This window comes from Chaetodon auriga, chromosome 7 (assembly GCF_051107435.1).
Source record: "Chaetodon auriga isolate fChaAug3 chromosome 7, fChaAug3.hap1, whole genome shotgun sequence".
Lineage (NCBI taxonomy): Eukaryota > Metazoa > Chordata > Actinopteri > Chaetodontiformes > Chaetodontidae > Chaetodon > Chaetodon auriga.
The window spans coordinates 9,649,585-9,766,175 of record NC_135080.1 but is presented as its reverse complement, the minus strand read 5'-3'; the positions used below and the strand labels follow the sequence as shown (position 1 = coordinate 9,766,175).

The 116,591-nt window shown below is 42.9% G+C and overlaps 3 protein-coding genes across 13 annotated transcripts; 2 read left to right on the top strand and 1 right to left on the bottom strand.

The window, feature by feature from the left end:
* Nucleotides 1-10,191: 10,191 nt before the first annotated feature.
* aadac (arylacetamide deacetylase) lies at nucleotides 10,192-19,554 on the top strand. Its single transcript, XM_076735465.1, has 5 exons — nucleotides 10,192-10,590; nucleotides 12,189-12,417; nucleotides 13,026-13,095; nucleotides 14,455-14,626; nucleotides 16,544-19,554. The coding sequence occupies exons 1-5, from the start codon at nucleotides 10,450-10,452 to the stop codon at nucleotides 17,168-17,170; spliced, it is 1,239 nt and encodes a 412-aa protein (XP_076591580.1). The 5' UTR covers nucleotides 10,192-10,449; the 3' UTR covers nucleotides 17,171-19,554.
* Nucleotides 19,555-23,010: 3,456 nt separating this feature from the next.
* On the bottom strand, nucleotides 23,011-24,732 carry LOC143323405 (succinate receptor 1-like). The gene is made up of 3 exons (XM_076735235.1): nucleotides 24,680-24,732; nucleotides 24,149-24,220; nucleotides 23,011-23,961 (listed from the first exon to the last, which is right to left on the bottom strand). The coding sequence occupies exons 2-3, from the start codon at nucleotides 24,149-24,151 to the stop codon at nucleotides 23,011-23,013; spliced, it is 954 nt and encodes a 317-aa protein (XP_076591350.1). The 5' UTR covers nucleotides 24,152-24,220; nucleotides 24,680-24,732.
* A 21,091-nt stretch (nucleotides 24,733-45,823) lies between these two features.
* Nucleotides 45,824-111,008, top strand: LOC143323015 (muscleblind-like protein 1). Of its 11 annotated transcripts, none has more exons than XM_076734546.1 (11): nucleotides 45,824-45,943; nucleotides 64,816-65,848; nucleotides 92,190-92,360; nucleotides 96,980-97,201; nucleotides 100,672-100,911; nucleotides 102,714-102,767; nucleotides 103,648-103,765; nucleotides 105,219-105,254; nucleotides 106,054-106,145; nucleotides 106,489-106,562; nucleotides 107,195-111,008. In XM_076734546.1, the coding sequence occupies exons 2-10, from the start codon at nucleotides 65,675-65,677 to the stop codon at nucleotides 106,543-106,545; spliced, it is 1,164 nt and encodes a 387-aa protein (XP_076590661.1). In that variant the 5' UTR covers nucleotides 45,824-45,943; nucleotides 64,816-65,674; the 3' UTR covers nucleotides 106,546-106,562; nucleotides 107,195-111,008. The 11 variants fall into 11 exon arrangements, with proteins under 11 accessions (XP_076590661.1, XP_076590659.1, XP_076590665.1 ...); XM_076734544.1 differs by having other exon boundaries at nucleotides 103,615-103,765; XM_076734545.1 differs by lacking the exon at nucleotides 45,824-45,943 and adding an exon at nucleotides 51,325-51,873 and having other exon boundaries at nucleotides 103,615-103,765.
* Nucleotides 111,009-116,591: the final 5,583 nt, after the last annotated feature.

Sequence of the window (116,591 nt, the reverse complement as noted above, 5' to 3'; positions counted from 1 at the left end):
AAAAAAAAAGAAAAAAGAAAAAATAGGTCTCATATTTTGGAAATAGAGCAAGTAATACAGAGGGTGTCACAAGCTTGAGATCTGGCTGGTGTAGCAGGACTCAGTGGTACACATTACCTCCCCCTTTCTGTTAGGCCTCAATGATTCTGATGCACAGAAATACCAAGCCCCCCCGTTGTACTCCGAGCTTCCTGTCATGTTTAGCTGCTGTGGCTCCCAGTGATTCCAGAGCTTACAGCTATAGGCCTCATTCACTGAACATGAAGGAAACATGGCAACATATGTTTCTGATCGAATGCTCCAGAACATGCGCTGGGTGACCCAGGACCCTGAAAACCAAAGTGTCCTGCACCACCTTTTTTTATAGCTATTTATTTCCATGCCTTGTGGTCCTTTGGGCCCTAATGGCCCCAATAAAAACAGTACATGCCATTGGAGGATATCAAGGTCCTGCTGGTAGTCCTGTATTTCTTGCTCTCTGTTTATAATCATTGTCTTTCATCTGCACATACATAAAAGCACCACATTGAACACACATGTGTGAGTTAATTAATTGAAGATGTATGTCATTAATGAAACACAGCTCTCACTTTCTCCTTGCATAAAGACATGACTAAAATATGTAAGAACTGGACAACCATGCAAAAATGTAAGCAACCCATTAAAGTAACACTAAATAATTAAAGGTTAAAAAATGTTTGGCAAGAATATATATTGCTATAATCATTACATTGCCGACAGAATAACAAGAAATCTGTGCACTTCCTGACCAGAATAAATCGTAGGCTTTAGTGACAGAAGTTATGTGACTGATCTCTCTTGTAGCACTAAACACAGAACGGATGCCAGGAATGAAATCCAGGCCATTTTTGCAGTGCATATGCAAACATGATGTTAGTAAAATGATGCGGCAGGTGAAGGTGACGAAGAACGGCAGGGTTGTATTTTGATGAGTGGTATTGTGAAGACTAACAGGGCTAACTGCTTACAGCGTGCTGGCAAAGCATGCGTCAACAGACATCGACAAGTTTAAGTTCAAATTCTATAGGAAAGCAGTGATATCAGTTCTGTTTTTGTAATCGGAGAATAGTTCACCCGCATGCCTCTTCCTCATCAGCTGTCTGACTCCTACCTGTCTGACAACATAACAGTTACCTTAGAGTTATCTGTCACTTTACTCGCCACTTTATTTGTTTGCCTACCTTTTGCCCATCCCCTGATTGCCTGGTGATCCCACCAGTCATTCCTTGTCTGAATGTGAAAAACAAGCTTTGCTATCTTGATAACAAATTAGCTCATGAATTAAAATAAATTATTGCAGGTATGGTCCCTCTTCTTCTTCTTCTTCTTCTTCTTCTTCTTCTTCTTCTTCTTCTATTTAAAAAGTTTATATCTTAATATTAATAAGTTTAAAATAACACAAATAGGCCAATAATGACTAAGCAAGGCTCCCATCAACATGACTAGAACTTCTCTACAAGTCAGAGCTATTAGAAATAAAGCTCACTGACTTGCAAAATTCCCAAGGTGCACTGCTAAAATATTGTCCATGTATGAGGGACCTGTCAATTAAATCATCCCTGCACGGTCAATGCAATGAGCTCACATGTCTCAGATGACACATGTGGCTCAGAGATCTCAGTCAGACCCAGTAGATCTTCCAGTTTTTCTGTGTCCTCAGTGCTGTCCTAGTTTTCTGTCACAGGAACAAATCTGAGTGCTTTACAAGTCTTTGTATCACCCGTCCAGGAACCTCTCGCTTTGAAAGGCAGACGAGTCAGCCTGTTATCCTCTTTGACCTTATTTCTTACGGAACATTAAGACAGTATCTGGTTTTCACTTGACGGGTCCACAGTGCTGCATTGTTCAACTCAGGAAGTGACACAAAGGACAGCAATGAACAGCAAAGGCAGGCTTCCACGTTTCCACCCTCACACGAAAAGGACAAAACCTCCACTTTTACGACTTATTATCAGTGCGAGGGCCATTTCAGATGATGGAAACTGACAATATTATACGGCAAGCAGCTTACTGCAGGAGTTGGGTAGTAGATTAAAGAGAGAATAAACAAAACCAGACAAGAAAAACAACCTGCGAGTTTTAGAGCAGCCACTACTGTTGTCATCGGAGCAGTCTCAGTGGTGTCAGTGAAACCTGCCTGGAGGTTGCATCATGTTTTGGCTTAGAAATATTGGAGATCCTCATCCTCCTGAGCCTTTAGCTGCTATGAGCCAACTGCTTTAGAGGCCAAGGATTGTGATAGCAACCACACATTCGATATTGGATTATATAAGCAGTATTTTGTAATGTAAAATGATTAAGTGGTTTTGCTTTACTTTCTCAATAGCTCTAACCTTTTCTGTTGGGGACTGGAATTTAGGAAGTGTTACACTCTGTTCATATTCCATCATAATTTGGGCAATCCCGTAAAATGTTCTATTACATGAAAAGAAGATGAAAATAGCAGCAAAATGAACAAACTAAGGAGTAACTTGTTACACAAGTCGTTGTGTCTGATCCGTTTAGTCTCAGCTCTCCAGTGTCATGACTCTGGTTTTTCCATCTCCTCAACTCAGACAGAGAACCAGACCGTGGAAGTGCCGCTACTGAGTAGGAAGGAACATTTCAACCGAACATTCAACTGTGACTCAGAGGTGTTACTCCATATGTTACATGCTGTGGGTTAGTCATTAATGATGACCAGTCTGTGTGTCACTGAGTCAGCTAAGATTCAGATGCAAGCCATAGTTCGGGATTGATTCACGCATCTTTGACCTTTCACCTCTAGGTGTCAGCAAAGCAACATGCCATGCAACCTTAGGGGCCTTGAGATGTTGATGTAACAGAGGGAGGCTACAGACCAGAAAGTGTGGATGAGCCGGGGAGATAAGGGAGGACGTGCACAGCTGTAGAGTCACTGATATGTTTCAGACAGCATAAAGGTGTTAACAAAACCCACGAGTACTCCTTTTTATACTTAAGCAATCCTGTTCAACCAGGAGGAAGTTTCATCCCTCCGTACGTTTTACAGTGTGGACTGTCTTACACGTCAGCTGAATGCAGTAATACTGTGAACATTCATGCTGAAATTTAGCTGAAATTCCCAGATATTGGTGGCTGTATTGTGTGTGTGTGTGTGTGTGTGTGTGTGTGTGTGTGTGTGTAAAAGACACAGAGTGAAATCATCACATTTTAAATTGTCATTTTGCAACCAATTTTATTTAAATTATGTAATTTTGGGAATTAGATATTGGAGATATACAGTCATCAGGAATGGAGAGATGTTATGGAGTGACTTGTCCAGCCACTGGGTGGCCTTGTTAACCCGGCATGCATCTATACTGGGGTCTCTATGGCAGTGAAGATAGAAGAGTGACTTTGTTAAATTTATTTAAGTGTCTAGAGCAATCTGCAGCCTAGAGGCTAGATATGTAGTTATTTCATGCAAGTATGATGGGTTAAAATGTTAAATAATGCTCTCAGTGGGCAAGAACAGTGAACATGTCCCATGCAGGGGGCATGGCAGCTAGTTGTGGCAGCTTCTGACCTGTTGACCGGTACAAAGAAGCAGATGAATGTTAAAATCAGTCTGTATGTGCACCGTCACTGCTGATGATGATTTGGAGGCCTATAGCTGTTTGTTTTCATGTGTCTTCATGAGTTGGGGCATTTCTTTGTCATCTTTGGCTTATTGTCCCCATCTGGAGAATTGTGAAACATGAATTGTCATCCTGCTAAAACATGGTTAGTATTGTTCTCTCCTAAATAGTTAACATGTTGGAAATGCAGACTTTTGACCTGACAGCTTCTGTTATAAGGTATGCGTTAACGTCTTGTTGCGTTTAATTTAGGTCATAGCACCATCTGCTGGAGAGTAAAGTTCAACAACTGCAGATGGACTCATTCAGTTCATGTGTATTTCAAAACATGGTTTTTACTTCTACGTGCATTACTCATAAAAGTTAGCAGCACAAACCAGAACTGTTTGTAATTTTCCTCTTAGATCTTTGAAAATCTTTACTTTTATTTCTGATCTGTGTTACTGCTCCTGTAAATTGGTGCTTGAATTTCTATACCAGAACAAAGAAATGTATCCTTTCTTGCATAAAGTAAACAAAGAAACAGAAAAAAACATGGAAGATATCAATAACAATAAAAGGGTCTGTTAATGCTAAAATTAGTGTCAGTGTTGTGCAGGAAAATACATGTCATGTCCTGCTTAGGAACGTTTATGCATTATGATCGAGTGTCAGTGGACTCCTGTTCAAATTTCTAAAACTATATTTTGAAGTAATAATTATTACCTTTTAAATGTCTCACTTCTCAAGCACAGAGCCCAATTTACTCTTTGGAGCAGGATGGTATGTTATGAGGGAATAGTTTTAAACTGTGGCGTCAGTAAAACTGGTTCTGTGGTGGAGCCAATCAGGTAAACTAGTGTGGTGGAAATCCTCGTCTTTGTTACTTACTGAATTTTGCACAATTGCAAGCTGAGTTTTTAGGCAGGTGAACGAGACTCAAGTTCAAGGCAAGATAATTATGTATGAATTTCTCACCATTACTAAAAGCTAAAATGGTCGTCGTGGTTATCTGCGGTCCCAGCGTGGCTTTATGGATGACAGTTTTAGTCCACCACTTTGGTCTAGACTGGAAGAAACCCGCTGACTGTGATGAACCCCTGACTTTTCCTCTCGTGCCACCATGAGATAGAACATTGTGATTTTGTGTCTGGAACTTTTGGATCAGCTGTCATTTTTCATTACAGAAACCCACAGTCATTGTGAGCATGTTAGCATGCTGACCTCAGCACTGCGGTTCGTTCCAGAGCTGCTCGTGTGGCTGTAGACTTTTGTTTTAGTGTGTCTATAAATCGATGTAAACATCACTGAACCATTTTATGCTTCTTAAAGTTTAAGGTCAAATATAGCAGCATAAATTCCTTAAAATAGAGAATACTCGAGATAAGTAGATTTTACCGACTCTAACTCACGCATATTGCGAACAAACTGTCTTGTCTTTGTGTTACCAAATGCCTTCTGGTATCCTTGTGTCTGGTGATAACTTTGAACAAATTCACGTGGAATGGGGTGAGAGGCCAACATTCCTTATGACAGAAGTGTTGCATAGGCGACTACTGATAAAGAGCTTATCCACTGCTGTTTGCTACACCCAGTCCCATGATCATGAGGCACTGCGAGGAAATAATAAACCTCAGGATTCTTACTGCTGCTTTGGTTTCTAGTCACGTAGGGAAGATGTGATGAAGAAAGGTGATGAAAACCAAAGTCAAACATTTCCAGCGAAGACTCATGTTCATTCCCAGACTACATGAAAGCACAAGGCAGGTCTATAAGCTTCTAGACAGTGTTTCCTTCGTGGCTTAGTAGGTAAGAGTGCTACAAGTCAAAGGGAAATGAAAATGGCAAAAAAAACGATTTTGGGCTCGAGAAGACAGTTTAATCATAACAACTTTAAATTCATAGATATAAATGGTGATGACTCAACAATAAAGTCACAGTCACAAAGCATGGTCAATGGGACCCTTATCTTACATTGGGACTAACGTTAATCATCACTGATAAGTTCTGCAGTAATGTTTGCTGTTGTACATTGATATGATGATGATAATGATAAAATTGTGTTTGTACAAGTGGAACTATGTGATTTTAATCGTGTGTTTAGACAGCAGTGGAGGCCTACGATAAATCCATTGTTGGTTTTAGTCTTTTCATTGGGTTTGTTTACAATCAATAAGAAAGAAAGAACATTGCCAGCTTCATCATGTAAGGATAATAGATAATAGTTAATAGTAAATAGTTAATAGATAAATGTAAGTTCCTGTGTGGTTTCAAATGAAGGATAGTGCAACTACAGTTTGTATTAACAACAGGCGTTTGCTTTGAAAAAGTTCTCTTTGGTATTGAAGCTGAAATGTTTTACTGACCCCCTCTTTAATCTGAATCAAAAGCAATACAGCGACTTGGCTCTTCACCACTTTTGACAGAATGTGCTGTCCATGTGACTAACACTGCCTCATTCACTTAGATCCAACGCCTAAAAGGTCGATTGCTGATTGAATATCTTGTTCCATTCCTTTGCCAAATACTATCCTAAATCCCACTGGGTAAATTATAGAAACATGCCTTTCACAGGCTAATCTCCATTGAAATATCACCTCAAAGAATAGATAGGTGATTTTTCAGTCTTGTGCATAAAGAAAGTGTTACAAAGGACAACTATACAACAGGGTGCTGCAGGGATAAACCAGTCATTCACACTTGCAAATCCCAGACTGTCTGGATACATTGGTGGACACCACCCTGATAGAATACAGCATAACACAGCCCCATTGTTTGCTGTGACACTTGGTCAGTGTAGTTGCTGATACTAAGACATGTGTCATAGCTTGAAGAAACCTGTTAAGTATTAAAGTATTAAGGCGAGTGAGCACTTTATGTGGGATCCTGCTTTGATAAACCCCCTCATAACGATTGTATAGACAAATTATGTTGTTAATTTCTGACGATGGCAACTGTTGCAAGCAGTTATGCATTCATCAGGTATGTTAGTGAGTTTTGCATCATTTTGTAAATTACTTTTTCATCAGTTATATATATATCTTAGTTGATTTATCACTCAGTGGTACAAATGGGTCCCTATACTATCGCACACAAAGTCAGTGTGACAGAAGAACCAAAATAATGAGAAACAAGCACAGGCTACATGGAGTATGTCGAAATGCACCATTGCACAGTATTTTGGTTGGACATGCGACAGGATGATGGACCAACAGCACGGGGCAACCTGCCCAGCTCATGATTACAAATGGACAGGTTGTGGCTCTGTTTCTGGCCTTCAGCTTGAAATGAAAGCCAGCTGGTTTAGCCTTTTCAGCCACGCATAAATACAACGCATGACACATGAATAGATGTATTGTTGTCTGTTTAGCTGAATATGTGACATGGGAAAGAAATATGTTGTATTCCATCTCCCTGTTATAGTTTGCATAATCTGGCACAAAACACTGACATGTTCAGGGAGACTGCCCAGACTTAATGTATGTGATTTGACTGCGTTTCCTACAGATCTCAAACAGCCTTAGATATTTGGAAACTGAACTTCTAATATTGGCTCTAGTCCCTCGTTTTCTAATACTTCTCTAAGACTTTACTAAGACTGTCAGATTAGGTGAACTTATTTTTATTTGTTAAAAGAATCAGATTTTTTTTTTTTTAGTTTTTTTTTTTTATATCAGTAACATTTCAAATACAGCAACATCACTCCGTGCCAGTCAATTTGACCCCTTTTTCTTTCAGCAACGGTTCTGCTGTTATGGCAATGATCCTAATCTGCATGATAAAAGCTGGAATCTGATATGTCAGACTCCTCAAAAATCCCCTGGACTGAACCTGGAGTTCACAGGAGACTGCCAGTTCATTTCAAACTGCTGAAAACGTTGATGTTGACTGCATGCTGTGCTTGGTTGTTTGCTATATGGAAGTAATATTAAACTATTCCATGATAGCTTTGACAATGGTGGACTTTTGGTATACGCCTTAAGAAAAAACACGTTTTGTATTCTGCTCGCTGCTGTTTTTGATATGTATTATATTGTGGGATTTACATTACAGAGAATTGTTTGATGCCATGTTAAAGATTATATTAAACATCAGCATCATCAATCAGTGAGATTCTGTAGCATACTGCAGGAATTCAGGTCTGTTTTTCTTTTCAGTAAACTTCGACAAGCAAGACTAATGTCTTCTCTTAAATCAGCTCTGGAAGCTCACAGGAATGGTTGGAGAGTAGTTTTAGCATAAGCTTTGTGTTAAATGTTTAAGTATTTATGCGCTTGTGCATATGTGTGTTTCTGCGTATGACGGTTTTCTGTCTACTGAAGCATGAAGTAATGCCATAAATTTAGTTAGATTAAAACAAGATCCACACAAATGCACCGGTGCCCACGCACGTTCGGCTATCTTTCCCTGTTCTCACCAGACAGGAATGAAGCAACAGCTTGTTAACAGTCTGGTTCACGTGCGTGTAGGAGAGAGATTTGTTTAAGATTCCCTTGATTTGCTTATGCATGCAAAGCGAGCCAGCCAATGTTTATCCATGGTAATTTAGAAATGTCATGGTAGTTTGCATACTGTATTTACGAGGGACTCTCAATTTCTAAAAAAAAAAACTATGTAAATGAAACTCACATCTGATGTTAGCTGGCGGAAGTTAGCGGTGCACCCAAACCTGGTTCCTGATTAGTATATCAAAAAGCATTTCATGCACATTTCAGCCTGAACTCAGAATCGAGTGCTTTCTGATGCTTTTTGTCATGCAACCCATCTACCTGGGCTCAGCAGGGGTTTGCAAATTAAAAAGTTACCAAGTTTGTTGCTAACACCCATCACAGGCAGCGGAGGTCTGGATTGAATTCCTTAATTATAAGAATTTTATGTTCCTTTGTCGATGTGTTGGACTCAAGAATGTGCATACACAAAGGACTGAAACGTGACCTGTCTGTGTGCACGCACACATTCTCATGTGAGCATGTGCGCGGGCTTAGACGGGGCAAGCACACACACTTTAACGCATGAGAACACACTTTCACACGCATTCAAACTTCAGCACTCCAACTCCTTGTTCGAGTCTTCAGACAATTTCACATCCGCTTGAGCTACCCCCACACGCAGCAGGGTGTTGGGCAGCCACGTGGCAGAGCGCTGCACAGCATGGCTCTACGTAGATGAAGACAACATCCCCACCCACGCACACTCTGACACCCGTCCTCCCCACTGACAAGACGCAAGGAGTGAAGAGAGCTCCATGAAAGATTTACCAACCAACTGAGGTGGTCTCCCTTAGAAGCTGAGTGGAGGCCGGTGGTTGGAGGCGAAAAGGAGGGAGGGAATTCCAGGGAGAATCCCGGAGTGTCTGAAGTGTGATTTTGTATTCAGGGAAGAGATTTAGTATTCCACCGCTCAGCAGTGATCAGTCTCACAGAGGCTTTCACCATGCCTCCATCACACCCCGGATCCTGCAGATTGCATCTCAATAGAGTTTGACGACTGATGGAAGGTGACACTTGCCAGCCCCTGAACACAGGACAATTATAAATTCCAACTTGTCTGAGAAAGTTTGAAAAGGTCGTAACAGAGAGGTCAATGCAAAGTCACGTGGAGGCATGTGGTGTAGGTTTCTGAGATGAAGGCTGCAGATAAATCTAACCACTGAAGGCTTCAACACGCAGCCTGCTTTGGAGAACTCTCTCTTCTTTAAGATAAACCTTATGCTTGTCCTTTATTCTGTTTATGAACTGGCTTCGAGGGAAAGCTTAGAATAAGGTTGACATCATCAACCTGTCATATGAGAGTACATTGTGCTAAGAAGCTTTTCCTTTCAAAGCTCTGATATATGTTTGTGGTTTGTCAGTACACAGTGGCCTAAGATGCAGCTTAAATTCTGCTTGAAATAATACTAGACTTGCACCTGTCTTGTACCTCTGGCATGGAGACGTGGGCATAAAGCTGTCACGAAACTGAACAAAATCCAAGTAATATCCTGTACTAGGAGGACAAACGACTCTCCTGAACTTATAACTCATTGGTCAAACTCCTGAATCAGTTTCTTGTGCAGGGTCTTCAGTAAATGTGAGTGCATGAGAGCCACTGCTTCGACAGTCCGCCTGCCAGGAAACTGGACATCATATCTGGCTCTGTCACCAATAATATAATTAGCTTAGGCTGCCTTGCAACCCTAGCTGTTTAGCTGCAGTACAGTATCATTTCTTTAAGCTGCGGCTGCAGGGTAAGTGTCACACGACATAAAATGGATATATAGAACTTGTACCCGTGAATCACATGCAGGCGGATTTGGAGGAGCGCACAGCTGAGACTCCCGTGCACTAACTGCAGAAAATCCGGACTGACTTACCCTTAAGAAAATCACTCCAGCCCTGATATTACCGACCTTTACAAACGTATTTCACGTTGAACCATATGACCCACTGTTGTTTTTATAAACTGTGATATTCGTGTTTCGGTTGCACCTTGGCACAAAGTTTTGTCGCGCGCGCTACGTGAGCAGTGCACGCTGAAGAGGCACCTGAGGAATTTGCGGTGCGGGCCAAGATGGGACGGTTCTGCCTCGTGAGTACACAGGGTGCGCGCTCCTGTCTCCGTATCACTGACACCTAAATTAATTCTCCACGAGAAAGAACTTGCATTACGGAACGCGCACGAGCAAGGAAGGAAAGCTCCGGCCGTGCACGACAACATGCCGATAACCATCAAATGACACCAAACACGTGCTGTCATATTTAACTGGTCTGGATCCAAAATTAATTCCGAGCGTACGCTTTGTGGCGCACCGAAGTGACTTGTTAACGAGCGCGGCTAGCAGCGTGTTTGTGTTTGCATCCTGCAGTCGGCTGCCGGGACCGCACGTCGTAAAATGAGGTTGGGAAGCATCGTTTTATTCGTTGTTGTCTGCTCTTTTACCGCTTATTATATTTATGAGCCCATTCCTGAGGAGATTGAAGAGAGATGGAAACTCATGCTGACCAACTGTTTCTTCAGAAGTCTCAGCCACCTGGTAAGGAAAACACTGTATTCTTGCACGCTATCTTGCAATCTTAGGCTTGCTGGTAAATTAATGATTGGACTTTGGAAATAAATCCCTGCACGAGGCTTGTAGCACTGCGGGTGGACGCACACATAGTTCTTATTACATGTCAATGCATAATTTAGATGTATATTAAATACAAATATGCAACATTGTCTTTTTGTTCTCACAGAATAGATGAGGTTGCAGGTTAAACGTTTATTATATTTTGCTGATGCGGGTATACATGGTGGTTACACCAGATTATGTCAGATGCTAATCCATGTGTTGTATAGTCCTGCTCACCTGTTCTAATAATAGACCCTAATAAGGAAACTCGACATGTAAATGACCGTCAGACGCTTCTACTGTAGCCCTTTAGGACTCTTTCTAGGTTTAAAACACAGCACATTGGGTAATGTATACATGGTTGTAATAGTATGAAAGTAAGTATTTAGCCACTTCTTTGCCATTAGTAAAAGATCAATATCATTAGTCCTTTGAACAACTAGAAAGATGGTTTGAGTAAGTGTACGAAGAAGTATTTCAGATTGAGTGAAAAAAGTGCACTGCTGCCTAGAACACAACAGGACATTGTTGTTTGTGCTGTTGGGAGAATAGTATTCAATTTGAAACACTCTTTGTAGCTTTCTTTGTGAAGGAAAATATTATTTCAGCATGAAAAATTCATTTAGAAGGCAAGAAATTCAATTTCTACTTATTATTATGGAACATCTGATGCATCACAGAGTCACGTCTTGTATTTGAGCCTGCATTGTTGAATTATATGGCTAAATTTACGACCCTCTTCCAGGCACACAGCCATTCTTTTATACGATTGATTATCTGATCAGGGTGTATTTACAATAAGTGTTTGAGATTTGAATTAGATGTTCTTCTTGTAGAATGTACTGTAGGCGGTCATAGTAAGTGGCCGATATGTATTTTTGTCTCAGTATTTTTGGAAATTAAATTATGAATAGAATGTATTTTCATTGGAGCCTACTAGATTTTCCCTGTTTTTACAGCAAATGGTCAGCTTTCTTATTGAATCAGAGAGACATAGGATGCTACAGTGTTTGTTTTTTTCCTTTTTTTTTTATACTGGTTTGAGTGCCCAAGTAGAGCTTGGAGTGCATGTCTCTTGATGAGTTTGTTGTAGTGGCAGTAGAAGAGCATCAGCTGATAAGCCACATGCCAGCCACTGGCTGTCTACCTCGTCAGAAATAATAGCATGAGTTATGCTTTTATGATTTATCATTTGGTTATGACTTCTCAAAACAAATACTGTAACTGCAGGGGCCTGTTGACATTTTACAAGGCTGTATTCACATGACCGTCGCCTCCCTCTCTCTCTCTCTCTCTCTCTCGCTCTCTCTAATATGGCCACTTAGTTTGGCATCTTAGCCTTTTCTGTTTTGAATATTATGAGCTTTGGTCAAGGCGATTGTTTACACAGTCTGAACTGGCTTACAGTAGCTGTGCTGTGTGTGCACAAGAGTTAATACTAATGGCTCGGGTTTGATGGGACAATGAGAAATTCTGTAATGCGTCTCTCACTATATTTCATGCTCTGCTTCCCTTTCCAGGCAGACCTCAGTGAATTACTGGGGCTGAAGGACTACATGGGGGTAATGTACTTCATTACTTTTCTTGAAAAGGTAGTGCCTGTGTCTGACGAGCATGTCAAGGTGGCAGAGGAGAGGTTTGATGGAGTGGAGGTGGTGCTGTACCAGCCAAAGCAGCGGGGCGGTGACACTGAGCTCAGGAGAGCTGTCATATACCTGCACGGTGGAGGATGGTGTCTGGGGAGCTCCAGTAAGTTGATGGGTTGGCCTGTCTTCCCCATTATCACACAGAATTATGACTCTGTGACTTTGAAGGATGGACAGGGGGATGGATGGATGGATGGATGGGTAGCACATGTTCCCGTGAAGTCTTCAGCACACAGTAATTCTGCTATTACACTGAAAAAATTCAGCGTTTGATTGATGTGCCAAATAAAGTTACAGCTTAATATAGACCCTCTATGACAGCTCTTATGACAGGATCATAAATAATCAACAAACCATCAAACAAAAGCCACCAAGCTTTAGCAGTTTCCCGAAGAAATAACACACCGTATGCTGGAGCAGTGGGAACCTCAGAGGGCGGTTACCCTTGCTAATCCAAAACCTAAAGACATGACATGCAGTTTGACACATCTCATGCTGCTCTTGCAATCTGTTGAATGGCTCTAACAATTATAGTAACACAGATCTCTCTGTGAAGTACTGCTAGAATAAATAGGTTCATCTCTGTTACTGCAGCGTTGCCTTTATCACGTAATGCGACGTGATGTCAGGAATGGATAGATGTTAGTTCTTGTGGTGGTCTGTGCTGCTTTAGAGTCTCTGTTCTGATCTGTGTCTGTCCTCTCTATGCAGGGATGAGTCCATACGATCTCCTGGCCAGAAAAATGGCCACTGAGCTTGATGCAGTGGTTCTTTCAGTGGAGTAAGTATTTCATATTTTATAGCCAGTTGCGTGCAGCTACCCTAATATACTGCACACACTGTGAAAGAAATTGCAGTTTGCCCATAAAGAGTTTTTAAGTGTTTTAGGCACAGGTACATTTAATTTCTAAAGCTCAGTATTTAGCTCCTAATTTCCTGTTTTGTTTGTACTATTGATAGTTAAGTCCCACTGTTTCTCCCACCCTTTCTCTCTGTCTCTCATGTGAGCCTGTCCTTCTTCATTAATCACACACTACATGGAAGTGAGGATGCAGTAGAGTGAAACTAACAGGTTTTCATTTGGGTCTGGCCGGGCTTTTCTCTGTCACAGCTACACTCACTGTTGATCTTTGGCACATCCAGCTTTAATTCCGCCTCTCAGTACTGTAACTTTCTTCTGCCAGTGCTCTGTCTTCCAATTCACAGCTCACAGTTTTTAAGCTTTCATCAATCAACGGTTAGTTGAAGGGCCAGTACTCAGACATACTGTTGCAGCTGTGCTTGTTTACTTACTGTATTTGACAGTGGGAGGTAGAGTGGTTCGGTGTGTGGGTGCTTAGGGTGTGTGGGTGTGTTGCCTTATCTGTCCCATCGGAATTCCTATCTGCACATTGTTAAAGGTTCAATGAGTAATTCCAACATTTCACAATCTCAAAGTCAGCCATGTGTAACATTTGATTTGCAGATCGAAACACTTTGAGAGATGACACCAGGTCAGTGGAGGAAAAAAAAAAGAGTTTGCAATTTCAGCAATTTTTTGTTGATTGGATAATAGAAAACATCTCTGACTTGCAACTGAAATATATTTTGTTTGACGCTTTTCAGTGTGGTTTGATTACAGGAGATCATTTGAAGAAAACCTTATGCTTCCTATGTCACCATTGATTTTGCACATATGCTACATGATGTATTTGCCTGAAGCGGTGGATTTTAATAGTACTGCATGTGCATTTGTGCATTTTGCCCAATATGTCTTTTAAAGTTAGGTGTGTCAAATTACAGGCAAATGTAGTGAGATAATACTGACCACTGATTTATCATTTGCAGCCTGGGTGAGCAGCATTCTTTTGCGTCATTTATTTATTTACTCATCTCCAAAACAAAACTGATCTTTAATTAAACTGTTTGTAGTTGTGCAGGAAACTAATTTGAGAAATAAGTAAGTAAGGTAACAGTTAATTTGCTCTAAATCTGGATCACATTTTGTACAGCCTTTTATTATTGGTACTTTAGTTTGCCACCCCTTGAAAATGCCATCATGTTTATTTTCCCTGGCTCAAAGTGTTGTCTGTGCACATGCCCTTCAAATCTCATGTTTATTTATGTCCTAGCTTTAATCTGCACCTTTCTGCTGTTTCAGATACCGCCTTGCCCCTGCTCACCACTTCCCTGTCCCATTTGAGGACGTGTACCGTGTGGTCAAACACTTCCTCCAGAAGGGGGTGCTGGCCCAGTACTCTGTGGATCCAGGACGCATTGCTGTGTCTGGGGACAGTGCTGGGGGTAACCTGGCAGCTGCCGTCTCCCAGCAGGTACTGAATCTGTTTTTCTTTTTAGTGTCAGCTCTATTTTTCTGGGTCACATATGGAAAAAAAAACGGTATAAGACAAAGTTAATGAGCAAGTTTATGATATAATAGCTTTATTTCACCCTGTAACAACTGAACATTGTGACCTATTTCATAGCATTGCATGTATGACATTATTGTCGGCTCTCAACTATGTAGGCAAATTGCTTTAGAGATATACAAGATAGTTAAAGCCTTGAGGAATTTAAAGTACTTGAGTTGGCAGTGCTTCACCCTCAATAAGTACAAGTGTCAACAACTTGGCCTGCAGCGAGGGTCTGAGGCGGAAAAGTCATCATTCACGTGTTTCAGTTTTCATGTTGTTGGAATTTGAGGTCGAATTTGTTGTGACTGAGGTGGATGCAAAGTTTGTTGGATAATATGTGAATGACCCTTCATATTAAGCTGGCAGAGGAGCCTTCCCATGCTGACATGAGTAGAAATAAAGAAGTTTTTGAAAAACTCGGCCAAAAAAGTGCTAAAATTGGGTTAATAGCGTAGATCTCTGCATGCTTTACGTCATGCTGGTGAAGCATGCTGCTGCTGCATGGCTGACTACACTGTCACCATGTTGACAAAGGGTGTTGGCAAAGTCACTGACTGCATTGCAAGGAGATTGTCCACTCTCCACTGGGGGAAAAGGAGACATCCAGAAAAACACAGTTAAAAAAGAAACCAGGACATCGTGGCAAGCTATAAAATTAAAGCACACGACCTATAGCTACCCTTCAACTAGTGTGTGATTCAGACTTTATCCCACCTAGATTACATTAATCTGATGACCCATGGGCCTTGTGGCGCACAGTCAAGTTGACACGAGAAGAAGCGTTTGGAATAAATTCAAGGAAAAGCACCACATCCCACCCAACAGTGGCCATTGAGAGTTTCTAGCGTTGCACCATGGAGAGTAGCTGATCCCTCAAAGTGCTTCACTTTCCTGGTGTAGAAGGTTCTGGAGAAGACATCATGTCCCTGGGCATGCTATTAGTAGATGTTTGGTGGCAAAACTGACATCATGAGTCAGACATCAGGGGGGATTGGGATTTGTTTACTTCAAGGCAATAACCAAGTGCACTCACTTGGCACTGCTGTGAGGGTGATCCCATGGCGATCTAACCTAATGGGACATGGCTGTTCCTCCATGAAGTTGCTGTATACCTCTTCTCCCATTGGACAGATTCCCCAGAAAGGCAGCCTCTCAGACAGGTAGATAATCCACAGAACTGCTTGTTGGCTCAGTGCTCACTTTGCTGCATCTTCTGGTGCAGAGGAGCTTTCTACTACTAGCTCTTGGATTACACATATTGTGTTTCATGTGTTAGTGGAGTGATTGTATTCCAGAAAAATAAATAAAAAAATAAATCCCATATCAACATATTTTATTCTTCTGAAGCTGAGTACAGGTAATGTTCCTAACTTTTACATTTTGTTGTAAAGGTTTTCTAGATGCCACTGAACCCAACAGCCTGGACCTTTACTGAACCTCTTTATTATCCTTTTGTTTTATTAATGACCAGACAATCAGGAAAGATACTTAAGATGCTCATTCCAGCATATGGGCTGGTTGAGCAAATCAGGTTTTGGTGGACATCTGTACTGTTGTACTAATCCCTTCTACATCCTTGAGTTATATATGTTGTAGGTCTTGCGTGTTCATTGAAACACAGTTGTTGTGCATCACCATACAGTAACTCCTGGCTTTGATTTTACACAATTTTCACCAGTTTTGTGAAACAAATACAGAACACTTGGGTCACACAACCTTAACTAGTGCATCTGAGCAGATGATGCTAGTAATTTCTAAAACTTTCAGTTCGTATGTCATCTGATTGAGAAATTATTTTCATTTTCATGACCAATCTTTCTCTGTCTTTGTTCACAGTTACAAAAAGAGCCTGGGCGGCAGGTTCAGTTGAAAGCCCAAGCACTCATCTACCCTGTGCTGCAGGCTCTGGACCTTAACACTCCTTCCTATCAGCAGAATCAGGACATGCCCATTCTTCCCCGCACCCTCATGGTGCGTTTCTGGAGTGAATATTTCACCAGTGACAAAGCCCTTTTCAGAGCCATGATGGCCAACACCCACAACAACCCCGAGTCTTCCAGCCTGCTGAAGTTTGTCAACTGGAGCGCCTTTCTGCCAGAAACATATCGTAGAAAATACAACTACAGCGCTCCTGCTGTGGTGCAGGGAGTCGAAGGGGAGATCGTTGGGATGGATGGACTATCTCGATCTTTCGCTGACCCGAGGGCATCACCCCTGCTGGTTCCAGACACGGCCTTGCACTCTCTGCCCAAGGCCTACATTCTGACATGTGAGTATGATGTTCTGCGAGATGACGGCATCATGTATGTCACACGGCTCCGTGCTGCTGGTGTCGAGGTGACACATGAACACTATGACACAGGATTTCACGGAGGGCTGATGTTCACCGTGTGGCCAACCGACTTCCTGATTGCACGTCGCATCACAGACAACTATATCAAATGGCTCAAGGAAAACTTGTAAAAACTCTTGACTGTCAGTGTCCATTCCATTCCAGTTTTTCACACGATGCACCACCAATGTTTTGGTGTGGTTGGTGTTTTGGTGTTTTGCAATTTTTTTCCCATCTGGTGTTCAACCTTTTGTTCGTCATTTCTTTTTCTTTGCTCATGCTACATTCTGTAATGTATTGAGAAATAAATGAACTTCTTCTTCTTTCCACTCATATATTTGACCACATTAGATATAGGTAGGACAGGATTTCGAAAGAATAATTCATATTTTTGCAACTAAGGTTGTTTGAGTACAACGCAAAACATAAGACACCATTGCTCAAGTACAAACAGAGGTATTGTGTTTATCATCCAGCAAACACGATACTACCCAGAGAGATCTGAGGGGGGAAAAGCAAACTGTGGAATATCACAAAAAGCTGTGTGAGTGATGTCATAGCCGGCCCTGTGTGGTGCTGCTCGGTCTTGTTTCCCACCATTGAACCTGCTACCTGATCTTATTTCCAATGCGCCATTATCAATACTATAACTTAGTAATGCATGCCACTGGAATCCGAACTATCCCTTTGGGATTTTAAGAATCCAATGTAAGCCTTGGCAAAGCAGGAAAGGATTTTCACAACAGCCAAAAATTATATTCAGGTCAGCCAAAGTTAACATCTATCACTTAGTACAGCTGAGACTGAAACCTAAGATTGTTGTGATGTGAGTTACTCCTGTGTTCGGGACATTGCATCAAAGGCTGGCGAGTGGAATTCTGTTAAAGCAACACACAAGGAAAGAATGAACCCTCAGTTGTTTAACCCATACGAATGTGCCACACAGATAGATGCTTGCTGGTATGGTGCATGATGCAATTGCAGAGTGAATGGTGTCTTTATCAGCATGACATTCCACACAGAATATTGATATTTATAAGTAAAGACCATGCGGTAACAATATGCATACATCCAAACATTCTTCACATCGTTCATACACAGTTTTTTTGTGATTGAGCTTAGCTGAGTGTGAGGTAGCAATATATCTAAGAGAGGGATAATGCCAAAAAGAGAATTTGGGCAACATTTTATTTGGACCCTTGATCTTTCCAGCATGCCACACGTGTCAGCATATCAAAAAATTCCCTTTAATAAGATTTGTAAGGGCGCTTGTGTGTGTGTGTGTGTCTGTGTGTGTCTGTGTGTGTGTCTGTGTGGGTTCTATCCAGTTTGGTGAAGCATGATTTTATTGTGATTTTAGTGTGAGTAAAAAGCTTTACGTGTGATAACCCAAAAAGTGCAGTCATTTGGGAATAACAATGATACTCATTGAATCATAAATTTGACCATCTACATGTTAACAATAAAAAAGATAGTATTGCTTCCAACATAGACCTGCCTTTGTGTCATAAATATAAGCAATGACACAAAGCCTGCTTTGCTGCTGTTAGATGAAGTTGCCAGTGCAAGAACAAGTGCCAGCTGAAGTTTGTAACATGGAGGAGTGTGCAGACAGAAGGCTGGCACAAGACTGTATCCATATCTCTGGTCTGTGTAGGTATGACTGCTGTGTGTTAGTCCTCAGTCAGCTTGTAGTCTCTGAACCTCTGCTCTAGCAGCATTCAGAGCGAGTGAGGTTGCAGTTCTTTTTTCCCTGAGGCCCAACAATAATTTGAAGTCACTCGTCTTTCTGTCTGTGGGTGACATCGCCCTGCGTTCTAAAAGAAAAGGAGGCAAAAGGTTACCAAAAAATAATCTTGTACATAATTGTTTCTATCTTTGATGTGTTCTTTGAAACCTGCAGTGAGGGACATACAAATGCATACATATGAATGAACGCCAGACAAGTTCAAACGATGCTGATTAAGCCGATCAGGCCAGGTAAATCTCTCTACATTGCACAGTTTGCTGGAGTTTTTAAGTCTGCGTCTGTGGGGACATTCCTGCTCTGGCACGCTAGTAGCGATGTGTTTTATGTCAACCGGCAATGACTGGTTTGCCAGAGCGAAGGGGGGAGCAACCGTAGCGACAGAGTAGGCTACAGCAGCTAGGACTATGGCAGAGCCGAGGGCGTCATGTGTAATGACTGCCACTGACAGAAAGGGGGAGACAGAAGTTTAGCACTGTAGGTTTAAGCTTTACTTTTTAAAGAAAGTCACCGTCAAATGTTTTTTTTTTTTTATGCCACTTTCTCATTTTCACAAAGATATACACAATTACGCAAAGTATGTAACTTTTTCAACGTGTGACAGCTTTACAGCTTGTTTGTCTTTTGCTTAAGCACTGCTACATTCTCAGTTGTAAATATGACTACTTCTGTTTTTGTTCCAGACTCCCTTCTGGAGAACTCATGATTTGCTTAACTTTTAATTTTAATGTTATCTGTCATTAAACTGACTTGACTTTTAACTACTGATCAATTGTTCGTGTGTGTGTGTGTGCAATCACATACAGTGAGGACATACTCGAATAGATTTACATCATGTTAGATTTTTCATGTTTACATGTATCGAAAGCAAAAAGGACGTTTCTGTTGAGAAGAATTTTCTGCCTAGTTATTCTGCATTGGTGCTACTTATTGTTGGTAAAGCAGTCCCTGTTGGATCTGTTCATATACCTGAGGAAGAGAGTACAGTTGATCTGCAAACATACTGTAGACTGTGTCTACAAATCTACCACCAAACACACCTACACACACTCAGTCCAAGAGGTTGAAAAAAGCAAGCTTTTTTTTCTCTGGATAGCAAAGAGGATGATGCATGAGTACGAACAAACCGTTTATAGAAAAGGATGATTCAAATAGGTCAACCTTGTTCATCAGGACACATTAAACAAAACACTGCACACCTCCTGGGTGTAGAGGGAACTATTCATGTGCTACAGTATGCGGGTCATTTTCCTCTGTGTGCAGGTACATCATGTGTGTATGCACATATTTGTGTAGATGAAACGGTTCAACTGTTCCCAAATTCCTTGCCTGCTACGGAGGGCTAATAGCAGTAACGTGAAATGGATTATGGCAGATGATTCCTTTAAAGTATTAATAATGTATAGTGGTTTTGCACGGATTATACTTACATACAGTAGAGGAAGTGCACAAATACTTACTGTGCTCACAGTAAGTACTGAGAGTAAGCATGCACACACTGCTCCTGCAAATATGCAGTTTGTGTAAATGTGGTTTTCTCCGTGGTTTGGTGCAACACTGTTGGTAATGTTGGAAAATAAATTGTCATTTTCAAAGTTCAGATACTGAAAGATTTGAAGCCAAAGCAAGGGTTTTACAAAGTGTTCCTGAGCCCGTGCAGCATTTTCCTTTATACAATCATGCTCCATCCTCTCTTGTGAACGACTGAACCCTTCGTGGACGCCCCTTTCATTCCCGGTCATGATACTTCCACACCTTTCCCAGGCTTTAGTTGCTCCTGTCCCAACTTGTTTTGAAACTTGTTGCTGGCATCAAATTCAGAATAAACATATATTTACAAAAAATCCATGAAGCTGATGAGGTGAAACATTGAATATATTGTTTTTATTTCCTCATTTCATGTCAAAAGTACATGTCAAAAAGGGTTAGCCAATGATTACATTCTATTTTATTTATGTTTTGCACAGCTTCCCAACTTCTTTGGAATTGGGTTTATAATACAGAGGGTCAGGTTTCGCGTTTTGTCCTCACATGCACTTTTCTGCAGTTTTTTTCTCACTGGCTCTGTCTCAATATCACCCCTCTGACTTTTATTATGAAACTTAAAACGCTCATGCAGTTTTCCTTTCTTTTCTCATTCCAGGAGGGATGCCAATGTAAAGAAATGACAGATCAAGCAGGGCCTGATTAGTCATGAGTGAAAGAAAGCATTTGATTCTGTCTGTTGTGTTAAAGCCCTATGAAGTTAAGTGTTTTTAGAGGGTATCCAGGGCCTAAGGAAACACCAAAGTTCACTGACAGGCCAATATGAAGGAGGCTTTCATGAGAGCTGAGATGTCCAGATCATTCCAACTTTACAACTATATATTAGAATATGATTAGAATATAGTAGGAGGTTTCAAAAAACAAACAGCAACAAAGGAGGAAATGATGTACTGTTGTAATGGTGGTGGTGGAGTCATGCATAGGAAGCCTGTCTAGACTGACACTGTAACACATGGACTCTGAAAATACACGTGCATATTCACACAAAGGGAATTACACACACTGTACGCTACAGTGATAGGATAAGTACTGCTTATACCTCAGCTAAGTCCAAACCCATCATTTCTCTATTGTAAGTGACTGTCACCCATACACAGTCTTTGTTAAAAGCTTTGACACTACTCAGGAAACAGCACAATAAACCTTTGAAAAAAAAAAAAAGAACAATGAGGAGCTTCTCCAAATGAAAATGAAAATCCTGCTGACGACTCAGTTGAAACAATGTAAGGTGCGACACAAGTCAGCAAGCTGGGATCAGTGAAGTCCATGAAAAACAAAAACAGATCAAAACATGAAACTGTTCTCCTTGGCTGATGTTCAGGATGATCGTATAATCCTCTTTTGGTATGTATAAAGGATAAGAAAAAGACAAAAAAACAGAAAAACGTTTCAGAGAATAAAGCATCAAGTGGCAGGACTGGGTATTGTTAGGATTTTATTAATACTGGTATTGATACAGATTGATGATAATAGAAGTCTTTCAGTCACCCCGTCACTCCCTGCAGCATACGCCCAGCTCAGCTCAGCAGAGACCGGGGAGTGACAGTAATGTGGTGTTGTGATAATCCCTTCAGTCAAATCCTAATGGGAGACATTGCTCAGTGCCTCAGTGCGTCTTTTTCAAAAGATGTATATTTTCTCACAAATCCTTAACCTCCTAATAGTAATATATGTATGGCACATTATTATTAGATAAGTCATATTTTACTACATTAAAAGGTGAAACGGTACTGACTTTAACAAGCACAAGCATCACACACAGAGTAGTAACCATGAACATGAATCTCCACTTTCATCTGACTACAAATATAAATAATTCTGCCTTTTCAATAAATACAGGTACAAATACAAACAGCAACCTTTCTGAACATATATATGTGAGCTTAAACAGTGTAAATATAAGAATGGCAACAGGCCCTAACCCATAATCCTAACCCCATAGTAAAAAGTATATCTAAGGTCATATCTCCCCTGTTACAGCAGTGTCTTGTTCTGGGGTGTATTTTTAGCAGGACAGATGCTACTAAATGATTCAGCAGCACAAATGCTGCTGAACAATCATAGGAATATTATAGGAATACTACAGGCAGCAGTGTGGCTCTATGATCCTCTCCCCCTTCCATGACTACACATTTCTACTTGTCACTTTGATCATGAAGGTTACACTACTCTATAGACTACATAGACAACAACATAGTATAAGTTTTAGTTTAGAGCATATTACAGATCCATGAGGAACCTGACAAAAGGACTGAATGGTCTGAGAAAAAGTCATAACTAGAAATCCATCTGCTACTTAAGAACTATGGGCAGTGCCATGGATTTATGAGTGACAATGGCAATGAGTCAGGCAGGACAGTCATATAATCAAAATCGAGTAAACAACCCCTCTGCCCCTGCACTCATTTTGCTAACAAGGGGGATGGCATCACCCCTCAAATCACTTACTGCCTATAAAACATGTAACATGTAGATAGGGTCACTACAGCCAACTATCTGCATTATTATACAGCTTAATGACATTATAGTAAATGACAATTATATCAGTGAAAATGTAAATAAAGTACAACTTCAGAATTTTCAGCAAAATATAATTTATGAGGAGCTGATACACATGTGGATGTATGATGTTGTTGATGTGAATGATGTACGCATGCAGGGATCATGCATTGAATTTCATCAGGTTGGTTCTCTTTGCTGTTCTGTCTGTCTGAACATCTTTCTGAGCTTAGCCCATAGGAGCTCTCTGAACTTGTCGCCCATGAGGAAGTAGAAGACAGGGTTCATGACACTGTGCAGGAAGGCCACTGGGCGGCTCAAGATGTACAGGGCCTCTATGTACATCCTCGAACACACCTGCAGCTTCGCCCAGGCCTGCAAAGATGCTATTCTGACATTTCTCAACACATGGTAGGGAGTGTAGAGAATCAGAAACAGGGCTGCAGCTGATGCAACAACCCTGAGAGGCCGCTTGAATGATATTGTCCTTCGCTGTAGAACCCTTTCCTGAGCACGGAGCAGATGTGCAATTTTGAGGGAGAAACCACAAAGTCCAAGCATAGGCAGAATGTAGCCAGTTACGGTTAGCCCCAGGCTGTAGCCGAATGTATTGACGTCTCCTTTTAGGCTTGCAAAATCACTGCAGCGTGTCCAGTTTGTGCTCTGCAGGTCCTGGATCATTAGCACTATCATTGGAGCAACTTCCACATTGACAGCTAGCCAGCTCAGCCCCGTCACGATCAGGGCTGCCCGTGGCCTCAGCAGGTAGTGGTTCCGTGTTGGATGCTTTATGAGTAGGAAGCGGTCCATGCTAAGCCAAACCATGAAGAGGATGGAAGAGTAGAGATTGACATGCAGGATATAGCGGTTGATAATACAAGCATAGGGAAGGGTCTCTGATTGGTAGTTTGCATACAGGTACGAGAGGCGTGGCAGCGTGCAGAGGAAGATAAGATCGGAGACTGCCAGGTTAAAGAGGTAAATATTGCAGCTCTGCCACACCGGTAAACAAAATATGTAGCCAAGTACAACCAAAAGGTTGCCAGGGAAACCAATACAGAATTCAATGCCATAGGTTGATGAGAGGTAGTACTTCTCCAGCACGGCAGTTATATCTGTACAATTAAACACCTAAGAGGAGGGGAGGGAAGTCAGAGGATGGGGCAGGAGAGGAGAAGAAAGGTATGATTAATGAAGAAACAAAGACGTATGACTTGAAACTGTGAACTTGAAGGAGAATTTTCAAAAGTCAGTTTAGTTTCAGAGCTTAATACACTCAGTACAACATAAATATTGTATGTGTCAGGTTGAGACTTACCATGCTGTAGTCGTCTCGTAGTTGGTGGTAGCGTGAGTAGGGAGTGTGACCGTGAGCAGGTGCAGCCACTATCTGTGCAGTTGAAACAGTAAACACTGAGATCTGAGGGTACTGCTGCCTCTAATATGACATCCTACCGTAATAGCCGTTCCTTGTATGGCTGGAACATACAGGCACTTTGAATGTCATTTGTATATCGAATAGGAAAAGATACACACCAACACCCGCCCAGACTAAATAAGTTACTTAACAACTTAACGCACATGCCCATGAAACAAGGGTCGTACGTAACCTCATCTGGAAAACATCTGAACTTTTCAAGTGACAGTTGTAGCAAACGTTTGTGTTATTTCGCTGTATCTTCAGAGACTCTAAGTACTTTGATGCTTTGAATCGCTGTAAAGAATACCAATAGGTGTCATCAGGCATACCTAACTTACAGTGTGTGTAGCCATAAGCAGTTAAAAGGTGAAATGATGAACAAGGGAATCATCAGTCCCTTTCCAAACTTCATTCTAAAGCTGTACTTACAGTCTCCGAAGAGCTGAGGTCCCAAGCAAAAATGGAAAAAATGCACCAATAGAATATTTGGTTGTTGCAGGTAAATCTGACTAAAACCACAGGACTTATCCAAAATATTTTGTAGCAGCCATTTGGGGCTGCACTCCTCCCCCAGGTCTGTCAGTATGTGTTTTCTTTCCCCGCTTATGAGAATAATGTCTTCTTCTTCCCTCAAATGCAGAGAATGGAAAAAAAGTTTCGGTTTTGAGTGATGAAGAGTTTCTCACAGTAGTGATTAGTTTTGAGTACTTCTGCATTTTGTCCCTATTTGGACATTCTCTGTTAGATGATTACAGTGACTACGATGAGACAAGATAATGAGCTAACAAATGGATTGCTTAATTTTTTTGTGAACTAGAAAATTCTTGGTAATTTACATGACCGCTTCAGAGTTCCCTTTTTTCTTTTAGTCAGCTCAGTCACATTATTTCTTCTCCTTATTTCACACTTAATTTCTTAAAGTAAATGTTAGATTAGTTTGAGACGTTTCAGGAACATTTTCTTTGTTATTCACTCTATTGACTTATTTCAGTGTGAAAAAAAAATCCATATGTCTTGTATAATGTATTACAGATCATCTACTAACATACAAAACTATGCATAAAACTAACAACCCTGAGCATAATACTCCAGCTTCCATTTCCCCATTTGAAATAATTGCTTCAATAAACCCTTTTTGCGTAACATTCATTTTCCCACTTTGTCAGAACCTTCGTTGTGAGTAAAGCCACGTTTCCACCAAACAGCCCCCCCCTGTTGAGGTACCTATGACACTGATCAGGTACCTCAATGTTGAGGTAGAAATACCGTCGCCCGAAGATTGGTTGGAATTGTCTCATTGTCTGCACTCTGAAGTAGGATTTCCCGATCCCTGGAGGCATTCAGTGTTCAGGTTCTCTGTCCGTCTGTCCGTCCAAGGAACCTTGAGGGAATTTCTTCAAATTTGACGCAAACATTCACCTGGACTGATTAAATGAACTGATTAGATTTGGTGGTCAAAGGTGAAACATCATCAACAAATTTTTGGCCATAACTCAAGAATTAAATGCACTAATAATGGAAAAAGTTCACACAAATAAAAACACTTTTATTCTATTATTCGACACCATAAGTCAGGAACAGAAGGGGAGGTTGTGACCATACGTTTGGTCAGATACTGAATTGGTGACACTAATCTTGGGCGTCCACCTTGAAACTGTGCTGATTGTGTAGATCTTCTGGGTTGAAGATGTGTGTGAAGCATCCACCTTTTACAATTTGCAGCATCTTTGCAGCAACATCCATATTTGAAGCACTTTAGTCCACCAGGAGCTCACTGGTTTTTCCTGATATTGAGCTTCAGGTGATTGTTGTTGCACCATGTGATGAAGCTCTCTAAGCAAAGACAGCATGTCTCTCACTAAAATACTCACTGGAATCTTGCATGTCAGTAGAATGCCCATCATCTCTCTAATGAAGCATGCAGCTTAATTTGACTATGCAAGATCAGGGCTCTGCAGTGGTTATCAATCTCCTAACTTTATTCTAAAGGTGTATTTATGAATTCCAATGGGTTGAAGAATGTGTCAAGCTCTCAAAAATGGATAAATAGAGTATTTGGTTGTTGCAGGTAAAACTGACTAAAACTGACACTCATCAAAATATTTTCTGCTAGCATTAGTTGCAATAATGAAACAAGCTGAGATAATGATCTGATGACTATATCACCTGATTTCTCAGAAACTAGCCGTTTCTTTCCCTTTATCGTGTGACTTGCCTTTCCACTCATCTGTCTTGGTGCTTTTCACAAGCGCTTCAAAGTTCTCTTTTTTTTATGACACATTTAGGTTAGCCCCAGGCTGCAGCTTAATGTATTGACGTCTCCTTTTAGGCTTGCAAAATTATTTATTTCCTCTCTTGGTCTCACACTTAATGTCTTAGAATAAATCTTATATTACCATCAGTACCATCCAGTCTGTTGACTTAATTTCAGCGGCAAAAATCAATTTACCATCCATGGAGGTGGTATAGTCGTAACTACTGGAGGTAAAATCCCAATATTCAGACAGACCACTTCTTTAGACGTCTTCTTTTAGGTCCCCATGAGGCTCGTTGGTATTTATGGTAAGTGAGTGATATTTTCATGAATCCAAGCTGGTGTGTGTGATTTAAAACTAACTGAGCACTAAATGATTTTGTATAGAGCTACTTGGGCTTAAAAAAAAGGTATCTAAATTAATGTTGCTGAATATTGTGAGAGGCCTTTGAAGCATCGTCTCAGCAGCATAAAACTGTACTGAGACTTTCTTCTGGTTGAACAGAATTCAGGTCATTCAGGTAAAAAAAAAAAAAAGACTCACTCTTAGAATAGACTTTACCAATAAAGACAAAACATGACTTTTACCGTCAGGCAGCATGCTGCTGGTGTGTCAGAAAGGTCGCAGAACAGGTTACAGCAGAGTCATCAAGTGCCTGCAGTGTGTACAAGTACTGCATATTCTACAGTATTACTTAAATTAACAAACTGAGCAGCACATTATTCTTTAGCATCTAAACAAACAATAATACAGTTCAAATTAGGGATTTCAGCGGTTAAATGTTAATCGGTTAATCACAGACGGTTAGTCACACACACACTCACTCTGCTAATGGCTTCGTTTAGCATGGGACTAACAGCTCCCTCACCCTGGAGCTAAAAATGCAGTGTGAAAAGTCTATGAGATCAAAACAAAGCTTTGCAACAAAGTCAAATGTAACCTGAGTGATGCTGCGCTTCAGTTAAGCCGTCGTGCTAGCTAATTGTTATCCTTTGAAACTGAACAAGGTGGTCGGATGTGCTGATGAAAAACGCCTGAGAGATGTTCAGGCGCTCTCTGCACGTGAGAGAAGTGTGAGGCCTTGGAGTAATCGTCATGACTATGAGGAAAAAAATGCATTCAAATATCCCTGTTTGTAATTTGATAAGCTTTAACACTGTGAAAATGATGTGAGCGACCTCTGTTACTCATTCACTGGCAGGTAACAAAACATTACCGCAGTGTTGACTTTTGAATTCTCAGTGTACGTTGTCAAGCACAGGGACGGCTGTGCTTGCATAACACACCCTGATCATGATGATGGGGATTCTGATAGAGAGCTTACAGTATATTTTGGCAACAAAGCTTACAATGTTGGTCAGCCTTTATGAAGCACATGATCTACAGCTGAGAGGCATGTGAGGCAGAGTCAGGGTGGAGTTATGTTTGCTTGTTTTTTTTTACCTTTACCATGCAGAGAAAGTAAGCTTGGTGTAATAGAGTGGGCATGTCCTTAAGAAACCTGGGCCTGACGTTGGTTTTATATTACTGTGGGATCAAGACAAGTCTGTCAGCATTCCTGTGCTTTAGTAGTGTTTGAATTTGCCCAAGTGGAGGCCAACAGTGGGGCACTGACGTATTTTTAACACTGACTCACTTCACACTGTTATTTTATGATGTTGTATCCCTTGTTTTGTATAATTTATAAATCATCATCATATATTTGACAGTCCCTTATATTTTATAATGTGGCATTATGAAAGAGTTTTTAATTGCCATTTTATATAATGAGAGTGCCCTCTGGTGGCAGACCACAGCAAACAAAGTGTCTGAACAGAAGGAAGCGCTGCTGTGGTTGTCACACAGGCCCATTCTTCATTTCTATCTGTTTCTTTTTGTTTTGGAATTAAAGGTGAAATATGACTCCATCCTGTATGCACATTTACAGCATTCGGCATCTGAGAAGGATCAAGCGTAACTTACAGTAAAGCAGTGGCAGGATTCACGTTGGAGGTGGAGGAGAAAAACACAAGAAACTGGAGAGACATGCAGAATTTGAACCCCTGGCCTCCAAGCCACCAACCAAACTTTTTTTTTTTTTTTGACTTCTTACAGTATGACCTTCAGTGATTTCTACCCCTGTGGAGGGGTTCAGGATACTGGCCAGTACATAATCCCCTCTAATACCCACTGGTGCCATATTTCTTCTCTATTTCAGACAAATAGGGCGTGTGTGTGTGTGTGTGTGTGTGTGTGTGTGTATATATTTACATAAATGAATAATGAAAAGAATCTTGAAAAATCTGAAAAAATAAACACAACTTTGTGTAGCAGAAATGTTTTTTTTTTCTGCTTTTCTGTCACTTCTTAAAGCCACTGGACCAGCACATCCTCATACCTAAAGAACCAAACAGGCCAATCGCCAATGACTCCCAAAAGGACATTAATCACAGTTGGAGAGTTCCAATGACACTGACGAGCCTTTGCCTTCACAACGCTGACATCGCGAAACTCTTGCACTTTGCTTAGGTTGAGGTACGAGAACTACTTGGTTAGGTTTAGGAAAAGATTATGAGTTAAAATAAGTATGTTACTGCTCTGTACATGATGTAATCTTACTTCCATACTAACTTAAAATGGGCTAACAGTATCTTTTGATTTCACTCAAGATCAGTGGTCTTCTGGGTGAAAGTGATTTGTTTGTATGACCCATCCATCTGTTCCACCTTCCTTCAAAAGTGACTTTTTTGCTCATTATACTTTGCTCCTATCATAATAATTACAGCCACTAGAGGTCGCTGCCTAACACTACACATATGGCTTGTGATGTACTCATTTGTCTTGTGAGGACGGGCTCATCTGGATGCACCTGGTGGAAACCACTACACTAAACTACCTTCCCAGTGTAGCATTTAATTTAAATTTGGATGCATTTGCTGAAAAACACTGCAGCCCACCTGTATGTGCATGTGTTGTCAAATGGATATAAAAGGACTGATGAAGGCCGGGTGGCTGAAAATGTTTTGTGTATTGCCAGACAGATGACTGAGTAAACTTATTAAACAGTACATTTCTGGAGTGTGACACTCTTTATATGGACACATCTAGGATAACACACCAGATGGTCAGAGCGCAGCGGTAACTTGCAAACAGAAGGGTTGTAAAAAGAGCCCGTAAATGTATTGCCGTAAGATGTCATTGTGGCGTTTGTGCTTCTGCTACAAGAAACCAAAAAACAAAATATGCAAATTAGACCCTCCTACAAGCGAGACCCACCAGAAACGGAAACTGTGTTCAGACCAATGGGAATTTTATATAAATCATGCATGGATTTATTCCTGCAGGGCATTACATGTAGCAACCCTAACAGACACCATGTAATACAGATTACTTCCAGCAGAGGGCAGTGTTAACCCAAAGCTCATAGCAGGCTAAAACTCCACAAGTGTCCTGCATTGTGTTTGTGGAAAATTGCATTGATGGAATTATGTAGCAACAACAAAAAGTTTTAAAAAATGAAGTGAAATACAGTCAGAAAGTTCCAGATCAATCAGATGGATTAATGTGGGACAACACATGAGAGCAAGTCCTATTTGCTGCCAGTTAAATGGCAATAAAGCTTGAAAAAAGGACATAAAATGAGGAACAGTCAGACCGAAGAGAAGAAGATAGCAGAGCTTCCGATGGACCAGTTAGCAGAGGGTGAAGCTGTGCCAATCAGTATGTCACAGTGCCCTCATAACTTCTGACTCTGTATATGTGTGTGTGTGTGTGTGTGTGTGTGTGTGCATGTGTGTGTGTGCGTGTATGTGTGCACATGCTGCTGTGTCTGTGTGTGAAATGAAGAAATGAAGAGGTGATGGACTGTATCTGCTAGTTTCACTTCTGCTCATTCCTCCCTCCCCTCCTTTAGATGGGCAATTTGTCCCAAATGTACCCTGACGCACACACACACACACACACACACACACACATACACACACACACACACACACACACAAACATGCAGAGACACACATGGGAAGAGAAAGCGAGAGAGAGAGAGGACTGAGTGACCTAAAAGAAACACCAAAAATCAAAAATCTGCTGATAATGAATAACTTATTTGGCCTGACAGCAGCATACGTGTGTTATTTTAAGTAGACTATCATGTCAATGCATGTGAGTGAGGTGTGAGTGAGGGTGTATCTCGTGCTGGTCCATTGTGAGCGAGTGTTCCCATTAGCCCCCGTAGCTTAAATTGTCCTAGTTCTGGAAGGTGACACACTTAGAGCTTTATCGCCACAACTCTGCACTAATTATCAACATGGTTCACATTTGACAGCGAGTTAATTGGATCAAAACCGGATGTAGCTGATGAGTGCTGTAATGTGTATCACATGAGATGGAGGCAGAGGGAGTGAGGGATTTAATGGAGACTTTGGATCTTTTTTCTGCTTAATGCTAAGGTTGCTCAGGTTGAGTTGCATCCAGAATAAGTGCTGCGTAAAGTCCTTGAACTCTCACCATGATCTCTCATCTCTTTTCACTTCTCAGTACTTTTCTCCCCATAGCCTCCAATCCTCCTTTATCATCATCTCAACCTCCTCCCTCGCTCTTTTTCATTCCTGTCTCCCTTATTTTCTTCCAAACTTCAATTTCCAATATGTTCTCATAGGCCCGAGTGAGAGGGTGTTTCAATAATTCATCCAGTGTTTGTTTGAGCAGCAGTCAAACCGGCCTGCTCAGACAGGGGTGAGATTGAGGGCTTCACCTGCCTTCGTCCCGTCGTGGGGGTCACAGCCGGGGCTGGTTATGCAAACTGCTTTATAAATGTCCTTAAAAGCCCTCCGTAGATAGATTTCCTATTTCATATGTGCGTGGTCACGCTGCCTCTGAAACATGATCATTAGCTCTGAAAATATACAGCCAGCCGGTGCTTTTTTTGGCTGATTTACAGTTTCGCTTCAGTGACAGAACCAGTTAGGCTCATGCTAATTTATCTGTGTCAGAAACACTGTCAAAATAAGTTCCCATTCCTCTTCCTCCCAACTACAGCAGCAAGAAAATAAAACTAAACCCTAATGAGAGAAGTCATAGTCAAACTCCAGCATAAAGTGACATTTTTGGGGTATTTCTTCATTCAGGATCCCTAAAAAACACAAGTTCTCACCCAAATGTATCATAAAACGTGTCAAAACTGCACATAGGTGCACTTTTTTTTCCCTGTTTGAAGGCTTGATGAAAACTGACAAGGTGACAAGTCAGCTGACAAGGTGAGGAAAACAATTTATGTCAGGGTATTCGTTTTGACAGAAATGTATTTAAGTAACCAGGACCCCCGTGTTCCACCATGTCAAGTCTTTCAGGTGGTCTGGGACCCGCCGCCCCCCCATCAGTTGGAACCCTTCGTTTTTGTATTCTTTGCCCTGCTGTGGATCTATTTCATTTTCAGTCACGGCCGCTCCAGAGGCTTGTTTTACACACGCTGCTGGTGTATGCTGTGTCAGGCTTTCTCAGCGTTACTGATATGATTGCCTCTGGTGTCCACTGGGACGTATAAATTCAAAACTACCGTCAGGTCAGCTAACCGTCAGCTAATCGCTACGCTAGTCACTGGACACGTTTGCAGAGCTAAGACTTCCCGGCCTTGGCGGGGGTTAATATCTAACCTTGCCATGTTTTCACTTCAGCCTCTGATTGCCAGCTCTCAGGATAAGTCAAGCACAACTGAAGTCAAGCCGTGGCTCGATCCATATGCTTTACATTTGTGTGTGAAGCTCGGACAAAATCTCTCTGCTTTAACGCTGCCCAAGTGCTGTGTTCCTCCCCCAGTGCTGATTAAACCCTAAAAACTCGTCTCTGCTCATCAAAATGACATATTTAGAAAAAAAACATGCCTGAAAAAGGCTTAAATGTAACTCTACACCTTTGCCTTCATGTGGTAACCCTAACCCTAATCCATGTGACATATGCACTTAAATGACCTAACCTTATCTAATCCTGCTAATGCTACACTAGCAGCTTATGAGGATCACCTTTATCACGACATGCTTTCATTGTTTTCTGTCAGAAATTATCGCAATGAATACAGGCTAACATTATCTAGCACAGTACAGATTTGTTGGACACAGTCAACGTATAAAACAGGAAAAATAAACTGAAATAAATGAGCTGTGTCCCCAGGATAAACGGATGGGACAGTATCAATGAAGCTGTGTTTTCTCTGTCCTGCATTTTCAAACCTGATTTTTATTGGGGTGGACCTTTAAGATAATGCATGGTTAGCATATACACACAGCTTCCTGCTTTTAATTTTCCTAAATGGTAGCTCGAGTGAGCCTTTGTGGCTTTTTCACGAGCTATGAAACTTGTTTCCTGCATGAAAGTGGCAGCTGTGTGACACACGGCGGTGCGTGCCCAACGGCAACATCTGTGTGTGATTCGCCTGTTGCTACCTTGTCACACTCAGTGCGTGTGAATTACTGTCATTCATTTCGGCAGGTGGCAGTTGTACCTTTTCCCTCTACAGGAGTTGTTTTCCGAGCACATGCACACACACACACACACACACGCACACACACTGCACTACACACTCTTCTGGGCCTTTTCAAAGTCTTCACTTGTTTCATTATGGGCATCAGCAGGTTTTACAGATGTGAACATTACCGCACCGCACAGAACATAATGACCCTCCTGTTCTGTGTCTTGACTTGATGACATCATCCCTCTGCTGTGGGGGAGCCTGGGAGCCGTGAAACAGGTTATATTATGTAAAGCACATTGTAATGGTTTAGCAAGGTTAGCAGAGACAATGAGCGTCTTGTAAGCGTCTGTGGCGATTGTAAAATGGTGTACCGTGGAGGAAATCCGTACTCTAACAGCACATCGGCTCTCTTGTCACTCCGTTTCTGTGAGGCCTGAATCGGCAGCCCTGTGAGCTGGCAGTCAAGTGCGGGCTGACAGAAAACTTCCCTTTGCAACACTGACATCAGCCATTCTTGACTTGCTTTCAGCTTCAACTCAATTTCCTCTCTTTCTCTTTTTTTGTCTCCCCGTTTTTACCTTCCTGTGAGGGACCCCCCCCCCCCCCCGTCTTTCTCATCATTGTAATTCTCTTGACTTGTCTCCGTTTTGCTCCCTGACTCCTCACTATAATATCAGACACAAAGAAGCGCAGCTAGAGAGGAGTTTTTTTTGGCAGTTACAGCGTTTGGACCAATGGCTTGTCATTTCTGCAGCTTTCTAATTGGTGTTGCACGCTGTCAGGGGACGGGGAAATCTCACAGCACCGCTGAGGACGTCACAGAAATCTGTCTCCGCACTCGAGACAAGAGAGTTTGCAAGAGACACATGGAGGAAAACAATCCTTCGAGCGGTGGCATCATCTGGATGTTTTTCTCTGTAAATTTGCCAAGTTAAAAAGTGAGATGGTGGACTGAGATTTGACACAAAGGCAGAGTTAGCTGAGATGACAAAAAATACTCCAAATAAGCCCTGACAGCTCAAATTCTAAAGATCTCTCTATATGAGGTCTCAGTGTCAGAGTTGGGGAACGACAAATTTTCTCTGTGGGGTCTTTCACCTCCTGGTTTGTGTGTGTTGGCGCCGAAGGACAGGACTCACTTTGCCCGCCGCTGCCGAAGTGGTCGAACAGTTCTCCTAAATAACGCACCCACAGGAATTTGCCTCAGTCTGCTTGGTTTTAAGAAAATAAAGAGAGGAAATAAGAAGAGATCATTTTTGGAGGTGCTCAAAGGACTAGAGAAACAGAGCCGCTAAGAATTTTAATGTTTGCTCTGTCAGGAAGGCTTATCCTGTTTGCTTTCTCATACGGAGAAATCCGTAATCAAAATACTGCGAAGTCAAATCCAGTGTGCTTGTGTATGTGGCGGCGGCCTTCTCGTCCATCCGGGCACCTGATCCAGTGTTTCCTCTTTATCTCTGCTTTCTGACTTCTCCCTCATTGGTCAGTCGCTCTGCCCTCTTCTCCCTTCACTCCTCCCCAGGTGGCGATTATGAGTGGCATAATACTAATGTCTCGACTCCGCGCTCTGCTGCGCACAGACAAGAGGGGAAAAAAACCCCATCAGTGTGAGGACGAGGGAAGCGGTCTCCCCCTTCTCCCATCTCCTGTTTCCACCCTCTCATCGCCTCTCTCGGCAGGTAGACAGGGCGGAGGTCTCGCCCTGTGACATCACAGCTCTGCGCTTGCCTCATGGCGGCTCAGGTTTCAGTATCACAGATTAGATTAGGCTCATATTGACTGGCTGACTCACTGTCCTTGAATTATGTTGCGCCACAAAGGGGAGCCTGCATGGGTATGTGGTCAAGGAGGGGTGGATCTAAATTGGATTTTTGCTCAGATGGAGATAAATCTAAAACGAACCTGCATAGATTCTCTACTCTCTGTGCCGCAGTTTCAATGTTTTCTTTTGTAATTCAAAGCGTTACCTTGTCTTTTCATAAAAGTCTCACCAGCTCAGTGCCTCTGCTTTAAATTCTCCTATTTCCACCTTTTTAGTCATGCTAGTGTCATGGCTTTACCACTTTGTCCAGACTGAAATATCTCAGCAAATGAAATTCACAGTGCTTGGAGGACACACATTTTGGTGATCTTCAGACTTTTCCTTCGCTGTCTGCAGTTTGGTCTTTTAGTGAAGCCTCTTGACAACTGCTGGATGGATTGGCATGATGTTTGTTCCAGACATTCATGCTCCCCTTCGGACTGAATATCTTTGGTGATCCCTTAAAGCTGCAGTGTGTAAGATGGAGAAGAGAGCAGACTTAGCCTGAAAATTTGAACCAACACTAGTTTCACGTCACTCCCCCTCCCTCTCCTCTGCACTCATGCCCTGCCTCCAAGCCCCTCCTTCCTGCGTCGTCTGCGTGGCTGCCGTGACAACCAGTAAGGTTAGCGTTAGCATCGGAAACAAGCTAACTCTTCCCAGCCGCTGCATCACAGTCGCTAACATAACATATGCGCTGCAGAGTGTTACTGTAACAATCACCATATTAGCTTTGTGGTTATTTGTTGTCAGCTGTTGTTGGCAGTGGTGGTTTGGGCAGCTTCTCCTTTGTGGGTGGCTGTTGCTCCGCCATAGCTTTCACTAGCCTCCTGACGCAGCTCACAGAGCAGTTCGACTGAGCGGAAGCCGGCAGCATGAGGGAGGGGGAGGTTCGCAGCGTGTGTGAGTAGTGATTGACAGATGTCAGACTCTCCCTCAGACGCTCCTCTGGCTCTGATTGGTTGTTTTGTGTCGGGCACGGTGGATTCTTCAGGAGCAGTAGGTGGGACCGATGAAGCTGTTTTTTTTGTTTTTTTTTTTCACAGATTACATGTTTCATGCACTGCTGTCTGGGCATAGGAACAGTTTTAGCAAATATGACAAAAAATGACTTTTATACAAATTTCTTACTGCAGCTTTAAGTTTCTTTCACATCTGTTCCTGTCAACACCCCATCAACACGCCGTCATGATTATGAAAGTATAGCACATCCTCTCTGACTCCTGAATTAACTTCTGTGACATTAGACCGAAACATGCCTCAGGAAATGTGCAGGGATCAGCCCACATTTCCTGAGGCATGTTTCGGTCTAAAACCTTTAACCTTTAGACATCAGCAGCGTCGCTATGAATTGATCTTTATTTTCCAATGACACAGAAACTGAAAAATGATTTTTATTGACCATGTGTATCATATAATATTGCACATTGTCTTATTATTGCAGTGTTATTAGCCTTATGTATTTCACTCCCTTTGACGGGGAGGGGGAGAATGTCATGTACAGTATGTGTTCTTTCACTTTAAAGAGTGACAGAACACACACACACTGTACACACACGTGGTTTGGATAGATGGGTATAGAAATGTGCTGAGGACCAACACTGATGTTGTGAAACAGATGTGCTGCTACCAGGCAGCATGAAACAAAGAGGAGGAATGCATTCTGCAGTGATGGAAATGGTAGAAACGGTGCAGTCGGGCAGGAAGGGCTTTGATACAGTTCTAAAGAGAGCTTCTCAGATTTCATTAACCTGAGACTGCATTCTCATGGAGAGTGTAAAACTCCCCTCAATGGACAGCATGCCTGAGATTTCTCTTTATGGATCCCATTCTTTTCTTTTATTCTCTCTCCCCCGTTTTCTTCCTTTTCTTCATTTTTCCCATCACCACTTTGGCAGAGCTCCAGCTCTTAAGCTTCTTCATTGGCCTGCTGACTCTACAAACAGCTTTACAGCATTCCTGAGCAAGAATCATGCCTCCTTCTCACCTCTGTGTACATACTAGACCTTGCCCCTCAAAACTCTCTGATACCCTTTACAAAGACCTCCCAGGAACATCCTCGCCACAGCCCCACAGATTGCTGCCTAAGCTCCTGCTCTAGTTATATTTCTTTATCTGTTCTGTGTAAACACGCCGCACACATACAAGCGCGCACATGGTCAGCTACGTTCTGTGTTTATACGAGCCGGGGATGGAGGCATGCCGGTGGTTTAAGCACTGTAAACACGTCTTAAACGGATGTCTGCTGCACAGTGTGGGTGATGTCAGCCTGAGCCAAGTTCAACATTCTACACATGCGAGCGGCGAAGAGGGTCGTCGCGCACAGGAAAACATATGACCAAAAAAAGGCAATCCAGCATTGGCTGTGGCATCAGTAGTCTGGAGCAAACATCATTAAGCTAAGAAGTGTGACTAGTAGAGCAAAGAATTGAGTTAGCTCAGACAGTCAGCTTTCATCTAGACTCATTAAGTTACAGCTCATTCTTAGGCCTGACACACAACTGCTTCTGGTGTTATTTCTTCCTTTCCCCTTCCCTCCTCTGTCGCGGCGTCCCTCCTTCCCTGTGTCTACACCATTTTCTCTGTCTGTCTCTCTCTCTCTCTCTCTCTCTCAAACACACACAGAAACAGGAATAAGAAATATTGACTCTGCATAGTAGAATGATTACTTTCAAGATGATGCCGTTGCAGACTGCAGCTTGTTTTCAAATTCAGTGACTCACTGTGAGCATTGGGTAACGGCCGAGATGGCGATTGAGTCGAGACACATTGTGGTTGGCAGGTCTGGCTAACGGGCCGGGACGAAGGAAGACAAGTCGTCTGCTGGTTGGCTTGGTGTTGCTTGGCCTTAGAAGGCTGCATTTAGGAGCAAGGTTTGTTTGCACTGTGGGGCTAATGAACCATTCGACCGCACATGTACCCCGATGTTGCTGTCCTGTCCTTATCTATCCATCTATCTGTCTTGCTTTGCAGAAACATGCAACATGCATGCATGCGTACACACACAAACACATTTACATATGAATGTTTGTCTCCTCTGTTTGTAAATGAATAATTCAGGAAGAATGCGGCACATTCCAGACACACCAGGATGCTGGTGTGAATTCCAATCTGAGAAGTTATGTTAACATTGTCTGACGTTGTTTACTCGTCCAAAGCACACGAACACACCCCGCATGTCGTGAGTATGTTTTTCACGATTTGCTTGGTCATGCATACATACGTGTGCCGGAGCGAAGCAGTGATTGGCAATCATAATATTTAGATGTCATGGTTCTTCTGTGAGTTACAAATAAGTAAATAAGGACAAAAGAAATGCAGAAAATAAAGAACGCCACATGGAAAAATACAGGAAATATATCTGGACGTTCAATTTCTATACAAACACCATAACAATTCACGATAAATGAGCCATTATGCAGCACTAATTAGCTTAGGTTCAACACTGCAGGGATATCAATAGGAAATCAATACAGTGATCATGTTGTTATTACCTGCACTGTAGGGTCATTATCTGATATGTTTCTGTTATTGTACCTGTGCGTATTTAAATCCCACGGCCTCCTCAGAGACAGCTTTCGCTCACGTTTTCTCGTCTTTTTCCGTTTCCTCCACAGATCTCTCCCTGTCGCGCACTTACACTCAGCCCACTGATAAAACGGCTTAAACAATGATTTGCGTTTACCTTGTTCTCCAGGTAACTCTCTTCATCCTGTCTTTTGCTGTCTTTTCTCCCAACGAGCAGCCCAACAAAAAGCACTCTGCTGTAAGTGACTCACACCTTTCTACTCTTTATTTAATCTTTGTTTTAGTTTACCTAAATCAATAACGAGCTGAATAATGTGCATGGATTTCCTGAGGCAGTCTGGGTAGTGTAGTCCCCCCAGAGTGTCTGTCTCAGTGTAGGTCTGAGCTCCGTGCTCCCTGTCGGGTACTAAGGGGATTGGATATGCTCTGCTAATGCTATTAGTGCTGCAGCTAGGGATTACTGTTTCAAAAGGAAAGGGGAAAAGGGCGTGAAAAGTGAAAAATCATTGTGTTGGGGGAGTATGTGTGTGACAGAGATTTGCATGTTTGTACATGTATTTGAGAGAAAAAAGAGAGAGATTAAAAAACGGGATATTCATGCAGACTATTACGCACCAACAAAAACACTAAGTCACTGGCTCTCATGCAAAGTGTTGTGCGAGCTGTCTTTTTTTTTTTTTTTTTTTCATTTCATTTGGCTGTTACAGTCCTCCTGGGATTTGAGTTAATTAGTCTATTAAGCTGGCCAGCACCTCATAGAAACAGATTTATTTTTAGCGAAAAGAGAGATAGATGTCACGGTTATTATTTTTTTTTAAAGGAGGCCAAAGTTGAAATCTGATACCGAACAGAGGACTGATCTGTTTTACCTGCGTCAGAGTAAAGTCGACAAAGCAGCATTTAAGTAAAAGAAGCAAAAACGTTGCAGAAAAGTCTAATTTTAAACACCGAGCGCCCAGAACATTGCTGTTGGAGTGGCCTTTTTTTTTAAACATGTCCACCAGTCCGACAACTTAGTCCTCCTCTGGTCAGTGTCAGTGATACTACTGAGCTAAGTGGAGATCTTTGTGTTGGGCAGCGGGCACACTGTACAGCAGAAAATGAGAATCATCCCCCACCTAAAATACGGTACACTGTCCAACAGGCAGATAATCCAAACCCTGACAGCAGGACATATTTTCAGAAGGCCAACGTCTTCTTTTCTTACCGAAACAGTGAAGTTTCCCAGAAGGCTGAGCTGAAGGCAGCTTTATATATATATATATATATATATATCACCCCTGTACAAGAACACACAGGAGACAAGCAGAGGATTACAGGGTGTTGTGGTGAGTGGACATGAGCGGCTCTGCCCACCAGGATTCCCCCACAGCTTGCCTTCTGGGTTGATCTGCTCTGCGAATTCTGCCTCTACAACCAGCCGCTGAAGACGAGTGTCTGCCTTCAGGGAAAGACATTCTGACTTTGAATTAAGAACTAAGAGAAGAAGATGTGTTCTAAATCATTAAATACCAAGCTCCTCATCCTGCAAGAAAAACAAAAAAAAAAAAAACACGGCCTCATGAATATGTAGAGTGTGTGTTCAGGACTCACATTCACCACAGGCAATATTGTTTCACGAGGCATTTGTTTGTCCAATCAAACAGAAAATCTCGATTTCATATTGCCTGGGGGCTGCTGCGGGTGATTTTGTCAGGTTTCTCCCACAGCAGCAAAAGTAAGAGTTTGATATTCCCAGTCAAATTTCTGAAGAGGTGCAAACTGTAGACATGGCTCTCGTACACTTCGAATCTGTCTTATTACCATCCGCGCTTCCAATTTCAGCCCCGCTAGCTCACAGAGTCAGTGATCGAGTCATGTTAAGATAAGATAAGATAAGAGTTTATTGATCCCACACCGGGGAAATTAAGTAGTTGAAGTCAGCAAGTATTGCAAAAACAGTGGTGCGGACGGGTCAAGATAAAAAGTGTACAGGATATAGAATCAGCTGTGTGTATGTACATGTTGCATAATGTTCTCTGATAGTTTTGTTTATGGATCTCTGATCAGCTCCACATAAGCACACTGCAGTTAAGTTTTATTTATGGATGGTAAGCTACGTGCACATCTCCTATACCGAAGCGTTCCAGTTGTGACTGGATCTAAACTTCCAAAACCAGCAGAGAAACTGCATTCTTCTGTACTTTCCTCTGTTATCCTTCGGCCTTCTGCCTCTCCGTATTAGCATCTGTTCTCTTTCTCCGACGCACTCTCCCATAATCATTATCTCCCAGTATCTTTCCACGTTTTTCTCACACGCTTTCACATCTTTCTGCTGGCTGCGATGAGCCTAGAGATTGACCTTATGAATATTTACCAACAGTAAGTTACCAAGGGCAATCTGATGAGATTTGTTCTCTCCCACCCTGTTTCATGTGTTTGCATTCATATGTCTGTAGGCTTCAGACTGCATATGTGTGTGTGCGTATCGTTTTTCAGTACTCTGACTCTCCTCTAGGCAGGGTCAGGTATTTGGATCAAACCCCAGAGTAACCTGTGTTATCAGAAATGTCAGCATTTCTCCCACGTACGGAGCCTGACATACTGCAGATTCATATTTAAAGTGTTTGAGCATACCCGCTTTATTTCATATTTTCATGGGTTTTTGAGAGAGGAGCTGAGTTCTTTCCATGAGCAGTCAAAGCCCTTTTGTCTGCAGTGTTAGATAACTGACCTTATCCGCAACCAGTTTTGGGAAGGTTACTTTTGAAACGCGATAGGTTAAAGATTACTAGTTACTCTGTTAAAAATAAGTACTAGTAATAATGTAGCTATTTGAATTATTGAATCAAAGTGATGTGACATAATTTGCACGGCCACCGCCTTCACAGCCGGTTGCAGGCATGGCAGACTCAGGTTGCTTAGAGCTCTACACGCTGATTTGATTGGTAGACAAGAGGCAGTGAAAATTTAATTACAATCACATGGATTCTGTAATTCAATTACCCAACGCCCTTACGTGTAGTTACCCCCCAACACTGCCTGCAACACACACTCAGTCTGTGCGTTGCACCCTGGGTCATCTGTAAGCGTACAGTGTGTACATGTTGCATGCTGCACCCCTGCAAGACACGACGCGAAACAGACGAGGTTGCAGCTACATTGCACCATTCTCCTCTGAGTGGTGTTAACAAGAATTTTCCGTCTTTCCAACAATTTTCAACAATTCACATTATTATGCCAACGGTGGAGTGGCGTTCCTCTGTAGATGCAGTCGGGGCAGCTGGGCTGAGCTGGTTGGGAAGCTGACAGCCAGAGGACGGTAAGCATATTTGATTGAATGGGCGCTATATGAAGTCCACTGAATCAGCTTCTGATTGTGTTAACCTGTTATCATACATTTTAGTTACGGTGTTCACTTATATGGTTCAGGGCTCTCTTCCAGAAAGCCTACGTTTTCAGACTACACCAAACACTTTTAGTTTGGCAGGGATGCACTGGACTTTTATTGCTCTTACTGTAATTCACATTGGACTAAAGCACTGTTGGTCTGGCATTTGAAGGTTAAAAGTGAGAGCTCATCTGGGGCGTTTTAATTTTAATACTATGATTTTACTCCTGGCTTCACATTCTTGTATGTTTAGTTCATTTAGGAGGGGAAACTGGTTTACTATTTTTTGATCAGCATATGCTGACACAAACTCTTAAAGGTGCTGGTGTTTGCTCCAATGACTTACAGAAGCTGCACTCGGCATTTCATCGGCGTTGAGCAGTGGAAAACTCTCAGCATCAGACACCAATAACTTTTGATTTAAGAGCGATGACGACGTGGCATTCAAGCCTTAGCGGGAAACTGATTACTGGAGACTGTTTGTGCAAGCCTCTCTTTGAAAGGTTAAGCCAGTTTGTTGCACAGATTAAGTAAAATCGTATGTTTTGTTAATATTTTTCCACTTGCCATGAGCAAAGAGGTGATGTAACCTTGTTCAGGGCAAAGCACGATGGAAGACTAATATTACCCTACAGCGGCCTATAGGGATGACACTGAGGGGACTGTTGATAGCCTGCATGTGAAGGAATATTAAAAAGAATTCCACGCTGTCATGCTTGCCCATTCTGTTTGGTGTGAGTCTCTCTCTGCAGGAACAGACTGATTATAACAGAGACAGACATCAAACCTCTCACCCAGCCCCACTCCATCCCTCTGATAGAGATGAGGGAAGATGCGGTTAAAAATAAATGGGTAAATATTATTTTGCTGTCGGATGCATCATTTGAAAAGCCTGTTCAAACTTTCACCAGCGACTCGAACTCCAGCCTTTAATACTGTCGCTCTGCTGTTTACAGATCACACGCAGGATCCCAGGTTTAAAATTGCTGTTTAGATGCTGAATGTAAAATAATTGGGATGTGGCACTGTGCTCGAATCAACACACTGAGCCTTTAGAAACAGAGATAATAAACAATACATCAACTTCCAGAATACCTACCTGCATGTGCATTATTAACAGGAAACTAATGATCTGCTCTGCAGCACAGTGTTCACTTTACTCTGACTCTCCCTGTGCTTTCTATGCAGAATGATAAACTACATTAAACATCATTTTTGTACCACACTGTGCAGTATTTATCCTTCAACAACCCAACAAAGTGGTGATCGTTCACAGATTTTCTAATTGTTTCGGTTACTGCAAAGGTTATCTGCTTCTTGCCCCTGCGGTCTGCATCCTCTGATGATGCTGAAAAAGGATCAAAATGGAAAATTAAAATTCTGAACAAAGCCGTTTTCACATTATGCCACGAAACTTTTGTGTGGGCTTCCTCCATAATCGTGGACGCAGTCTTGTTGTTGTTGCTGCTGGGGATAAGCATGTGGTAGTTTATTTGTATACGTTCTGCGCCCAAAGTTAAAATTTCTTGAACTTTGACCCCAAGCTGCTCTGACCTTTGCAAGCGCAGCCCATTGCTGAAGGCTACTGGCTGTGCTGAGAATAAAGATGGAGGATGAAATATTAAAGAGAGGCTCTGAAAGCACCTATACAATAACATATCATATTGAGACCAAAGAAAAAAGTTTTTCACTGGGAGAAATAACAGCTTTATTGTCTGTATCCACTGCAGCATTGATATATTGCGAAGTATTAGCATGAAATTTACCAAAAAACTTCACTCTTGTAACAGAGCACACACACAGTAATTACAATATGCAGGACTGCTGTTGATATACGGTATCAGAAGAGGCATAATGCCTACAGTACAGGCATGGTTTGAAAACCAAACCCTGGTGAACCAGTCTGAGGGTAGTAATAATTAAACCAGCAGTTCCTCCACCATCATTATGCATAAACCTAATCAATGGTCATTGCGCTTAAGAGGAGCTGCGATGTTGTTAATGAATAGTTCCAATGAGCAGTGAGCTGTGAGCGTGTGGGTGTGTGTGTGCATGTGCAAGCGGTTAGTGTTAATGTCTCTAATGAATAGACGTGGCACACGGAGCCTGTGGACACCTGCTGTTGCCATTAGTCCCAAAGAGCAGACTAATCACCCTGGCTTTCAAATCTGAGCAGGTTACTCAGTGTCCCTCAAACTCGAGGACCCTTCATTACAGGGAGCACACGAGTGTTCAGTGATAATGCCGCCGTGTCCTTCTTCCGGAGGCAGCGGCACATTCTCCGCAGACCTCGACAGAATAAGGAATTGGCAACCTGCGTGGACAAACAGGCGCACGTATCTTCGCACATTCACACTTGTTACCATCTGTTGTCTCCCACCTTGTCTATAGCATACTCTGCTCTCTTAGCCTTCCTTTGCCAAGCTCGCGGATTAAATCATCCTCTCAGGAATTTCAAGAATCAGTGCTCAGTGAATCACAGTTCCTATAGGAAAGCAGCAGAGTCCTGTTTGAATCCCATTACTTCCAGTACAGGAACTGGGATTCATTGAATTTCTACACTACATCGCTGGCTCTGATTGTCTGCAGGACACTGTTGGTTTTTTCTACGGTATTTAATGTACTGTGATTTTCTACAATTACTGCGATGTTCATAGTATCTCCTTCATTACTGTGATTATCGATTGAACACACAGTATTCGACTGTGAATCACTATCCAGTAATTTGCTGTACACAGACATGGTGACTTATGGTAGATTTCACAAGCATTTTTTTACAGTGTACCTGTTACCATGGTTACTAGAAAGACAGAGAACAGAACTATGGGAGATGTAGTTTTTTCTCTCTTAACCACTCTTCTTTCTAGCTTTGGCAGCATGGTGGTATCCCTCATCTTGATCTGAAAATGAACATGTAATATACATGTTTTGGTGACAGGGAAGAATCTTGCAGGATGAGAACAGGCAGAACAGGGACGAGAGACAGAGAGAGAGAGAGAGAGAGAGAGAGAGAGCAAAGGGAAAGGCTAGATGTTGAAAGATTGAGCGTCAGGGGTTACCAGTGCTCCAGTTGCAGTGCAGGACTCAGCTGTGAACTGCTGATTTACAGGACCTGAAGGACAGCCTCGGCTGTCCACCCACTCTGTCTCCATGGGAGACGGTGAAGAGGAGATCTCATCTCCTTTTCTTCCTCACCCTCATTCTCCCTCCTTTACTGTGCTTATCCCTCTCTCTCTCTCTCTCTCTCTCTCTCTCTGTCTCTGTCTCTCTCTGTCTCTCTGTTCTTTTTCTGCCTCCATTTCTCTGTTTTCATTCTGAATCAACCCCCTAAATAACAGTTAAAACCAGCCTCCAGGGAGGCGAATAATGATGGAAAATGAAATAATTGCATCAGCGGGCACAGTCAGTCTGCCTGTGTGTGTATCTACCTGCATGCACACGACCCATTCATGTCACTGGTCAGCCCAGCTGTACTTCCCTTGTTGGTAATGTGGCTGAAATGTGTGTTATCAAAAGGCTGCAGGCCTCAGTGCACTGGCAGGAGCAATGGAGAAGAGGAAAGAAACCACAAACAGGAACTGTAGCCTGCTTCCAGGAACCACGACATCAGCCCACACACACACACACACACACACACGTGCATACACTCAAACACTCTGTGTCTGTGTCAGCTCTCTCTTACTACACACCACCCTCTCTTTATCTCAGAAGGCAGAAGCAACAGTTAGTGATCACATGGCTACAAGAGTCCTTCCTCTTAGCTGTTAGCTGATTAGCTCAGGCTCAAAGCAAATGTTAAATAGAGGAAGCAGAAGCAGTCCGAGTGCAACTTGTGAGACATTTTTGTGTGTGTGTTCCACTCTATTTCACTGTTTAAACAGAAAACACCGGGAGAGAGAGAGCCTGAACAGCTACAGGGGCGAGAAAGAGAGGGAGGGGGGATGCTGTTGCCAGGGCAACCAGAGCCGCGGCGGTTGTCATCATGAAGCTTCTTCTGCATTGTGCGTATGCGTGTGTGTGGACACAGCGCGTGTGAGTTCACCCTCCTCTCTCCAGACAGGAGGCGAGGACATCCCCCTCTAACGCTGTGCCAACAGAGAGAGAGAGGGAGAGAGAGAGAGAGAGAGAGAGAGAGAGAGAGAGAGAGAGAGAGAGAAACCCCACAATGCACTGCACGCTGCAGGGCTGAAGTCGTGCAGATTCATCAGTTCCTGTTCGGAGGGATTGTGTGTGAGCGCTCACACACTCGTACACCCAGACCGAGTGCAAGAGGAACACACAGACAACCAGGCAGGTAAGGCGGCTTTGCTCTGACCGTGCAGACGGCTGCTGGCTTTACGAGATGATGTGTTATCTGTCTGCCGCTGCCTCTTGAGAGGAGGAGAGAGGGGAGAGCTGCTCCACAGAGACGACAGGGTGTCATTAATATTTGACATGTTATGATTCCGACAACTTCCCTGCCTGTTGCTACTGATTGCTGCTGCTGTTTGGGATTTTTCTTAGAATTACTGGAAATAGCTGATATGTGTGAGGAATGTGTGTTAGTTTTTGTCCCTGGGTTTGTTTGTTGCATGTTTTTTTTTTTTTTTTTTGATTCCAGCTTGCAGATATGGTTTAACTGTAGCTGATTTGAATTGTTGCAAGGGTTTGAGGGTTTTGGAAGTAGGAGTGCTGCGAACACACTGTAACTTCTAGGAAAGAATAATGTGTCATGGACTTGCAGAGTATTCACTTTGTCATTCTGAAGGCTGTTTACCTTTTTGCGTGCTTTCAGGGACAGTCCTGCATATATTTATGTGGTAGATTAGTTAAAGATGAATTAAACTCTTCAACAGTAATTTAGAAAGTTTGTTCTTAAAGGTTTGATGAGGAAACATCCAGTTAATGTTGCGTGATTTTTGTCTGATATAAGACAGTTCATGTTATTGGTGATGCATCACTGATGATCACTGATGAAGTTAAACTGAACCTATTTTTGTATGTACATGTTGTGCCACTAGTGACACTAGTCTAAGCTGATTGGCGGGTAAAAGCGTGGCCTCTCCATCATGGGTCATTTTGTGGTTTAACGGCCACCGAGGCTTGTGACCATATCTGTTGCGCCAGAACACAGACAGCCTGGAAAGCACGATTGCAGCAGCTTAGGGCAGGGACTCTTAAACTTTATTACCTCAGGACTCAAATGGGAAATTTCTGCCCTCCACCCTGGGACCCCGTTGTGAAATCATGCTTCAGCTCTGTCATGTGTAGACACAACAGAGGGTCAAAATAAGGGCTTCGAGTGAGAAATAGAATAAAACTCTGAGATTTCTAAATTAAATGTTTATTCTGAAAGGACATAATTTAAATGTCAGCCATAAAGATCCCTGAAAAAAAAAAAAAAAAAAAAAGTTATCTCGAAATTCAGCTTTTAAATAAAACAAAGCTCAAGGTAATCCTATTTATTTTACCCCTTATCACACAAAGGTCTCACAGGAGCTTCGAGGCTGTTTTACTTGTGTATCTTGCACCTTTTGACAGGGTTTATTATGTGGTTGTGGGAGGCTGTTTATGCAGAACACTGTAGACAGACTATGCAAAGAGCTTTAGTGGCTTGGGAAATGAATGCAAAAAAAAAAGCCATAATGCAGATCAGACAAAAAAAAAATCTTTTGAATATTCAGTTTGTCTCCATTTAGCTCTGACAGAGCACCACTTCTATCCGCACTTCCCCTGCAGAAATCCACCTGTCAAAACTCAAAATGGAGAAGCCCCTGTTTGTCATTATGGTTCCTTTCATTAAGAGCCCCCCCCTTCGCTATCTGTGCTGTCGACTGATAGAAATATCCAGCAGACACCTATGTGACAGGAGCATCAGTAGCCTCCGCTCTGTGATAATTCAGCGTTGGTGTTCGGGAGACTCAGAGCTGCCTGATAGAATACACGCATGTGTCTGTATACAGTAGTCCTCTGGGTATATAAGGTGTTCTTGAGTGTGTTTTAGATGGTGGAGAGATACTGTAAGTAAGATAAAGAAAAGCACAAGGGTGTATGTCTGTCTTTAGTTAGCAGTTGGAGAGTAACAGTGCTTGTACCACAGCTATTTCAGTGGCCAGTTTCAGTGTTTAGGAGGTTTTTGAACAATGCTCATTCATATGTATCTGACCACTGGTCTGTTATAGAGCTCCGTGTTGACAGATTCAAACATGGTCCCCTGAGGTCGCATCGAGGGGTCTCACAATATGTTGGAACCAGAACACAGAGCTGTTGAGACAAAAAAGAAAGAAGCAGAGGAGCTGCAAGGTCATGCAGTTTTAACAGTCTGAAATAACTACTGTTGTTTGAAGATCATCTGTCTAATGATTTGACAGCAGAGCAGAGGTCTGTTAGAAATGCCAAAAACCTCTGAGGCTCACACCAGGTCGCCCTGCTGGATTTTCCATTCACTAAGATCCTTGAGGTTCTCCAGAAGATATTCTTTTGCTCTCCGTCCAGCGCTGGCTTTGCTTCGCAGCGTGGATCAAAGATGATATATGGATCCAGATCTCCTTGTCCTACTTGAACTCCTCCCGTCTTTGTTCTCTGTCAGTTTTTTTCTCTCATTCCTGCCTTTAATGATCTGGAACACAAGGGACACATGTTCATGGATCCGCGGCCTCGTTTTGATGATCTGAATGAGCGAGGACGTGAGGGACGCTGGCTTGTGCTGGAGAGCAGTGCCTCAAAAGTCCTTTTCGTTCTCTCCTCCATACACAGACATCAGCAACGCAGTGAGCAGGAACCTTAGTGTGCATTAAATTATCTGCAATTGCAGCAATTATCTGCAAGTCCAAAACCTTTCGCTGTGCCTTGTCTCTTCATCACTGCGTCTCTCCCTTTAGACTAGAAGCCTGCTGGTGGAAAGTACATATGCTCAAGTACTGCACTCAGGTGTGATTCTGAAGTACTTGTTATTTCCATTTTACACTACTTTGCACCTCAGTGTGTCTCAGGGGGAATAAGCGCTGTGCAGATTCATTTTTTAAAAGCTTACAACGAGCATTTAAAATATCAGGCGCTGCTATACATTAAATTTAAGCGGTATATGAAATGGCTTGAATTAGCTGAATTTTGGCCAGCTGCAACATTAGAATATGCTTACATGTGAATACACAAATAATACTCTAATAATAGAAATATGAAATAACATCCTGGGACACCGCCAGAGGTCATTCTACTACTACTACTACTACTTTTACTTTTGATACTTCTGATACGAATTACATTTAACTCTTTGCAGCTTTGTAATGAAAGCTGTGCTAATCAATATTTAACAGATAGCCAGATGACTACGTCTTTTGGGAAACATGCAGCTCGCAGACAGACAAAGTTATCAACTAGCTGGCGAACATGATGAATCATTAAATCGCTAAAGAGCCAGATCGGGAGTTGGTGGAGACCAAACCAGAGGTAAAAGGGGAGTGAATGTTGGCCTTACGTTTGCCAGGTGACCACAAACAAGACTAATGTTGCTCCTTATCTGCTGGATATATAAATTGGCAACTGTTAGCCAGCAAGCTCACCATCACAGCTGTATAAGGTGGCGATATGTCAGTGTTGTTTACAGCTTGCTTCTGCTGCCCCCAAGTGGCCAAACATTCTAGAAATGCAGGTTTAAGTATATTTTACTTTCAATACTTCTTGACTTTCACTAAAGGAACATTTTGAGTCTTTGAAATAGTTTTAGTTGTAATGGAGCATTTTCATGTTGTGAAATTGCTACTTTTCCGCACATAAAGGATCTTGTACTGCTACTTATCGCAGTGGTGTAAGATGTTGCGTGTGTTTGAAAGTGGCGAGGAACGAGACACTAAATCTGTACCTGACATCTGTGCTTGGAGTGAGGGAAGGAAAATAAATATTTCCTCGCAGAGCATGACTCAGACATACTTTACAGACAAAGCTTTTTCCAGAGAAAAGTGCTGTCATGTCCTCTAGTTTCAGAGTTCATCTGCATTCTCAACTCCTTCTCACTCCAAACATACAGATGCTTGGTCAGGACCCCTTGGCGTCCATTTTTAAGGCACTGGGTACGTCTAACCCTAACCCTTAATCTACTTATTTTAAGCCAAACCATGATCTTTTCTGAACCAAGTAGTTTTGGTGCCTCGGCCTAACCAAAGTTCAACTGTGTCTCAATGTTAACCACATGTTTACTGTTGTTGTCACCAAGCTTTATTTTGAAAGTGTAACCGGATGTTGCTAACCAGACGTTGTATGTTTATTCTTGCTAACCTGACCGCAGAGCCCTGCACGATGAAAAATGATGCTAAAGGGGAACCAGTGCCATAAAAAATTATGCCAAAGGTCCTGACTAAGCGTTCGTACGTGTTGAGTTTGGCGTGTGTTGCTATTCTAGACTATCACAACACAACACGCGCTGTACACACTTGGAGACACTGCATCACGTTCCCAAGTCAGTGTTATCTCGGAAAACAACTGCACGGCCTTTTTTGGGAACAAGTCAGTGAACTTGCCAACTCTAAAATCAAAGTTCCATATTAACGGCCTGTGCAGTGCGTTAACTCCATGAACAAATTGATAAATATTTATAGAAGCTGGAGCTCAACATTAACACTTAGAGCAGCACAGATCCATCATAGGTGCTTTTGAGGCCAGGCTGCAGGCTGCTGTTCAATCAACACCTTTCCGTTACACTGTTACCCACGCGCGCGCACACACACACACACATACACACACACACTAAAGCCAATACAGTGATAAATTCCAAACACCCTGATATATTGCAGCCACAAGTCAGTGATGTGGCTCTGAGTCACTTGGTAACACCCACCTGACACACACACTCACACACACGACACCGCACGCTCACACATGCTCGAAGAGGCACGCATGCACCTGACGTAGTGTTTGATGGAGTTAGACACCATGGCAACAGAGCGGTGACTCTTGCTGTCCTGTGAGCGGACTGAAGCTGTGGAGGAGGGAGGAGAAAGCTAGCAGCTAGCACTGCTGCTCAAGTGCAGCTATTATTATTCCCAATCTCTGTCTCTCTCTATTCTCTGCTTTTCTTTTTTCTTCGTCTTCACCACAACTGCTGTCCGCATGCCGCATTCCTTTTCTTTTTCTTTTTTTCGGGTGCGATATATGGGCTGTAAGTTGAAAAGAACTCAACCAGGGGAAGTAGAGGAGGCAGAGGAGAGGTCAGCAGGCATGTATTTTTAAAGCCATCGATTGTGCAAAACCTGACACATCATCAGAGGGAATCGCGCTGATTCTCTTGGCCTCAGCCAGACAGCACTCCACATGGCGTCTTATCCGTTGACATATTATTTTTACGTGGCTCTCCTTCCACTCTCGCTCGCCGCATCGCCCTGTTTCAATCGCAAATCAAAGTGATTTAACTCTCTCTTTTTCTGCCTCTGTTTAACCCATTTTATTAATGTTAGTTGCCTCGCTCTTTCTCTGTTCCTGTCGGTCATATTTTATAAAGGTAGCAGCACAGATAAGGAGTGCAGAGGGAGGTAGAGAAGGGTGGGTGGGTGGTTGGGGGGGGAGTGCAGGTGGACAGGTCTCACAGACAGCATCTGTATGAGATTTACTGCCTGCAGATACAGATGGTGGAGAGACTGCGAGGAAGAAAAGAGGGAGGTGCTGCAACAGTGCAGGTGAACTACGGTTTGGTCTCTGGTAGCATTTTCATGGTCTGATTGTCAGCTTTTGTTAACATACACACACTCAAGCGGACGCACACACACACACTCTCAGGCAGGGTGAAATTGTGGGAACGTGGCTGTTGACAGTAGAAGTTTGTCTGAGTTAAGATCCCCCGTGTCGCCCTCCCCCCCTCTCCTCCTCTCCTCCCTCTTTTGCATACGATCCAAGCGCGAGCTGTGAAAGGTGAACTTGCAGCCTGCTGTGGATAAATTATGTGTGACATGTTTAGCTGTGCCGCCTTATATGGAGACTGGTGTGTCTGAATACAGTAGGGCTCTGCCAAGAAGGAAGGAGGGAGAGAGAGAAGGCGCGAGGGAGTGAAGGACAGGGAGGGAAGGAGGAAGAGGAGAAAGAGAAGGAGGAGGAGGAAGGAAAAGAGGCAGGGGAGGGAGAAAAGCGAAGGAAAAAGGAGGGAGGAGGGGGCAGTGACGGAGGGAGTGAAAGAGAGGAGTGCCGCGAAGCAAGCATGAGGTTTTCACTTTCCATTCTCCCCTCAGCAGCAGTCAGATGAGTCCTTGCAGAGATACAGTAAGTCTTTGCTGTTTACTCTGTGCGCGCGCGTGTGTGTGGGTGGGTGTGTGTTCATTTGTGTTTGTTTAGACACAAGACTAAGTTGTCCCTGCTCACATTTTCTGCTTTGTTCTGCCATTTTCCAGTTTGGATTTTTTTTTTTTTTTTAAAAATCCACCATTTGGATGTTGAGTGTGATGTGTCGATGTGTGTTCGATTCGACTTATACGTGTGTTTGCGAGCATGTGTGTGCGTGTGTGTACATATGCAGATGGCCACCGTGCTCCACCGCTAATGTGTGGTAGTTTGAGGCGGGACAGTTTTTTAATGTGGAAAAGGGCTGAGAGGACAAAAGAATGGGTAACGTTAGTGTTTAATGTTCTGCAGAGTAGTTAGCACACACACACACACACACACACACACACACACACACACACACACACACACGTACACACAAAGACACACACACATTCCCATTTCTGGCAGACTACACTCTGTCTCTCTCTTTCTCTCTTGGACCGCACTGAAATCCCTGTTGTGTGACTCCTACTGTTAACACTAAAGCTAAATATGCACTCACGCTTATGGATGAATGAATGAAAACACACACGCACACACACCGACCCACTCAGACACACACAGCCCTGCACTCCTCCTGTATAATGACTGGACTACTGGTGTTTACACTACTCTGCCCTCAGGAAATGATTACACTCCCGCGTTGCTCAGGCCGTCTGTACCAGTCTGACGCACAAACACACTAACACGCAGGCATGTGCGCACGCACAATCATCAGAAATCATCTGTGAAGTTCGTGTGTCGTAGACAGGCCAGAAAAAGTGAACATTATTTGGATCTAATGGCTTAATATTCTTTAGTAAAGTTTGTGTATTTATTGAAGAAGAAAGTAAACAGATACATGTAGATGTCGTGTTTATGTGAGTGTTTTTCCCCTCAAACATTCTGAATTTAAGTGACACTGGCTGTTAATGGGATGGGAGGCAACTATATGATGCATTTCTATTATTGTGGAGAAACTCTCATTTTGAGTTTTGATTTTAGAACACGTTTTGCATGGAAAGCTTAATTACTGGAATAGATAGAAAGCGTCTGAAATGCATTAGCTTCGGGGTCTAAACACTCTTTAAGTGAATCTTCACAACACGCTCAGCTCATTTGCAATTTTCCATACGGTTTGGACACCTGCAATGTGCCGCACTGTGAACAAAATGGTGCCAATTTTCAACCCAGCGTGCAGGAAGTTACGGTAAAAGGTGTCACCTACTTTGATGACGTGTTGCCGCTCTTCATCCTATTAGCTTTATGCAGCTCATCTCACCTGCAGTGGTTTAATACGGAAATTAGCACAGTTGCTCACCTTCATGACTAGAATTTCTGCAGCTGCATACTTCAAAATAAAAGCCTTGCAGTGGTTTGATGATAAAGACTTTTATTTTGAAGCTGTGGTGGATTAATAGTTGCAAACTTAATTGCATCTGCTATATTCTGGCAAATCAGAGCGGCTCAGAATACTAGAGGAGGTGAAATTAAAGTAAGAACTTGAATCTGGGAACAGGGGACGTCATGTTGCCTGAACGTTGATTGAAATCCGTTGGTGGCCCAACTACTAATAGGTACGATAGAGGAAACACTGTGTGAGTGTTTTATTTGCCCATTTATTTTTTTTTTACCACGGTTTGAACATATGTTTGATTTTATCATTTACCAAACTGATGCTGCAACAGACACTGCATCTCTCTGTGTTTTCCCTGTTGTTTGGAGTACACACCCTCTGCTCACCCTCTAATCTCCACACCTCTGTCTCTGTTTCACAGTTTCACTTCCCCACTGCTCTCCGTCTCTCTCTCTCTCTCTCTCTCTCTCTCTCTCTCTCTCTCTCTCTCTCTCTCTCTCTCTGCAGCTGTCTGTCTTATTCTCTGTCTTTCTGCTTTTTTTTATGGCTCATTTTGTGTGTTTCTCTTTCGGCGCCTGACTCTCAGTGTGTTGAAAAAGCTTCTCTGCAGATCAGAGCAGGCAGATCTACAAGGTCATTAGAGTATAGAACAGCGAGAGCGCAGAGGCACTCAGATACATACTGAATTTCACAGCACACACGACTCCGACTAAACAACCATGTACGAGAGAAGAAAGAGGCTCAAAGGGAGGATGAGGGAGAGGCAGAGGATGCATGGTTACCTGCGTTTGATGGTGTTGATTTAAAAAATTTGAGGACCGAGGTCTTTCTACATATTTGTCCTCTCTTTTTCCTTTTCCTCCCCCACCTTCTCGCTTCATCCCTCAACTAATCTGTCCTTTAGAAGTGATGTCATCTGCCTGCTGTCCTCAGCAGGCACAGGGCAGTCTGTTGAATGCAGATGAGCTGTGCGTTTGTGTGCGTGCGTGCGAGAGGAAATGTGTGCCTATGTGCTTAATGACACAAGCACCCGGATATCCTGATTTACATTATTCAATTATCAAGGAAAAGAAAATAGGGCGGATGCTGTGATCAAGGTGACGGCAGGGGGATGTGAGTGGAGATGACTTTGAGCCTCAAGTCTCACAGAGCACCTAACTGGCAGATAGACAGTCAGTCATTCAGGTAAAATGCTTGGGGGAGTCCTGCGAGGCCATTTGGCAAGTGGAAAAATCACAGTGAGTCAGTCAATGGTGTATGATTGCTGTTTTCCCTGCAGTCTGCAAAGCTGTCACCGGACTAATGCACACTAGTGGAAGATGTAATCTATAGTAAATACAGTTGGCTCCACGGAGGAGCCCTCTGTGATTTCCACAGATTAAGGTGTCAAACTGAATCACTGGTCATAGACATCTGAAGAGTACAGATTATCCCCCATTTGGCCAAATGACAAGTCAGGGATTCGGCACTTCGTGTGCGCGGCTGCGATTTGGAAGAGTGATTGTAGATATTTTCTTTTGGGCAGCATCCACTTCTTTGGTATTTCCTGATTTGGTCGGAAATACCAGACCAGAAAGACCAGAATGTGAAACATTCTCAGAAGGCCAAATCATTAGCATTAATCATCTTCTTCTATTGAGCTTCACAATCTTTACAACAATTCTGCTATTAAGCTTTTCAGCTCCTAATCAGTGATCATCTTGCTGTTAGTGAACCGTCTCCTGTCAAGGATTTTCCACTGTCATAAATTATTCTTATCTTGCTGTACTTATTGTAGCTCTCTCTGTCTGACTCTCCTTCCTCTCTGCTCCCATCTCATTATATGCTCTCCCCTCTGTCTGTCTCTGCCACCTGTACCTCCCCTCAGTCTACCTGTCTGTCCATCTGTGAGTCTTCCTTTTTTTTTTTTTTTTTGTTTCCACCGTTGTCTTATTCACCTGTGTGTCTCAGTCCAGGTTGGCATGTGAGAGACACAGCAAAAGTAAAAAAAAAAGGAAAGACACTGTGTACGTGTGTGTGTGTGTTTGCCTTTTTTTTTTTTTTTTTTATGTCTGATAAAGGCCCCCGGGCTTGAAATGCCACATGCGGAGGTGGTAAATTTACACAAGGGAGCTTTTTTCAAAGTGGGCAGACTACTTTTTCACCGGCATCTGTCTGCCTCCCTTCCACCCACAGTTTTATATCTATATCTCTCCGACGTCTCCTTTCATGTCTGTTCGTCTATTTGTCTTTCTGTCTCTGTGACTTGCCCTCTCATTCTCGCCGTTTTTCAATCATCCTCGATCTACCCTCTCACAGACACTCGCTCACACACACACACACACACACACACACACATACATGCGCCTCCTCCATTGCTATTCCTGAGAGAAGTAGAGTGGTCTGGCAGTCGGTTGGTTTATGTCCATGAACTCAATGACACCCTTGCTACCGCTGCATTACACCACCCTGGCACTACCAAAGCCAGGTAGCCACACTGCAGTGAGGATAGCAGTGAAAAGCAGCTGCTGATGAATAAAATACATGCATTTTGTTCATCATTTTTTACACGTAACTGCCCCCTCCCCATCACACACAAATTAATACGCGTATCTAAACGTATATTATCTCACATCCCTATTCCTGTGGGTGTCTGCTACAACCGCCTCGCCCCCGTCTCTCTGTGCACGTCAGGCTGTTTAAACACTTGCGCTGATATCACAGTGCAGACGACAGCTTGCACACGTGCCACTTGACTGCCCTCGTCGCCTCCCCTCCCCTCTGTTTGTCTTACAGCTGAAGGAGGGAGTCATAGATTGTGCGTGCTCGTTTGTCTGCGTGTGTGTGTGTGTGTGTGAGATAGAGAGCGCGGCCAGGAGATAGTTGATGTTGTGCATATGCATACATATTACTCATATGGTTGTGTCCTGAATATAAATGCACCGGCTGACCTTCCATTCATCTCTGTAGTTGCGTATCCTCCGTAGATGATGCAGATCTGCTGTCTCATGGTTTGTGGTCAATAGTAGTGTGTGTGCGTGGGCGTGTGTATCACAGGCAAGGGAATGGAATGAAGTCTTAGATTACCCTGATGGTACAATCTGTGGGAACATCATCGTAATGGAGTATCATTTCAGAATGACCGGCACAGCGAGTCGGCACTCAGGGCTGATGGATCAAATCTCAAGCTTGCACGGGTGGGACTGTTTGTCTGACAGGCTTCACGTGTGACCATTATTAATACTTTCATCCTCTCCGGCAAGGCACTTGAGCTCATTAATGCCACTGAGATGTCCATCATTCAGTGTTCCTCAAGCAGTTTAAGCAGGAAGAAAAAAATAATCATTTATTGTGATTGAGATATACAGAAAATTTATGGAGACAACCTCAATATCCTTGGCTAACGTAAAAGGGGAAACTTACCCAGCCTCCATCATTCACTGTCATGTGACTTAATGTTTTCTTAATGAGCCATGTCACCATCATTGATGAGGATGTGCAACGCTTAAACATTACTCGGATTTCAACAAAAAGCTCTTGAGATCTGACCTTGCTTTGATGCCAGCTAGATACTGTATATATCCCCCACGATAGCACAGGAACCATGCTTTCATGCTGCTAATATTTTAGCTTATAACTCAACTTTTGTGCTGGACTTTATCTGTCCGATCGCAATGTTTCTGGCTATGTAAAATGACTAAATATTTATAACACTGGATGTTGTGTTACAGTACACTCCAACCAAACAATGATGACTTTTAAGACCACTTGAAAGGATGAATCATCTTAGCATGGCTCAATAGCTGTTGTTAGCTGATGTCACACCAGCTTGACATGCAGCAGTAACACAGCAAATAATATTGCTAGTCATAACCAAATCAGGTGCTGTGTTTTAGAAAGCACTCACTGGTCAGATGTTTTGTATTACTGTTGTTAAGTTGCATCATCAGGTTAACTAAAATCCTAACTCGGCATATCAACCCCTCGGGGTCCATCTCACCTCCTGGCTTGTGTCAAGTGATCAGCCAGCTGATGGTCAGCAGCTTTCTGTCGGTCACGCTGGCTCGAAAACAAACTGAAAAAAACAATGTGCACCAACAGAGCAATCAAGTACACAGCAAGCTTTCATATAAGCAGTAAATACTGTCATCTGCTGTGTTTGTAGAAAATGAAAGTCCTGCCCTCTCTGCTAGCCAGCCACTGTTCCCCTGAGCTCCTAAAACTCTGCTCATACTCCAGGCTAAGTGGGTATGCACCATTTCACTTCAAGAAAAACAAAGCAAGACTCAGAATAATGTGGAAACTGGAGGCTTCTGGGTCAGAACAAGCTGAGGTAAAGCGAGAATTGTGATTTCTGCCAGACAATTTCTTGCCTACTGTGACCTTTCTCTGCAATCCTCTACTGTTTTTGGTCATCTCTGTATTAATCCTGCACTCACGCCTACTGCTAGCCTCTAAACACGAAATATATCAGACTGAAAGTAATGGTGAAGGCACAGTCTCATCCACAGCCTTTGATAATGCGACATTATCGTTAGCTTATCTTTTTCTAATTGTCAGCATGCTGGTCTGTCTGTTTTCGTGGTTCGTCTCAACTGTTGCTGCCTTTTTGGCTCATTTTTTAGTGGGGCTGTTGATGAATATAGTCCATAAATCTGTTGCCTTTCTCCTTCCAAGAAGCGGTGACGTTAGCTAAAATTATTGGCACAGTCCTAACATTACTGAAAGGCGGGATTCTGCTTCTAAGTGCAACAGGTCAAGCAGCTAAAACAACTTCTGAGATAGCTCTGGACAGGATTTACCAAATCAGGAGCAGACAATGTGCGAGTCTGCAGGTCATGGAAGAGGACTGCAATTAAACAGTAATTCACTAATGCATTTGTCCATCACTGTCCTTCAAATTATCCTTTGGCTTTGATTGGTCAACCAGAATTGTAATACATATCGTTTAATTGATACATTTTGTTGCAGGCAAAATGATCGTTGCTGTGGGCTGATATCAGGCTGTGACGACACTGATTTGTGAAAATATGGCTCAAGTGTGAAGTTGGAAAATGCGGGTCAAGGGGAACATGTAGCGGCCAACCAAATGACGGGGGCAAGCTCTGTTGACAGAACATTATGAGGTTCTCTCGTCCCCCTTTGTACAAAAGGACGCAGGATTCGTTGCCGTCAAAAAGCGATTTTGTGGCGACAAACGGTGATTTTGCGGTTAAAAAAATGATTCTTGTTGTGAGACATTCAGGAAACTTTGCTAAGTGTTTCATATTAGTTTAAGGGGACTGTAGTGTTTGCGTTGTCTCTTACTTGGCTTAATAGCCTCATTAATAGACAGTCGAGACGTCCAGTGGTTCAAGTGTCAGAGCGTTCATTCGAAAACTTGCTGTCCGTCACATGATTTCCACCGTACCGCTCTGTCTCCGCAGGCTGGACGTGACACCATTAATCACATTGTCCTTGCTTTTAAACGTGGCTTCTCTAGTTGCCGTGGCGATGATGACCTTGCAGCACATTACTGTGATACTGCAGCATGAGGTGTTGTGTGAACAAGGAGCGGGAAGGAGAGACAGAGGGGGCTGAGACAGTGGGCGAATAAAATGAGGACAGCTGCTATTAAAAGACGAGCCACGTTAACAAAGTTGTTTATGTCACATGATACTCGGAGTGCAACTTAGCAGGAGGTTTTTTCCAAGAGGGGGAAAGATTTTGGGAGGAAAGAGCGCAAAACGATGAAGCACATGCGTGAGGAGGAAGAAGAAGAGAAGAGGAGAACAGGTGGGGATCAGCGAAAAAGGTAAATGAAGAGAGATGAGAAATGTCAAGATGGTATCACAGTGGAGCGCCAAGTGTGCTTTGAAATGGAACAGAAATCAGCGTTTCCTTCCCTCTGATCCCTCCTCTTTTACACATGGCAGCGCTCACCTTGTGTTCCCCCCTCTCACTACCAGACACCCGCCTCCGTCTCCCACCAGCTTGCACTAATTGCTCCTGTTTGCCTCCCATCACTCTTCCTCTAGCCTCTATCCTCTATCCCCTATCCTGTCACCACCTCTGGTCTCCTTTGCTCTGTTTGTCTCCCACAGCCTGCCTCTCCCCCCCTCCCTTCTTCCTGATTCTCCTATCAGTATAAAGGGCAGCTCAGGTCGTATATAGATGATATCCTGGTCAGCCGGTGATGCAGTGTAATACGAACCGTCCAGCATCTGGTTTTTGCTGCTGCAGTCAGCGCCCTTTAACCTCTCACATTACTGAATTTCCCCGCCCTCCCTCCTTCTCTCTTTTTTCTGTTTTGTGTTTCAGAAGGTGCAATAATCAGCCATATTTCCCAACATCCTCAGGGAGAAGGCATAAATTTTGTTTCTTGTTTTTTTTTTTGGATTCTGAGTCCTCCACTGAATCTGAATCTGTAACACTTCAGGAATGTCTGAAGCGTTGCTCGCCACTTAAACAGGACCTTTTGATTACCAGAAAGCAACTCCAAGGGCACTTTAACAGATCGCAGTTTACAATTTGACCCTCTTGGGGACCAAGAGCAAATTGTTTCCTCTTACTTTCCAGCGAGTTTTGGCCATTGCTGTTTTTGTTTCTCTGTCTATTGTGTTTCAAAGGTCAGCCACAGGAAATCAAACATGGAGGAACCTGCTTTCTGGTTTTCTTTTCTTCATCTTCTTTTTTTTTCCCCCCTTCTCTGGAAGTCATTCAAGGTGAATAAATAGCTCCCATCTCTGGCCCCCGTTCGCTCCTCATTCTCTCTCTCTTTCTCCCTCCCTGTTGCTCTCAGATGCAGGGCTGAATGTGGCTTGTGTTAACGGCGCGAGAGGCCTTGCCATAAAAGAAAGTGCAATTCCATGTGGCCGGCATGTGCATATCAAGATGTGCAGTGTTAATGTCATTTACAGAAATGAAAAATATTTGTTGACAACAAAATAACAGCGACCTTTGAAAACAACATCCATGACATGATGTTATTAATTAATTAAAGGGAAATAATAGTGTGAACGATGCACAGATGGACTATTTTCTGTTTAACTGCAAAGTCTTATTCAACGACCCGCCGCCTGTGGAATCACACACTGTAGCTGTTGATTAATAACGCAGTAAGTTCATTTCACCAGCTCACATGAATATGCAGCACCCTGCATTTGATGACGTCTTTGTCAGTAATGTTTAGTTTTTGTTCACTGAAACTTCACGAAAACAAGTAAAGGCTTTCCTCAAAACACTAAGACTGAAACAAATCAGCTAGACCAAACGAAAACTTCGAAATGCTGCCTTTGCATGATATGCAGACTCATAGAAGCTCCTTATTTTTTGTCAAGAGGGATGAACAAAATTCAGTTTTTGCCCAATTGGCCGACATTCCCATTCGCGTAGCCTCATATTAAAACAACCATGGAAGTGATTGGGGCTGAACAGTCAGTGATTCAGCAGCTGAGGTGTCACTGGAGGCTAAATCGGTGGGTTTTTTTTCCTGGAGAGCTGTCATAGCCGCGAAGTGATCCAGAGTTCTGCCAAACGAGTGGCATCGACGGATTAGCGAAGGATCGTGCGGCTGTCTTTAAACGAGGAGATACATGAACCCTGGTGACACTCCCGGCATGCCACGCTGCTTTGTGCCGACCACACATCAACAGCTGAAGTCAGACAGGAGTGACACAAAGAGTTCTGCTGAGATTTCACTCTCAATATTTTAAAGAAGTGTATATTTACAGTGTATAAATGTGTGTGCGTGTGTGTCTTTTGGGGAAGTTGGGGCACAGGCAGATGGCGGGGGGTGGGGGGGGTGTAATATCCCCAGCCTTCTCTACCTCCCTCACCTCTCCAATTTATTACCTTGGCTAGTTGATCTGATGGTGTAATAATATCTCCTGCCTCTGGCTACGGGAAATGGCCACATGCATTATTCACACATGCTAAGATGCTTATTGATGACTCCTTTATTTATATATTTCCTCAATGCCAGAGCCATTCCTCATATTTTTAACCCCTTAGTTATAATCCTCTCTTTTGACATGAGCCTCGTCTAATGAGTCCCGCTCGCTCAAATGGGTCGCGCCTGTTGATGGGAGTATAGCTCACCCTGGCACGAGATACGTCGCAGTGGAACCGGGGCTAATAATAGACGTAGGTGGAGCCCCCTTTTATTTCATCTATTTTTTGTGACGTTAAACCTCATGCCGGCTCAGTTTGACACGGTTGCTCCCACTCGGGTATCACACAAGCGCCGTATGAAAATCCACAGGAAACGTTGTTCCTGTGAGGAAACTAGTGTGACATTGCTTTAGGTCTCTTGGGAAAGTTTGTCTAATCTAATATGTGTACGTTTTCCAGCTATTTGCTTCCATTTCATTCATCCAGTCATTGTAAATGGGGCATATTCTCTTTTATGTCGAGTTCAGTGCTACTGGGTATATTTCTGTAAACACAAATTTCCTCTCTGCTCAGACCCGTGGCCTCTGAAACAGCAGTGGGACAACTATGCTGGTCTGTGTTTCTGGCCCCAAATTTCTACTTTAGGTGCGCAGCTGTGTGCTGGTATTATTTTATTTAGATGTTTTTGCTTTGTCGTCATTTTTGTGACATTTTGCTTCTTCTTTCCATCTCCTTCTGCCTCAAACAGAGACACATTCAAAACGCAGGCCCTATCGTCCTGTTCAGTGGTGAGTTTTGTGTTGAACTGCCTTAAAACACGTAACATACAGGTCCAGCGTATCTAAAATGCATTCACGATCTGTCTGCATTAAAAGTGCATAGATACTTCACAACAGTTTGGTTTAGCTGGCAAGTTTCTCCAAAGGCAGGTCCTCCTGCATTTCATGTTTGAGTTTACTCTTGGACGAACTCGGGGAAAAAAACTGAAAAGGATTTGTGTAAAATTGAGGTTTATTTGGGAACCTTTACGATGCTCATGCTGCTTTGCCCCGAACTATGTTGTTTTGTGAATGTCTGTAACAAGGGTGACGAGAGCAAAATTGCACCATACTGAAAGTTACACCTTAGGCTGCAGATGACAGCAGCATGTTAGCTGAGCAGAAATGCACTAAAAAGTGTCTGCAGCCTACTGTCACTCAATGCATGTAACTGATATACATGAGCATATAGTAAAGTATAGTATAGTATCAAATTGTGTTTTTTCAGGTCTTATTAGCCCAGCATGCTTAATAACATCAGCTTTGGCCTGGATACCGATTCAACAGATCTGATTGGTGGATCCCAAATTAGAATATAAGTTGGAACACCTCCTGTGTAGACAAGCCTTTAGCATCACCCAAAAGCAGCATGGCTGTGTAGGTATGTAGATCCTCCTGCTTTCATTTGCATGCGAGAAATGTTGCCTGCCATCCCAAAATCTGGGATTTTTGCAGTGCAATAGAGGGAGAAATTTATAGGAGAGGTCAGGGAGTGAGTAAGAATAGGCGATGCAGAAGACTAATTTTGCCACTCCATATTTAATGTGCTGGTCTGTATTCTCTTTCCTTACCACAGTCTTCCTGCCAGATACAGTGGGCTACCCTGGCCTCTGGCTTTAATCCGCACACGCACACACACACACACACACACACACACACACTGCCCAAAATGTCAGCTTTATCCAGAAAAAATGGTTCACCACAGATGTGACCGGCCCAAATAGAAGAAAAGAGCATGACACATAAGCAATCAATGTTTGACCAAGGGAGTATTCTTACTTTAGACCTTTTCTTCCTTCCTCTCTCCCTCTCCTCCTTTTTTGTGCTTGTTTTTCTTCAAACCACCATTTTTTTTTTTGCAGCATTAGTGATTGCAGATCTAAAATAATATTTTGATGCTGTAGTACTGTTAAATATCATCTGCAAAGTCTGATGTATTCAAGGTTATTTTGTGATAAATAGTATAGCTTCAACCTGACTCATTCCTGTTTCACGTCTTTCAGTTGCCAGAAAGAGAAAAAGGCCTCAATTTGCTGCATTGATACATGTAGGTAGCGAAACCAGCAGTCTAATAATAATGGGCTGAAAGTTTTTCCAGTCAAGTACAGGACTTGACGTCTATCCAGAGAAACACATCACATTTTATACTTGCATACTTTATAAAGTGTCATTTTGGTGTGTTCAAATGCTGGTGGGAAATTCTGGCATTCTTTGCTGCCAAACAGAAACCATTCGATGCAAGATGCTACCACACACACATCATTAATCATTGATGCTGTTTGTCTTCTGGGTTTCATTTTCTAATAAAGTAGTTTATGAAAGTGTTTGGGAGCTCACTGTACAGCCTTCAATGTTGGTGTTTCCCACCAGCACATGATAAAAAAAAAAAAACAGGCAGTGTCAGCCCAGCAGACAGAGCAGGACATTCAGTTTTGGACCCATGACCACTCACAGGCTTCTGAATACAGATCTATGATATGCAGTAAAGTAAATATAAAGGGGAGTTATATATTCCTAAATCTTCATATTTAGGGAAAGGACGGCCGTATGAATAACAGGGCTACCTGAGTAACAGAAGGGTTACTTTAAATAAAATCACTTTTAAAGTTGCCCACAAACTTCTGTCTGCCTTATATAGAAGTCAAACCAGTGCTCCATGTCAGCATAGTCATAAAAACATTTCATCTGAGTGTGGGGGGACTTAGAGGTGATGTAACCACATGTGGGATGTAGGTTTGAGGGCACTCACTGGAAGTGTAGCAGCTGTAGGAGGTTTGGGGGGCAGTCTGTTCTTTCAACATCCGGATGTGAGCAGAAAGGTCAGAAAGTGTTTGGATGAGTGGCTTTAAGGAGCGGAGTGAAATGAAAGAAAAGTGTGGAAATGTGTCACATTCGGTCTCTTTTTCTGCCTCTCATATGACTTCATCTACTCCTCATCTCTCCTCTCTTACCTGGACACCTGCCAGCAGTGATGCAGGAACCATCGAGCCAGATGATTTGCCGTTTCCAATCTCACCGGGGATGGGGAGATTGATAACTCACTAATCAATACTTTGAAACTCTTGCTCATTTGTTATTGATGCCTATAAAAACGGTTGCAGTGATCCATTTCATGGCACAGGCTCTCAGTTGCAGTTGTTCTGTGAAATGTATTGTAGAGGTTAAAAATTCCCTGTAAAGGTGTTTAACCCTAAACCCAAGCTACAGCTAGAATAAGCATAATTGATATTATTGCGTAAAATACTTCTTGTATATTGGTATTAAGACTTCTACTGTCACCCGTGCCGATGGGTCACACAAACACAGATGCGTTCACAGTCTCCTTCTCACTCTCTTTTTTCTCTGTCTCTTGATCTCTCTCTTTTCTTCGCTGTCTTCCCTTGAAATAAATTGTCTGCGCCTGAACGCGTGAGCTTTACTGTTAGCGATATGGTGTTTGATTTGATTTTCCAGCTGAGAGCCTGCCAGTCTCTGTGAGGGCTACCGTGAGAGAGGATGTGCAAGAGAATGACTGGGAAACATGTTCGAATGAAGCTGTGTGTATGAATGCAAATGTGCGCCTGAGTGTTTCAACCTCGGCGTGTGCGCGTGTGTGTGTGCGTGTGTGCGTGCGCGTCAAGCCCTGCTCCACTGACACTCTTCCCTCCTTCTCCACAGAGAGAAGTGCCTTCTTTCGCTGACCCCTTTGGCTGTTTGGCTCCACTGAAGCCGCCTCTGCCTCCGTGCCTGTCCATGTCTGCTGGAGTTGCCAGCCACACCAGGAGCCCCAGGACTGCCAGGACTGCCAACCCCATCCACTGAGCCAGTCTCCACACCGCAGACACCTCCCTCCATCTCCTGCTCTGTCCGCCCGCCAGACCTCTCTCCATCCATGCCACTCAGCCCTCCTCTGTGGAAGTCAACCACTCCTCCGTCCTCTGCAGACAGAGCCAGATACTGAAGACAGACAGCTTTCATCGGCCGCTGTGAGCGGAAGGAGATTGTCTCTTTTGCTTTCCCCTCCGCCGCAGCCTTCTCCTCCTCGTCCTCCTCCTTCTGTTCCTCTTCCTTCTCCTCTCTTCCCCTCCTCCAGCCCTCCGCCTTTTCATCATGGGCCAACTCGATCGATAATGTGTTTTGCCATTCGTCTCATCTGACAGTTCGGCCGAGGAGCGAGGTGATAGAGAGGACTGGCTGTGTGTTGAGAGAGAGAGAAGGAGAAAGAGAGATTACCAAGTAAACCTCTGTGGCCGTCACCAGCCCAGGCCCTGGGTGACAGGCGCTGAAGGATTCCTTTTTCAGCCACAAACAGACTCTAAGGATGGGCCGCAGGTGGTAGGCGAGTCCCAGGCCTCACTGGCTTCACCTCAGAATCAGACCCTGGGGACAAAACCTCTTAAAACCGTCTTTTTTCCATGTCCTTTACCTATTCTTTCTCATCATTTGTCCCAGTGTCGTTAGAAACATACAGACGCACACGTAATTGCATTGGCCGGATACCTATTCCTCTCAATCGGCCCCTCCTGCCTGGTTCAAAATGGCGGTGAACGTGACACCGATCCGGGACACGAAGTGGCTGACGTTGGAGGTTTGTCGGGAATTCCAGAGAGGAACGTGTTCACGACCGGACAGCGAGTGCAAGTTCGCCCACCCTGCCAAGAGCTGTCAAGTGGAAAACGGCAGAGTCATTGCCTGTTTTGACTCACTCAAGGTGAGTATGACAAACACCTGTGATGTTCATTCATCACTGTCCCGTCTTCTCTTTTTTCTAGCCTGCAGTGTTGACAAGCATTGTCTTCAGCATGTTTTTAAGTGTTACTTTGGGGGTTTAGGGATGCCAGAAGGTGTTTACCTTAGGAGAAAGTGTAGCTCAGTGCACAGGGGATCAGGGGCTCCTTTTTGAAGAACAGTCTGGAGTAAACAGCGTTGGATTATTGCCATTGGAGATTAAGATTATTGCCATTAAAAAGTAAATTGTTAGAGTACTTTTGCATTACCACAAATGAAAACCCCTTTGCAATTCCTTGTGCATGTAGCCTACTGTGCGTCCATCTTTGAATGCACTGACTCTACCATCATTGCATAACCTAGCCTACAGCCCATAATCTGTAACTCTGCAGGCACAATATCCCCTTTACAGCTCTTTAGTAACGATTATGTTACCAACATGTGTAAAATCAAGAGGGTATCGCAGGCCAATGCATAGATTAACAACTTCATGCAACATGTATCTTTAATGCAATTCAAATACAATGAAAAAAGCAAAATTATTTGAAGTGGATGAAAGTAAACAGAAAGCGAGGATAGCTGAGTGTTGTGGAGCTGTGCTCAGCTTTGCAGGTGCTTCTTCAGATTTGAAGTGGAGCTCTTCACAGCTGACAGACACTTATCACCCAGGCACAATTTGCATTTCACTGAGAGGTTCTCGTCTCGTTCACCCAAAATTCGAAAAAATGACAATGCTAGCTGAACGACACATATGCATAGGCTATGCCCAAGACGCAGGAAAGAAACAGAAACAGTGCGAACATGTGGGAATTCTCTTGTTTTTGTTTTTTTGTTGCAACAAATGGAACAGAGGAATACGATAAACTAACACGTTACGTCACTCGTTACAACGACAAAGTAATCTAGTACTCTAACGTGTTGCTGTACTTTGTAGCACGCTTCCTCCAACACGGGTAGTGAGCTGCAAGGAAAGAGCTCTGACTTTGCTGCAAAGTTAGAAATTGTTTCTTGAGGTGAAGCCATGGCAAGGAGATAAATACATATGTGAAACATATATAGGAAGAGAGAGAATGTGTGTTTGTGTGTGTGCATGTGTGAGTGTCCGTGAGTGTGTCTTGGTAAGCTGAGATGAGGCCGTAATCACATTAACATCTGTGAATCAGACTCAGAGTTTCCTTCACTGGCACATGACTTCAGCGCAGGACCGTCGGTTGGCACATTGCGAAACTTTCTGAGTGATCGTCACATCAACAGGCTGAATGGGAAATATAGAAGTAGGGCAGCACACTGTGTATTTCATGTTTGTAAGTGAATCTGCGAGTGTATGTCTGTGTGTTATTTTGAGGTCATGCAGCACAGTGGGGTGTTCTCAGAAGGCTCTGTAATTTACTGTCTATTTTCGCCCTGGCACTGGGACAACACACTCCCACTATGCAGCTCCTCTTTCTCTCTCTCTCTCTCTCTCTCTCTCTCTCTCTCTCTCTCGGAGAGAAGGAAGAAAAATCAAAAAAGAGAAAATGGAAAGACGGTGGAAAATAGAACGGACCGGGTCGAGAAGTTGTGAAGGGAAAGGCAAATATATATTAAAGGATTCGTTGCAGGACGCTGTGTATTCATTGTGGCAAGAAATGTTTACCTGATGCTCAAAAGCACAGCTGATTGGAATGTCTGTCGTGTCAATGGACTGTACCTGGAGTGCTTGAGTTTAGTCTGGGTTAAAACGTCAACACTAAGTCATTGTGAGTTCTGTCACAAGTCCTTTTTTCATGGTGTCGTGTCAAACCGACAATGTTTCCGACAAAGTCAGTTTATATACTACTGAACAAGGATGTCGGCACTTCCTGGACTGGACAAAACTCTGCCAGCGATCACAATCTTATCAGTAAATAGGTTTCCCTCGACATGCATTGAGCAAACACAGAAGTCATAGTAAGGTCGTTGGTGGAGATGATGAGTGCCAAAAGAGCAGGCGTTTGAGGCCAGAGACCTGGTTTTTGGTCCCATGTAAGCAGCTTGTGACGATCCAGTCGTCTCTGTGTGTCAGGTGGATGTAATAGATTCCATATTGCTAGTTACTTTCATCTGAAGGTAATATGTCTCTTTACTGATTGCACTATTTTTGCATTGCTTTCACCAAAATAACTGCGGAAGTACGATATTTATTATATTAGTTATATTTGGCTGTATATTACAGTTTGTAATAACAACACTATCACTACTACAGCCTAGGCATTAAATGGTCTCTTTGGCAACGTTAGCTTACCCTGTGATTGTTTTCAACAGGTATTTTGCTGACAAGCTTCATCAGATGTGTTTTTTCTACTTGCACATCTCACGCAGCAGATGCTCTCATTTAAATCTCTGCAGCTGTCTGCACCGACAGGATCGTGTTTCAGCTGTGTCTCAACAACCTGAAACGTTACGCTTCAAGTCTGCTTTTCCACAGTATGTGCATAAATGAGAGGCCGATGCCCAGCACAAAGCCACTGAATAAGACACACACACACACACACACACACACACACACACACACCTCTTCTACGTCACGTTTGCTGAAAGGTGGAGCTATAGGGATGGTCGTGCTGATCGAGTAGTTTGCTACGTTTGCTGTTTTATCATTCAAAATTCAAATATTACTTTGTGGCATTAGTGTTTGCACAATAGTGTTTGTAATGCGTGTGTTCAGAAGATGGTGGTTTGTGGTGGTAATTGTTATGCTGGTTTATAGTTTTAATGGTTAGTGAGGTAGCTGGTACGTTTCTTGATGCCAGCTGTATTTGCTGTTACTTTAATGGGGGACAGATTTCATTGCAGTCAATCAGATTGACTGCAGTGGAATTGGTTATTGTGGTCTCATCCAAAATCACAAATACCAGCTTCATGTTGACACAGGAAAAATTAGGGGATCACCAAAACAAAAGAATCAGGAACCATGAGTGTCTTTGTAAACTTCAAGGCGATCCATCCAACAGCTGAGATATTTGTGTCTGAACCGATGTGGCTGCCTGACTGACCAACAGACTCACCAACATTGCCGGCTCTAGAAAAATGCTGCTAGCGTGGCTAAAAAGTAAACATCCTGCTGCATGCTTCACGTCAGCCATGACTTTTTCAGCATAAATTGCAACCAGAAGCCCGCTCCCTTACCTTACCAAACAAAACAATAACATCAATCATGCTTTAGTTGCCATGAGCTGATGTTGTGGATGAAACAAATGAAAACGTGTTTTGCTTTGCAGATATGTTGAGTCATGTTTGTCAGACATGTTGTCAACTCACTTCAGCTCACTCACTCACTTAAGAAGAGAAGAGAAGAGAAGAGAAGAGAAAAGTAACATTTTAATGGGCTCTAAGCAACACATTTCCCTTTCAATCATAAACATGTGGTACACTGTTCATGGTTATGTGTGTGTGTGTGTGTGTGTGTGTGTGCAGCCGGTCACACTTTTAATTGACCAACAACAGTGAGAGTTTGTAAAAGGTCAGCTGTGGCTCCATGTGTCATGGCTGACAGCCAAGCTTGAACACTGGCCTTCTCTAATATAGCATAATGTATATGAAGACAAGTACATATGCATGTGCATATGCAGAATACAAGCCTCATAGACAACATATGTCACACAAGCCTCACACTGGCATTTCAGCCTGCTGTCTCATTATTCCAGATGCTGGAAATGTGTTGGATACAGTGATATCAGTCAAGTCAATCTGGCTGTTTTGGCTCAAGTGAGCACAGTGATTCTGGATTCTAGTGTCCTGTCTACCGTGTCGTGCACATGTCCCGTAATTTGTCTCCTATCTGATTGGCAAGCAGGGTGTTATTCAGTGTAACTGGAGACCAGAGCTGGAAGTCAGTCAAGCCAGTCCAGGCCACAGCTTACCTTGGTTTGTAACTGGGAGAGGGGGTGTTTCTTGTTAAGCCAGGCACTGTGTTATTACAGTTCTGGCCTGCTTGGTTGGAGCTCCGACGGCTCGGGTGGGTTTGTTTGGTACAGGTAAGACAGGAATGAGTAAGGGGACGCTGCCAAGGCATTGCATGGATCATGAAAACAGACAGGGAGACTGAGTCGGAGAGGACGAGAGCAGGCACAGCAGGGAATGTGCGAGGAAGCGTAGCACTATGCTCAGAGCCCTTCCCTGCTCTCAGTGCCAGGGCATTCCACAGTCTACCTCCCTTCCCTGCCTCTGTGACAGAATGATAGATCTGCTTTATCTGCAGATGAATTCATAACACACAGCATGGCATGGAGAGAGGGGAGCAAGGGGATAGGGAAGGACAGGCGGGAGGATGCAGAGGAAAAAAAAGGGGAGTAAAGGGATGGATGTTGGCTTTGCACTCCGGGACAATTTGGCATACCACCTGCCCTTAATTCCTTTTGAAATGCATGCCGGCAAAGGAAGGGAGGGCCAGTAGCTGGAGAAACAGAGCGGCTCTCGCTCACTTTTTCCGTCTTTCTCTTTTTGTCTCAGATTTAATAAATGTACTTTGTTCTGTATCTTTTAAAAAAATCCTCCAGTCACAGTTTCTTGCCAGTTTTCATGCTCACCACTTAGTCCGCATGTGTCAGTGTCTTCATTTCTCCTTTTCTGTCATAAACGTCATTCAGCCATTCAGTGCTAGCTCCAGAAAAATAGGGGATTGTCAGCTGTGAATGTAGTGGAAAGTTCCATTTGATGGGTGGCGTGAACAGAGGATGGAGTGATAGAGGTGAACAGGAAATGAGTCAGAGGGAGAGGCTCTGCAGGATTGGCTGATATCACGGAGAGACTGACCCTCTCGGGCTGGAAACACACCAGTGACAAAGAAAAGCAAGCTCACAAATACGTGAGCAAGCTATCTGAGTACATGGGACAGCTTGAGGGTTATTTAACATAGTGGATATTTGCTCATTTTGTACTGAAAGGTAAAAAATTAGGGGTATTGTGGTTGACGGAATCGAATGGGTTCAGGTCACATCAATCCCCGACTGCTTCCTCAGTTGCAGTGTGTGTGTATGTTTTCCTGAAAAGGGAATTTTAGCCGTCCAAAGGTGCGTTCAGACAAAACACGAAGGCACAGACAAGCACCCAATTTTGGCCTTGTTGGACAAATGTCTATAATTAGAGAATTCTTTTTAAAAATGGGGTATTTGCTTGCCCTTTTGGCTCCTGCTGCAGGAATTCAGCAGCTTGTTGCTATTAGCAGCTGGAGACAAAGCCGGTTTCATTGTAATAGAATAAAAAACAAATCTGGGGGCATTTAGTCTGACAAAATACAATAAACTCACCATCGGGCTGTGATGGGAAACAGGTGAGAGTGAGCCAAAGAGCCACAGGAGCTCCACGTCAGCCCTCAATGATGGACTAGCTACTGATGACCATGCAGAAAGTGTCTCAGTGGGTCAAATTTCCAAGTAATTTCTTCTCGTTTAGATTTTCATCCATTCTATTGACGTTTGACGTTTTCTCTAATGGAAAAGTTTTATTGGAATCCATTGTAGTTGGACAAAGTCGCTGCATGAAAGGAATACGTAAGAGTATTTCTGGGTTTATTTTTGTGGGTGAACTATTGGGTGGGTGAAAACCCTTGGAACCCCTCTAAGCAACCAAAATGCTTCATTGTTAGAGTAAAGGTTGTCATTTGTTATATTATTTGTACCACTGGAAATGTGTTCTGTGTTATATTTTTATTTTTGTGCCTAACAAGCCCACTCAGGATTTATCAATTTGCTTACTTACTTGTTTCAGAGAAAACAACATTACAGGAAAAACTTCAAAGTGGTCGTGGATAGAAATTTGTAGCGATTACTTTATGTGCTTAAGGGAAATGCTCTGTGACTATATATATATATACACATACTGTGGATCCGTCTTCTATCTCGCTCCCTTCTGTTAAAGCTTAGAGGTTTGGTAGGAAAACACGTTGCAAGGACACAGTTTTGACTATTTCTTTGAATTTTTCGCCTGAAAGAATCGGAATGGAAATTTCTAAATTGTACCTCAGTGTCCTTCAGCCCATAATGAAGATCCCATAATGCTCTGCCAAAATTTTAATTCAATTAGCAAGATGTTTTAAAATGCAAACACAAAAAAGTTCCCACTCCAAAATTATTATGAGGAAACGCTGCCAGAACCGGGTACGACAGACGTTTGACATTCAGTATATTGTCGAAAGGATTTGCAGTGTGGGTGGAACGCCTTTCTTTTTCGCTATTTAACAAAGCCATACCATAACTTTAACCTCCACCTAATTTTAGTACTTTTTACACCTACAACTCCAATGTTGAGATAACTTTTCTTGTAGGTCATCATATTGGAATTGAATCCGTGGTGTTGTTCATAGTGGAGAAATGTAATATTCACCATCTCACTCCCACAGCGCATTGTGTGTTTTTCCACCGAATTTATGAGTTAGCTCGAATCGGGGCTGCACCTGACCATGTGATATATGATAATAAAAACTTTATCTAGCACCGAGGGGTTTACGCTTAGCAGCCAATTGGATGTCGGGAAGTTAGCAGGTGGAGTAAAGACAGGATGTCACATATTCAGCAGAAATCCGGTGTTGTTTCTGAAAATGACGTTTTGCTTATTATTAACTGTTTTATGCTAATTATCCAATCAGAGAGCAGAGTGAATAGAAAGTTTAGATTCTCTCTCTTTGTGTAGAGCCAATCAAGTAGCTACAGCATCAGAGAGTGTGTTTAATAGAGAGCCATTGGTTTGTTTTCTTTATTCAGTTTTGACTCATTGTCAGAGACCACACATGGTTATCAGAAAGAAAACGCATTCCTTATAGGTGAAGTACTCAAATATTTTGGTGTCAAGAGTTTTCTGGCCGGTGTGGCGCCTGGCTGTTATTAACTATAAACAAACTTACTCCATATCTGCTGCTCTAGCGGTGTTAATTTCACACTCAGATCCAGCCTGGATCTGGGAGTTGGACAGCGTGCAGTTGACCGGACAGATGCTGTTTCAAGCTTTTTCGCCATTTAGCAAAACACTGAGTCACTTAGTCATCAGAGATGCTGCTCAGCTCCAGGTTGTTGGCCACTGCTACAACACAACCATGTCCTCAACTGAGAGGCCTATAAAGGTGCCTCTTATTGCCTGAGCTTAATGAAAACTTGGTGTGCTGTGTATGTATTAACATTAGCGCTTCCTTTTCGGTTTAATTATGCATTACATTATCCTGAAGGTGAAGATTGTGCTAGTAATGGCCACATGTCCTTGAGAATTGGTGGACCTATTATTGCAATAACACAGGGCATGGCTTGCCATCATTATAGTGATGCTGCTGTGTATTATGTCCCCATAATCACCTTAAACAGCCACTTCAAGCGTATAATGGTTGTTATAAAGTGGAGCCAGTGCCAGTATGTGTTTTGAAATATTTTGTTAAAGCTGAATACGTAAGAGGCACAATCTCCCCAGATGCCAAAAATGCATAGACACCAATTATGTGTGCGGCTTTTGTCTGCACTAAGACCTGGTGTCCACCGAGCCCCTTTTGTGGACAAAGAAGAGGCTTTGACACACCGACCAGTAGGGACATTATTAAAGAAGCACATTGTAATCAAAACAAGATAAGGTCTTTTTTATAAAAGTGCCTAAATGATTAATGTAGTATTCAAATTATTAGAATTAAAAAAAAAAAAAAAAAACAGCTCTACAGCTCTTGTAAACTTCATAATGTGCTCTCAGAAGAAACAACACTGGAGCACTTTAATGCACAGCGTTTGTTGTTGACCCAAGTGTTTGAGTAAATGCAGCATGCTCAGAAATCAACATGGTCATTGCATGATGTGAGTTACTGCGATCAATGATTACAGGCTGTAATTTAGAGAGTACAACTCACATACATGCGCCCGCACCCAGATGTACATTTTCTTGCAGCGCAGACGCAGCCACTCAAACACGAGCTCAGCAACGCCGGGAACGTATGGTGACCTACATATGCGGTAAACTACAGAGTCCTTGAAAAGACACAGAAAGTGTTGAGGGTGAGTGCAGGAGTGGGAGAGAGAGAGAGAGAGCGAGAGAGAGAGAGAGAGAGAGAGCAAAGAGAACATAACAGGAGAAGAGGTAAGGCAGTGTATTGAGATGAGAACCCAGTAGAAAACAAAAGTAGAGGTGTGTGTGTGTGTGTGTGTGTGTGTGTGTGTGTGTGTGTGTGTGTGTGTGTGTGTGCGCGTGTGTGTGTGTGTGTGTGTGTGTGTGTGTGTGTGTGTGCGCGCACAGAGGGATGCAGTATATTGGATAAGAACTCTTTGAAAGGGAAACGTACTCCAACAGTGTTAATCTGCTCTGTATCTGTATTCTACTGTCATGCTCTCCGCTCTCATCCTCTCCTCTCATTACCTCTGTTAATCTGTCTCTACTCAACCCATCCTACACCCCCCTCCTCTCTCCTCTTCTTTTTTCTCTCTCCCAGCCATCCCAGACGCTTTCATTTCCATTTCACACACAGTGATTTTTATCTTTTTTTCTTAATCGCTTTTCATCATATTTTGGGGAGACATTTGTCTGTTTCTGGCTTTTTTTTTTTCCTTTTTTTTTTTTTTTTTGTTCCACCGTGGCCAACCATCAGAAAGAGATGAATCATGCTTCCATGATGCTTGCTTGTGTATGTTGTGCGTCATCGTACTTTCGTGTGCAGGGGGTCACTCGGGTCTGTGTTTAGACTATTTCTGCACTAAGCTGGCTAAATCTGAAAATGCTGTTTACACATATGCATCCACTCGAGGGGTTTAGGTTGTTGTGTCTGAGCAGTCTTAGCTTCATTGTTCTCCAAAAACCACAGTTTTCCCTGTCAACACAACAATGTAAGGCCAGTGTTTTTTGACTCTATCCACATCAGGGACTTTGTTTTTGGGCGTGAACAGTGCGACCCTGTCTCCCAGAAATTACGTGTATATACAACTCATTTGCATGTATAATTACGCTGTGTTGACAAACGCAATCGCTGTTCTGAATCAAAGCTTGTTTGACTGAATGAAAGTGCATTTGACAGACCGCGCTGGAGTTGCAGGGAGGTGGCTGGTGTTTATGGTGGGTGTACAAAGTGCAGGACTGCGACACCAGAATTCAGGGTTTGCGTCCAGACCGTGGTCAGGTTTAGGCCATAAACACACTTTGATCAAGCTTAGAGAAAGACTGTGATTCCTGTTTTTTCTCTGTGTGAAAACAGACCATGATCTTTCCTTAACATTCACCAAGTGCTGTCAGTGCCTAAACATCACCAGAAAAACTTCAATAATGCTGAAGTCACTACGTGTGGGTACGAACACTGCAAGATTGCCGACTTTGCCAGACAACAAATGAAATACATTCAGTATCAACCCGATCAACCTGATTTGCCAGTTGCTTTAATTAACAGCATTTCCTCATTATGCTAATACAAATGTAATTCGGTCGCATTACGTTTCCTTTAAAACGTATTTGCTGTTGCTAATGAGTTGTATATAAACTTCAAGGAGACAAGACTCAAACATGCTGACTCAGGGTCGACAGAAGGCCCAGACAGAGAAAAAGATAAGTTTTCAGACTTCTTCCAGTCCCCTCCTGATGTCGATTTCTCCTCCGATGACCGATCCAATAGCAGTGGATTGATCATGTCACTTAATAGGGTCAGTGCATAGTCTTTAATCAGCACTGTGACCATATAGATTACAGGTATATACTGTACACATGTAATTTAATTTAGTTGTAAAAGGACGTTTCTCGACATGTAATCATTTATGATATGGTTTCAGTCTTGCAAACATTCCTGATGGAAACAAACCTTTTAAGAATCAGATTAGAATTAGACTTTAGATTTCATTAGACTCTTTTTTTATTGTTGCTTACACTTAATTCATGCATTAAAAGCTGAACCACTGCAGCGAGTGTGTGTCCATAATGCCACTGATTGAATAACAGCCAAGGGTTTGTTAGATGCATCAGATGGTGCGCTACTGACTGGAGCAGGATGTACTGTGCACCCCACAATACAAAATATTTTTCTCCCTTTTTGAACAAGTCCACAGAGCGCAGGCCGCCAACTGTCTGTCCCTTTCAGCGTGCAATATTTGGGAGTTTGTGCTCCACTCGGAAAGTGGGAGGTAGTTAGCCTAGCTTGCTAATGTTAGCACCAGTTCCCTCAACACTATACACTCCTTGGAGAACTGTTAATTTGAGTGATAGCAGGTTCCCCACCGGTGGTTATGTTTGGGAAAGGTTTCTGTTGTATTTTGAATTGTGCCTTTAGAGTTCATTTGTGTGTACATGCATACGAGTATCCTCTGAGCTGTTTCTGTAAAGTGGTGTTATTGGTCTAAGAGATGCTCAAAAACATTAGTGTTAGCAAGTGGGTGCACTCCTGGTAACTGTTTTCATCTAGCACTCTGCAGATCCATTTTTAGAATATATTTTTGGGCCTAACTAAACAAGATATACCATATCTGATTTCTCACATGGCTCAGCCTACACAGGACATTATGAAAGGAGGCTTTTATTAGCACATTGCCATGAAGTAAGCAGGGAACGCACAGCAGCAGCTATTAACTTTGTCAGGCTCTATTCATGAGCGAGTCCTCCCTGCAAAACGTCTCCTCTAAATGTCTCTCTGTCCTCAGAGAGGCCACCATTTCTGCATCCATCTGTGGATAAGCTGCCTCAGCATAGACACACAAACACACACACACATCCATCTTTAAACACGCTGCATCAGCATGGAGACATGACACAACAACATCACAGCCAAAATACATACAAGGGCATTCAGGAATAGCGTCTCACCACATGCAGCCGTCTCTCCTTCACCTTATGGCACGCCTCGTCCTTTCACTTTTAATCTTGCAAAACTATTAATGTTGCCTCAAACTACAACTTTCTGCATGCAAATGTCTCTGCGTATATGACCGAGTCTTCTGGCATTACGTATGTGTGCACGTGTTTTGGCGCGAGGCTGGAGGGCGCCGGATGTTTAGGCAGTCTGAAGGTAATATCAGCATCTCTGCGTGCTGAGTCGTGATGTCCCATTGCTATTGCTGCTCCTGCTGCTACTGCTGTTGTGAACAGAATATCTAATCACCCCCCGACACACCACCACCTCTCCAATCTAACTCCCCGTCTTCCTCCCAAGTGCACCGATCACCTCCTCCTCCCAACTTTTTTTTTTTTCCCCTCACCATCTTCCGACTGCTTTTAAAGCACACCATGTCTAATTCTTTGGGAGTGATGCGGTAAAACAAACATGTAAATTAGAATGCGGACAAGTAAGGTGTATGGGGGTGGAGGGAGAAGTAGACGGAGTGGGAGCAACAGAACATTAATTCACTCCAGGACAGCAAGCCGTCCGCCAACTTGTTCTTTTGTCGTTTGGCAGCGCCATAAGTCTGTCTGCCGCCGTCTAGCCTTTCCTCCGTCTCCTCTTCCCTCTACCTGTCACTGACCCTCTACTCTCCATCTGATCTCAGGAGTTCGGGCGCTATGCGGTCGCACTTCTGAAGCGTGATCCTTCACTTTCAACCCTGAACACATAAACACACACATCCACTCACTCTCTGCTGCAGTCACCCACACACACAGTGACACACACACAAACACTGATCCCGGTAAAGCAGAGAGAGTCCTGTGAAATAATGAGCATTCACCTCAGGTAGGTAATCATGTTAGAGCAGGCAGTGGTGCCTGGTTAATGGTATTGCCGGCTGGAACAGGCAGGAAGTTGGAGGCTGGGCAAGTCTCTCACTGCTGCGTTACTGGGCATTTTGAATTGATTATGTATGCGTGTGCTGTTATGGAAGCCATTGCACGATAGCTCTGACGTAATGGAAGAAAGAAATTAAAATGGGACAGGAGAGAGTTTGGGTGATCACAGTGGAAACAGAAGGCAGATGTGTTATTATTGTGGGTTTGACATCGTGTATGGGCCGACATGTGGTGCATTGGTTTGTCTCTTTACGTTGTTTGAATGCAGAATCGACTCCCCGTACCTTCGTGGGTTTCCTCCTGCAGATACGCACATTAGCTTGATTAGCGTCTCTAAATTGCCTATAGGTGTGCCTGTAGTGCGAACAGTTGTATGTCTATATGTGTTACCCCTGTGAGAGACTGGTGATCAGTTTGGTGTGTATCCTGCATCTGACCCAGTGAGTGCTCTGATTGGCTCCAGCCAGCCCTGCAAAGGATAAACAGGCATAGATAATTGATGAATGGATTATATGTTGATAAGCAACTCTGTGTACTGATGTTTATGGTTTAGGGGACAAGTTTTATAGGTTTGTTTTGTTTGTATACTACCAATTTGTAACATATAATACTGCTTGGATTACATTTGTAGCCATGCTAGCAACATGATGTTCAAAGTTGTGCCATGAAATTCATGTCGTCACAAGATGATTTGTAGTAACTTTGCTGATCCATTGATCATGTCCAAAACTAGTGACATTCCCATCAACCTGAGCTGTGCTCTGCTGTTAGCATGCAACCACACTAAGCTAAGACAGTGAACACTGTAAACATTATACCTGCTCAGCATCAGCATCAGAATCAGACCAGGGTCAGTATCAGAGTTGGCTTTATTGGGAAAGTGTGTGCACATACAAGGAATTTGTAAATATAAAATAATATGTAATATATAAATATTGCGTGAAATTAAAGACATGCATTTTATTGTCTGCATATTAGCATGCTAATTTTAGCATTTAGCTCAACCACTATCCCTAAGTACAACCCAGTAGAGCCTCTAGTGTTGCCGTAGGTGCTCGCTGAGTCTTGTTTATGGTTATGTTTAGGGACTCGCTGCACTTGTCTGGGATTAGAGAATGATGGTTAGGTTTGTGTTAGCCAAAGCTGACTTGAAGCATGAGACACAACCTGTTCACATGACCAAAACTACAGTCTTTCCAGAGAGCTTCTGTTTCCTAAGCTCAGCCGAGCCGTACGTGGGACTATGAACCAGTATCCCCAGCCACGCTGCTTTTCAACAAACCAAACTAATCGTACATAAGCAGAACTGTCAAGAGATGGGGCTGCTATGAGAGGTATATGAATAGTGGTAGAATTTCTACACCTGCTGCTCTGCCAAACATCATAACAAATATGCTTGCAGATATATAATTTGTCAGCAGGCAAGTCCAGCTTGATTAATGCAGCTGAAAACATTTTAATATTTCCACCGGATGCAAACATATTTTGCATTATGAAACGAATTTGATTTTAGATTTGTAATTTGTTTAAACACTGAAAACATTCCTTTCCGCCGAACGACCTCCGCTCCCGAGGGAGTGCAGTAAACAAGGCTCGACTGAGTATGATTTCTGTCTTTGCGTCTGTCATTAGCATGTTTGTTGTTTTATTTTTCCCCCCGCAGTCATAAACATGCATTCATGAATTTACTCATTGCCCCCATCATTCACTCCTTTAATTAGAAAATAATCAGAGTTGGATGAGAGGTTCATTAAATCTCATCCTTGAGAGCCATCAGCCACAAACACAGGAGTGGGATATTCATCACGCTTATGAAAAGAACTCAGATACCTCCTCTCGCTTTTGTTTTCTCTGCTGAGAGACAGGACATTGGTTAGGAGGACAACATCAACAGACTTCCACAGAGGAACGTGACGAAACCAAAGAAGGAAAGGGTTTTAATGGCAGGGAGCAATAAAGTGGGAGAGTGGGAGGGGAAGTACAGAAAGCGAGGGAGTGGAGAAAGGAGGAGGAGGAGAGAAAAGAGAGATCATTAGAGAAGTGCTAATTAACAGAAACCGCACTGTTTAGCCGCACTTTGTCTCCATGCAATATTGATCCTTCATGACCATAATGGAGCGGATGTTTTTCACTGCTCTCTGCTTGGGTTTTCTCTCTCCCTCGTTCTAAAAAAGTTAATACATCAACCCCCGAATTGCCGTCTTACAGCAACCTGTGAAGCCCGCTTGTTTTTTTCTCCACCCTGAAACATGCAAGTCATGCAAGTCTGCAGCAAAAACAAAAATAGCTGTGAAATGACCCAAGAAGCCAATTTGATTGCGGAAATGCCTGCTTCTGTAATTGCATCATCATGACATTAAATATGAGGCGAAGAATGTGATCCCTGCAGGGACGGACAGACGGGAGGGTGGTGTCAACAAGCAGATTAAAGCCAGAGAGGAAGAGAGACTGTGCAGCAATGAAATGGAGTGAAAGAGAGTGAAAGGTTGATGGATGGGTGCGTAGACATCAAATGGTGTAACGTGGACAGTGATGGACAGATGGAGAGGAAAGAACAGCAGAGAGGTGGTGTGTGGATGGAGGGAAAGTAATAAGAGGAGGAGAGCGTGGAAGTGAACGGGAGTCATGTCAGTCGCCTGTTCAACGCGCGCCGAGATTGAAGAATGTCTGTAATATCCCTTTATTGTTATAGTGCATGTTGCAGGGCTTGCTGTTGGACATTGTGATTCTTCAAAAGGCTTTAACGGGATTACAGCGGTATCAGGCTCAGCCATCAGAGAGAGATACAGCAGCTGTGTTGTGTTGGGTCTGCAGACAGCACGCTGTCTGTCATCGTGCCGTCTCTCGCTGCAGCTCGCCTGCTGATATTTGAAATCCAGGCTGGACGGCACAACACAAAATATGTGATCTTAATGGCGCAGAGATTCCAGTCAGATCCGTAGCGATCGTGCATTGCAAATAATTTAAGCTTCAGTGCAAATTCAGCTTGTTCAGACGTTAATTTTCATGTCTTTTTAATTGGATTTGGGCTCCTTTGATACACAACATTACTTCTGTGTCTGCGTACGGTTCGTGGCAGTGGCATCTTTGACAACGGATGAGTCCATTGTGAGAGAGGCTCAGGGAAGGTGATCACCCTGCCCTGTTACCCCGCTCTCTGCTGAAGTGGTACAAGCCGACTTTGATCAATGTGGATCGATGTGGATGAGTGTGCAGCCGGAAGGCGCTACGTGGAGAAGGAAGGGGTGATTGCCCTCTGCTCTGTCGCTGAGTGTGTGTGCGAGTGTGTGGGAGGGAATTAAGACCCACTGTGTCATGCTTTTCTACATGATGTATCGCTCTAACAAAATATATCCTTAACCTACAAATGGCTGTTTCTTTTCTTCCAGTAAGTCTCTCTTTGGCTCTCTTGTGTGTGTTTGGGAACGGGCCAAGCTACCTGCTGAATTGTCCTTTGCTGTGGTGAAGCCAAAGTCCTGGAGGCAAACAATAGTTATTTAACTGTGCTGTGTTAATTATTTGTGTGAGTGTTCTTGGATGGAAAACGTGTAACTTCAGCATCAATAAATGACATCAGATTCTTAAATGTCAACTTTGTTCATTCGTTTCTTTGTTCTTTGTTTTCCGTATTTCTTGTTTGTTTCTTGTTGTCTTTGTCGGAACTCATCATGAATTCCCAAGACTTCAGTTTCAGGATTTTCCCGCTCTGCAGTTGTTTGTGATACAAAGGATTACATGCCGTTGTTCTGTATTACTGTTCCCCTTTATTTAGTATTCAGCTTTGACGGTGAGTCTTTAACAACAGAAGCTGCAGCTATGGAGACAAATTCTGGCCATTCGCCTTGTGTGTGTGTATGAGTGTGTGTGTGTGTGTGTGCGCCTTGAGCATGTCTGTGCATCACTGAGTGTGTGTGCTTGCGGGGGGTATCATCACTTTATGGAGTAATGAATGCTAATCCTCTCTTATCTGCTTTAACCTCCAGGCAATGACACTAGCTGCTGATGCCAGTACAGTGACACCCTTCAATAGAGGAGAATAGGAGTGTGTGTGTGTGTGTGTGTGTGCGCAGACGTGCTCATAAGATGTCTCTACTCACATGTGACAACTTTCTCTCGGCCTTTTTCACTCTGCTCGTTGGCTTCAGGGTGTGGTCTCGTGATTGTGACTCATCAGACGTAGAATAGAACATTCCAGCCCTCTGACTCTGCTGCATCTGATCCCGACTCCATCTGAAACCAAATCCCTCCTCAGATCATTATACAAAGAGGGCACATGAACAATTTCTGAGTGCTCACGCGGCTGCGCCTGTTTGCTGTTTGCGTCCACTCACGCAGCTTTCACGAGCACCCTCCCCGTCGCCGGCAGCGTCTTTTGTTTTCGCTTTGGTGCCACTTTGCGTAGCTGCTGAAGATCACAGCGCAGACCAAAGGCAGCCGTCGGTCTTCGTCAGCCAGCATCTTTGCTTCATTCACGATCCTCTCCTTTTTTTAACCACTCAGATTTTCTCTCCATCGCCGTCCTCAAATAGAAACAATTTTTCAAGAAGATCTTTTTCGCCCAACTTGAACACTTGATGACAATGACTGTGAAGCAATCTAAGAAGAAAATAGCTGAAGATAGAGATATGAAGAAAGGAGGCAGGTTGAGATGTAAAAAAAAAAAAAAAAAAAAAAGGAAGAAAGAAAGAAAGAGGTCTATTCCCAGCTGCCAGTGAGGCCCATATATCTGCAGAATGAGTGTTAGAAAGATGGGCAGAAAATAATTAGGCCTAAAAGCTGTTGAATCCTGTGTGCCTGTTCACCAGTCTTCCATTAAGGCTGTTTTAATGGCTCTGCTCTCTGCCTGCCTCCTTGGCACAGTGAATGGGGAGATAAAACTGAATTAGACTAAACTTTAGAGATTGTGAATAGAGAATGCAAAGGCTGGGAGTGAAGGAGAGATGAAGGCGAAGAGAAAAAAAGATGAACAGATAGAGGATGGAGGAAGAGGGTTAATTGAAAGAGAAATCGAGAAGAAGGGCCAGATCTCAGGGGCTGTGGGATGGCCTTCCTCTCCTGTATGTGTGCGTGCGTGCGTGCATGTGTGCTGGTGAATGCGTGTGTTTGTCTGAGGGGAGATAGTGTTGTAGACCTAATGAGAACAAAGCTAATTAGAGACTTTGGCTTACACAATTCGACAATGACGTTCCCACTGGAGCCGGGACAACACTTGCCACCTATACTGCACCCTCAAGAGAGACGGACTTTTTCATTTTAACTACTTTACTCCTCCTTTTCGAGCAAAGTCTGCAAGTCAGGGCTAGACGGCCGCGGCCGGGTCAGTGAGAGGAGGAGCGGAGTGAGCACAGATGAAAAGGAGGCTCTGCTGCTGACTTGGTGACTTTGACATTACATTTAATCCCACCAAACTTATTCCTCAAATGCTAATAACGCTGACTCTTCTGACCACGGGGATGTTCACTTTCAAAGGCGTCGGTAAAAGATAGGTATGGCTTATTTGTCCAACCACAAAAGGGTCTAATGAGGGTTCGGGTCTCGAGGGTTCAGGGCTGCCCCGCTGTGAAATGAGCTAGTGCTGCAGACGTTTTGAGCTTTTTATGCACACTTTTTGTAGATGTGGAAATCTGCAGACTTTGTTCAGAGGAGTAACTCACAATTCATCGTGTTGTGATGTTAAAACGGCAGTGACAGTGGAAGTTTAAACAAAGGATAAACAGAACGTGGAAGGAGTTGCCTAAAATATTATTTTTCTGGAGCTATAAACACACATGTCACCATGTGTAATTTGTTTATGAGAGCAAGGTGACTCCCAGATATGTTGATTTGCAGCGACAGAACAGTCTTGCTTGCAGTTATGGAGCAAACAGCAAACACTGCAGTTCATTCGACTATGCATGGAATTTGATCCTCACTTAAGTGGCCACTGAAATGACTGTCCAGGTAAAGTTACTTCACAAAGTGCTGTCACATTCCTCATCTAGTGAGACTTAAAACTGCACCCCACTGCCTGCCTTGTAGTAAAATAATTTAAGTAGCCACTAAGTTATCAACTTAGCTACACAACTACTTTTAGCTAAATACAAATTGTGCAGTGCTTCTTTCAAATGAGCTGAATCCGGCCCATTGATGATCAATATCAATATTGCAGTTTATTTAGAGCAAACTACCAGTGACGGCGGTGGCTTTGTCGACACTTCGGTAGTTCTTGTCACCAAGTGGAGGACATTTAACCTGACACAGCAGATGGATTGTTACACAGAACCATCTGGGAAGTCGTCCTTGGAAACTGTTTAGAAAAGGATAGACACTCAAAAAATACTTGGCAGGTGATTGGGTGAACCATCTGTCTATCAGCGTCTATCACTGGCTAACTTCACCCAATCAGCTCAACGAACCATATGTTGTACCGAGGCCACACGGGAGAAGAGCAAAAACATCTTTTCCGTGGAGAAAAACCTTCACCCCGCTCTTTGCTTTTCTTTTGATGAAGAAATGCTCTCCAGCTCTGATGTAACTGATGCTATAGCAGCGTCTATGCTAACCTCTTTTGGAGCTGCCCATAGCTGCCAGTAGTTCCTCAGAAGATGCTGATTCATCTAATTTGACTTTTGTCGTTGTCAAAAAATTGTCAATGTGTCCAACTCAGAATTACAACGCGGAAGACAGCATTAATTTTTTTTCTGACTCATTTCCTCGTAATTATGTTTGCGCAATGATGTGAATGCAGCATTACCCCTTCCTGTGCTCGCACACTTATTTTGATCGCACAGGTGATGTTAATTAAAGCCTGTGCAGGATCAGTGCTTCAGCTTCAGGGTGGACAAATCGAAACTGGGCCTGCACGCGTCCATCTGTTCCCTGTACCTGTTTATCCTTTGCAGAGTGATGGGGAGGCTGAAGAAAGGAAGAGCAGGGTGAGAAAAGAGTTGTCAGTGTGGCACATGATTAACAGGTAATGATACGCAAACACATTCGTACCCACAGGAATTTTAGGGAAAAGTAGTCTCACCTAACCTGCATGTCCTTGGACACGGACTCAAATTAGCAATGGTACATCAAAGCAGGTTGAAAAAGCTAAATTCAACCAGATTTTTCAAGTTTCAAGTTGATGTGAAAAGGGCCATAAATAAAACTTTTCAAAGTTTCCACCACTGATCATGAAAAACATTGAACTAAAGGTAAACACGACCAAACAGTTAAATATTAGTGTAACATGAAGCACTTGAGCCAGCCATGTGCAATGGCCATAACAAAAACAGGGAACAGCTCAGCTTGACAGTGGCAGAGTGCTGTCAGCAGCCATGACGGCTAATGATTTTGCCCCATCATTAGCTTCCTGTGCTAACGATTTTGTACCCGCACCCACCCAAAACATGCTAACACACTGCCAGACTAAGTAGTGCTTTTGGGAGCCGTAATTGGTGTTTTGGCTAATTGAGCACTACGGCTAAAAGCTTTCCATGGACTTGCTGTGATTTGTGACGTAGAGGAGCCTCACTCTGTGGAGCAGTGTTTTTCCAGGCCCTCGTCAGCTGTTTTATTTCAGCTATAGCTTCGACGAGCTTTGTTGTGTCACCTCCGTCTGTCATCACCTGCGATTCATCTGCCTATCTATCTTTGTCGTTGTCTCAAAGGCTTATCCCCATGCCCGGTTAAATGAGGTTTTAAGGCCATTAACTGATCCAGGCTATTATACTAATGCACCAGGGCTGTTCCAGATTTGATAAATGATTGGAAAGAGTTAATGAGACTTACATAGACATCTCGTATCAGCAGTGGCACTAAGAGAGACCAAGAAGACAGGATGTTTTTTCTCTAATGACTTCAAAGAAAAAAACATGTTTGTCATCAGGTTTACTTCCTAATATGTATGTGGCATAATGGGTCAGTGGTTTGCAGCTGGAGTGTATTGCTTAATAAATGTGCTGCGTTAATGTGTGTGTGTGTGTGTGTGTGTGTGTGTGTGTGTGTGTGTGTGTGAAAGTGTGTGTGTTACTGGCCAGCCTGGCAGCACTCTCAGTCCTCAGACAGGCCGTTCTTTGTGCTGCGTCTGATGTCATAATTTTTCTGACGTACACTTGCCAACAGGAACCTTTGGTCAAAAAAAGCACATGCCCGTGCGTGTGCGTGAGAGAGTGTGTGTGTGCGGGCGTGCACGCTTGTGCACTCTCATCACGGCCCTCATTCAGATGGCGCTTTCTTGATTGATGGTTGTCTTCGGGAGCAGGAGGGAGGGGCGGTGCGATCGGGAGGAAATTAATAATGCACAGGGGTTTGGGACGGTGGCTGTCCAGACTGGAGCTCTACAGTTGTCACACTGGTCACGGTGTTCGCAGCAGCGAGCGGCAGCAGCCACTGTCTGAGGGGAGCTCAGGCTCAGCGTGAGCACAGAGAGGGAATGCAGAAAAGATCAGAGGCTGCTGGATTATGTGCGGTTAAGTTGGAATGAGTCGTTCTGGACGGTAGATTAAAAGATCATTTAGAATCAATGGGCGATTACGGGAGTGAACATGCAGAAGGGCCTGGTGGAAAGCATTGCGCCATTCAACCCTTGGAGGATGTAGATATCTGCCAGCAAAGACACTGCTGAAATCACTCAGACAGACTGCTTTGATTAATATTAATAGGAAAGGCACACTCCGCACCTGTCTCTCTCTGTCTCTCTGTCTGTCTGTCTGTCTGTCTGTCTGTCTCCCTCAGCCTGTTATTCACTCCTGTCTTTGAGTGTCTACCTTCCTCTTCTTCTGTTCTTGTTTTTGTCTCTGTTGCCAGTCCGTGAGTGGAATTCTGCCACAGGTTTTATTCTCTGGGATTCCACAGACACATCCTTCAGAGAGCTGCCAAACTACCACAGGCAACAAATAATACTGAAAGTTTGAGGTTTTGATCACATAGTCCCATAGCACACACACACACACACACACACACACACACACACACACACACACACACACACACACAGGCGCGCAACAGTAATTCAATGACTTCATAAACATCTGATCCAAAGTGCTTTGACCCTTAGTTTGACAAAGGTGGTTACAAGCCTCTTGTACTTTGGATGATTACTAACAAGACCTCTTAAACATTTATGACAGTGTCCTCTAATTGAAACCTCTCATTTCAAGGACTTGGATCAAACAGAGGAAACAGGGACAGAAGGGGAACAAAGCATGTGATGAAAAAGTTGGGAAGAATGAAAATAATTGTGGTCACAAAGAAAATGAGAAAATCTTTCTGGTGGGTGGAGGGAAGCAGTGCTGCTGGATTGTGTTCAAAAGCAGAAATGCAAACTTAAATGTTTTCTGATGAGGCTGGTGGCCACGGTGTTAGGAAGATAAATGGGTGCATGGATAAATGGATTAAAAAAAATGATGGTGGCCCACATTTAGGCATCTTAGCAAGAAAAACGTTAAGATTTTTCCTTTAAAATATTTCAGCACGAAGGCGAAACACCTTTGGCTTATGGTATCTGAAAAACACATATCAGCTGACCACTGATAAATATATTGACCAGAGCAGCTTTAAAGCATGGTGCGTCCAGAGGCTGGGATTTAAAAGGTCAACAAAAAAAAAAAAAAAAAAAATGCAGTGCACTCTGTCCTGCCTTGCTGTTGTTTTTGTGGACGCCCTGGTCGATGTAACCTTGTCATGGAGGATTAGGTGATGCTGATTAAAACCCTGTTGTTGCAGAACCAGCCACACATGTGACACCTGATAATACAGTGGAAATATGGCATTGGTAATTGAAGTAACTCAAGGTTAGGGTGTGCACATGTGCTTGTGTTTGTGCTTTCACATATATGCAGTCACTTTGGCTTTATTTTCTCTGCTGTACTGATTAATAAGCATCAATAACTTTCTGCAACCCCAAAGTGTTTATTATATTCTCCTAAAAAGAAATAATAGTGTGACTGTGTGTGCACTACACGTGTGTGCATGCGAGTGTGTGTCCAGGAACTGAAAGATAGCTGGTGTAATGAGGCCAAGGTGATTTATAAGTGCAGAATGCTCCATTCCCCCAGCACATACATGCACACACACGCACTTCAGAGTGAGACTGTGGCAGCTGCTTCTCTTTCTTTTAATTGCTTGCCAATTAAAAGAAAGTGAAAGCCAAAGCCTGGCAAAACCTGGCAAAAGCAAATTGGTTCACAACTCTCAGAATCTATATTTGGTGATGAGGCGACTGTATGTGGCTGTTTTCCAAAACCTCACCCCGACAGGTTAACAGATGCTTTGCAGCTCAGAATGAAGAAAGAGTATAATTTGTTTTGGTGCAAAGGTTTGCTGTTAGACCAGTCCAGACAATCACCCGAAAGGATGGGAGGGAATCAGGCAGAGAGGAGACAATGAGGGAGACGGAGCGATCGAGAGGGTGCGTGAGAGACAGATGCACAAAGTCTGTTAGCATATTAGCGTCTCAGCGGAGGACAGGCAGACAGGTGAAGGCGGAACAGAGTCAACTTGAGTGAGTCTTTTAGTCATACAGTCTAGCCAGAGGGAGCGCTGCTTTCTGTCAGACAGGCTCACCATTAACCTGTAGTGACACTGTTTAGACAGCGGGGAAAGCAGCAGAGAGGAGGCAGGAGAGACGCCAGGACATTAGCATCACTGGCAGTGACTGGTGGGGACCTCAGGCTCACGCAGGACCGCATCGTTCAACAACACAGCAACTGATAATGGGGCGACTGGTGGGATAGGACTACGTGAAGGTGTTGACCTTTCTGAATGCAGCTGAGGAAATTTCTCAATACTACAATTATACAAGTGTAATACTTTATCCAGATAATGTGTTCTCCTCTCCAAGGGATGAAATCATCTATAGAACTGCTTCAAAAACATGTAAATGATGATAAACAGACAGTAATCCAGATCAGATTCACTGTATTACAAGTGACTCTGGAGCATCATTTTACAGTGTTATTCTGCAGCTGAAAATGAGAGGACCAAGACCATCAGAATAAAAACACTCCTGAACTTTTTTTTGATCCATCATAATGTTGTGTTTCCCTCCCATCTTTAATTTCCTCCCAGCTTGAGTTCAGGGCAAGAACATTCCTGTATTCAGTCCACCGATTCAACTGCTAAATATTCATTCATTAGTCACAAAATGTTCTTTAATCATGGTTTCCCAAGAGAAGGTCAAAGGCTTTTTAAGGGTTGGAGATGAAATTCCACAATTTGCCTATGGCTGTTTGTTCAAACCGCATTTTATTTTGAAAATCATTGCATCGCATTTAAAAGTTTCTAGATGAGTTTTGCGGTTCATGGTTAGTCCCAAACGTGGTTGAATGTTAAAAAATGTTAAAAACTTATTTAAAACTGCAACAACAGATTTTTGGCCACTTAAAAAAAAGAAGCTGTAAACACTGATGATCATCTGTTAAGCAAAAAGTTGCTTATTTTCCCGTCCAGGCCAACATTAGCATTCACTTGGAGTTTTGATTCCAGCAACCTGATGAATGTCAATTCAGTATTCACTCTCCTTTCACCTCTGTTTTTCGCTTCTCTCTCTTTGACTCTGAGTATCTGGCTCATCAGCGGCTAAATGCTCCACTATGTTCACCAGCTAGTGGCTAACTTTGTCTGTCTGCTGCTCGGTGCCGTGTGGGTAGCAAACAGAGGGTTTCTAGAGACCATCGTTGATGAAAACAGCTGCCTGATGTGTCCAAAAATGAGAGTGAATCCAAAGCAATGAGCAGAAAGATGCTGAAAAGACTTAAGGAGAGCTGCAGAGTTTGGTGATAAATCTCTGTAGGTTTGTCGTTGTGAGCGACACCTTTCAAAGTATACATAGTGGAGTCATTTGATCTAGTGTTAATATACAAAGAAATATCGATTTAAGCCCGCTGAAAGTAACCTTCAAGAGTTTAAAGCAATGTAGAGATTTCCCTCAATGTGGGAGATTTTATGTAATGATAAGCTCTGCATTGTTAAAGTTAATCACACACACACACACACACACACACACACACACACACACACACACACACGCACGGACGCACAGAGCGAGAGAGAGAGAGAGAGAGAGAGCTATCGTTGACATGCTCGAGTCTACTCACCCAGAGGGAATGTGCCTTGAAAATCAAAAGACATTAACCAATTAGCACTGATCAATAATCGCAGCCACACAGGCGCGGGCCAGACTAGCAGCATTGTTAATGTGTGCCTCTAGGCCAATCGGCGGGCTTGGGACTGTTATTGCTCTCAGCTCTCAGCCAATGAAAATGCTGGAAGAACTCTTGACATTCTGCTGCTCTCCAATGCAAAGTACCTTTCCCGCTGTAGCTAGGCAGACCAGGCTGCACGAGGAAATAAGAGGCAGAGATAAAGAGATAGAAAGGAAGGGAGGTGGGAGGAATAGAGGAAGAGTGGGAGAGTGTATGTGTTAAGTTGTGAAAGCAGGTGTCATAGTGGGCCGCAGTGGGCAGCAGGTAATCTCACTGAGATAAGCAGTAGCATGACAGCCAGCCTTTAATTCCCCATGGGAGGTGGTACTGTGGAGCTGCTGCAGGGTTGGTCTCCCCATCCCCTGGAAATAGATTTATACAAAGGAGTGGAGGCAAGAGAAGAGGATGCATTTTGATGGGCCAAGATTGAGGCGAGGCAAGAAGAAAGAGTGAACGCGACAAAGGCTGGAGATCTGCTTTGCACATTCAGCGCACATACATGAACATGTTCACATACACAGATCACAGCAGCACCTCTGCACCTCCGCTGCTCTGTATTCATGATGAGGAGAGCAAATATCAGCATGGGGCTCGGGAGCGCATGGGGGATCAAGGCGGAAGGAAGGGAACGAAGGGGAAAAGTGGGAGTAAAAAAGAGGAGAGATCTAAAATATTACACCTATCAGGGGGAGTGTTCAGTGGAGCAGGCATTATGAGAGTGTAAATTACATTCCCTCCTTCTCCCCTTGGGCTGCCGGCTGCTGGATGAATATAATCACCCACAGCACCGAGCACCCAGACATACGCGCTGCACCGTCTGCAGACACGAGCAGAATATTACACAGTGCCATGATGTGTGTATGTTTATTGTCACAGGGGTCTCCAATCGTGCATCGATCCGACATCGCCGCTCTCCTTCTGAAATGATGTAAAGTATCGACACTTTAAATAATGTGTCACAATTGGGAGATCAATAGCGATTCATCGGGGCTCGTAAAAACATCCAGCGTCAGGCGGGACAGACTGCACGGCGATAGGACGGAGGACAGCCGGGGTCTTTGCTAATTGAATTTCCCAATTTCCTTTCAATTTCCTGTCTTTATTTTTGCTTAACTGCTATGCAAAGACATTTTTCCTTGACCCTTCTGAACTTGAGGCTCTTTTTCTTGTAATGTAATTTGTCCCAAGAAAAGAAAAATTGACCTTTTGGATAAAACAGTTCACCGCACAGGTCGAACATTAGAGCTGAAATGATGCGGCGATCGATCAGCGGGATGATCGGTCTGCAGCTATTTTGATAATCTGTGAATATTTTAAGTCAGTTTACAAGCAAAAAATGTCAAAGAAATCAAATCAGGTTTTATTGCGACAGGCGCAATCGTACATTACAGCGTAGTCTGACGAATCAAATGCATAGATCAGTTGAAGAAGCAATCAATGTGCAGAGGCGGGTCAGGAATCTACTGGACTGAACAAAAGTGACTGTTTCCGATCATTTCCTGCCTGATAATAAACAGCCCTGACTTGTCAGACTTTGTTGGGTACTTAAGTCAAACCCGACCTCAACCTGGTCCAATGTTTTTCTCCAGGAAGCAGTACATCTTCCTTAGCGTTAGGTTGTTTGAGGGCCATTTCATCTATGAAGTAAACAAGCCTGCCGGTCTGAGAGTAGACCAGAGGTAAAGGCACTTGTGTTGCAATGTTTTTGTGCAATTTTTTTATTTTTTTTTCTGCTTTCGAGCGCTGACCCGAGCCATCAGGCAGTCCTTATTGTTGGACCCTGACCAGCATGAGTTTCAGAGAAGTGACACTGTGAAATAATATAATCAGTAATTTCTCTATTTCAGATTCTTAAATGTGAGGATTTGCAGCTTTTGTTTGTCTTAAGTGATAATGAAATGAAAATCTTTGGGTTTTTGGACTGCTGGTCGGACAAAATAAGACTGTAAAATTTGTGATTTTTCCCAAATTTTCCAACATTTTATAGACCAAATGACTAATCAAAAGCATAATTAGCAGATTAATGGATTATGAAAAGTATCCATATCGTCGTTCTCTCCGTCTCTTTTTGTTTCGCTGTGTGTATTACAATCTGTTAGCAGAAGCAGACAGACAGCTAATCCTCTTTATCTCCGCTCATGAAGCTAATTTGTCTCTCGACGGGACGTGGAGAAGATAGGGGAAGGTAGCGAGCGCACAGCTTAGGTCACGACGAGGGGGGGAAAGCAGAACTGATCGGTCTTCTTCACGACAGACCCAGTGGCAGGTCCACATGTCAGGGATGTTCGGTCAGCGCCCGCTAAATGGGAGGGCAGCAACTTGAGTCAAGGCTCATTACTTCTTTACATTAGGCAACAGTTCATGGAAACATTATTCTAATTCGTCTCCTTCCATGTCTCTATCCTCCTTATCCCTCCTTCTTCTCTCTCTCGCCCTCCTGGTCTCCTCCTACGCCCCCCTCTTCTTCTCTCCCCCCATCAGGGCCGCTGCTCCAGGGAGAACTGTAAGTACCTGCATCCTCCTCCACACCTAAAGACCCAGCTGGAGATCAATGGAAGGAACAACCTCATCCAGCAGAAAAACATGGCCATGCTGGCCCAGCAGATGCAGCTCGCCAACGCCATGATGCCCGGCACGCAGCTACAGCCAGTGGTGAGAGGACACGTACACAAACACTTACAGGAAACACTCGGGCGCACACGGGGTGCACACACTCTGCATATCGTGGAAATTTACAAGACCAGACGAGGTCTGGGTCAGGTGATCTGACGCACGTCTGGGTTTCTTAGTTTAACCTCCATAATGCTTCTTCATTGAGATGATGGTGCCACGTTGGCGTCCCCCTGCATATAACAGATACTTGCATCTCCAACTGACGTACGCACACACACACACACACACACACACACACACACACACACACACACAACACATAAAGAGCTGTTGCATTAAAAAAAAGCAGTCGAGAATATTTCATCTCCTGTTTTTTTGTCCACAAATGTTGATATAGTCACAGTTGGTGTTTAATGACGTTGGTGCCGTCCCACCGTCATCTCGTCTTAGTCATGAACAGAAAAGGTTGCTGACAAACGTATTTAGTCATAGTTTTCGTGAACAAAATAAAAACTAATGTGTGGAGTTAAAGGTTGCCAGACGTCCTCCGGCTTCCCAGATAATCACTCTCCGGCCAAGCTGGCTGACTTCCTGCTGGCTACCGTCAGACAAGAACGACACAAAAATGATTATGCCTGATACCCTTTGAGACTTTTTAATTTTTACTAATGACTCATGTTTAGATACTGCAAAGAGTCAGAGTGTTTGTGCTGCTCAGGAAAACATTTCTGTTGTGATTGTGTATGGGGAAACGTCTTTTTGGGCCAGAGGGCATCACGTGACCTGCATGTTTTACAATAAGCTAGAGAAGAAAATAAATTCAGTGAACTTGGAAAAATGAAAGAACAAATACAAATTCAGGTTGTGATTCTTTGAGCAGAAGAGATGAATTCGAGTAAACGTTTCGTGAAATTGATTATGACACTTTAATGAGGATTTTTCACTCGAATTAATTACTGAACTCTGAAATGTGTGAACTGATATGCAGTTTAATCTAGTTTTACAGTGCCTGTAACATGCTCCATGAGAGAGTCCAGCAGGGTTTCATTTCGTTGAATTTGTCATGCCGGCCAATCATGCTGCAATCAAATAATCAGAACTAGACCAGTAAGGAAATTCTGATTCTATATGTTGTCTTTATTTCTCATTAACCAGCCAAAATGATCAAATATCAAGCTGGATAAGAATTTACAGGGTCAGATAATCTGAGTGTAAAAGTTTAGTCTTGACTGAAAAAAGAGAGGAAAAAAAGAAAGAAACACTGTGAGGAAGACTGTGAGATACGTTTGAAGAGCTCCAGAAACAGCTAAGAGTTTGGGCATCAAAATTTCTCCGAGCCTGCGGTGATATCCATTTAAAAGTCCAAAACCCAAAGATGTCTAATTCACAGTGATGTAATCAAAGAAAAGCAGCAAAACGTCACATTTGATCAGCTGGAATCAGAGAAAGTTTGGTATTTTTCCTTAAAGAATAAATTCAATGATTCATTAACGATTATTATTGACTAATCAATCGACAGCACTGAGTTTTAAAGCGTCAGACAATGAATCCCTTTCATCACTGTGGGAGCATTTTTCTACAGTGAGGAATAAAATATTCTAATCACACAGTCCTTAACACACACACGCACACACACACAGATCAGCGCATACACACCTGCACACACACGCAGCATGCGACATCAGGAGTTGCCCTGTGCGTACGCTGCACGCTCCCAGGACGTTCACGGTGATGGTCGGAGCTCCAGTCGGCCAGCTCAGATGAATCCGTCCCCGCCTTCTCCATGAGACCGTACCCAGCCAATGAGAGCTGTCAGTCAGGCTTGAAGTGATTCCTCCTCTGTCCTCTGTCCCTTTATGTCTAAGTGGGAGCACTGGAGTGAATTTGTCTCAGACTATTCAAAGAGCCTCAGATGCTGCATGCTTGGTCACACACACACACACACACACACACACACACACACACACACACACACACACACACACACACACACGCACGTGCACACTTAGCCGATGGCTTATCACCCTTATCTGGGGAAGAGGGGCTGAGTCGAGAGGCCCATTGAGAGGAACAGAGGAAACCATGAAAGGGTTTAAAAAGCAATAGATCTCCCTGGGACAGCAAAGCCTTCCCTTTCTGTTTATGTCATGGGGAGAGAGAAAGTTAGGAGAGCAGAGGAGGAGGAGGAAGACAGGCTGACAGAGAAGGACAGCAAGAAGAAGAAAGGGAGGACCGAGCGAGGCAGGATGAGATAAATGGACAGAGTAAAGGCGGGTAGGTAAAGTGAAGGAGATAGGACAACAGCAGTGAGGGGAGACGGCTTCAGACCTGAGCTACAAAGAGAAGTTGAGAAAACAGAGCCGTGTTGTGTGCTCAGGGAATAAAAGGTAAAACTGGGTACCGGTCTTTCCAGGAATCAGACTTTCTTCCTCCATCCCTCCCTTGTGTCTTTAGCTGAGTTTCCTGCCCCCGTCATCAGCCTCTCCACCACATTTCATCTGCCGCTCTCCCACTTTTTTGTCTATAGCTCTGCCCCCTACCTCCATGTGCGTAGGAGAGTGCTTTCATTTCAAGCACTGAACTGTGCAGAGGGTGAAGTAATTAGGGTCCATTACAGCTGGCTGTGAATGATGGTGCTCGTGATGATTTTTATTACAGAGTTGACGTCAGCCGACGGCCCACATTACAATTATATCTATCCACGGTTCTGTATCAGTCACTCACTCACAATCCAAAATCTTCCCGAAAGGAAATCTGGTGCAGTTGTTTGGTGCAGAGGGTGTTTAAAAATAAGTGAAATAAAAGGGAAGGGCACTCCAGTGGCGTCTTATTTCTGTAATTAGATGCATTTCCATGTTTGGGTGGGAGGAGCAGGGACGTAGGTTACAGTGTCTAATACGTTATATTTGTTTTTTTCATCATTTTTTTGTATCATATTTTTGTCTGACTGTTGTCTCATTGTCAACATTCACAGTCCTGACATTGAAATTGTGAATCCACGTACAGCACCTCCTAAGTTTGTTTATAAAGACGCTGCACAAAAGTAGTTTTGCTATAAAGTTTATTAAAGGGAAATCTTTTGGGGAGACATTTTAGAAAATTCAAGGCTCTGATGAATAAGGAATAATGTGATGCATAAAATAATCAGGAAATAAGATGAATATTAAAGTAAATATTAAAGGCCTGGGAGTTAAGCACACAATATGTGAATAAACTTATAAAAAATGAGTGGAAAAATAGGATTATTGTGTCATTTATTGGCTGCGTGGTTTAAATATTGATTTCATGTTATTTTAAAGCTCTGGATCATCACACTGCTTTTGATCTTTCTATTTAATTTCTAGAAAGGAAGTTGAGTTGTCCGGTCTCACTTCTGACACACATACGTATATACATGTGTATATTTGCAGTGTTTATTTTATGTGACGGTGTATAATAGGAGAATCTTTCTGACCTAAAGGTGAGAGAAAGAGCGACACAAACACCAAATCACTGCTGCCACCAAACTGCTGTCAGGAAGCAGTGAGGTTTTTCTCTGTTCCTACTGTGTAAATGTGCTCAATTAAACATAACTGTTTTCTGTCTGTTGCGATTTATGGCAAGAATGTGAAATGTCCCATCATTACTGGAAATGATTCAGTGCTAAGTGAAGAGACATTCCAGAAAAGGCCGTCAGCACGGTCAGAAACTTTTCGCAGGATGAGATCACTGCATTGTTACGACCTGATGACAGTGAGTCTCTTCGCTGACATCATGCCGATTTCATCCTAACCTCGAGCTGAAAACATCCCAAACTGATGTCTGAGCACCTTGAGAGAGACACATCGGCTCGGTCATAATCCTTCCAGAGGGCAGCACTGGAAGAATTAGACAGTCAGTGCCATTATTCCTGATTGTCTGAGTCATTACAGAGCAAAGAGGAGGTTTTGGGAGGGTTGTAGCCGTCCAGGGCTACATTCCTCCCAAAACTTCCTGCTCTATTACTCACTGTGGCGTGTTGGCAGAGGCTCAAGAGACAATCCTCAGACTGGGGCCGAGGTCAGGAACGTGCAGGGAAAACTTGCAGTGCGCTACGTCAGCTAGCATACTCTTTAGCCTCCCTCTCACAGAATGTGGACATTTTCTTTTTCAAACTCCAGTAAAGCACACACAGACAGCTCTGCAGTGAAGCCCCCACCCCCTGCCAACGCACACACAGCTTGATGTCCCTCAGCCTTATTACTCCTATATGTGTGTGATCTCTGGTGTATAAAGCGTGTGATTCCATCTGATCCATGTGGGGAAAAGTCGACACCACATACAGAATGTGAGCTTCCTTTATGTGTTATCTCAAATGAAAGACAAGCAGCCATCAAAGACGCTTGTTTTTTCCTCAGATGTGAGCCCATTAATTGTCTATTTTTGCCATCTTCTTTGTCTCCACATCCCCAAACACAGTTCCTTCCCTCTGCTTGGCTGTTGTTAATTGCATACATCTCTTATTTCACCATCTACTGTCATATATCTTCAGTGGCTAATTTGAGCAGGAGTGAGGAAGGATGGCATTATACGTAATGGTAGACGTAATGAAATATTCATTATTTTTATATATAGACTTTTATTTTCGCATTGTTTTTGCTCAATTTTGACCAACTCTCTCATTTTGCTTGTGCCCACAGCCCATGTTTTCAGTCACACCCAGCCTTGCAACCAATGTCAATGCTGCTGCGGCGGCGGCCGCTGCGTTTAACCCCTACCTTGGCCCTGTGTCGCCCGGCCTGATGCCTGCTGACATCTTGCCCAGCGCCCCTGTACTGGTCACCAGCAACCCCAATGTCCCGGTACCAGCTGCTGCCGCTGCTGCTGCTGCACAGAAACTCATGAGGACAGACAGACTGGAGGTGAGAAACACACACATTCACACACACACACACACACGTGGACGCAGGTACAAACAGGAAAAATACAACCGCAAGCACACACCGCAGACCACACAGATGAGGGGATTTGCATAATTATTTTTTTTCACTTTCATAACAGTCACAGATTAAATGATAGATTAACAAAACGCTAGTCAACATTACCCGGCGAGGGTCTTTTTCGCAGCTATACAAACAAATTGGGCTTTGAAATATGGGCTGTGCCTCTTTGAATATTAAAGACATGGGTTGGAAAGTCTTGCCTCAACAGTTTGTGTTTGTAGACTTTAATTATGTATCTGGTACACAGTTTCTGTTACAGTAACTACATCCCATTACCATAATACAGTCATTACCCAGATTTAAGCAAAGAGAAAGAGACGTTAATGAGAGTATCTCTCTACAAACATTACCGTTGCTGATGCTGAATCCCATCAGCAGGAAGGAGACAGCATTGTTTGGCACAAGCTTAAGTTATACTGTATCGGTCTGTAATTTCGAAGAAAATCTTTAATTCTTCTATGAAAGCAATCAGTCATTTGAAGCCTGATGAGTGCCGCTCCTCTAGCTGTGTTCAGATAATCATTAATTGGACAGTAAGTCAATCTCATCCATTATGCAGCCCCACCCGGGAAACACTCGCAGCGGAATAATGGGGAAATCGTTGGAGGCAGGCAGGAGGCGTGCGAGAACGTTAGGAAGGTTACATTTGAAACGTAACATCGGGTAGCCGGGTAATTAATGGCAGCGAGGCCGAGGAAGTCTCAGGGCCTGGCGAACGAGTGGATGACATGCAGAGCGAGGGAGTGGGTCAATGACAGGAAAAAGAGATGGAGGAAGAGATAGGAAATCAATTTGTAGACCTGTTGTGGTCATCAGGGGTGGGGTTGGGACAAGCAGAGATGAAGATAACAGAAAAGGAGAGAGCAGTGATTGGATTTCATAGAGGAGTCGTGACCAGTGAGAAGAAGTTCTAGAGGTGGGAGGGGGGGGTTGGAGGCAACAACTTGTTGTTAGTAGAAGAAGAGCGTGCAGGTCGTGATTCAGACTGTGGACTGAGATGATTGGCAAAGGACTCAAAGCATTCTGCAAGTCCACTCAACAGACAAACAGATATGAAATATTTATTAGCCAAATGTAATAATTGGCAGTGGAGGGAAAAATCTGCTCCTTTTCACTGGTTTTCCCTTCAAGAAATGCGAACCCAGCGGTCAACGCTGCCCGTCGTGCTCAGCCTGCGAGTGCCGCTGAAGCCTTTTGATTGGGAGAATTCATACCCTTAGCCTAATTTGTCAAGAACTAGGTTTGCTAAAAATATCTCGGAGAAAAGGGCCAGCCATATTTTAGCTTCCAGTGTGTGTCGTTCAAAATAAACATAGCTGGGATTCTGTGACCCGCACACATACCCGTCAGTAGATATATGTTACAGGCTAGTTCCTCGAGGCTGAGAGAAATTCCTATTTTAGAAGACAGCCCACCAGTCTGTTCTCCCTGAGACATATTTTCCAGCTCTCTCTCTCTCTTTCTCTCTCTCTCTCTCTCTCTCTCTCTCTTACGGAGCTATATTGCAGCCTTGCAGCGTGCATAAAATCATATGTTGCTTACCTGCAACCATGGTGATGTAAATGGCCCAGAGGGACAGTTACCATGGGGACAGAAATATGATTAACAGGCGCTGTATTTGTTTGTCCAGCTAAGCACTTCCACTGGTTTAACTCTCTCTAATGCATGATTAAGCACTGTTAAGAAAGGCACACTGGTCCACACCTGGTGCAGAGGACATGAAATTGCTTCCATTTAGCCTTCCCTTCCTTCTCCATTTCAGCCACACTCGCTCGATCCCGTAAGACTCTACCGCTCTGTCTCCTTGATCCCCATCTCCCTGTCCTTTACGCTTTATTCATCAACCACTCTTACATTTTCCTTCCTCTCCCTTGTTTCCTCCCTCCCTCCCTCACCCACCTCTCCAACATCTGCCTGACAACAAGGCTGCCTGTCTTTAAAAAAAAAAAAAAAAAAAAAAGTAAGACCAGTAGCAGCACTGGTGATGGTGGCAGTGGTGGGGAATGGATACGTGTGAGTGTGCAGGTGGGGTTGCACAGACAGACGGAGAGACAGGTCGGTGATTGTGGATGATGAGCTGTCATGACGGGAGACGGAGCAGGGGTAGCTTGTGGATAGCGGCGTCGGTGGCCTTTTGTCTGGCACCCGTTCCACCACACATCAAATCCTTTATGCACGCAGACAGTGAGACTGGTAAACAGACGTTTGGTAAACGGCTTGTTCTATCACAATAACTGATAGATCGATACAACGTAGCATGAAATCACATTTCATTTGGTGTAAGATTGGAGTCTGAATGCGAGTCAGACACAGCGGTGGCCGACTGTGCTCAAATGGAGATCTGAAGTTATTGCGTAGCTCTTTAAGTGTCAAAATTTAATTCTGGGAAAAACGCTGCCTCATAATTTATATGTGCATTAACCTTTGTGTGTGTAGATGTGTGTGTACTCATATTGTGGGGACTTAAATCTGTTTACATAGTCACATTGTAGGGACTTATGGCTGCACAGTGCAAGTCCTTATAACATCAGTCATTACATTTTCGGGTGAAGACCTGGGTTGTGGTTAGGGTAAGTCTCCAGGAAATTAATGTTTGTCTATGTAATGTCCACAAAAGTGATGGAAACCCAGCTCTGTGTGTGTGGGCATGCATTGCTCATGTCGTGGGGACAGACATGTCAAGTCCCCATAAAGTAAATCAATAACTTTTATGGTGTAAACTTAATGTTGGGCTTAGGTGGTCAAATTAAGGGTTAAGATTAGGCGAGTAGTGGTCGTGGTCATGGTTAGGATAAGTCCCCAGGAAATTAATGTAAGTCTGTGTAATGTCCCCAAAAATGATGGAAACACGTGTCGGTGCGTGTGCATGTGTGTGTGTTACTATGTGTGGGCTGGCGATTACGTCAGCCGCAGCTTCCCTTGAGGGTAACCAGTCTCATATTTCCCATGAGCCTCATTGAGCCCCGACACTCAGGCTGAGGCAATCAGTCGACAGCTGCTGCACGCAGATGCTGCCCCCTTCTGTCTCTCTGAGGAAGCACAACAATAACAACACAGCTCATTTGAATAATGGATAAATGCTGTGTGATTGATGAGCCTGTAAACACTGGTTACGGTCTGCTCTGCTTATCAATCAACAATAATGGCCGAACATGTCATTAAGATTGGTTAGCTCTGTCTGGTAAAGTGATTGTCAAGTTCTGAAATGACTGAACAGATTGATTACTTCATCAGATGGGAAGTAAAGTGAACAGTAACTTCATAATGTATGTGAGGGGTGGGGCTTTCTGGCATTTGTGAGCATTTGTGTGTGTGGTTTTTTTTTGGGTTTATGAAAACAGAATTAAAATGGTAAACTGTGTGTTTGTTTGTGTACTTTTATGCACCAGGTATGTCGGGAATACCAGCGGGGTAACTGCACACGTGGGGAGAATGACTGCCGCTTTGCCCACCCTGCAGATAGCACTATGATTGACACCAACGACAACACAGTCACTGTGTGTATGGACTACATTAAAGGTCGCTGCTCGAGGGAGAAGTGCAAGTACTTTCACCCTCCGGCTCACCTGCAGGCCAAGATCAAAGCCGCCCAACACCAAGTCAACCAGGCAGCGGCTGCTGCAGCCATGGTAGGTATCAGTCCACGGTTTACAACACAGAGAAGGACGCAAGCTAAACCACATCTGCTGTAGCGTTGCAGCCTCAGTCGAGTGCAGCCAGAGGAATTACTCTCAATTAAAACAAAATATGAGACTTGATTTCTCATGTAAACCAAATAATGAAGCTCTTCTAGTGCTGACTCATTGAACGTGACATGCGTCTATCCGGTTTTTGAGCACAGCCTGCAGACACTTATTTGGGGATAAGAGCCTTGATTTTCCTCTTTCTTATGGGTGCAGTTGTGTGAGTCTTCTGCCCTGTGCGTTTACTCAACCTCCCAGCACACATCCCAGTCTCTTCTGTTCCCGCTCTCTTCAGCTCTGACCCAATGCGCACTGAGAAGACACAGAGTCGACGTGTGCTTTGTTAGCCGCAGGCTGTAGTGATCGTGCTACTATGCGACCGAGCCTACTGCTCCCTTCCTCCTGCTCCTCCTTGTTTTGCTGCTTTGTCAGTTGTATATTTTGCTGTTTACGGTCAGGTATGTTACTGTGTTTGCTAGACAGTCAAGAAAGTGATGATACTGTTAATTTCAACCCTGTTTCTGCAAAGCACTGATAGTTTTCTTTAAAATGACAAGTTTTCCTCCTCCTGTACTGTACATGACATTATGAACAGGTGCTCCAGAAAGGAGGGTGAGCTTGATTTCAGTTAACCTTTTCATGTTAAAGTTATTCCATGCAGCCAAATCAGATCTGCCTCCACATCCGAGCGATGGCATCGCTGATATCTGCCCTTTTTAACCTCTTTCAAATGTCATGAGCAGATGAATTTCTTTAGTCTTATTTACTGTAGCTTTCAATCAGAGGTGGAAATGCAAATTTCACAATGTGACTTTCTAATTTTATGAACATACGTAAATAAAGGAACAAATGATATTTTCGCAGTGTATTTGAAAGCACACACTCAAGTTCTTTGATGCAACTCGAAGCTAACGTGATCAGCTGAATATCTTTCAGGTTGTTTATCTGCCTCACTTTAAAAAGTAATGTTATTAAAAGATGTGAGACCACAATAAAGTTAAACAGTAAAAAGTTACATGCAATTAATTGTATAACATAACTCAGGATGTATGAAATAATAGAAGTTATAAACAATGTAAAAATGTGTGTTTTAGTAGCTCAAAATAAACATAGAACTGATTCACAGAATTTTTAAAATGTATTCGGGATGCAATTAATAATGAAATTTTAAAACTACAACTAAAATTCAGTGTTTTGTGCTGCTCAGACGATGCAGTGGTGGTTGCAGCCATTGTTTGAGAGTTGGTTTAAGAACTGGCCTGGGACCAGGGGTCAGGATCAAGTTAACCACCCAGCAGTTTAGTTTCAGGGCAAGTAAATCCACGATCTGGAGCAGGGTCTTTTTCATGAGTACATTAGATAATATTCATAGTGTATGTCTGCACAATAACCCAGGATTATCTTAAACTTGAATTTAACAGATCTAGTTAATTGGCTAATCCTCCTTTCTGGACCAGAACACTCCATGAAAATTAACTTTCTTCTGACAATAAACTTCGTCGAGGGCCATAACTCTTCTCAGTAACCTTACAGCCATTAATGTGCATGCATTAGTCTTGTTATTGTTGTATACTGCATTCCAATGATTTGTTTTTTTATTTGTTTGTTTGTTTTTTTGTTTGTTTTTTTTCTCACCAACCCACACTGCACTGCTGCCCCCATGATGCACCTCCGCTTGCTGGTTTATGTTAATGCGCTTGAACCCCATTGGCCCATTGCCATCATGTGCTCGCTGCCTGCTAATTAAGACTCAGTCGGCTGTCAAATCACTGAAGCGACCCCTCGACGCAACTTTTGACCTGGTACTATGACCTTTCACCTTTTAGCTTGGCATGTAGCTGTGGTGTAGTAGATATACTTTTGTAGTACTAAAATAAAGTAGATATTTAATGATCTGAAGTGAGGAAACACTGAGGGTGATGAACTGATTGTGTCCATTTGTTTTGTAGCATAAACATTGTGATAAAATGACCGTTTGAATCTTGATTTTAACTTCCACAAAAAAAAGTCTTACATAGGAAACACTCTGCCTTTTCCACTGTCAATGGTCAGTTCATCACCTCAAGTGAGTCTCCAAAGCAAATACTTGGCATGAAAGTGTAATATTTTAGTGTCTAATAAGGTATGGTAGTCTTTGCATGAATTTGTCACTTCCCATATTGCATGTGTAATTGTTGAAGAGGTGTCATAACAGTCTTAACATGGCTTATAGTGTACTATTATCATGGAGCTGGCAGTGCAGCTTTCCCTAATCATTTCTCTTGACGGTCCAACAATCAATACAATAACTTGTATTATAGCTGTCGTTATCTTTACAGAAAGATCTAGCTATGCCTTAGCCTGCAAAGTAATTATTCCATGTACTGTATTGTTCCAAATCATATCATAAGGTTGGTGACATTGTGCTGAGTTTTGACTGTTTTTTTGTTGATAGATGTCACAGTTTGTCAGCTAGAGCCACCGTCCTGTCTCCCTCTGACAGATTTAGTGTAGTTCACTGCTTGCTTGCCAGTGTTTGTAATAGCTGTTTGGAAGGGCAACTTTATCTTCTAATGAAATTCTTTCTTCTCTCTGTCCTGAATGTCACTGCTACCATCCTTTGATTTCCCTCACTCCCATCCCTTTATTTTGGTGTCGTCCCCTCATCAGGGGCTCCCTCCCGTCTTGCCTCCTTTACCAAAGAGACCTGCACTTGAAAAAGCCAACGGTGCCACCACTATGTTCAATGCTGGCGTATTCCAGTACCAACAGGCCCTGGCCAACATGCAGTTTCAGCAGCAGGCTGCCTTCATACCATCAGGTAAGGCCTGAGCCTTCTTTTATGTGTTTGTGGCAGTTGTCCCATTGCTATTGGCTGTCGAATCACATGCAGTTTCTCACAAATCTTCTTGATTGTGTTGCGGCACCAGCAGTGAGTGGCTGAATGATGGTGTGATTTCATTGTTTTGACAAACTTGCATGGATTTGGTTTACAGTTGCACCTGTACAGTATTTAGAGCATGGGTGCAAGTATCAGAAGTAGGATTGTTTTTTCTAATGTGTAGGCATTTAGCATATTAACTTAGCAAATTTACACTGCTTGAAACTGGTCCCTATATTCTCCTAATGTATCAGCATTATTAATGGCTTAACCCTCCTGAAAAGATTCATGGATACAGACTAGGGAACAATTTTGCATCTTTTACTACATATCAATTCTTGTATCTGCAGCTCTGTCCTTTACTGCCTCATGTTTGATTAATTTTTCAAGAGGATATTATAATCTCACAGAATCAACTGGGAGTCAGAACCTATCCCATAAACCTTGCAGACGGGGTCATGTTGCTTTTTTTCCTGCCCTAACAAATCACCCATCACGGAGTCAGGGCAGCCTGACAGGCAAAACTCGGGTCATCAAAAACGCTGTCATTGTCTGCGCTGAGTATCAAGGTGAACCAGATCACTTTTATCAACTTTTCTTTTCCCTCATCTGGTTTTTGGCAAATGGACGAGAGTAACGTGACACAGTTTAAAGAAATGTTATTGAGTAAATCAAACTGCAAAGTGGGGGACGTGTCTCTGCTCCATCCCCAGTGGAAATGACGCCCTTAATATACAGTATGTGTGTGTATACGCAGTCCACAAACAGACACACGCGCAGCTTCTTTGAGCTGCTCTCGTCTGGCCACTGCATAGTCATCTTCCCCTGCGTTCCATATTCTCATCTGACAGCCTAAGAATAGCCTGCCATCGATTCCCATCTGTGAGCGATTCGGATACTCAGATCCTCACATGTTCCACGCTGCTGGACTGTCAGGTCACTGCAACGCACTTTGAGGATTTTGAAAGCAGGTCATTTGAAAACTACCACGGCGCAAACAGCTGTTACGCTGCTGACAGGAAAATGGGACCACTGGCAGGGTTTAATCTGCCCTTCCTTTTAACGGAGCAGTGAGAGTTGAACAGTAAACTGGGGCTAGTCGGGCAGAGCGCGAAGTTTTCTCAGCTCTATATCTCGTGCATATGATTCCTATGCTGTGCGGTATGCGCGGCTGCAGCGATCGTGACACGTGCAAAGGAATGATTATGTAACATCGGTACATATCGGAGCTATACAGCCTTTGCATTGAAGCCAGCAGATTACCATATTCACTGCACAGTTTGTTCATACCAAGATTGAATCCAGTGTGTCTGACTTTATAACACTTGTAATGAGTTTTCTTGATTTCTTCTCCCTATTCACTCCACTCCCTGTTGCAATGCATGATGGGCAGGCTCGATATTGTGCATGACACCTGCAACAAGTGTTGGTAGGTGCCAGCTTTCCTTACTGATTATCTTTTAGCCCATTTTAGTCACTCACGTGTCATTCAACTCACCGCATAATGTGAGCACATTCTCCATTTTGTGAATTCAGACCCTGACATGAATTTAAAACATATGTACGTAAGATCTCTTCAAAGCAGTCGACAGTGTGGCTGATAGAACATGATTTGCAAATTTTGATTTTGAATTTAACTGTGTGTGATTTCAATTGGAAGCTGATGTGTTTCATGATATTCTGCAGGACATCTTTGTGATATGGAATGAACCCCTCTTTGCTCTGCCACACTTCTGTCTGTCACCTAATGCTTGTTGCAGTTCAGAATCCCCCTGACTCCCCCCTTGCTTCATTATACTTCCATCCCAAGCTCTCTAACCCCCCCGAGCACCTCATTATACTGTCTGCTTATACATGCCATATAAACATGAGGAGTTATTAGTGGTAGTGGAAGATGTAGTCGCTGACTTTTCGCATTATTTGTAGCGGTAATTATAATGTTCCTGTTTAGGGAGGTGAAACAAAAGCCAATTAGTTAGCCTGTTTAGTATGAATGCCCCCCCAAAAAAAGCCTGTAAAAGAAAAATCTGAATTTATATTTTGCTCTTCAGATTTGCCAATTAGCTGCATTTCACTGGAAAGAACAGGAAAGATCATCGGAAAGCAATTTAAAAAGATGTCGTCTCATGTTTATTAGCATTCTATAGACAGACATACAAATGAAGTGTTGACATGAAAAGCTTTAAATCTGCTCTGGTTCAACTGCCTGTGTGATCTTTCCCTCCAAGTACCCATGATGCACGGTGCTACTCCAGCCACTGTGTCTGCAGCCACCACATCTGCCACAAGTGTTCCCTTTGCAACCGCAACAGCCAATCAGGTTTGCTCCTCTCCTGCCTTCTCTCTCTCTCTCTCTCTTTCTCTTTTCACTCCCGGTATCGGCTTTGACTTTTCAGTATCTGTTAGTTTATTCCTTTTTTTTTTTTTTTTAAATCTCATAATTCCCACGTGCCTCTTAATGAAATACGCATGAATGGTGCACAAGGCTCATCTCTGATCTCTGCTAGCTTTTCAGAGCATCTCATACTGTGATTACTTAGATAATTACAATGCTTGTCTTTATTATCAGTGTAGGTTGAAGTGCTGTTTGTCCTCATTTCAGCTCATGTCTCTGTCTTCTGTCCTTCTCCCCCTCCCCTCCGTTCTTTTCCCCTCTCAATCAGATTCCAATAATATCTGCAGACCATCTGACTAGTCACAAGTATGTGACCCAGATGTAGGAGTCTCAGACAGAACAGTATGTACCGCACCTCTTTCTCACATATCACACACTGCGTTTGGACCAACACTGTTACATTTCATCCAAGCGGCTCCGAAACTGTTATGAGAAGCATTTGGCACAACTTCTTTTTTTTTTTTTTTTTCTTTTTTGCAGCTGACAAATTTGTTTCTTCAAGCATTTATTAGTAATACCATCATTATCATTTTAATCTAATGACCCACTTTATTCAAGTAATGTAGAACTTTTAGGAAGAGTTTGGTCTTTTGGGAAATGTGCTTATTTGCTTTCTTGCTGATAGATATGAAGCTGCGGGCAGCAACTGGTTAGCTTAGCATAGAGACTGGAAACAGGGGGTCACAGCTAGCCTGAGTCTGTGTATGGGTAACAGAATCTGCCTGCCAGCACCTCTAAAGCTCACTAATTAGCATGTTATATCTCACTGTTTAATCCTTGGTTCACTCTCGGTTAGGCCAGTCACATCCCTGAATGAAGAATAAATGTATTCCCCGAAATGTTGATTTATTGACATTCTTGCTGGCAGCAGAGTTGAGGCCTGGTTTCAAGACAAGAGGAAATGTCTAAACTGAGCATTTTTAGAGCTTTTGTCATCTTCTTTCGCAGCTGATTTGCTGTGTTTTTCCTTCCAGATGGAACTGGAGCCTGCTGGTGTCGAGTCCAAGATTAGCGGTCACCCATCATGCCTGTAACATCAAGAGAACCAAATCTGAGTTGGTTTGGAATAAATCTGCATGTTAACATAGGAGGCACAGTTTGTTAGGATTGTTTTCACGTGTACTTCACGCACACTATTACACAACAACCGAAAAAGAACGTCATTTGCATTACAGACTGCCTTTCGCTCTGTAGAGGCAACTTACCTTTATTCACCAGACACACTCTGAATGTTAACATGAGGTAAATGTGCGGAGCAGTCATCAAAAAAACCGGCGGGATTGGCACGTCCATTGACCAAGAATCATGACTTGTGTTTGTTTATCGGTTGTTGGTCCTCTGACCTAAATGTGTTCATTTGTTTACACAAAAGTGCACCTTGTATTTCAGTCGAGGTAAGAGAAATCTGGCTGAATCACATGTGCGTGCACGATGATTTTGTTTCTGATTTTGTTCTGTTCGACCGGTGAGAAGGGGAATGACATGAGTGCACTCAGAGGCAGAATAGCAACTGAATGTCTGTGAGGTGTCTTTCAAACCTTTGTAGCCTACCTTTCTAGTGTCTCTTAAGCACATGTCTTTAACCACGCAGGCATCCCTGTAAAGTGCCATACATCTCAAAACACATGAATGGTATTTAAGCAGTGTTACAAAGTGTTCAACTCAACAATTCCCTTTAATACGTCTCTTTTCTCTCTTGGACAGCATGTAGTGTCCAACGTCGTGACCTGTCATTACCTGTGATTCCCAATAGCACCACTGCTGATTAGATGACCTTCCCCAAATTGTCTGCTTTACTCAAACGTTCTACTGAATTAATTTTTTTTTTTTTTTTTTTAGACTTACTGTCGGTGTTTAGACAGGAAATGACCGGATCTGTGCTGACACAGATCTCTCCACGATCATTAAGTCTATTGACTCTAAAAGTCTAAAATGAGTCGGATGCGGGGGTCACGGCCAGCACGAGAGACCAAAGACTCTCCTAACGATGAAGATGTTACGATGACTAGCTTTGAAACAACAGGGCAATCAGTCGGTATCCAAACTGCTGTGAGACAGAAGTCACAATCGACGGCGCAGCTGGCGATGGAGATGTGATTTGTACGACATGATTTGTTTTTTTATGTTTGTATGGTTATGCATATTTTATGGCAGATTGTCGAAGTAGATTCAGTGTAGTGTATATATAGTCTGACATATTTAAGAATATTTGTTTAATACGTCTACCTGAGAACTGTTTTCAGATAGTCAGCCAAAGTCTTTTTGTGTCACTGTTACTAGATATTGTAGGTAGGCTCGTGGGGGCAGAACTCTCGAAACGTGTGGGCCGCGTTGGCGAGCTCGAAGAAAGGTCGGGCGGAAAGAGTAGATCTCTAGAACTCTTAGTTTTCGTTGTGTTCTGGGTGTTCTTCAGGCATATTTAATTGGTGGATAGTACAGGGAAAGTGGCAAGAATATAAACGATTGTATTACTCATCCAAAGCCTTAGAATGTACCATCGGGTCAGCACAATGCAACATGCCATTTTGAACCATCCAGTTGCCTAATCCACGCCACATTAACACACACACACACACACACACACACACACACACACACACACATGCACGCACACGCACACACATACACACACACAGAGCACTATGTAATTGTCACTTTTTTTGTCGGCGTTTTCTTAACTTTCTTGTAGTTTTTCTTTAGATGAGAAGTGTTTTACTTTATTTTGTCCGGATGATATTTTGATATTTAGTTCTGATTTTTTAGTTTTGCTTATTATATTTATCTTTCTTATAATGAATATAAGGTAAAAGTGTGTGTTTGTGTGTTCCTCATGCACAGTTTCCTGAAATTCCATGTAATGTTAATTTTAGTATGATTATGATTGTAAACTCAATATTTTCTACGTTATGCATATTGTTGAACTGTATGCATATTGTTCATTTCTCTAGTCTCTTTGTGTTCTTTGAACAAAGATGTTTTATATGAGTATCTAACAGTGATGAAATAATAGAACAGAGAGGCTAAGTTGTCACTGTGGCAACCATCGCCGATAACCGAGTAATATTTTAATGATTGTAAGGTTTGTAACTAGTCATTTAAGAAAAAAAAGACTATTATAAAAATCTAGTTCTTAGATGTTTAGAGTAAAGATGTTATTTTCTACTGTATCCATTTCAAATAGTAACTATTGTTTTAATATTTTTACTCTCCCTGGAAATTGGGCCATGTTGGAAAACAAGCTGCATATTTGATCACTTTTTCGGGGGCGTTGCTGGCGGGGTCAGGTGAACGTGGCAAGGGGGGAACCGAGTGTGCGCACTCATCTCTCACTTAGCCAACTGCAAACAACAAGGGTGGGGTGGGGAATCTCAAGGCAACAAAGGTGATAAAGGTTGACTTTTTTGCACTTCTGTACATAGTCAAAAAAGAGAGAATCATGTATATTGAGATCTTATTTTGAATAAAAAAAAATAATGTCTATAACGACAAGGAATTTTGCTAGGATAACAAAAAAAAAAAATCTTATGAAAGGCTGAACAAAATTGCTTGCATCAAAAGGGCACTGAGTTCTCGCTCTCCGACCCCTTTCAGAAAAGGCCAAGTGTTGCTCTTCTTTTTTGTCAGCAGCTTGTAGTTTGCCAGGTAACCTTCCGGAGGAGGCGTCCACTACCCTCCAGCAAGGGCCTGTGACTGGGTTTGTCTGGTCCCCTAACCTGCCTGTACTGACAGGTCTGTGTGTCATGGCCACGCCCTCCCAGGCCCAACCAATCACAACACGTCCTGTCTCTTTACTTTACTCAGAGAGGAATGCATGTTAAAGGAAATACATATACCGTTTAAAAAAAAAAAATCACGACAGTAATATTGAATAAGAAAACATGTTACACAGAAAGATGTATTTACAGTATACAATATTCTATCAATGTAATGGAATAAAATATATATAAAAAATACAAAAATAGAATAGTCGTTTATTTAAAGAAAAAAAAAAAGATTCCTGAAAATATACTCACTGAAGTTTTACCACTTGGAGAGTTAAAATACATGCAACACAAACACCATAGCTATAAGTATGTTCTTTATGTTAATGTAAGCTGTGCTTCTAGTAGATGAAACTGACCAAACAGGAATGTAGTTCAACATCAGGCAGAATTTAGGAGTCATTTCAGATTGAAATACAGTTTTGTGGTTTGGTCATTAAGTCGTTAGTTTGGAATATTGTCCTGATCATCTTTGTCACCTCTCATCTCCTACAAGCACGCATGCTTACGTTTATGATATAATGTAAACTGAACTTTTTTTCATTTGTTGTTTGTTTTCTCTGCTTGTAGTGCTAATATGATGTATTCTGTCCTCTGCTGCAGTTTGTTTCTGCTTGTTTTACCGCTCCGGGCCCCCTGAAAGCATGTGTCATGTTTGCATGCCGGCCACCTCCGAAAAGCACCTGCGGAGAAAACCTCGGATTGTCGCAGTCTAAAGCCATAAAATATAATCTCATCCGAATGAAATGTGTGAGAAGAAACCAGCAAAGAAATGGAGGTGGGAAATTGTACCTTGTGGATGTGGTAGGAACATGTTTGCTGGGGTTTTGTTAACTACAACATCATGTAATAACTGAAGCCATGAATGTAGCTAATAGAACCTGATGAACCTGTGCTGTGCCAACGTTGATGGATGTGTGTGGTGAAGAGAAAAAGCTCTTGACACATTTTTTTCATGGGGCCTGCATTGCTATATTTGATTCTTGCTGTTATGAATTAAAAAATGTAATAAAAATTTACAAACGAACTGAAGTAAAGATGAGTTTGCTTGAGAGGCATTATTTCGGGGCTTGGAGCTTAAATTTGCTCTGTGTAGTTAAAGTAAGAGCTCCACAAAACACACACACTGTTTGTTTTCTTGCAGAGAGTTTGATGAGAAGTCAACCATATGAGGCTGCAGCCGTTCCGCAAAAAGCAAAATCTAAGTAAGATAAAGGATATTATTCTAAGACATATCTTCTTACCAGGCAGTTTTTATGTTGGAGCATTTCACTTTTTTCAAGCTTTTTGGTCCTTATTTATCTTAATAAGATTTTAGAACTTCAGAATCAGTATTTCTTTGTATTCAGACAAATGAACTCATATTAGTCTGGTTGCACTACTTTTAAGATCAGTGTGGTTCATATTTTTACTGTTTTATTTTAAATCTTAAGGTAAGTGAAAATTTCCCGTTCTGTTGACAATTTTGCTTATTTTAATTCATATTTTCCCCTTATTTTTATTGCTTTTTAAAATTGTTTTTCAGAGCTGAGTTTTGCAGTGCAGATAGCTTAGCTTAGCACAAAGACTGGAAACATATGGAAGCAGCTAGCGTGCCCTAAAGCAAACCAAATCCACCTACCAGCACCTGTAAATTATAAAGTGATATCTTGTTTGTTTAATCTGTACAAAAACAGAGGTATAAAAATGAGAAATGATTTTACGGAGGGTTGTGTGTGTTTATGAGTGTGTGTGTGTGTGTATGTGTGCCCATGTATTACTCACGTTGTGGGGGCATAATTGTGTTTACACAGTCACATTGAGGGGACTCCCCTTACTTGTGGGGACAAAATACAGGTCAAATTTTAGGGTGAAGACTGGGGTTAAGGTTAGGTTTAGGTTAAGGTTAATGTAGGGGGGTTAGGGGTGATGAAAACCTAATGTGTGTGTGTGTGTGTGTGTGTGTGTGTGTCCGTGTATTACTCACATTGTGGGGACTCACCTTACTTATGGGGACAAAATACAGGTCCCCACAAGTTAAATCATTACATTTTAGGGTAAAGACTGAGGATAGGGTTACGGGTTAGGTAAGGTCAGGTTAGGCATAGCATTAGGAATAGGCAAATAGTGGTTATGGATAGGGCTAAGGTTAGGGTTAGGGTTAGGGTTAGGGTTAGGCATGCGCGCGCGCGCACAAGCATTTCTTGGCTGGACACAATGACATCCTTCTTGTCATCACCTTGAGGTTGGTGGACGTGGTGGAGACTCCAAGAATTCTCTGCCCAAGAGGTGGTCCTGGACATCAGCCCACTTATCGGCTCATCTAACTCTTCATCTTTCCCCAAATTTGTGAACAGTGATGTCATACAACACTGAGCCAGTAACTTAAAACCATTATATAAATTAAAGTGTTGTTAATGCCCCGAATAAGCCATCATATTAAAAAGTGCACTACTGTGTCTGAATAAAGTTTTATATGTATTTATGTGTATTACTGGCGTTATTACACAGGCGAATTACTCAAACAGGCCACTTCACAGAATAAAACAAACTACTTTTAGAAGGCAGTCCAATAGTGGATACATGTGAAAATACGCTGTCAGCACTCTACTCAATATCACCAACGTGGAGAAACATGTATAACATTACTAATGTGTCACAAGACGTTTTATCCTGTTAAGAAGTTCTTAGTTATTCACCATAAAATAACTTCTTTTGTCAGATATGTCTATAACTGTAATTCTGTCATCTAATTACTGCATATTTGTCATTTCACACTCGTCATATTCAGTGAGCATAATTACACAAACACAAACATCGATCCGACATGTTACAGATACACTTTAAATGTTTTCATTGCACTCAGTGGTGGAAAATCAATAATGTTATTCATTAAAATCCTATTCAACTTATCTCAACATGGGATGCATCAATTTGTCCTACCCACTGAAGCTTCTAATTAGGAGCAAAGATTTTAATTGAGATAGAGATAAGTGTCTTATCTGTTTGAGAAACGTGCTGACACACTGATAAAATCTGAATGGGACTTAATTCAGATGCAGTTTTTAAAGAGGCAAATTCAGTCAGCGGGGTGAGGAGTACTGTGAAATGTTCATCCAGCTAATATAGCGTGTGCACACACTGCGGGGGGGACGAGGTTCATGTTTCAGCATTTAAAATGATGAGTCCTGAATTAAAGCCCTGGTTCAGTGACGCAGGTGTTTCCAGTTAATGTGGCTGATTAGACCTCAAGGGACGTGAGCACGTCCACGCGGTCCTGGAAAGACCTCTGATCAGCCAAAATCACCAAAAACACCTGTGCAGGTTTGCAGCAGAGTTTTAGTTTGGCATCCTTTCATGGAAACCAGTCACGGGTAAGAGGTCCTTCTCAAAGCAAAAATAAAAACCCAGCTGTTTGTTCAAAGATGTGATGCACAGTGCAGCCACCAGATAGCACCATCTCTTTGTCAGCTGAGGCTCACAGATCAGCAGCGACGGCCACAATGCAGGAATCTGCGATCACCTGTTCGGCCATCATAATGTAGAACTGTTTGAACAAGGGATTATTGTTTTTGATGCTTTATCTGTTCTAATGAAATAATAGCGACAGTTGCTCGGAAAGACAGATGGTTGGGTGGGTGGGTGGGAATTAACCTCTGAAACTTGGATGCGGTGAGCCATCAGTGGGGTTGCCAACACACTGCTTGAGCTTTGGAAATGCTGATGAAGCCAGCATTAACAGGAAGCTGCAGGCCATCATCCCTGATGCATTGTTTCCTTACTCACACATTTCTCCATCAGATTATCTGCCTGAAAAAATGGTTAAATTACCTTGAATTGCAGAAAATTGTGTGCGACCATGGTTTTGTTCCAGTGTTTCATTCTCACTTTCAGTCTCACTCTTCTTGCCTTCGCCCTATTGCACAGCTATGTCGTCTCACTCTGCTCTCAGCTTCTTTCGCCTTGTCTCTTCCCCTCCATCTCTTCCTCTCCATCTCTCTCTCCCCCAGCTTTTGTCCATCCTTTCCCTCTCACTTCTCTCCTTCCCCTCCCTCCATCTCTCTGTCCACAGGCGTTAGCGGCAGACTGTGTCGTGTGGAGACTTAATGAAGCAGTGCTGATCCAATAATGGCAACTTCTGTCGCCCGCCTCACAAACTATGATGTACGACCTCATGTCTGCAACGCGTCATGAATCTCACTTACCACTGGCCCCTCAACATGCCTAGTTTTTCAATTAGGCTCTTCTTAAAATGACAAAAAAAAAAGGCTGAATAATGTGTGAACGTGTGAGTGTAAAACAATTGCACCCACCCTCAGCCAAATTGGGCAAAAAAAAAGGAAAAAGAAGAGTTGCACTGTGAGCACTCGGCCATAAGTGCTCATTAATAAACAACAAAGGTCACTTAATGAATTACCTCTCAGGGGAGGAAAATACTGAGAAAAACAATCAAATGTTAACACATCAATCTGTGCGTTACAGCTGCAGACGAAACCGTGATGTGGGACGTCTGGTCAATTGAGGGATTAGATGAACGGTTGAATTGATGCCTTTTTTTTTTTTTTTTTTTAAACTGACCCCATGATGGACTAATGCTCTGATCTCATTATGGAGGAAATAATGAGAAAAGAGGGAGGGAGGGGAAGAGAGCGTGACACCAAGCGAGAGAAAGGAGAGAGAAGCCGAAATGAGGAAGAGAGGGCGACGCTGGCAGACGTTAGTCCTTAAATTCACTGAATGTGGCAGCAGGCACAGCAGTGAGACGGAGTGCATAAAGAAATAATGGTGATGTGTTTCCTCAGAGGTAAGAACCAACCGGCGTCATGAGGGGGTTGATGTGCAAACAAAAAAAGAGGCAGACGGGTAATTCCAAGGTTCATACGTGATGATCAAAAAGACAGACAGCTGGATGATCACCTTCACTCTTTCACACCTTTATTTCAAAGCACTCCTTTCATTATTTCCATGCATCCTCTCCAGCTTGACTTAAACCCTGTTGCTATCTCTCCCTCACTGTTATCTGGCTGCTGAGTCACCACTTGACTTTCACTGAGTGCTGCTCTGAGCACAGCTCAAACATCCAATTTTCTCTAGGGTGTATGCGCGAGTGTGTGTGTGTGCGCGCACTCAGGTATATCTGATTACAGTAAGTGTGTTTGTATGTGTTTACAGTAAGTGTCTGGGGGTGTTTTCAGCTGCTGATGGAAAAAGAGAGTGGGAGTAGCTGCAGGTTAGTCGAATCGCGACTCCTCCTGGAAGACGAGTGGGATCGATCAGGCCGGTTGAGGTTCATTGCAGAATTTAACACCAACCGTCTGCTGCACAGCCAATACCGGGCCTGTGATTTGTGATTTGTCATGTCACTTAAAACCCTTCAAAAACACTTGGGCCTGAAGCTGTCCCATTTAGGCTTTGCTGCCATTTTTTCTGGACCAGAATAGGCAGTTAAGGCAAATAGCAGAAAGGCTATACCTTCAGAGACTTCACTGCAGTTAGCACATTTGGGGCAAAAATCAATCTGTATGTAAAACAAACAGACTTTGGCAGCTCAGTGGGGCCTCGTGGGTTTGGCAAATTTGCATGACACACGTATGTCTAACTCAAAATTGGTGCTGATTGACAGATTCCTAAAAAATAAGCAGACTTGTTCAGATAAATGGCAGATGTCGGCCTACATCTAACAGCGAGCACACATTTTTTTCTTTTCACTTGTATTTTTTGCTGTGATGTACAAACATCATTATGAAGTAAACATTAAATACACAGTGTAATAGCTACAGAGTAATGATACAATCAGCATTTTGACTGGTTCCCTATAAGCTTTTCCCCATATCACTCTCAATATGACATCCTCTCTACGATCTGCTGGGGAAATGAAGGCTGACTGGTGATCTGCTCTGTTTCTGTCTGCTCTCATTTCTCCATTATCAACCAAATGAATGCATGAACTCACACTTTTTCTTCTACTCACCCCTCCACCCTCATGCTCTTAACTGAACATACTTCTTCTCTCTTATTTCTAAGGTGGTGTTCATCTTTTCTTCATGCACAAGTGGAAACAAATGTATCCTGTGCAACAATACCACTTGGAAGCTGTAGGCGGTGTTGAAAAGTTGTCGAAGAATTTCTCTTGTTTGATTATCGTAGGATGCTTCATTGACCGTCAACTGTGCGACGGCCACAAGGAGGCACTAGTCAGTTACTATTCATTAGCCATCCTCCAATGGGGTCCATGATTTCCGGTCTCCATCAATCTGACAACATATAAAGTTGTTCTGTGGTTTGAAAGTTTAAAAATAAATTGGTACAAATGAGTTTTTCTTTCATTTCATCCTAGCATTAGCGGCACAGACGACCGTCCATGTCTGTCCTGTTTCAGAGTACAAATGAGAATTAAATGATGGATCAAGTCATTGAACTGCTACCTTTAAAAACAACAATCAGAGCACTGATTATCATTTTCAGGTGTATGGTTTGGCCTTGAGCCTTTACCAGACTTCAGTGACAGAATTTGCAGTTTGCTGAATATTTTAGCTCATAGATAGCGGGAAAAGAACAAGTCAGGGGGTGCATAACAACAGGCAGGGCATTTTGCTGACAGAATATGGGTCATACAAAGAGGGTAGTGAGG

What these genes read in the sequence shown, in the direction of transcription:
- LOC143323015 (XM_076734544.1), top strand. Translation starts at nt 65,675, where the DNA reads ATGGCGGTGAACGTGACACCGATCCGGGACACGAAGTGGCTGACGTTG. An exon ending in CAGCGGCTGCTGCAGCCATG is followed by an intron (nt 100,912 to 102,713) that starts GTAGGTATCAGT and finishes CTGCTAATTAAG; the next exon opens with ACTCAGTCGGCTGTCAAATC. An exon ending in CAACCGCAACAGCCAATCAG is followed by an intron (nt 106,146 to 106,488) that starts GTTTGCTCCTCT and finishes CCTCTCAATCAG; the next exon opens with ATTCCAATAATATCTGCAGA.
- aadac (XM_076735465.1), top strand. Translation starts at nt 10,450, where the DNA reads ATGAGGTTGGGAAGCATCGTTTTATTCGTTGTTGTCTGCTCTTTTACC. An exon ending in TCAGAAGTCTCAGCCACCTG is followed by an intron (nt 10,591 to 12,188) that starts GTAAGGAAAACA and finishes TTCCCTTTCCAG; the next exon opens with GCAGACCTCAGTGAATTACT. An exon ending in GCAGTGGTTCTTTCAGTGGA is followed by an intron (nt 13,096 to 14,454) that starts GTAAGTATTTCA and finishes CTGCTGTTTCAG; the next exon opens with ATACCGCCTTGCCCCTGCTC.